The sequence below is a fragment of the Gastrolobium bilobum genome, unplaced genomic scaffold (assembly GCF_033153095.1).
Source record: "Gastrolobium bilobum isolate Gb01-03AN ecotype WA unplaced genomic scaffold, APGP_CSIRO_Gbil_v1 utg4377, whole genome shotgun sequence".
In the NCBI taxonomy this organism is placed as follows: Eukaryota; Viridiplantae; Streptophyta; class Magnoliopsida; order Fabales; family Fabaceae; genus Gastrolobium; species Gastrolobium bilobum.
The window spans coordinates 1,586,906-1,728,824 of record NW_026895684.1 but is presented as its reverse complement, the minus strand read 5'-3'; the positions used below and the strand labels follow the sequence as shown (position 1 = coordinate 1,728,824).

General features: G+C 33.3%; 15 protein-coding genes, 3 non-coding genes and 1 pseudogene across 26 annotated transcripts; 15 read left to right on the top strand and 4 right to left on the bottom strand.

The window, feature by feature from the left end:
- Window positions 1–9,106: 9,106 nt before the first annotated feature.
- LOC133290465 (uncharacterized) lies at window positions 9,107–14,745 on the top strand. Of its 2 annotated transcripts, XM_061488546.1 has the most exons (9): window positions 9,107–9,771; window positions 11,446–11,649; window positions 11,760–12,002; window positions 12,402–12,468; window positions 12,556–12,744; window positions 12,919–13,010; window positions 13,510–13,689; window positions 13,760–13,896; window positions 14,079–14,745. In XM_061488546.1, the coding sequence occupies exons 1-9, from the start codon at window positions 9,271–9,273 to the stop codon at window positions 14,263–14,265; spliced, it is 1,800 nt and encodes a 599-aa protein (XP_061344530.1). In that variant the 5' UTR covers window positions 9,107–9,270; the 3' UTR covers window positions 14,266–14,745. The 2 variants fall into 2 exon arrangements, with proteins under 2 accessions (XP_061344530.1, XP_061344538.1); XM_061488554.1 differs by lacking the exons at window positions 13,760–13,896; window positions 14,079–14,745 and having other exon boundaries at window positions 12,919–13,014; window positions 13,510–13,661.
- Window positions 14,746–19,985: 5,240 nt separating this feature from the next.
- Window positions 19,986–24,146, top strand: LOC133291078 (pentatricopeptide repeat-containing protein At4g02750-like). The gene is made up of 2 exons (XM_061489262.1): window positions 19,986–20,772; window positions 22,915–24,146. Exons 1-2 carry the CDS (start codon window positions 19,986–19,988, stop codon window positions 23,850–23,852), a joined length of 1,725 nt encoding a protein of 574 aa, XP_061345246.1. The 3' UTR covers window positions 23,853–24,146.
- Window positions 24,147–36,229: 12,083 nt separating this feature from the next.
- LOC133290783 (serine/threonine-protein kinase SAPK2-like) lies at window positions 36,230–38,487 on the top strand. Its single transcript, XM_061488898.1, has 9 exons — window positions 36,230–36,349; window positions 36,461–36,535; window positions 36,798–36,899; window positions 37,277–37,330; window positions 37,435–37,527; window positions 37,614–37,706; window positions 37,801–37,905; window positions 38,010–38,108; window positions 38,206–38,487. The coding sequence occupies exons 1-9, from the start codon at window positions 36,230–36,232 to the stop codon at window positions 38,485–38,487; spliced, it is 1,023 nt and encodes a 340-aa protein (XP_061344882.1).
- Window positions 38,488–42,098: 3,611 nt separating this feature from the next.
- LOC133290324 (uncharacterized) lies at window positions 42,099–53,024 on the top strand. Its single transcript, XM_061488408.1, has 14 exons — window positions 42,099–42,349; window positions 42,479–42,545; window positions 42,665–42,780; window positions 43,475–43,541; window positions 43,680–43,728; window positions 43,849–43,934; window positions 44,119–44,369; window positions 44,456–44,511; window positions 45,232–45,317; window positions 49,727–49,819; window positions 50,459–50,786; window positions 50,956–51,482; window positions 52,230–52,464; window positions 52,559–53,024. The coding sequence occupies exons 1-14, from the start codon at window positions 42,099–42,101 to the stop codon at window positions 52,804–52,806; spliced, it is 2,460 nt and encodes an 819-aa protein (XP_061344392.1). The 3' UTR covers window positions 52,807–53,024.
- Window positions 53,025–53,486: 462 nt separating this feature from the next.
- LOC133290704 (ras-related protein Rab11A-like) lies at window positions 53,487–60,472 on the bottom strand. Of its 3 annotated transcripts, none has more exons than XM_061488853.1 (3): window positions 60,458–60,472; window positions 56,104–56,300; window positions 53,487–54,147 (listed from the first exon to the last, which is right to left on the bottom strand). In XM_061488853.1, the coding sequence occupies exons 1-3, from the start codon at window positions 60,470–60,472 to the stop codon at window positions 53,700–53,702; spliced, it is 660 nt and encodes a 219-aa protein (XP_061344837.1). In that variant the 3' UTR covers window positions 53,487–53,699. The 3 variants fall into 3 exon arrangements, with proteins under 3 accessions (XP_061344837.1, XP_061344829.1, XP_061344820.1); XM_061488845.1 differs by lacking the exon at window positions 60,458–60,472 and adding an exon at window positions 60,054–60,067 and having other exon boundaries at window positions 56,104–56,310; XM_061488836.1 differs by lacking the exon at window positions 60,458–60,472 and having other exon boundaries at window positions 56,104–56,391.
- Window positions 60,473–67,373: 6,901 nt separating this feature from the next.
- LOC133291351 (polyadenylate-binding protein 2-like) lies at window positions 67,374–71,435 on the top strand. 2 transcript variants are annotated; one of them, XM_061489612.1, is made up of 5 exons: window positions 67,374–67,651; window positions 68,212–68,282; window positions 70,452–70,643; window positions 70,767–70,894; window positions 70,981–71,435. In XM_061489612.1, exons 1-5 carry the CDS (start codon window positions 67,441–67,443, stop codon window positions 71,027–71,029), a joined length of 651 nt encoding a protein of 216 aa, XP_061345596.1. In that variant the 5' UTR covers window positions 67,374–67,440; the 3' UTR covers window positions 71,030–71,435. The 2 variants fall into 2 exon arrangements, with proteins under 2 accessions (XP_061345596.1, XP_061345588.1); XM_061489604.1 differs by having other exon boundaries at window positions 67,378–67,663.
- A 1,594-nt stretch (window positions 71,436–73,029) lies between these two features.
- Window positions 73,030–74,166, bottom strand: LOC133290116 (putative disease resistance protein RGA4). Its single transcript, XM_061488181.1, has one exon. The coding sequence runs from the start codon at window positions 74,164–74,166 to the stop codon at window positions 73,030–73,032; it is 1,137 nt and encodes a 378-aa protein (XP_061344165.1).
- Window positions 74,167–74,816: 650 nt separating this feature from the next.
- LOC133290801 (uncharacterized) lies at window positions 74,817–79,535 on the top strand. Of its 2 annotated transcripts, XR_009748741.1 has the most exons (4): window positions 74,817–75,576; window positions 78,273–78,383; window positions 78,800–79,070; window positions 79,158–79,535. XR_009748741.1 is itself a non-coding variant. In XM_061488917.1 (3 exons), exons 1-3 carry the CDS (start codon window positions 74,983–74,985, stop codon window positions 78,950–78,952), a joined length of 858 nt encoding a protein of 285 aa, XP_061344901.1. In that variant the 5' UTR covers window positions 74,817–74,982; the 3' UTR covers window positions 78,953–79,535. The 2 variants fall into 2 exon arrangements, 1 of the variants encoding a protein (XP_061344901.1); XM_061488917.1 differs by having other exon boundaries at window positions 78,800–79,535.
- A 2,802-nt stretch (window positions 79,536–82,337) lies between these two features.
- Window positions 82,338–83,297, top strand: LOC133291330 (EPIDERMAL PATTERNING FACTOR-like protein 1). Its single transcript, XM_061489585.1, has 2 exons — window positions 82,338–82,885; window positions 82,989–83,297. The coding sequence occupies exons 1-2, from the start codon at window positions 82,754–82,756 to the stop codon at window positions 83,238–83,240; spliced, it is 384 nt and encodes a 127-aa protein (XP_061345569.1). The 5' UTR covers window positions 82,338–82,753; the 3' UTR covers window positions 83,241–83,297.
- Window positions 83,298–85,952: 2,655 nt separating this feature from the next.
- LOC133291408 (U2 spliceosomal RNA) lies at window positions 85,953–86,148 on the top strand. The gene has a single exon (XR_009748793.1). It is a non-coding gene; the product is annotated as a U2 spliceosomal RNA (small nuclear RNA).
- Window positions 86,149–87,396: 1,248 nt separating this feature from the next.
- LOC133291282 (uncharacterized) lies at window positions 87,397–88,356 on the top strand. Its single transcript, XM_061489519.1, has 2 exons — window positions 87,397–87,861; window positions 88,188–88,356. Exons 1-2 carry the CDS (start codon window positions 87,419–87,421, stop codon window positions 88,228–88,230), a joined length of 486 nt encoding a protein of 161 aa, XP_061345503.1. The 5' UTR covers window positions 87,397–87,418; the 3' UTR covers window positions 88,231–88,356.
- A 12,005-nt stretch (window positions 88,357–100,361) lies between these two features.
- Window positions 100,362–100,508, top strand: LOC133291415 (U2 spliceosomal RNA; annotated as a pseudogene).
- Window positions 100,509–105,331: 4,823 nt separating this feature from the next.
- On the top strand, window positions 105,332–108,487 carry LOC133290492 (haloacid dehalogenase-like hydrolase domain-containing protein At4g39970). Its single transcript, XM_061488582.1, has 11 exons — window positions 105,332–105,806; window positions 105,914–106,007; window positions 106,327–106,371; window positions 106,484–106,534; window positions 106,740–106,814; window positions 106,904–106,937; window positions 107,342–107,397; window positions 107,500–107,559; window positions 107,854–107,913; window positions 108,047–108,093; window positions 108,199–108,487. The coding sequence occupies exons 1-11, from the start codon at window positions 105,421–105,423 to the stop codon at window positions 108,245–108,247; spliced, it is 957 nt and encodes a 318-aa protein (XP_061344566.1). The 5' UTR covers window positions 105,332–105,420; the 3' UTR covers window positions 108,248–108,487.
- Window positions 108,488–109,383: 896 nt separating this feature from the next.
- Window positions 109,384–109,468, top strand: TRNAM-CAU (transfer RNA methionine (anticodon CAU)). Its single transcript is given in 2 exon segments — window positions 109,384–109,421; window positions 109,433–109,468. It is a non-coding gene; the product is annotated as a tRNA-Met (tRNA).
- Window positions 109,469–111,789: 2,321 nt separating this feature from the next.
- On the bottom strand, window positions 111,790–118,022 carry LOC133290479 (chaperone protein dnaJ A6, chloroplastic-like). 2 transcript variants are annotated; one of them, XM_061488566.1, is made up of 8 exons: window positions 117,825–118,022; window positions 115,691–115,844; window positions 115,080–115,221; window positions 114,868–114,925; window positions 113,866–113,908; window positions 113,260–113,308; window positions 113,108–113,188; window positions 111,790–113,020 (listed from the first exon to the last, which is right to left on the bottom strand). In XM_061488566.1, the coding sequence occupies exons 2-8, from the start codon at window positions 115,795–115,797 to the stop codon at window positions 112,181–112,183; spliced, it is 1,320 nt and encodes a 439-aa protein (XP_061344550.1). In that variant the 5' UTR covers window positions 115,798–115,844; window positions 117,825–118,022; the 3' UTR covers window positions 111,790–112,180. The 2 variants fall into 2 exon arrangements, with proteins under 2 accessions (XP_061344550.1, XP_061344558.1); XM_061488574.1 differs by having other exon boundaries at window positions 115,691–115,837.
- A 1,975-nt stretch (window positions 118,023–119,997) lies between these two features.
- Window positions 119,998–120,089, top strand: TRNAY-GUA (transfer RNA tyrosine (anticodon GUA)). The gene is given in 2 exon segments: window positions 119,998–120,034; window positions 120,054–120,089. It is a non-coding gene; the product is annotated as a tRNA-Tyr (tRNA).
- Window positions 120,090–120,741: 652 nt separating this feature from the next.
- On the top strand, window positions 120,742–124,034 carry LOC133290260 (wall-associated receptor kinase-like 15). 3 transcript variants are annotated; one of them, XR_009748622.1, is made up of 3 exons: window positions 120,742–121,662; window positions 122,719–122,896; window positions 123,931–124,034. XR_009748622.1 is itself a non-coding variant. In XM_061488330.1 (2 exons), exons 1-2 carry the CDS (start codon window positions 120,789–120,791, stop codon window positions 122,769–122,771), a joined length of 927 nt encoding a protein of 308 aa, XP_061344314.1. In that variant the 5' UTR covers window positions 120,742–120,788; the 3' UTR covers window positions 122,772–122,981. The 3 variants fall into 3 exon arrangements, 1 of the variants encoding a protein (XP_061344314.1); XR_009748621.1 differs by having other exon boundaries at window positions 123,903–124,009; XM_061488330.1 differs by lacking the exon at window positions 123,931–124,034 and having other exon boundaries at window positions 122,719–122,981.
- Window positions 124,035–124,066: 32 nt separating this feature from the next.
- LOC133290252 (uncharacterized) lies at window positions 124,067–126,369 on the bottom strand. Its single transcript, XM_061488321.1, has 4 exons — window positions 125,552–126,369; window positions 124,682–124,774; window positions 124,513–124,580; window positions 124,067–124,235 (listed from the first exon to the last, which is right to left on the bottom strand). Exons 1-4 carry the CDS (start codon window positions 126,173–126,175, stop codon window positions 124,067–124,069), a joined length of 954 nt encoding a protein of 317 aa, XP_061344305.1. The 5' UTR covers window positions 126,176–126,369.
- Window positions 126,370–126,976: 607 nt separating this feature from the next.
- On the top strand, window positions 126,977–133,208 carry LOC133290088 (uncharacterized). Its single transcript, XM_061488150.1, has 3 exons — window positions 126,977–127,075; window positions 132,642–132,972; window positions 133,069–133,208. The coding sequence occupies exons 1-3, from the start codon at window positions 126,977–126,979 to the stop codon at window positions 133,206–133,208; spliced, it is 570 nt and encodes a 189-aa protein (XP_061344134.1).
- The last annotated feature ends 8,711 nt before the right edge of the window (window positions 133,209–141,919 follow it).

The following is a 141,919-nucleotide window of genomic DNA, read 5'->3' as shown; positions in this document are numbered from 1 at the left end:
AATATGTCTCAAGCTACTTGAGAAATAATTTTCTTATATATATGAGAAAATTATTTCTCCTATCATACAAGATCAAATTATTTATAATAATCTCAAAAATAATATCGTTTCGGGATTTAGAAAAAAAAAATTAGACTATTTTAGAAATGTAATTTTTTTATCATTATTTTATTAGAACACCTTGTATTTTTTTTAAGGGTTATATTACTGTCATGTTGCATGAAAGTAGTATAACTTCTTACAAATCCATCGATTCTTGTGCATCTTTTTTTTTTTAATAAATAGTAGGGCACATCACATAATTGTATCTACAATATATGATAACATGTCTCCTATTATATGAGAGGAATATGAGCTCAAAATAACTTCATTTTAGAGTTATAAGAGATAATTTTGTCTCTATCAAATTTATCCCATATTATATATATATACGGGTTTATATTTCTGCAGTTGCTGTACATGCAACAATCAAATACTTGCCATATATATACGTGAAAGCATTAAATGCGGAAAATCATAACTATACACAGGATGAAAGCATTAAATGTGGGGAATCATAACCATACACTTGTCGTTGCTGTACGTAAAACGGTTGCAGAAATGATTTTACCTATATATATATATATATATATATATATATATATATATAGAGAGAAAAAAAAAAAATATTTCTCAAGCAGTTTAAGATATATTTATCTCCGTCTACTCAAAATCTACGTCATTTTGTTTATTTATTTCCTTATATTAATTGATTCATCTATGAATGATTATGATTTTTTTTCTTACTCTTTCTTTATTAATATTGATCTATCTTTATACGATTATGATTTGGCAGCAACTTGAGAAATGATAAGTCTATATATATATATGGGTCATGATCATTTTACACCAGTGTATGTTACACTCTCAATCTTGTCCACTGATCCCACTTATATCTAAGGGTTCAAATTTTTTAGTAATGTGAGTCATTGGATACAAATGGATCAATAGTCATGATTGTGTGTAAGACTTTTAACTCTTACGCCGGTGTAAGAATATCTTGCCCCTATATATATATATTTGATGAGTTTTATAAGAGTTATATTGTAGGAAAAGTGATTATGTAATGTTATAGAGATTCGTTTTGCGTGCAGTAGTTTTTTTGTTTTAAAAAGTGTGGGTCACACAAAATGTTATATATGTAAAAAAAAAATTTGTGTCATGTTAAAAATAAATGCAAACCCATTGATTTGACCTCTACGGATTTCTAGTTTCGCCAATGGAGATAAACTCAAAAGTCACTCTAACGGTTCCATTTTAGGCATTTACCACTACTACTCCTAATAGCTCATTTTGCATCATACAGGCCCACAAGTCATGGGTTATCAATTCAGGGGGCGTTTGGTAGTGGAGAAATTTTTCGTAGTCGGGAATATCAATTTTTAAAAATATGATTTTTATATTCAATTTATGATAATATCCGTAAATTTAAAATTTAGAAAAATTCAGTTTCCCATGATTCTTAGGGGGCGTTTGGTTCAGGAAATTTTTTTGGAATAGTAGGGAAATAAGATAGATAGAGAAATGATTGGAAAGATAGATAAAGTGAGATAGGTAGAAAAATGTAAAGAAAAGTTGTTTGGTGGGGAAAAACTTTATTGGAAAAATTAGGTAGCTTTATGAAATTAACAATGCATTAAAAGCCAGATAATCGGTTTTTCGAAAAATCCCACCTTCAAATTGGGTTTCTAAACAGTACGGATATCTATGTTTCTCATAAATCCAGACAAATTGGATAGATGAATTTTTGGTGAAAAACGTTGAAACAAACATGGTGTTTCTAAAAGCCATACTTGAGAAAGATAGATATCTGCTGAAAAGCTCCCAACCAAACACTACCTTAAAGAATCCCGCGTACCAGTACAGCAGTCACACAAACGGCCGAATCTTGAAGCATCATTCACTCTCTTCATCATTAGCTATGCTTATCTGAGAAACTTGTAGGCCTTCCTCCTCCCTCTCTCTTTTTTTGTTACACTTCCCTCCTCCCTCTTTTGACTCCACATGTGAACACTTTGGAAGATTCTTTAATCCACAACGAGAATTTAGAAAAGTTCCCCCACTTCCTTTCACTGCCATTGGATTCTACTTTATTTTACTTTTCTTTTTTCTTTTTTCTCCGTGACATGACAATATTGTCAAAGCTAGCTTTCGCCTTTCAGTCTATTTCTTCAACCTATGCTCCAATCTTTACATGACTGTTTTCTCATTTGTGGATGCCGTGTCACTCGCGAAATTTCACTTTCGCCCTTCAGATTTGGGAACATAATAACAAGGAACGCAAGCTAAATTAATTATATATACAACTGAAAAATGTCATTATTTCAGTTCAACATATTAAGTTTTTAATGATAGTAGATAGTACTACATTTTAATCCAAATTAATTTTTATAATAAAATAAAAATTACGAACAAAATTCAAGAAAAGTTAACCTAAAAGTCAATCGCAAATATTATTTTTATTTAATTATTTTGCATTTCTTTTTTTCGAATAATTTTTTTGAATAATGACTAGTAATATGTTGGATATGCTTAATATTTAGGAAACATTATTTTTTAAAATTTTCTCTCAAGAAAAATTTACTTAGATTATTTTAAATACAAAATAAGTTAATCTAAATCACATAATAGATTATCAGAATAAGTAGTGGCAGATCCAAAAAAATTGATAATAGAATCATAGGAGCGAAAATAAAATATTAAAATTATAAGTAATAGTAAAAATAATAAAAATATATAATTATCAGTACAAATAATTTGTTATTATTATAAAATTGTTATTTTATGCATATAATAATAAAAATTAAAATTTAGGGAGAGACAACCTCTCATTCTCACCTCTCCCTGAATTCACCTGAAAATAAATTTTGTGAAACGTATTTACCAATAATATAAAAATAAATAAATAAAGTGTTACCAAAAAAACAAAAGTGTTTGCGTAAAATTTTAAAATCATCCAATGTATTAAAAAAATAAAATCAAGTTTATAAATAAAATGACTTGACTGATCACTTATCAGCAATACTGCTACAATAATCAAGAAAAAGTTGCAACTAATCAATAGTTTGATTCATATATTTGAAGATTGACGAATTAGATCACTTATTGAATCATGTGCTTTTCTGCAAATTTGTTACTTAGATAAAATACTTATTTGGACATGACTTTTACTTTGCATGCTGATGATTAGGGATGACAATTTGGGTTGACCCGTCCCGACCCGTCCCGCCCCGCCACTAACTCACAAAAAACGGGGCGGGGCGGGTTGACCTGCCAAAAAATATGGGTTAGAAAAATGAACCCACCCCATTTTATGGTGGGTTGACGGGTCAACCCACCAACCCGCCAATTAAAAAAAATATATTTAAAATTCAAAAGTAAATTGTATTTTATGATTTTTCTAATATTATTTTATTTTATTTCACACTTCTCTATATTTTTTTAGTCTCAATCTTAAATGTATACTAATATTTGTCAAACATTCTTTAGGAAATTATATATAGATAACATTTGTCATAAATAAAATTGTTATTCTTTATTTTTTCTAGGAAGTACTAAGATAAAAAAAGAAACTAGATATCACAAAAATTTAAGGATTAATGAAATACTATCAAATTGTAAAAAAATATATATATATATTATAACCCGGCGGGTTGAACCCGTTTTAACCCAGGCGGGGCGGGTTGAGGCGGGTTGGTGGGTTGAAAACCTCAACCCGACCCGCCCCGTTTTGGCGGGTTGACCCGCCGGGCTCAACCCATATTGTCATCCCTACTGATGATGGTCCTAGTTGTTAGGGTCAGCAGAAAGGCAACTGGGGTCCCGCTCCTAGGTGAGCGGGCGCAGGTCCGGGGGGCAGCGCCCCTAGGCAGTTGCGTAGCCACTCCTATGCCAGCAGGTGCCTTGGCACCTGCTTGGTTTAAAAAAAATTTACTTGTTATATATAAACATATAATTAATTATAATTAACTAAGATTAAATTTGTAATTTGGCACCACCTAAATAAATATAATTATATTTATGTTTTTCAATCAGAAAAATAAAACCCAATATCCAAACCCTTTTACCTAACCCATCAATTAAAATTACTTTCAAAGCCTTAATTTGTGACTTACAATTGCAATCATAATAAAGGCTCAAATTATTCTCAAAGAGGAGATGCTACTTACTTAAAATAATTCGTAGTGAAGGCTCAAATTACTCAAAGAGGAGATGCTACTGCAGCTTATAAGATGATCACTTCCTTTAAATTTATCTTTAATTTATTTTTGATGAAAGAGATAATGAGCATCACTGAAATTCTTTTTCTCTTTACAATTTTAGGTATGCATTTTTCTATTATATCTTAAATTCTTTATTAAATGTTATTAAGCATATATTTATTATATTTGTGTGTTTTCATATCCTTAAGACAATGCTTGGTCCATTATTTACTGGGATATGTTATTCTACCTACCATTTTTTATGTCTACCTTTGCTTACCACTCTTCAATACCATTGGATCAGAATCTCAATTACATTTATTATTTCTTTCTCTTATTAAGATTCTAATCTAACGATGTTGGAGAGTAATAGGCAAAGGTAGACGAAAAAAATGGTAGATAAAATAACTTATCCCCTACTTATTATGCTGTGAGAGAAAAGTGAAATTCTTATGTTTAAAATGTTTATCGAAAAGGTTAGTGCATTTTTATATGTTTGCTTTGATATATAATCATTGATAATTGTTCATTTGAATTTTCAATGTTACGTGATATTATTTAATACATAATTTAGATAACTATGTTAGAATTTATAGTAAAATTTTTTCCTGATTAGTTTGTGTAATTACAATTAATATTTTAATAATTTATATGTCAAAAAAATTTAGCACCACCTAAAATTTTGGTGTAGCTCCGCTATTGCCGCCAGGCCCGTAGAGGCTAGGTACTATTATTGGCATCTGTTTTATTGTAATTTTCTTAGCAGTTTGGACTTGGGCCCATGAATAGCTGTTGTTAGGGTTTTGTAATCCTATTTATATTTGCCTTGTAAACCGAGAGACTTATAACGAGTGACGGTGAGGAGAATATAGTACAGACAAGCTGGACGTAGCCTTAATTGGATAAACAGGGTAAATCATCGTGTCAATCTCTTTACTTTTATCTCTTTTTTCTTTTTTCTCGATTTTATGTGATTGTCGATTCCCCACAAATAATGCCACAATATGCATATACTTATGTGCATGAATAAAAAGAGGGCATATTTTGAAAGTCAAATGCTCGTTTCAGCTCGTTGCATGAAAGGACATGTCCCGTTGAAAAGAACACGGTATGAGTGAGTAGGGAAAGCATCCACCTACTAAAGCAAGAGAAAATGACTTCTATCGAAACTTATAAACCCACGCAGGTAGAGATGGACCAAATTGGATGACTTTTCTAAGTTTCATCTCATTGAATCCAAAGAAAAGTTACCAAAGGGAGTTGTTGAGTAATAGGAAAAAAAATCTCACTTTGATCCTATGTGTTATTTTTGAGAGAAATTTAAATATTTTTATAACTAACTCATCCTGCATTCTGTATTAGTCTTATAATTAACTTAAAAAGTCAAAATTTATAAAAATACTGAACAAAATTAACTAACCTCAAAGAAGTAATTAGAGTTGAGTTAACTAAAAAAAAACACAAAAAAAGTTCTTTAATATAAGAAAATGATACATTCATATATCTACTTTTTTTTTTGGTAACTGATCCTAATTACCTCTTTAAGGTGAATCAGAACCCCCAGTATCTCCACGGGTTCGACTCTTTGAGCTGCCTATGAGACTAATCCAGAGTTCGGGTGCGAGTCCAAGAATTACGGTACTTATGCCCCTCCCCAGATGGTGTTGGTGGGATTCGAACCGAGATCCTCTCCCACCACTCAGTTCCCATGCTATCAACTAAGCCACCGCACTTGGTCATATATCTACTTTATTTGTAATAAAAGATGATAAAATAATACGCCATGGACCTAGCGGCCCAATTCAGACAATAAACACTAACGATCCAACAACTGCAGATTTTGGAAAACAACAAGTTTTGATCACTTTTAAATGGGAATAGGAGCTGAGTCTGTCCATCCATAACCATAAATAATAAAGCAAGTTGTGCGGACAAAAGATGTCTAATTTAATCTATCAGACAAGGGTAATAGCAATTGAATTTAACCACTCAATATAGTGTGAGGAGAGAGGTCAACATATTCTGCAGATTAATATATGTAGACAGCTGTGAAAATTAGGAGATCCAATGATCGACATAGGTCGAATTCGGAAACACAGAAAAAGGTGAATTATTTGGTCGGACACAATATAAAGGCCACCTTCTTCATAGATTTCTGGCTACTCATTCCTAATGCCTTTTTCCGTAAAGTCAACCATTGAAACTATGCTTCCATTACACCTAAGAATCTAAAAAGAAATGCATAGAATTGTTTAAATTATCTCACGTGATCGTGTGAGATCATTGTAATCATCTGTTGACAAATAAATGAATGTAGAGAGCACATCAACATATAGAGTAAAAATGTACTAAAAAAAAGTATTAATTTTTTTTTAATATACAACTGAGCTCGTTTTATATAATTTAATGTCACACGTGAATAAATTTATCTTATATGAGATTTATATTTTTACATTTTGTCATATGAAACAATGAGATTTACATATTTAGTAACTAACCCTGAAATGGAGAAAGGACAATCCTTGAAATATCGGTAAGATTATTTCTTGTGATTGAATAATTACGAATTTGAGTCTAAAAAATAACATCTTTGTAAAAATAGTTGATTGGTAACTCTATTAACTTACCTTGTTAATTGTTATAGAGATTTCCAAACCAATTAATAAATGATTAAACGAGAGGACCTGGTTTCGTTCTCTTGATTTAATGATAGGAATTTTGTGCAACGTAAGACCTATCTGAACTCATAACATCTAACTTTTGGTGTTTTAGCTGTTCATTTTGATGGTGCTAGGAGATAAAAAAAAATGATTTTAACCAATTCACATGATGGTTGTCGAGTTCTCAATTTGTAAATCACCGAGCTCAGAGAATGTTGCCAAATAAGTTTGGCATATTATAACCACAATTATCCAGACTTCTATTTAGCCATTTAAAAGTGAGATAGAAGAAAACAAGTTTACTAGATTAGTCATCAATGCATATCATCATAGAATGCCCCATTTTCCCATTTCTAACACAAGCGAAGTTTCTCATAAAATGAACTACGTTAATTTGGACCACAGATCTCATTATTTACCGACCCTCTCTCTCTAAGCAAAAAGGAGGGGGGAAAGTGGAAGGAGAGAGAGGGAAAGAGAAATCATTACCTAGAATCCCAGGTCAATGTTGAAGTTTTCCAAGCTCGGATTTTCCATAGTGTGATCTGTTCTCGATTATTAAAAACATTTCCATCTGTACAGCTTAAACTAATTACAACAACTAAGGTGTCGAATGTGATTGGTTCCAAATTAAATCTGATCATCATTCATCAATTGCTAGGGTGTACCTGACTTCTTCATACCCCAATTATTAACTTATATGCTTCTGCGAGCAATTAGAGAATGATTAAGATTATGATTATTTAATATCATTGAGCACATTATGAACAAATCTTCATTCACCAACTCGATTATAGAAGTAGATATGATGGTCCTATATGCTGATTAGGCATAACTGTAGCCAAAAACAAAATGTTTAATCAGGCATAAAATATACAAACTTCGTGAATGCATGCCAGTCAACAACCTTAACTTTTAATTAACCATAAAAATATAATTTTTTTTTTTATCTTTAGTTGCTCTGTTTCCATCAAAATGCGATATTTACTTAGAATGATGAACCACTATTTTTTTTTTTTTTAATCGTTATCTATAATGATTCTATATGTTGTTATTCGTAATCGTACACCATACTTTTCCCCCCCTTGTAAACGTACATAATCCAGATAAACGAAAACGTTATAGTGTTTCTGATGCTCCATTGTGAAGTTTCTTTCAGCGGTAAATACATACGTGAAAATGACATACAACTAAATTCCAAAATGATTGAAATCATGATGAATCAGTCGAGGTCCACTACTTAAAAACTGCATTTATGGTGTACTAAATGGAAGATGGCTCAATTAAATATAAGCCAAAGTAGCATTGCGTGGCGATTAGGTTGACATGGGTAAAAGAAATTAGCTCCGCGTTTTGTGCTAACAAGAAACTTTTTTTTTTTTTGGTAAAATGCTAAGAAACTTAAAGTGTCTCTATCTCTTGTTTATCAAAAGTTTTTTCTTATTTGAAATACATATATTTTAAAGTTTGACTGCTAGAAAAATAAAATAGAATTTGGATAGAATTTAATCATATGTAAAAGTAATAAAATCAAAATAAAATAATAACTTCAATTCATTTATTTAAGAACCAATTGATATGTTAATTTATATAAAAAAAATCAAGTTATTTATTGGAGATGCAATTAGTAGTCTTTCAATCGAAACCCAGAATTAGCGTCGTTGGATTTTGGTTTTTTTTTTTTTTTTTTATCAGAGTTAATGTATTTTATATTATAAGAGTTACTTTTATCTCATACATAAATTTATGTGAGGTTACATGAACAGAAGAGATAAAAAAAATAAAAAATGACCCCACATATGTGTGTAGAATACTAGAAATATTAATCCCTTTTTTATCCTCTTGTTTGCTTTCGCTTTCTTTTCTCATGTACCAAAAACAACTAATTGCTGCCTTCGCAAAAAAGGGGTAAAAAAAGCCAAAATAAACGGATGGAAAGAAAATCACTTCAAATAATCCAAAATCTTAACCCATCCATTCATGGCTCACGTTTCTCTCTCAAAACAGCAAAAAAGAAAACAGAAAAAAAAAAGCAAAAGCGAAAGAAACAGCAAATTTCGTTCTTTATTTATTTTTCTTTATATATTAAAAAAAGAAAACATTCAGACCAGTCTCGCTGGCACACCGCCATTAAATAAAAAAAACTGCGTAAATTTATAGTTTAATATAATATCATATACTTTCACAGTCCTTGACAAAGAAAAAGTGTAACTGCCCTCTTCACCGTTCCTCTCTTTTGCGTTCCCCATACAGACAAACATTTCGTTTTCATTTTCCGATTACTCGTTTTCTGATGACCGGCGGCGAGAACCGGCACCGGAAGGAGAACTGAAAAAGGGCCCTCTCCTCTTGTCTCCTCTACGGCAGGCATGTCAGAGAACAACGACCATGCGTTGCAGACGTTCCGAGCCCTGGTGGAGAGCGCGGACCACAAGTTCGCTAGGGTTCGGGACGTGCCTGCATACGGTCGCGTGAGCCAGAACCACTTCTTCCACAAGGTTTTCAAGGCCTACACACGCCTATGGAAGTACCAGCAGGAAAACCGCGCGAAGCTGGTGCAGTGCGGTCTCAAGCGCTGGGAAATCGGCGAGATCGCGAGCCGAATCGGCCAGCTCTACTTCGGGCAGTACATGAGGACCAGCGAGTGCAGGTTCCTGGTCGAGGCCTACGTCTTCTACGAGGCCATACTCAGCAGAAGGTACTTCGAAGGATCCGAAGCTTCCACGAAAGATCTGGGAGTTCGGTCCAAGGAGTTGCGGTTCTATGCGCGGTTTTTGTTGGTTTCGGTGATTCTGAACCGGGCCGATATGGTCAAGCATCTCATGGACCGGTTCGTCGCTTTGGTTGATGATTGCAAGAGTAACTTCCGGGTAATACATTGTTTTTCTTCTGAAATTGGAGCTGAAACGCTTTGCGTTCTGGAGAGTTTTTTGTTTCTGGCTTAATTTTTGGTTCGTTTGGAAGTGATGTTTAGCTTTGTATGTTCAAGTGTCGCCGGGAAAAGAAAGTGAACTTATGTTCATAGATTTTTATTTTTTATTTTTTATTGTCGTTTTTGCTAACGAAGTTCTTAGGAGGGAAACAGCTTGTGATATACGTGGTGTTCTTTTCTTGCGTTCATAACTAAAAATACTATAAATTCAGAGATAATTAAGAAGCTTCTCTGTTTAGATCATTTTGTTTATGGTCACTGTGTCATACTTGATTTAGAGTCCTTAAGTTTCATCTGAAAATAATTAGAATAGCATATAGTCTTTTAGGTTGTATGATAGAGCACAACAGCGACATTTGATGAATTGATCCGTGTACCGACCTCACCTAGTGGGATAAGTCTTGGTGTTGTATCCGATAGAATGCAAGCTTATTTGTTCTATGTCATAGTTTTTTTTTTATTTGGAGGGAGGGTGGGGTTAGAATCCATGTCTTGTAAATTTTGTTTGAGTTTGTTGGTGCAGGAGATCTCTGTAATAAGTGTAATCCATATTTCATCAACATCTGATTCCACAGGAGAAAATAGATGGAGGGATAGAACGGATAAGATTAAAAAAGTAAAAATCCACTCCCCAATTAAACCCGACTAGCGAGTGTGGGGATAGAACGGATAAGATTAGGGCTCTAAAATAAACGGAGTGAAAAGTTTGCTTAAAGTAATAAATGTTAGATTGGATGGCATGGTTATGCCTGAGTGGGATATGAAACATGAGCTGTGAAGGTGATCAAATGAGTTACATCAAGGTTATGGAAAGTACTCAATTTTACAGTTTTAAAGAAAAGAAAATGGTAATTTTTTTAAAGAAAATGTGTCCCATTGTAGAACCAAATTAATGTTTGAATCAACTGACTTTCAAGTAGTACTGTACTTTGTTATGCTGACTGTGGGGGCCAGTTTTCCAGAATAACATTGTTGGTGCAGGGATGATTTTCTTTTCAAATATATATTTATACACACACACACACACACACATATGTATATGAAGTTCTTTTCGGCAACCAGATAATAGTAAAACAAGAAATTGCTGTAAGTTGGCAAAACAAACAAGAATCTGAAGTGCCTAAATGCATTTACATGTGTTGATTCGATAAGTAGCACACAAACTAAGAGGATAAAAGTGTTATGCTAAAAATAATGATACTTCATTAAATGCATGATAACTACGGTCCATTTTACTAGATTTAGTAAATTTGTAAAATGAGTTTGAATTTTTATTTTTTGCCTTAGACCTTGGTCATCTCTGCATTGTTCTGCTTCAGATATTTCTAACTTACAAATTTATTTTATTACATGTTGCATGCTTGATTGTTATTGTTTTGTATTGAAAGTTAACCTTCCACTTCTCAATCTGATTGTCATTTGTAATTTCTTTTTTTGACTGTTATCCTTCATTATTAATATTGAACTTTAGTGTTTTACATTCAGATAAAATATACTATAAACTGTATCATAATATAATTCATTGATGCTTTGTATTCCACCATTCATCCACAGAAGGAAATATCTCTGTATTGCTTGTTTGACTTGATGAACATGAACTATTTCTTTTCAGGAAACTAACTTTAAAGAATGGAAACAAGTGGTGCAAGAAATTGTCCGTTTCACAAAAGTAGATAAGGGTTTTAGTGTCAGGCCTATGCGATATTGTGCCACATTTGATACTCATCGGGCTTCTCTTCCTTATGTGGCTCGTTTTCATGCTAAGAGGGTTTTAAAATTTCAAGATGCACTGTTAACAAGCTATCATCGAAATGAGGTAAATACTGTTCCATGCTGCCATGGTGGTTCTTAAATTTGGATTAATAAATTACTTTAGTAGCTGAAAGGGACTGAAGCTTTTGAATCTTCATATACTCTAACTTTCAGGTCAAATTTGCGGAGCTTACATTGGATACCTATAGAATGATACAGTGTTTGGAATGGGAACCTAGTGGATTATTCTACCAAAAGCATATAGTTAAACCTATTGAGAATGGCGACTCGATTGATCATTCAGGAGCTTCTGGGATAATAGACATGAATCTTGCTGCAGATATGACTGATCCAACTGCACCTCCTAATCCTAGAAAGGCTAACTTGTATCGTCCATCTGTGACACATTTGATAGCAGTAAGTTCTCAAGCCTACTGGAAAGTTTGTGTTACATGCTTGTCTATTTGCTAAAATTTAAAGGCTGTTCCGGTAACTAGGCCTTGACAATAACAAATAATATTTCGTGGGATTTTTATGATTTCTCCTTTCACATGACGTGGATATTCATATGTGCATTTGGTGTGTTTCATTGGTTCTAGTGTATATTTTAATATTTTGCATGTTTGTTTGTGCAAACTATCATGACATGTTTGTGTTTGTTTTTTCCTTCATGCTGTAGTGTCTGATTTATGAATCACTACCAAAATTTTCACTTGTTAAATATGGCTGTTTACATCCTATTGATATACAATCTTTCCCTGGATGTTAAATATATCATTTGTTATTTCTTGTATTGAGCTTCATGGTGTTACGCAGGTTATGGCAACAATTTGTGAGGAGCTACCTCCAGACAGTGTTGTGCTAGTATATCTTTCAGCCTCAGGTTTACATTTTCTCTGTTTTTTAAGTATAAATCTATTGGTCATGTCCTGTTATACTAGGTTAGTTACCTTAGTAATCACTCATACAGGAAAGGCTGGTCTTAATAATGTCTCTCAGATGGAAAATTCTGGAGGGTCATCCAAATTTTCAAGACATAAAGTCCTTTCTCAGACTTCTCAAGAACAAAATTCAGGAATTTCTGAATCTCAAAATAATGGCAAGAGAGAATTGAGCTGTTATGACAATTACCTGTGGTTTGGTCCCAAGGGAAATGGTGGTAGGTATCTGCACTGAGTTTGTTCTCTGTCAAACTTTTGTTGAGATTGTTTCAGGAAATGTTATGAGAATGTAATCTTTTTTCCTTCCTTTTTTGGGTGTTTATTGTCTGTTATAGAAGAAACAAGCACCTCTGCTGTAGCTGCACTTACATATGCTGTATTTGAATTATCAGGTTCAAACAACCTCTACCCTGGCGATCTTATTCCATTCACTCGGAAACATCTTTTCTTAATTATTGATAGCGATAACAGCCATGCATTCAAGGCAGGTTTGTCAAAACTTGTATATGAGTTTCCTGGAAACTTTGTTAGGTAGAACTGCTCTGTATATTCCTTGAATCTAATTTTACTTGTTAACGGCATGATGAAGTTTGTAATTAGTTTGTTACTCTATAATCTGATATTATTGTAACATTTCAAAATGAATTTAAAACACACTAACAATGGGAAACCCTGCCTCATTGATTTTCTTTAGCAATTTGAGCCTCAATGTAGAACTTTCTCCAAGGACAGAGTTAAGGGGTGTAGAGAAAGAACCTTAAATTATGAAATGGTGTTGTCGAATTCCTTGTGTAGTTACGAAAATAATGATAACTACAGCTTCTTTCTGGGTTTGGGATGTTTTTGTGCTAGTTTTCCTGGGGAAGCCAGTCATTATTGAATATTTGCTTGTTGGGTCCCGTCTTTAATATATATTGGAATTGATAGGTTCATTAATTAGAAGTTGCTGTCTTTGAGTCTTGATGTTTAATAAATGATTGCAGGTTTTGCATGGTGCTGAAAGGGGAGAGACGCCTGCTCTATTTCTTTCACCTTTAAGGCCGATTTTCAAGAACCCATCTGATATAAATTTACATAACGGAAGCCAATTTACCTTTTTCTTGACTGCTCCATTGTCAGCATTTTGCCAAATGATTGGTCTCTTCCCCAACGAAGCTGATACAGTAAGTGAATAATCTGTAAATTTTCTCAAATCAACTTTAAATATTGGTCTAATTGTTGTGTTAACCGTAGGATCTCTACAATGAAGCTGAGAACATAATCGCTAATGCTTTCACTGAGTGGGAAATAATTCTTTGCTCATCAACCGTCATGGATTTAGTATGGGCACAAGTTATAACTGATCCATTTTTAAGGCGACTTATTCTAAGGTATTTGCTCTCTATTTTTTTTTTTTTGAATTAGCCGATGCATTCATTTTTTATCTTGGTTGGAGATTGGTTTGGGAGAATGACAGAATAGCATTTGACTGCCATCTAGACTTCTTCAGGCGCTATTAAAATGAAGTTACTGAATGAACTTCTGTATGATGTGTTCCATAATTTATCTACAGATTCATATTCTGCCGATCAGTGATATCTTTTTTCTGCCCACCTGAGGAAAGTGAACGGTATCTGCCGCTATGCTTACCCCATCTACCCACTTCTGTTGCACCAAAGTCCGAAGCTGTGCGTTCTGCTGTTGTGCAACTGGCCATGCACTTTGACGTTGCTGACTGCTTTCACTTTACTGATACATAACATTGAGACTTAAAATGTGACATGTATAGTGTTAGGTTAAAATGCAGGCTTTGGAAGCTAAGGATTCTCGGATCAAAGGGATATGAGACAGAAGTATGGGTTGACCTTTTGGGCGCCATGACAAGAGTATGAGTGGTAGTGGGGCTTGGGCCGTTGGGGTGGAGTACCAAATTGTTGAAGATGGTTGCCTATGCTTGTTCTGTTGCTTAATTCGACTTCAGGCTTCATTCTTCCATATGCTGTATTTGGTGGTTTGCTCTTTACTGTTAAGGTTAGGTCATGGTGGGTGCCTGATGATGACTTTTCATGTGCTTGGGCCTGGAAAGATAGTTGTTAGTTTTGAAGTTAGTTGTATTTGTTTATACTTCATAGCTTTGAAAAAGAAAAAAACTGAAAGTAATTATTATTTTTTACCCTTTTTGAGCAGAATGGACAGTATCGAAATAAATTGATTGAGGAGGTTGTATACTGGGAAGAAGGAATTCCGTCAAAACTAGAAAGAAAATAAACTACTTACCCTGTATATTCAGTTTCGGAGTTTTACCATATCTAGATATAGAAACATCAACATCAACAACACATTTATCCCAAATTAATTGGGGTCGGTGGTAGATGAACTCACATGAAAGATACAAAACGGTTGAAAAAAAGTTAAAAAAAAATAAAAAATAAAAATAAAATAAATAAATAAATAAATAAAAATAAACAAATAAAATAAAAATATAAAATAAAATAACAATATATGTATATATAAATAAATAAAAGTAAAAAAGAAAGGGACAAGAAGAAGTAGGGGAAATGAAGGGGAAAAGGACTAAAAATGGACCATCTGGAACATAGGAATAACAGCGGATCTAACCCTCCACCATATGTATAGCTTTTCTCCATTCCATATCTAGATATAGAAACATCGGATGAAATATGTTACGCTTATCATGATATTGTATTCGTCATTTGGTTTTCTTTTTGGTAGGCTTTAGGTAATATCTCAAACTCGGACATTTCCGCGGTTTGCAGTTACTCATTTTTTTTTTCTTTAGAAAAAGTAAACAACAAATATCATTCTTTTCTAAATTTACGTCCGCACAATTTCGATTTACCAAAATACAAAATTGTCACACCGGAAGCTCAAACTGCTCTAAATGTTCCAAGGTGGACTATGTTATTACTCTTAGCTACTCTCCTATTTCATGGAAGACAAAAAGCACGCTCTTCCGCCGAGGCAGGATGGATATTGTTCCATGGCTGCCACTACTTCTGAAGTCTTATGGCTTCGTTCATTTTTATGATAACTAGGATGGTTTGCACATTGTTGCCAATCTTGTGTTCCTAAATGTATTGAACTTGATTGCCATTCCATCCGGGATCACATTCTCGCTTGCGTGGAATTTTCTCGACAAACGGTATCTCCTCCAGTCACTGCTTTTTTTTATCCCATCGTCCTCTCTTTAACTTCAACAATTTCTCCGTGGGAGGCTTGTCGGAATTAACACCAAGAGTTTGTTGAACTAAGCCAACTTGACCTCTCAAACAACAACTTCACCGGAGATATTCCGGTAAGTTTTGGCTAGTTTCCCAACTAAAGGTGCTTCATTTATCCGGAAACCTTCTAAGTGGAGTGATCCCTCCCTTTCTAGGCAACCTTAGTGAGTTAACTCGATTGGAACTAGTTTATAACCCGTTCAAGCCAGGACCTTTACCTTCCTAACTAGGAAACCTTTCTAATATGAAAATTGTGTTCCTTGCCATTGTAAACCTGGCAGGGGAGATACCACACTTCATTGGGAACCTTGTTTCACTCAAGAACTTGGATTTCTCTCTGAGCTACTTGTCAAGTAAGATCTCAGAGAGCATTTCGGGCTTGAAAAATATGGAACAAATTTAGCTACTTGAAAAATGGTGCGAGAGAGATTACGATCAAAACTGAGGTGTATACCCGTGGTGATTGGAGACTCAAAGATGACGCCGAAGGTTTCAGAAACAGCGAGAAATTTGACCCGGGAATGGTGGCTAAGGTTCCAAATCAAGGGTTGGGTGAGCTTCGCTTGGGTGAAGGATCAAAATGTCAATGCGGAAAAAAATAAAGGAGGCCATCTTGACTTTAAAATGACAAACTTTTTTTTTTTTTAACTACATTACCATGTTATACTGTTCTTTACCATGTATATCAATGATTGAAGTTTAGGTTCTATGTGATTTACTCCAAATTATTTTAGAAAAATAAAATCCAAGAACTTTGATATAATAATTACTCCAAATTATCAATAATTAAAAAATAAGAAAAATCTCACTTATTTGCTAAATTTTCGTTTGAAAATGAAAAACCATCTCATGGTTATCACATTATACTAAAAAAACAATTACTACACCCAAAAATACAAAATGGGTTGAATATATTACATTTAAAATAGGCACAAAGATCATCAAACACATGAATCAATTGATATGATATTATTCTAACTTAATTAAGGGTTTTGAGTTTGGATTCTAGGTTTATAATTGTGTTAAGAACTTGATAAGAATAATTTTTCCTCCCTTATAATTTTGTTCAACTCGAACCGAATTAGTAAAATAATTAATAAATTAATGGGAAAAAAAACATAACCTTATTAAAGTTTGAACATTGAACCATAAATTAGGACGTAGGCCTATTATAGACCCAAGCATGGCAAGGGTCTAAATTAGACCAGGTTTCAAGTCCATACCAAAATATTTAGGAAAAAAAAATAATGAAAAATCACAATTAGACAAATAAAATAATGAAATAAATAAAACAATAAAAACAGATACTTTTAATATAATAACTGAAAGGATTTATATTAAAATGAAAAAAAATAATCTTAAAAGCATATACCATATATGAAGAAATTAAAAGGCTTTGTAAATCTATATTCACATGCCTATTACAACTAACAAATATGAACAAAAAATCTTAAGAAAATGGCAATATTTTTTAACTTAAAATATTAGCAAATATTTTTATTATATATAAAATTTAAATGTAATAGGTAGGTTGGGTGGCCTAGGGAATAATCTGAGCGTGAACCCAACTCAAAGGAAGATACACCCTAACCGTTTTTTGGATTAAATTGAACCCAGCCTAACCCAAAATATGCTGATCAAGCCAAATCTAGTCTAAAGCATCTCTAATGGGCGAGACTCGAAATTAATCTCATGTTGTTGGTTTGTTTTGGGAGGAAAGTTATATTTATAAATTTTTACAAATTATATTAAAAGTATGATCGGTTATACTTCAATTAAGGGGGGTGTATTGGATTGAGATTCCAAAGGATTTTAATGGATTGTTTTTGGACAAAAAAATCTGTTGGTATTCGATTAGGATTTTAATTGATTGAAAAAAAATCATATGGTATTCGATTAGGATTTTAAAAGATTATTTTAAAATCCGTTAGTTTTCAATCAAGATTTTAAACAATGGAATCACAATCTCGTGGTATTCAAAAATTCGACGATTTTAATGAATTTTCTTTTGGTGTGGATTTCGTGAGACTTTTTAGTGAAAAATATAAATAGAATGTTTATCTTACAATCTCACCCCAACTCCTAGGATTTCTTGAGATTCTTCTGTTGCAGTGTTTTCTTCTTCCTTTGGCAGGTTGACTGCTCGAAATTGGGTTCCGTCACGAGAGTTTCGTCAAAACTAAAAAAAAAACATATTTTTGAGCGATTTTTATCACAAAACAACCGCGAAACAACAAACCAACTAGATTTTAATATGATCTATCTTAAAAATAACATATTTTTGAGCTATTTTGGAAGTTTAAAAAGTGATTTTTTAAGCTATGAGTCACGGTTTTTCTTGGCACAAAAACGTGTGATTTTTGTATTAAAAATAACATAAAACAGTGAAAAAATAACAGGAGAACTAAAACTCTCAAACCAATTTTTGTTTTACATAAATGAAGCAATATCAATTTAAAGAAAGATTGAAACTTTCATAATATGAACCCTATATTTCGTAACAATACATTCATGAACGAAATTCCTTCACTATAGGAAACGATTTCAAGCAATTTTTGTGTCAATAGATAACTAAAAACTTGTTTTTTCTCAAAAGCCCCAAAGCAATTTAAGGTTTCTATGTATCGACTAAAAAAAATTTGAGAAATTTTCTAAACTTTCATGTAATTAAACCCAAAATTTCAGATTCAAAATTTTCTTAGAATATTCAATGAAAATATGCATATGATATATGGTTAGAAAACTCTCATCACGTAAAATAAAAACCCCAAGGTTTTCAAGATCAATTGCAAAAAATTTCAAACGAAGTTTTATCATGAACTTTAGGTTCTATATGCAAATTTAGAATTATTTTTATAATTAAAAAAATTGGGTCTTATAATCATATATGCATAACTTTGATACCAAATGAAGAAGATAAATTTCAACCCATTAGGTATGTGAAAAGCTGTTGTTTAGTAATTTTGAATGTTTGTTAAAAATTATATTATGTTTTACTGATTGAGAAAATTATATTAGGTTTTACTTTTTTTTCATTAATTTCATTGCATTTCTTTGTTATTTTTTTATGGGAAATATTATACTTACAATCTATTTTTGTTTACAACCATATTTTAATCGTTGATTTCTATCAATCAATGGTTATTTTTTTCACAAATCAAACTCATTAATTAATATTTTACTTGGAAGTTAACCGTTGATATATGGTCATTATTTTCGCAAATCAAACTCATTGAGAAAATTATATTAGATTTTATTGATATGTGAAAAATTGTTGCTTAGTAATTTTTGAGATAATTTTCAACTCGTTGTTAAGTTTACTTTTTTTATTAATATCATTGCATTTCTTTGTTATTTGTTTTTATTGACCCTTGTAATTTTGAATATTTGTTAAAAATTCATATAATTTTTTAAAATCTTATAAATCCATATTGTCCTTTCAAATTTTATGAATTCTATTAAAATCCTGTAAAATCAAATCCTATGAAATCTTGATTGTACAAAATGTCTTTTGAAAAAGTCTATAAAGTCTGTCCAATTCTAAAATGTCTTTTAAAATATGTTGGATTTTGTATCTCAAAAAAGTCTTTTAAAATTCTAATCCAATACACTCCTAAAAGTGTATGATCGACCATACTTAATTTAATTTGTAAATTTTTTTTGAAAATGAATCATTCTTCTTATTTTGTACCTCCTAGTAGTTGGGTTCATTTAATGCAAAAAGAGGGAGAATAACTACTAAGAAAATCATATTTCACTAAAAAATAAAAATCTCTGGTGGCAATTTTATAATTTTTTGTGAGTGTAGAATATCATTTTAACAATAATACGTTCTATTTTCCACTTTTTCTCTCTCTACCCATCAAAATAAGAATTCTCAATTTTTCTTAATAATTCCTTAATCAAATAGAAACATAACACTTGACAAAATAAAGAGAAAAAAAAAGGAATTTGTGCCGTTAGTTTAACTTTATAGCATATAATAAAGTTTATATAGAATCCAAATTATTAAAAATATTATTTCTAACATTCATAAATGTTTTCATAAAAAGTGATAAAAAAAAATATCCCATCTCGAAAACTAAAAGGAAATGGCCATATATGTGAATCGAGAAGTTATTTGAACTAGTAATTCTTGAATCTAGATCCTTTGATTAAAAAACAATTATTTCCATTGATGTGGGTTAAAATGTACGTATATTTGGGTTTTAGTCACTTCTCGTTGTTGCTCACACTCCATGCTCACCAACATAGTTTCACTAAACCCAAGCTCATCCTCCATTACGCGCCAGCGCCATTCCCTCCTTCTGTTCGCGATCTTTTTCTCTACTCGCGATGTGTATCGCGCAAACCTCAACATCGCCGCTCTCTCACGATCCGGTAATGTGGACGCTGCTCGCCAACTGTTCGACAAAATGCCCACAAAAGACGTCGTCACCTGGAACTCCATGCTCACCGGCTACTGGCAGAACGGGTTTCTCCAACATTCCAAAGCGCTTTTCTATTCCATGCCACTCAAGAACGTCGTTTCCTGGAACTCCATGATAGCCGCGTGCGTTCAAAACGACATAGTCGACGACGCGTTCAACTATTTCGCCGCAATGCCGGAGAAGAACGCTGCTTCCTACAACGCAATGATCTCGGGTTTAGTGAAATTCGGGCGCGTGAAGGAAGCGCAGAAGCTCTTCGAAGAGATGCCTCATCCGAACGTGATTTCTTACACCGCGATGATCGATGGGTACGCGAGGAAGGAAGGTGGTGGTGGCATTCGGCGCGCGAGGGTGCTGTTTGATGCGATGCCTCGCAGGAACGCGGTTTCGTGGACGGTGATGATTAGTGGCCTCGTGGATAACGGGTTGTGCGAGGAAGCATGGGAACTGTTTGAAAGAATGCCCCAGAAGAATATTGTTGCCACGACTGCTATGATCACGGGTTTTTGTAAACAAGGGAAGATGGAAGAGGCTAGGACTTTGTTTGAAGAGCTTCCACGCAGAGATCGCGTTTCTTGGAATATAATGATAACGGGTACGTGAAAGTTTAAAGTTTAACGCAAGAGCATTCTCATTCTCTTTCTCATTCCAAGTTTCAAGCTTTAGGCAAATATGGATTTAACCACTAGTGATTATTCAATAGGACGGATGGTTTACACAAGCGTTCTTATACTATTTAATAACTTTATATACAGAATATGATTTTAAACGAAACAAGCTTCGAATTCTAGTTGTCTATTATCTTAATTATTTGTGTCAAATTTTGTAAAAATTGAACAACAATAAAAATATAATTAGATGGTTTTTATTTTCGTATATTTCAAAAATATATATTATGTTCATTGTTAAACTTTACGTATACTAATGAGTACTAGATAATTTTCAATTAATGTAATAATTCATAAATATGATTTATTTGATAGGAACTTTAAATCCAATGGTGGATTTGGATTTGGATCTTCTTACGTGGAAAAGTGTTCATGTGGTCATGTTATTTGATTACAACCACTCATTGATGATGACATAAGAGAGAGAAAAGTGTATGATTCTTAAATGAGTGGTGGTTGTGATCAAATAACATTATCACATGATCATTTTTTTACATGAAAGGATCCAAATCTGGTGGATTTTGAAATAAAATTATGGGATATGTTTTTCTCCTGTTTCAAGAGAAAAATATCCTCTCGTGCACTAACATAAAAACTCATGTTGTTTTTTTTTTTTTAATCAGGTGGATCCCACGTTTTGTTGTATCTGCAAGAAAGTTACAAGTTTCTCCGCAAAAACTTATAACCCTAAAATTATCCAATATAAACTTAGGCTTTAATGTTTTTATAATGAATGTAGACAAGTTATCTACATTCACTCCTAAAACGATGTCATTTTGGGCTCAATATAAATAATTTATCTATATTGACTGCAGAACAAAAAAACCATAAACTTATTAAGAATCTAAGTCTTATATACACTCATCCCTTTTATTAAAAAAAGGAAAAAAAATGTTTGTCATGTTAAAGAACACAACTTTGTGTAGTTTTAAGTGAAATAACTGTTTTTGTGTATATATTTGTTAGGTTTTTACTTTCAAGGACAAATATATACCGAAACGCAATCGTTTCATTTAAAATGACACAAAGTTGTATCTTACAAAATAGACTTTTTGACCCTTATAACCCTTTAATAATAATTAATTATCAAATTGACCTTCATTATAAACTATTTCGAAAATTTAACCCCCTCAAAAAACATAACACCAATCTGCCCCTGTTTGACCGTTGACCACCAAACCTACCCGGGTATATTTTGAAATTTTTGACCTACCCAAGTAAGGAGGGGTGTACCCGGGTATTGTTCTTGGTACTGGGAATTTACCCGGGTAGAAAGGGGTGTACCCGGGTAAATCTCCACATCCTCAACTTTCAAGAAGATGGCTCTCACTGAAGAACCCCTAGATGTACAATACTCTCCCTCATTCCTCGATGCCCTTCTATGTGAAGAGAAAGATACCTTTGAGGACGATTTTGATGCAAACTGTGTTGAGGTTGAGACCAATAACAATGACCCATCTGTGCCTTTGGTTTTGCTGGACAATGACTTGTTATGGGAAGACGAGGAACTTGTCTCCTTAATCTCAAAAGAGGGAGAGACCCATTTGTGTTCTTGTAATCTCATCGCTGATGGAACACTAGAAGGGCCTCGTGTTGAGGCTGTGAGTTGGAAGATGTGGAGATTTATCCGGGTACACCCCTTTCTACCCGGGTAAATAATTCAAGCAATTTCTCAGTACCAAGAACAATACCCGGGTACACCCCTCCCTACCCGGTAGGTCAAAAATTTCAAGATATACCCGGGTAGGGAGGGGTGTACCCGGGTAGGCTTGGTGGTCAACGGTCAAACAGGGGCAGATTGGTGTTATGTTTTTTGAGGGAGTTAAATTTTCGAAATAGTTTATAATGAAGGTCAATTTAGTAATTAATTATTAATAAAAGGTTATAAGGGTCAAAAAGCCTACAAAATAACAAACATTTTCCCCTTACTAAGGGGGAGGGAAAAAAAATTTAAAGATGAACTTGTTGCAGTCCCAGGAATAGTAGGTTAATTTTCTTCTACTTTGTCTTGCATTTTTTATTATTATTATTATTATTCCATTTTTTCACAATTGATTCACCGTTTGTAGGTTATGCCCAAAATGGGAGAGGGGAAGAGGCACTGAATTTATTTTCACAAATGGTCCGGACGGGTATGCAACCAGATGATTTGACTTTTGTTTCACTTTTTACTGCCTGTGCAAGTCTTGCATCATTTGAAGAAGGAAGACAGGCGTATGCTCTTGTAATCAAGCATGGCTTTGATTCAGATTTGTCTCTGAGTAATGCCTTGGTTACTATGTACAGCAAATGTGGTGGAATTGTCGATTCTGAGTTAGCTTTTGGACAAATTTCCCATCCGGACGTTGTTTCATGGAACACTATCATTGCTGCATTTGCACAGCATGGTCTCTATGACAAAGCACGCTCCTACTTTGACCAGATGGTAAAATTCAGTGTTCAACCTGATGGTATAACTTTTCTGAGTTTGCTATCTGCTTGTTGTCGTGCTGGGAGGGTGGATGAAAGCATGAACCTGTTTAATTTGATGGTCCATAATTATGGTATTCCACCTAGGTCTGAACACTATGCTTGCTTAGTTGACGTAACAAGTCGATCAGGTCAGTTGCAGAGAGCTTGCGAAATAATCCAGGAGATGCCATTTGACGCGGATTCCAGCATCTGGGGTGCTCTTCTTGCTGCCTGTAGTGTTCATTTAAATGTGAAATTGGGGGAACTGGCAGCTAAAAGAATTTTGAATTTGGATCCTTATAATTCTGGTGCTTTTGTCATGTTGTCTAATATATACGCTGCTGCTGGCAAGTGGAAAGATGTCAACAGAGTCAGGGTTCTGATGAAAGAGCAAGGAGTAAAGAAACAAAAAGCCTATAGTTGGATGCAGATTGGAAACAAATTCCATTGTTTCGTTGGAGGGGATCCATCACATCCAAATATTAGTGATATTCATGTTGCTTTAAGGAGGATTACATTACATATGAAGGGTGACCCTGAAGAAATTTTCTTGTAAGAGGCTTTAAGTTGATTTAAGGCAACTGTTTTGACAAGTGAAGATACAGATTATATTGGGAGCCAGGGGAAGGTAATCCTGTTTAACTTTTAAGCTTCAGCACTTTTTGCCAAAGTAGCTCTAACTTCCAAATATAAAAAGCTGGAAATAGGAAAATTCAAGCCAATTGTTCAATTTAATAACAAGGGGCAGGGAAAATTTGCAATGGTTTCTTATGCAATTTCATATTTTGAAAATGGCAAATGATTTTTTTGCATTATCAATACTGTCAATCATTTCCCTCTCGCTATGTAAGTAATCAAAAAATCATTTAACTAGTCATTTCTCATTTGATTAAAAATTTATTTAAAAAAAATATGTCTAAAGTACTCGATCAACCTCACGTTTCGGCTGGTAGGGGAGGCAAATATCTTTGATATGTGAGACAAGAAATTTACATATAGCATTTTAAAAAACATAAGCGGGGGATCTTGTGCCCCTGTAAGATACAATGTGCAATGCATATGTCTCCGTCTCCCCTGCTCTGTATCAGATATGCAAAGGGACTAGAGAGATCATCCAGTCTTGTAATTTTCCTCTCTCTTAATAAGTTATTTTATCCACAAAAAGAATATGATAATTTGTCAATCTATATACATCATCAAGTATGTGGGATGTTACTGAGATTACGGTTGTGATCTATCTTCAAAATATTAGCTGAACATATGGTTTTCTCGAAGCTGCTTGCAAATTTTGGCGATACTGAAAGTAAATGCTTTTATTTGAGATGAATATGCTGAATAACACAATGGCTTGCAGTGATGTGCAACAAGGACACTGGTAGACTGTGATCCTTTTATGGGTTTTATAAGAAGGATGACACTGTTGGGGATCAGACTTGATAGCTTGCAATCCCTTTTGTTATGGACTTATTTTATTTTTATAGTTGTTTTATACATACAAATTGTGTAAATTAAACAAATAAAAATATATGACACCTTATTATTTTAAATATAATATTATTCTTTTAGGAAAAGTGTTTGTTATTTATGACATAACTTTTTATCATTTTAGACGAAACAATGTCATTTGGTGTATATTTCATGATTTTTATATATTTTTCTCCCATAGAATTATGAAGAGAAAGATAAAAAATAATCAATTATGCATCAAAACGATATCATTTTGTCTAAAATGACACAAAGTTCTGTTATTTAAAATGATAAATATTTTTTCCTATTTTTATTACACAAAAGTTTAGAGAAAAAAAATTATTGAAGATTTCTCATTGGATGTAAGATATCTTTGCAAGTTCTTAAATGTGGACGCTCTAGTCAATAGTCTTCAGAAAGTCCATAGAAAAATCTCTCTACAGCCAACATTTTCATCCGCAGACACCTAATGGCAAGGCTACGATCCACCGTTCATAAAAAAAAAAAAGTTACGATCCACCGTGAACGAAATGCAGAAGATATTTGGCATGTAGTAATTATGTTAATCATGCATTTTATCGCTCTTTATGTAAAATTTAACGTTAAAAGATGGTCAGTTTTTAATGGACAACTAAAGTATCATGCTTAGAATATATCCTAAAAATAATAAAATGAAATGAGAGTAATATGGAAAATTCATGAAAATAATTTAGATTTCGTTAGAATAGCAATACGTAGTAAAAAGCTCTTTACTAATGTAAGATTGATTAAGCCTTACACCAATATTAATTAATTTTCTTTATATATTACATTTAATACCTATATGAATGTTTATACCTCATAACTCCAACCAGTTGATTCATGCGGTGAATTTTTTTTATCTTATTATAGTTAACTTTGGCATTAATAATTATTTGAAGATCATTGTTTTCTTTTAGAACTATCAAGAAAAAGAACTGCGACCTTTGTCATAACACCTGCGTAGAAATTATTAACAAGTATAACAAGAATACACAGTATTTGAAAACAGTCATTCCTTCAAAAAATACGTGTCGAGACACTATTTGGTATGACCTTTTGGGTATCATTGTTGGGACTTTGCACCATTTCCATCTAATTTCCTATGCCGGACTTTAAGTTTAACTATTTATTATCCATATACTCTTTAAATAAACACAACAAAAACATAAAAACGAATTGAATACCCAACATGGGTACTAGAATAGGATAGATTTTTATGGTTTCCAACCAGTTCACCTGGGCTTTTTCACCCTTTTGCCTCTTATTAATTAATTAATAATTATTTTGCCCCTGATTCGAAACTATTTATCAATCTGTCCCTCTTTAATCGATTACTTTGCATTTTTAATCGACTAAATAACCAAAACAAACAAAAAATGGCTGTTAGGAGATTTAGTCGACTAAATCTCCCTATTTAGTCGACTAAATCTCCATATTTGACAAAAAAGAGAGTAGCCAGTATGATTTTAATCGATTAAGTAGGGAGATTTAGTCGATTAAATCTTCCAACAACCATTTAGTCGATTAAACATGCAAAGTAGTCGATTAAAGAGGGGCAGATTGATAGATAGTTTCGAATCAGGGGCAAAATGGTTATTAATTAATTAATAAGGGGCAAAAGGGTCAAATAGCCAGTTCACCTGTTTAAACAATTTTTACTTTCCTGCATGTTGTAAAATAAAAATTGACGAGAGTTGAGTGTGTCACACGGTGAATAAACAATTAAACACTTATAAAATGATCGAGGGTTCATATTTACACAATTTATTTTTACAAACCTCTTATAATTAAATTTATAAGGGAATGATTTATTTATAAAAAAAATTTACAAATTTTTACAAATTACACTATGTACTCCCAGAAGTACATAGTGTAACCTAATGTACTTTCGGGAGTACATAGTGGAGTTTATAAACAAAAATTTTATAAATATAACTCTCCCCAAATTTATAATTGAAAAGCATCTTTTGCATATTTTAAAGTTATTTGATTTGAATCAATTAAAAAAGTTACAACATGACTATAAGTTTATAAAACTTTTGCCAAAAAAAAATTGTCGATTTCTGTTGTAAATAATAATTATTTAGTTATTATTTAGTCATTTATTTGTTGTATTGGGCCAAGCCCATTAGGTCAAAATTAGGTCAAGTATTCTCTATAAATAGAGAACCCTTTGTACAAATTTCAATAATATTTCAAATACCCTTTTCTTTCAAGTTGGTATAAGAGCTCTCGATCCTGAGGGCTCTGCTTCCGCGCCTATTGTCTTTAGAACAAGAACCTTTTATTCTTTTTGTCTCTCGCTGCCATCAGCCGCCACCGGATTTTTTCCGGGGACCTCTTGGACCGAGAAGATCTCTGTTACTGTTCATCGTCTCTGTTACTGTTCATCGTCCCCATTATTCTTCATCACAAGACAGCATCTGTTCATCACGATTGGACCCTTTCCCGGTGGTTTTTCAACTCCGAACAGACTCAGAAAGAACCGCGCTCACCGGACGACGTTGCTCCAGAAATTTCAGACCAGACGGCCACCGCACGCGCCCACACGCCCCGCCCCTTCAACCGCGAGTGAAGCCCACGCGCAGCCAATCTCACTGGCGCGTGGCGGCGCGTGAGACCATTTTTTCGGATCGGACCACCGCGATCTTGACCGTCTCTTCGTCCTCTTTCTGGATCTGTGCTCCTCTCTTTGATCGGACATCGTTTGGTATTTATTTGTGATTTTTTGGCTTCTTGGAGCTTTTCTTTTAACCATTTTCTGTGCAGTATGGCCTCTTCTCAAAGGAGTTCTTTTTCAAAATTTTATGATGGTACCTCTTCTAGACCTAAGAGAGATGATCGATGGTGTTCTTATTCTAAAAGAACAGGTCATATCAAGGATTTATGCTTTCGCCTTTATGGAAAGCAAACTGTCTTAGAAAAGATGGCAAGGATGCGTGGTCAAGCGCATTTTACTTTCTCTGAAATAAATAACCCCTGCACCTAATGAGACCCAATCTGCATTTCGTCCAAATGAGTTGGAACGACTCCGAACCATTCTTGATTATCTGAGTAAGCCATCTGATATTAGTGCTTTGGCTATGACTGGTATGAGCTCCAAAACTCATTCTTTTATTTCTTCATGTAATGATTTTAAACATTCTTGGGTTGTTGATTCTGGTGCTACTGATCATATGGCTTGTTGTGCTGACTCCTTTATTTCTTATCATCCTACCATTGGAACTCATACAATATCCATAGCTGATGGCTCACATACATCAGTTGCGGGTTCTGGTGACATAAACTTACAACAGTCCTTACATCTCAAGGATGTTCTTCATGTTCCTAAACTCTCCACGAATCTTCTTTCTATTCACAAAATTACAAAAGATTTGAATTGTACTGTAACCTTCTTCCCTACCCATTGTGTTTCTCAGGATCTCGCCACGGGGAAGACGATTGATAGTGCTAAAGAGCAAGGTGGGCTGTACTATCTGGTGTCACAATCTCCCGCAAATAAAGTAACAGATCACACATTCATGTCTCATGGTCAATCAACTGCTGATTCTTTAATTTGGCTGCATCATAAGCGTTTGGGTCATCCTCCATTTAGTTTACTCAAATCTGTATTTCCGTCATTGTTTTTGTCTAAGTCTGTTGAGTCTTTTCATTGTGATGTTTGTGAATTTGCTAAGCATCATCGTGTGTATTTTCCTTCTAGTGTTACTAAGAGTGTTGAACCTTTTGATCTTATTCATTCTGATGTTTGGGGTCCTTCTAAGGTCCCTCATTCTTCTGGAAATAAATGGTTTGTTTCTTTTATTGATGATTGCACTTGTGTAACTTGGGTTTACTTAATGCGTGAAAAGTCTGAGGTACCACAACTGTTCTTTCAATTTTATAAAATGATTGAGACTCAATTTTGTAAAAAAATCAAAAGACTAAGGACAGATAATGGTACTGAATATGTCAATCACTCTTTTTCCCAATTTATACAAAATCAAGGTATGATTCATGAACTTACTTGTGTAGACATACCTCAACAAAATGGGGTTGCTGAAAGGAAAAATCGTCACCTTCTTGAAGTTGCTCGTGCCTTTCTGTTTCAAACACATGTACCCAAATGCTATTGGGGAGATGCCATTCTTACTGCAGCGTTCTTGATCAATCGTCTACCCACTCGGGTTCTCGATCATGTAAGTCCTATTCACTCCATGACTTCTTTTTTTCCTTCTGTTCCAACTTTGCAAAGTCTTCCTCCTCGAGTGTTTGGGTGTGTTGTCTTTGTTCATATTCATAAACAGCATCGCAGTAAGTTGGATCCTAGGGCTCTTAAATGTGTCTTCCTTGGATATGCTCCTGATAAAAAGGGCTACAAGTGCTATCACCCTGGAAGTCGGAATTTTTTTGTTTCTATGGATGTTACATTTCAGGAATCTGAGTCCTTTTTCCAAGGTCCTCATCTTCAGGGGGAGAATAATTCACCAGAAGACTCATCACCTTCCTTCTTTGAATCTTCAGTGTCTACTCCTTCACCTGTGTCAGTGTCTCTTCCTCTTGTTCCTGTTCCTAATGTGTCTATGTCTGATCCTCCTGTGACTGATCCTCTTATGACTGATACATCAAGTACACTAGAGATACGGAAGATTGTAACACCTGAATCGTCTGAACAGCCCACATTGCCTCAACAGCAACCTCAATCGTCTGAGCCACTGGTAAGTCCTGAATCTCATATTTCTGATCATGATATTAATACTTCTGATGACTTACCCATTATTACTGCTTCTGATGATTTACCCATTGCTCTTAGAAAAGGAAAAAGAGCTTGTCCCAAGAAATCTTGTCCCTCATGTCCCTCTTGTACTCAATACCCTATCTCCCATTTTGTTTCCTCTGCTAATCTTTCTGTGCAGCACAAAAGCTTTGTTTCAGCACTAGACTCTATTGCAATCCCAAAATCAGTACATGAAGCCTTGAAAGATAGGAATTGGGCTCAAGCCATGCAAGAGGAGATGAATGCTTTGGAGAAAAATAAAACATGGGAGGTTATTGATAGACCCAACGGAAAGAAAGCAGTAGGGTGCAGATGAATTTATGCCCTGAAATATAATTCTGATGGCACTCTTGAGAGATACAAGGCTCGATTAGTGGCCAAAGGTTACACTCAAACCTATGACATTGATTATAAAGAAACCTTTGCTCCAGTTGCAAAGATGAATACAGTAAGAATCTTGTTATCCCTTGTTGCCCATTACAATTGGGATATAAATCAATTTGATGTGAAAAATGCTTCCCTCAATGGTGAGTTGGAAGAAGAAGTCTACATGAAAATCCCGCCTGGTTTTGATTCTGTGAAGGGGAAAAATAAAGTCTGTAGATTAAAAAAGGCCTTGTATGGATTGAAGCAGTCACCTCGTGCTTGGTTTGGAAGGTTTACTAAGGTTATGATGACCTTAGGATACAGACAGAGTCAAGAAGATCACACTCTTTTCTTCAAGAACTCCCAAAATGGGAAGCTTACTATGCTCCTTGTATATGTTGATGATATTATCATCACATGTGATGATTTTGTGGAGAGACAGATTCTGCAAACACGGCTTGCCTCTGAGTTTGAAATCAAAGACCTTGGGAAACTGAGATATTTCCTAGGGATAGAAGTAGCTCATTCAAGCAAAGGAATTTTTATCAGCCAGAGAAAATATGTTTTGGATCTTCTCAAAGAAGCAGGAAAGCTCGGGTGTAAACCCTCTAATACTCCTATTGAGCAGAATCACAAGATGGGCTATGAAGAAGAGAGTCCTCTAGTTGATAAAGGACAATATCAACGGCTAGTTGGGAAATTAATATATCTGGCCCATACTAGACCAGACCTAGCTTATGCTGTTAGTGTTGTCAGTCAGTTTATGCACGATCCAAAGGAAAAACACATGCAGGCAGTAGAGAGAATTCTTCAGTATCTTAAAGGTACTACTGGTAAAGGATTGTTATTCCGACGTGATGGCAATCTATCTTTAGAAGTCTACACAGATGCTGATTATGCTGGATCCGTGACTGACCGTTATTCTACCACTGGTTATTGCATTTTTCTTTGCGGTAACTTGGTGACATGGAGAAGTAAGAAACAAGATGTGGTTGCCAGATCAAGTGCTGAAGCTGAATTTCGAGCTATGGCTCAAGGCATTTGTGAGTTACTGTGGCTAAAAATTGTTCTTGATTATCTCAAAATAAAATGTGAGGGACCTATGAAGCTGCTATGTGATAATAAGTCTGCTATTTGTATAGCTCATAATCCAGTTCAACATGATCGGACTAAACATATTGAGGTCGACCGTCATTTCATCAAAGAGAAACTTGATAGCGGGTTGATTACCACTCCATACATTCCCACTGGGCGTCAATTAGCTGATCTATTAACAAAAGGGCTTCCTTCAGACAGATTTCAAGAACTTACTAGCAAGCTGGGAATGATAAATATCTATTCCTCAGCTTGAGGGGGAGTGTTGTAAATAATAATTATTTAGTTATTATTTAATCATTTATTTGTTGTATTGGGCCAAGCCCATTAGGTCAAAATTAGGTCAAGTATTCTCTATAAATAGAGAACCCCTTGTACAGATTATACACAATTCAATAATATTTTAAATACCCTTTTCTTTCAAGTATTTCCTTTCCAGAATTATTCGTTTAGTAAATGAATTTATTATTGGTAATAAATAATCACACATAGAATTGTAAAACAGAAAAGGGAGAATGGAAGAAAGAATGTAGACATAAATTTATCCTCGTTCATCCAATTTTGGCTACGTTCAATAATATTTTATTATAATTTCTTCACCACACTTTATTTCAAACCATTATATTTATAAGGAGAATATAAACAAATTTAAAAAACCTAAACAATATAATTATTCATGAGTCCAAAGTTAAACTATTAAAAAGAGAAATAAAATAAATTCGAACAAGTCCATAATAGTACTGGGCATCTGCGGTCTCAGGGGTAGCGTTGGCTTTATGTGTATCCCGTTAACAAGAATTATCCTTTGAATGCAAAGTATGAGTCATATCTAACATTGATTTCCATTAAAATAATCCTATGTTTTTAGAATCAACAGTACAAACACCAAATAATTTTCAAAAGAAAATACTAACCTCCCAAATGTATTTGACTAGGGATGATAATTCATGTATGCTCGTCGAAAACAGATATAACATGAATTCAAATATATTTAATCCAATCACCATATGAATAAAGATTTATGTCAAATCTTAATACGATTTGATTATTTTGTGATTTAACACAACACGACATGAAAAATTCATTAACTTTAATTATATGTATTATTGACACTTATACAATCCATATATTTTGGGATTAACACCACACGTATAACACGTGAGGTGAATGTTGCTTTATAATCATAATCAAACGATCATATATTATGACATCATGTAACATGAATAACTTGCGATGAAAAACATAATTAACCATAAAATTCTGAATCAATGTCGAGTTTGCAAATTAACACGTAACACAATATAAATTTTTGCCTGTGTTAGTTTTTTTACCAACATGAACATAAATACAGATTAATCCAAACACAAATATCTCATGTCATACTATCGGATCATGTAGTGAATTGTCATCAAACACAAAAATAAATATATAATATTTATCATAATTTCTATAAAATTCGTTATATTTTTTTTATATTTTTTTATTAAACTAGTGAACTAACATGAAAAACAAAAAGAAAAGCAAACAAAAAATTTAATTCCCACGAGCTAGAGTGATGAGATTTGCCTGTGGTGTTGACTGAAATCCGGGCAAGGTCGCAAAAATCCATGTAAAGGAAATGTCATACTCATAGCGATGACTTGTTTCCAGAACCGAAGTTCAAGAAAGTATCCACTTCCATTTGCTCCATCCCATAACACACCACCACCGTTGATGTCAATCACTTGCTTTTGGACGCACGTACGCTTCTCCTTCACTTTCTTCCAAGAATCACCAAACAAAAGCCGGCCCCACCACCGTGCACCTCCCAAGGATAGTGGTGGTCCCACACCCACCTTCTTCACGTTAATTCACATGAATCAACGAAATCTAATTTACACTTCAGAATGATATTCGTAATATATTCATGAATTAATATGGGGAAAAACACTTTTTCTGTTGGTGAAGAAGTGTACTGTTATCTCCTGAAGTGATCCTTTGATTTTTATGCCTTGCCTTTTTCTAAAAAATAAAAATAAAAAAATGAGCCCCACCATTTCTTCTAATATATTGTTCCTGGAGTTCAAATGTAAATTGATTATCCTACTCGTTTAGATATAAATCCATAACTATAAATTTTTTATTACTATATAAGTATCTAGTGCTTATTTAAATCAAATTATTATTTTTAAATTATAATCAAAATCTTTCAAAAGATAATGTTTAATTGAAAGTATGATCAAACATAATTCTAATATTGTAAAGAATAATAATAAACATAACATATTTAAAATTTAATAATTAGATTATTCATTTTCGTTTTATTTATTTATATCAATATCTAGATGTACTTTTTTATTTTATATACACAAATTCAATGAAAAAAATAATTATATATTTGGTATGAAAATTAATTTTTTTAAGATATAAAATATTATATTTGTTACTATTTTATGTTTTATTTTATAAAATAATTTTTTAAGTCAATCTTCATAATATTTTGATAATCTTTTCTTAAAAATATCCTATACTTACCAAAATGACTTTTTATTATATTGCCTTGTATAATATTTATAAAAAATTTATACATTTTATGTTAATATTATTTGTATAAATAAAATAGAAAAATGTCATTAATACAATTAAATAAAAAATATTATTTAAATACTTTTTTAATTAAAAAATCACCACAACAGTGGGTATTGAGAAACTCACAAAGAATCCGATAAAGAAAGAAAATATAAAAAAAAAGGTTAATGTTCTTATTCAACGTATACACATAAAAGTGGATGGATCTCATTTTTTTCTTTCTCTATCTTTTTTATTTTATTTTGGATCTTACTCACTTCTAGATGTGTATAGGAGATAATTGAAACATTAGTCACATAAAAGTATATTGCAATATTATCAACAAAACCATTTCAAGGGATATTTTTCAAATACTTTTATATTTAGATAAATATATGAAAAATATTTTTTATAGGATGTCTTATTTATATATATTTTTACAGTAAAACTTTTTTATTATTAAAAATAATTCGTTTTGATTGTTATTTAAAGGAAAACTTTTAATGCAGGAAAATGAAAAGTAAAAATATTTATAAAAAAATTTAAAGCTAAAAAAAATTATATAATAGAAAATAAATAAATATTAAAAATTATTCACCTAATAATAATTGAAGAAGAGCGTTTATAACATGTGTTTATTATTTCTTCTGTCACAGGAAATAAAGTTATCGCCTGTAACCCTAAAATTACATCATTTTGAGGGTTAGAGGAATTAATGAACGATGTTTTAATAAATTTATTTGTTTCTTTATATGAATTTTATCAAAACATCCTTAATTAATTCTTTTTCCCTTAAAATGACGTAGTTTTAAGGTTGGATGAGATAATTTTATCTCTTGTAATATGAGAAATAACAAATCCAATATAATATATATAAATCGATAGATTATATACGGCTCATCATGTATCATTCTCATTTATTATTTATGTTCACATATTACACAATTTTTAGATTATTGCCTAATATTCTAAATATTTTAATACAAAATAATTTAATGAATATATATATATATATATATATATATATATATATATATATATATATATATATATATATATTTGGTGTAACGTAACAACCATAAATGGCATATACTTTAAAAGAAAAAAGCTAATGTTGGAGAATGTTGGTTGGATTTCTAATGGGAGCAATTGATTGTTTTAAAAATTCACGCGTAACAATTCACGCGTAATGTGAGCATGTTGTTTTAAACTTATTCAACAAGCTAAAAGTTATACATAATGGCTTGCCTTGTTCTGTTTAAGGGAAAACTTTGTTCATGCATGGCTTGTTACGTTTCTCCTCCTCCACCTCGTAACTCGTACCCCCATTCCCATGTCAGTCACCTATTTTGTCATTTGCGCTTCAGAGTACGCATTCAGTCCCACTCGCCACGCGTGTCGCAGTTTGTGCACTCGCGTTTTGACACTTGAAAATAGTTCAAGCTTTTAAAAACAGTTCTTTCGTTTTTAAAATAAAAAAATAAAAAAATTTATTTGGTAAAACTTGTTTTGTAAAATAAGTTTTAAATATTGTAATTATTTTTTTGTTTTTAGAATCAAATTTGAAGAACATGATTGAGTTGTTTTTATTTTCTGTTTTGATTTTTAATTTTCAAAACAAAAAAAACATAAAAAAACTATTTTAATAATTGTTTTACAAAATAATTTTAAAATAAAAAAATCAAAACACAATCAAAGCCGGTAACTCTTGTGGGATCTGATCCACGTTCTTAAGCGAGCACGTTTGTTCACCGAAGGGCGAGTAAGGGTCGCTGTCCTTACCGGATGGTTTGGTCATGGAACAATCAATTGCTTCGTCGGATCAAAACGTTTGTTTGGCTGCTGCTAGTTCAAACCAATAATTTGATGCCACGTGTAATTTCGTATCAAATTGTGTATTTGGTTTGCCGAGTAATTTTTATTTAAACACATTTTATTATAAAATCTCAATTTATTATCTAATATATGCAAAATTATAGACTAATGGGTATGGTGGTACATTCAACAACACAAGCTCAATGTGTGGGGAGAGAACTGTAATAAATATTTTTATTAATAACTGTGACTAATTCTTGACGGATATCTTGAGCCGACTTGTCTCAAAGAAATAATAAAGATTGGTATACTAAAAAATAATTATACGTACTAAATAATGGTAGCTCAATTGACGCAAGAAAACTGAATAAGTGAGGGTGAGAGAGCATGTGTTCGATCCTCTCTTATACCGTCTTTGAGAGGGATTTAAAACTTTAATCTCGAAATCCGCCCTGAATCAGACTAGTCGTGAAGCGGTGAATCAATTGAAATATCTCAAAAAAATAAATAAAGAATTATAAGTAACAAGTGTTATATTGTGAGAACTATTATATAATACATTTTAAAAAATATTTTTATGCATATTAATTATAATTCAATTACTTAAGCCAATTGTAATTGTGGCTTGCCAATAAAGGACGTCTAGAACCCAAAACCCAATCATTTTTTTTGGCAAAACTTTGAGCATTGGACTCTAGACTAGAGGCCAAAAAAAGAAAAATGCGATAACCAATAGTACATGTACAAGTACAAGGAGAAACGCGCAGAAAGAGAAGGTTGTTCAGTTCCATAGCTAGCTGAAATACTTCAATTAATACAATAACTTGTTGTCGTTAGCTGAGGAGTTAAAGCTTGCAAGCTTAACCATGGAAAGTTATGAGATAATTAAAGATATTGGGTCAGGGAACTTTGGTGTGGCAAAGCTGGTAAGGGAAAAATGGAGTAATGAGTTCTACGCTGTCAAGTTTATTGAGAGAGGCATCAAGGTTCTATTTTTAAACTGCATTTCTCTTCCTGTGTATCTTTTCTGTTGTTATATCTCGTATATATGCACTTCGGATTGTCCTTAGTTAATGGAGTTTTATTGGGTTTTGCAGATTGACGAGCACGTGCAAAGGGAGATTATAAATCATAGATCCTTGAAGCATCCCAATATCATTAGATTTAAAGAGGTAATTACAGCCATTTTCTCTGCTTCTCCTTCATAATTCAGCTTTATCTCCTATCATACATAGGTCCCTGAAGCATCTCAATTTTCACTGCCATTTTCTTTTTTATTTTCCTTGAAAGGATTTTCCAGAATCTTTTATAAAGAACTGAACTTGAAAACTTTTCAATTTGATTTCTTATATTCCTACTCTTATGGAATTGATTGCTTATTATGTCTTGCTTTTCATGATAATTTGTAACATATGAAATGGTCATTCATCGCAGGTGTTACTTACTCCAACTCATCTAGCAATAGTCATGGAATATGCTGCAGGGGGAGAACTATTTGAAAGAATATGCAGTGCCGGTAGATTCAGTGAGGACGAGGTAGATTAGTTCATTTCTTTTAAATGATAACAGAAAGCTTCAGCGGCTTCATGATAGTACTTTTGTCCAAGACTCCATTATATTGGTTAATTTTTTACATTCTAAAACAGTAATCAAGATTGCTTCCACTGTACATTTTGCATTATGCACAGTAGGAGTACTGTTTCTGCTTAAGCAAATGTACACATTAGTGTTGAAATTTTGAATGGCCTGTTGGTTCCAACGTAGTTCAATAGAGGCCTGTAATTAATATATTTTACTCATAAAATTTCAATTTTTGTATTTATAAGTTTGTTAGTATTTAATTTGGTCATTGTATCTGGTGTCTATTTTGTAAACAGAAAACCTCATTCTGAATTCTTCTTTTGCTTGCACAGGCAAGATATTTCTTCCAGCAGTTGATTTCTGGAGTCAGCTATTGCCATTCAATGGTACCATTCTTGTCCAAATCTGAATCTAAATTGTTTCCTTTTCAATGAATGTTTCAATTCCAGTCAGACTACTTTAGCTGAATTGAAGATATATTTTCATGCAGGAAATTTGCCATAGAGATCTTAAGCTGGAAAACACACTTTTAGATGGAAGCTCAGCACCTCGACTCAAAATTTGCGACTTTGGTTACTCAAAGGCAATAACTTGACACTTAATTTCATTTAAAATATGTTTCAGAGTCTAGTTAGACCCTATTACAAAGTGTTCTGCTTCTTTCTTCAGTCATCTGTTCTGCACTCCCAGCCAAAATCTACTGTAGGAACCCCTGCTTATATTGCACCAGAGGTCTTGTCAAGAAGAGAATATGATGGGAAGGTAACTTTACATCTAGCTTTTCCTTTAATTATGTAAGCTGGGTATTACTCATTTGGCCACCTATATGTTCTTATCCTTTAGAATGAATGATTAGGTTGCAGATGTTTGGTCTTGTGGGGTGACCTTATATGTGATGTTGGTTGGCGCTTATCCTTTTGAAGACCCAGAAGACCCAAGAAATTTCAGAAAAACACTTCAGGTTAGTTGGGTCAACAAATATAATGAATTGCCTTTGCTCGAATTTCCAAGTGTAAGATAACCAATCACGGAATTTATTAATTTATTGTGGATAATTTTTGACAGCGAATTCTTAGTGTCCACTATTCTATTCCAGACTATGTTCGTTTAACTAAAGAGTGTAGGCACCTTTTATCCCGAATATTTGTGGCCAACCCGGAGAAGGTACAATTATTTGTGTTTGTTGCATAAGATAAAATTTATATATTTAATTATTAGGTTATAAATATGATGTCAACTTTGAGTTACATTATTGATGCAGAGAATTACGATACCAGAGATTAAAATGCACCCGTGGTTCCTAAAGAACTTGCCACTAGAATTTATGAACGAAGGTGAAGGTGGGTTGCAAAATGATGTCAATGATTCATCTCAGAGCATTGAAGAAATACTAAGCATAATTCAAGAGGCTCGGAAGCCAGGTGAAGGCCCAAAAGTTGGTGAGCTGTCTGTTGGGGGTAGCATGGATCTTGATGATATGGATGCAGATGATGCTGACATCGATGATATTGATACAAGCGGTGATTTTGTTTGTGCATTGTGAATTTGTGATTGATGCTTGCGTCTGTGCACTTTGCAGACCAATTCTCGCTGAAAAGTAGTTTTAAGATAAGATATTCCTTTGCACTCTTAACGAGATAGGGATCAAACAAATGCTCTTTTTCAATAGGTTTTTATTTTCCTTTCATTGGAAGTTGTTTGTCTTGATCTCTACCTAAGTGGGAATTAGGGGATGTTACTGATTTCTTGCTTTAATGCTTTCGCACTTTGACCAAAAAATTAAGATTGTAAGATATATGTTCTTCTTATATAATAATATATGTTTATTGGGTTTCTGTTAGCACGAACCATTAAGTTATTTGCGATGTGTTTTGTTTTTTGAACTCGTATAATTATTAGAGGAATCTTATATTTATAAATTTTTTGTTTATAAATTCTTATAAGTTATACTATATTTGACTGATCATACTTTAATCAAGAGTGTATGACCGGTCATACTTAGTGTAATTTGTAAAAAAAAATTGTAAACAGATTATTCTCCTAATTAGGGATGACATTATGGGTTGAATCCGACGGATCAAACCGCAAATTCGTCAAAACGGGACGGGGTGGGTTGTACATTTCAACCCATCAACCCATCTCAATCTGTTCCGCTTAGTTGTGGGTCAAAACGAGTTGGTGGTGAATCGGGGCGAGTTGACTTGCGGGTCAGTTTTTTTTTACTATTGCGTAATACTTTATTTGGCACTAAGCTTTTGTGATATGAAATTTTTTTATCTCCCCTAGAAAAAATAAAAAGAAAAACTTTATTTAAGACAAAGATTATCTATATATGGAGGCAAAAATAAGTTCCTAAAAAATGTATGACTGAAATTAGTGTACATTTAGATGTGAGATTGAAAAAAAATAAGGGGATTATGAAATGAAAATAAGTAATATTATAAAATTAATAAAATATTTATTTTTAATTTTTAATTAATTTTTATTTTTTAGACGGATTGACCCGCCAATTCACCACTAATCGGGTGGATTGAAATTTTCGATCCATATCAAAATATGGAGTGAGACGAGCCTACTCATTTTTGAAAGATTGGCGGCGAGATAGAGTGAGTCGGGACGAATAGATAAGTTTTGCCACGTCTACCCTGCCAGCTCTACCTCTAATTATAAATGTGATATGGCAAATTCACATTTGTATAATAATATCTTTATATCAGCATTGGATAAAAGCACTAGAGTAGACCATGCTGCACGATCACGGAAGCTTAAAAATTAAAAATATGATCCTTTTGTTGAATTAGAGTTTGCTTATATTTTTTAATTGAGAATTTTTTTGATGTCAACTTTTTCGATTGAGACACGGAATGATCTCAAGATGGGATAAATATACCACTGTTGTATTCAAGTGAGTACAATATTTTTTTAATTTTGGAAAAAAGTGCAATGTGGTACAAAAATAAATTTGAAAAGTGGAACTTTTTTTCAAAAGTGAAAAAATGTTGTACCCACTTAAATACAACAGTTGTATCAAAGACTTATCTCTGAAGACGATACTCCACGTCGGTATTGTGCATGGATTTTGGAAATTAATCTCCATAGGTGCTGGTTAAGGTTCGAACTTTAGTATTTAAGACGAAGAATATGTTTCTTTAATTACTAAGCCAACCTCTTAACTTTTCTTATTAAGTTTGATGATAACATAATGCCTCGCGTATTGGAGTGAAATGGTGAGATGTTGCTCTAATGTACATTACTATAAAAAAATTCTTTTAATTTGCTTTAGAAATAATTAAGACTGCTCTTTTTCAGGACTGTAATGCTGGTCTTTAGTCATAAAAAATGTTTTACATTTGCATTCAATCTTATATTAGTACATTAATGAGAATTTATTTAATAATTTGACTATATTTATAATCACGCGACATATCAAATGCCAAAATATTATTTTAATTCATTGAAAAAAGCAATAATAAAACAACAAAATTACATAGTCACCTGCACTCCTTGAATTACTAGCACTTAAATTATTTAAAAATCAAACAAATTATAGATATTTTATACCATGTTGTCTCTTATTTAAAATAAATAAATAAATGGACACTAAGATACATAATGCCTTTAATTTTTAATAAAATTGTAGCAACGTATCCTATCAACTTTTTAATTGGTCAGATTTATTCTATTAATTATTTATTTTAATGACCAATTTCAACAACCGTGTGACTTAAAGAGGGAATTTGGGCGTACATTCAGATAGAATAATGAATATAATTTATGAGCAAATTTTTGGTACATCCAATATATCGAAAATAGATAAATTTCTTTCCATTTTCCATTATAATCCTTACATGTAGTATTAAAAAATGAGTATACCGAGTTGGTATACCTGTAGTATTAAAAAATTATCCGTAATTTAGACCAATTAAGAAGTTTGGGGATAAACTGCATATCACTGCCTGACTCGAGATCTGAACCTGATCATGAGTAGGTCAGCATTTAGAACTCGAACGTCACAGCTTCTTATCCTTAATCAATTGATTATATTTTTTATTTAATCAACTCATTTATTTTGCAAGATAAATTATTAAGTGCCTTAAAAAACTCTTACTTTTATATCATTATTTTATATGAGTTATTTTTGCATATTTAACGATATTTTTAACCTATTATTAAAAAAAATATGGGTTATGTTTATCTACTTTTACATAAGATAACTACATTTCCTACACACACACAAGCTAGGTGGGTCCCATTTCTTTTTTTTTCTCTCTCCTCTTACTTATGGGTCCCACTTACAATCTTGTTTCTACAACATAAGATAAGCATTTTCCTACAACATAAGAAAATTATTTTCCAAAAAATATATATCGAATAATACAAAAAAAAAATATTTTTTTCTTATTGTAAAAGTATAATAGTTTCTCATTTTGCAATTGAGAATAGCATAACGCGATGTTAAAAAAAATAAACGTATTCAAAAGTTAATGAAAATTTCCATATTTTCAAATCCGTCTTTAAAAAAAATCTAAAAACCATATCGTAGTTTCTAAAACAATTATAAGTATCCATTATATTAATTTTTTTTAGGAACTACTGTCCGGTAATAATGATTAGTATAATTGACATCTTTGTATGCAATGATTTACATGTATCCATTGCATACCTCGATTCACAGTTGCATTTACTTAAGCTAGGAAAACCTTACCAGTTGCAATGATGTTTACCTTCAATTTTTTTTTTTTAATTTTTAAAATCTAGTTACTAGGAAAACCTTACATGTCTATCTCTCTGGTTGCAGTTTGCGTGAGTGCTAGAGAGGAATAAATCTTTGGTACTACTGTTGCATAAAAAATTCAATATTTCCCACTAATAAAAATATTACATGTTACTTAAAGTTTTTTTTTTTCTCCTATAATATGTAATACTTCCATTAGTGAGATGCACTGAATCTTTGTATAAGAGTAGCACGAAAGATTTATTCGCTAGAGAGATAGACAAGGGCCCAATCACTCGATGGCATGATTTGGGTTAGAGCTGAGTTTCGAGAAAGGCCCAATCAGTGAATGGCACGATATGCTAAAACCCTACCATAAAAAACATGGCTCGTGTTTAAAAGTTCAGTTCAATTCAATTCCAAAGCATAAGCAGGTTAGGATGGGGCGTGGCGGGAGGTCACGCACTCAAAGAAAGCATTTCCGTCAGAACAGAGAAAATGTGTGGAAGCGTTCAAAATCGGATCCTGATTCTTCCGACACCAAAAATCCTCATTGGACTCCGTTCTCCACTGAGAACCCTGCTTTCGATGACTATTACAAGGAGCAAGGGGTAGTGGATCCTCAAGAATGGGATCAATTTGTCACGGTTCTCAGAACTCCTTTGCCTGCATCCTTTAGAATCAATTCTAGGTTAACCATTTCTATTCTCTATCAACTCATCTTTCCGTTTCATTCCTACACTTTCAACGTTAACTGTCGTTTACATCTTTTTACTATATTCACATAAAATTTGCGTTTCGTTTTGTTTGGTGATTGCAGTAGCCAGTTCTCTGACGACATTCGCTCCCAACTGGAGAATGAATTTGTGCAATCTCTTCGTGCTGAGGTATGTCAATTGCAAAAATGGCCGTTATAAAAGTGTTGCTACTGCTTTTGTTTTTGTTGTTTTGTTGTTGTTGCTTTCGTTTTGTGCCTCTATTTTTGGTTGTGAATTGTTACTTGTAGGTTGTTGAAGGAGGTGAGACAGAGGCTATTAGGCCATTGCCGTGGTATCCTGGGAATTTTGCTTGGCATTCGAATTTTTCTCGGATGCAGCTCAGGAAGAACCAAACACTTGAGAGGTAATAGATTTTGACGATCTATGAGTTGCATTTGATTGCATGGCACTAACACAACCAACGGATTCCTTCTAGCAGTGCAATATGTACATGGACGTGTTAGGACTCAGGACTTTTAAGTATGGATATCACCCCAATCATGACGAGGATGCATATATTTCATATCTATTTATATGTTTTCTGCATGATATATGAATGAATTAATTCAAAGATTGTCATTTCGTCCCTGAATATTCTTCCCCTTCCTTAATATTGAAAAATTACCCCCCAAAAGGAATGTTGATTTACACCCACCTGACCAAACTGATGAATTTTTTTAACAAAAGCTCTTGTAAGAATAATAAGTCTTACACTCAATTTGAGCCGTTGATTTTCATGTATCAATCAATTGTACTTGATTGGATTACTCTCATTAATTAATTATTAATTCTCAATAAATTACGACCGTTAGATGCACAATAAACAATGGTTAAGATTGAGCGTAAAATTTATTATTCTTACACCTGTGTAAAAATATCCTACCCCTATATATATATATATATATATATATATATATATGTGTATATGCGTGTGTGTGTGTGTATTAGAATTCCTGAACAGGATACTGTCAAACAATTAATTGAAACGAATTATGCATATTACTTAGTTCTTATGAACAATATGTCACTTGCTTCCTCTGATTATGTTAACCACGCAGGTTCCATGAATTCTTAAAGCTAGAAAATGAAATTGGAAATATCACAAGACAGGAAGCTGTTAGTATGGTGGGTCACTTTACATACTCTTTCAATCTTCAATATCATTCCAAATGATTTTTAATGGTTTAGTGCCTGTAGGTTACTTGTTGTTCTAACCTTTCAAGAATTTATCTTATGTTACTCTAATGGTTGTTTTCAACGTAGGTGCCTCCCCTCTTCTTGGATGTGCATTCAGATCATTTTGTTCTTGATAGTAAGCAACTTCTAGTGCACAAAGTACATTTTATTTTTACCAGCCCTAATTCTATTTGCTTCATTTGGAAGAAAACTTTGGTGTTTTTGACTATTTTACTTTTTCTTTGCTTTTGTTCAGTGTGTGCTGCACCAGGTTCGAAAACATTCCAATTGCTTGAGATCATACACCAATCAACTAAAGCAGGATCACTACCTGATGGAATGGTTTGTGGCATTTTAACTAAAACATGTTTTTCTATGTTTCTTTGCCTTTTTGTTTTTATTTTTTTATCAGGTATGCAATATCTTATTTGATTTTCTGGACTAAATAGTTTTCTAAATTTGACCTGTTCTGATTGGGCAAGCTAAATGTGGAGCATTTGCTGATTAGTGTCCTTTTTCTTATTAGGTTATAGCAAATGATCTTGATGTCCAAAGATGTAATCTTCTCATCCACCAAACAAAACGTATGTGCACGGCCAACCTAATTGTTACTAATCACGAAGCACAGAACTTCCCTGGATGCCGTTTAAACAGGAATTATGAAAGGATGGAGTCAGATCAGAAGATTGGCCAACTGTTATTTGATCGTGTTCTGTGTGATGTCCCATGCAGTGGAGATGGTACCCTTCGTAAGGCACCTGATCTATGGAGGAAATGGTAGCTTTTATTCCTTTCTCCAGATTCCCTTTCTTTTCTTTTCAACCACCAAACTACTGTTCAATACTTATTTTACTTTTTTACAGGAACACAGGGATGGGACATGGGCTTCATAGCCTACAAGTTTTAATTGCTATGCGAGGTACTTTCTGTTTCTGATTGTTCTATATATCTATTTTAGCACATGCCTTTCTTAGGCTTGTTTTGCTGTTTCCTTAAAAGGTGTGGTTATTTTCCTCAATTATTTTTGGTTGTCTTTTTCAATTAAAAGATTGGTAATAGCCAACGGGTGTTGGCTCACCCAGTCAACTTTCCGCTCATGAAATTTGCATGACTCGGGTTCAAACCCAAGGGTCTCTGTCTCTGCTAGTAGGCAATATGTAATTTCATCGTATATGCTTACTGAGATTGGTGGTTTGTCTTTGTCCTAGCCTTAGAATGAGGAGAGCCTTCCCTCACCCTACAAAGTTTTGTCACCATAAAAGGAAAGGTTGATAATAAGATTGCGTAAGTCTACCTATGCTTCGAGATCAAGTTTGCTTTGTAAATTATTGTTCTATGTTTCTGGGCCGACTTGCATTTTGTTGAGCATGAAGGACCAAACTAGCAATTACTCAACGTGTCACATTTGTTGTGTGTCTTTTGGAGATGGAAGGCATTTTTTACACCAAATATTAATTTCATATTATTTAGTTTGAACTGACTTCCTCTTGTTGCCTAGTTCTATAATTTTGAAGACAGATTATTATGGTAAAAAAATACTTATATTTATTGTCTTAGCTTAATAGAATGAGCTAGGGTTTGTGAGACTTGGATTTTAAGATGATTTTGGCAATCTCAACAGCTATTTTGATTTTCTCAGGTATATCTTTACTTAAAATTGGTGGAAGAATGGTTTATTCAACATGCTCAATGAACCCTATTGAGAATGAAGCTGTGATTGCAGAGGTATTCTACCTTGAATTTTCTATACTTTAGTGCAGCCACCGTAGTTGTGAACTTTTCTCAAAAAAGTGCTTTGATATCTTAAGATCAACTAAATGACTAATTACCTTTGAATCATGGGTGCATTGATTTCTTAAGCTTACTTCTACCACGTAGGCACTTGGTATGGGCAAGCCTTAGGTATGTGTTACATTTTGTCCCCCTTTGATGAATCTAGATCACAAAATTTTGTTCAAATGATTACTAATTTGTTTGTAAAGCGACTAGATCAATTGTGGAATCAATCCATCCTCTTATTCTTGGGACACTAGGTGTACTGCACACGTTTAATCTTGCTCTGAAAAACATTTGTACACTTAAGAATACACCAGATAATAAGATGATTTATAGTGTTAGGGGTCTAAATTGGCCAGACCTATGTAGAATATTTTGAGCCTAACTTGATTATTAGCCTGATGCAGGCTAAATTATAGGTCTGGCCATAGTAGTCAATAGCGGCGCTATTGCGCCGCAAGCCGCGCCAGTTGCGCTTTGCGGAGCTTCGTCGCAACCATCTGCGTCGCGTCGCACCAAATCACAATAGCGGCCGTTGCGGCCAAATCTCACCGCAATAGTGTCTTTTTATGGTTTTAACCCTAACCCACTCTCTCTTTCTGCCTCTCTGTTGTGCGTCTCTCTTCTGCCTCTCTTGCTTTCTTTATTGCGCTCGTTTCTTCTCTACTTCTCTCTTATAGTAGAGAAGTTCAATGTGGAAGCCATGAACGAAGAAGCAAAGCTTCGAGTGAGAGAAATAGTGAGTGAGAGAGAGAGAAATAGTAAGAGAGAGAGAACAGATGAAGGAGAAAAAGAGAAGCTGTGAGAGAGAGAACGGATGAAAGAGAAAAAGTGAGAGAGAAAGAGATTCTAATCTATCTTTATTTAAAGAAAAGAAAAGTACATTTGTCAGAAAAGTGATTCACAAGTATTATAGTAACAGTGGGTAAAACTATTTCTATATCCAAAAAAAAAAATGTATCATTAAAAGGTAACTAAGGTAAAACACTAAAGTAACTAAGATAAATCTGGTAAATCAGTCAAGTATAGTTACAACTAAAGGTAGTACAACTATAGCTTAAGTTTGGACACTTATTACTAAGAGGTAACATGTCAACTCTGCCTTTATTTATTTTATTTATTTTATTTATCTTTATATTTTTTTTATTTGTATTTTTTTTGGGTGTTATTATTTTTTTAATAATTTATTATGTTACACACACACATATATATATACATATAATTTGTTTTTTTAATAAATATATTTTTGAGTAAACACCCTTTTTAGTCCCTGTTAATATTTACGAAGTCCTTTTTAGTCCCTGGCAATAAAAAAGGACCAAATTGATCCCTGAAATTACAAAAAAAGGGCCATGTTAGTTCTTATGTCAACTCCCAAATATGTAGAGTGACCCTTTTCTTGTACTTTCAGGGACCAATTTGGTCCTTTTTTATTGCCAGGGACTGAAAAGAACTTCGTAGATATTGCCAGGGACTAAAAAGGGTGTTTACTCTATATTTTTTCTGCTATTTCCGCAACTGCAACCCGCAATAACGCTATAGCGGTTTTCAGGGTTGGCCGTATCAGGCCGCAATCCGCATTTGATAACTATGGGTCTGGCCTATTTCATTTAGAAAATTGGCTATGGAGATTTTCATACATAAATAACTACTTTAACTACTTCATCAAAATACATGTTGCTAACTTTTTCAACTTTATATGAGCAATTTGCTGTCATGTATTGTTGGCTCATACTGCACAGAAAATAAATTAAATTAGATTCTAATTGACATTTAATCCACATCTCATGAAATTGTAAAATAATTTTAATTACTTAAGTTTATACCTTTTATGTTCTTTTCAAATCTTGTTGCGTAGCCATTTGCCATTACAAATTAATGTTTGGATTGTCTCTTAAGCTAAGCTAGTATGATAAGCATCAATAAGTTCTACATTTGTCTTTGGTTTGCTAAAATCACAAGTATTGTGCATGAAAGAAAGCTGTCCCCCAAGTAAAATCAGAGTTAAGATCTTATCGTGAAGTTGTTCATATATATGATGAAAACTCATCCTTCCTTTAATATATTGGGTCGTAGAAGAAAAATAGCTTAAAGTATTGAAATTTATCAAAGATGACAAAGACATACTAGGTGTTTTAATTTTTATTGTAGCACCAGAGTTGCATTTAGTGTTGGAGAAAGAGTTATTGGTAATTATCGTGCTAGCTTAACTGAAGAGGTCATTCAAACATTAATTTGTGGTAGAGATTAACTGCACACTAAGTATGATTTGAAGAAAAAGTAAAAAGGTGTAAAATTTAAGTAAGTGAAATTGTTTTACAATTTGATGATATTAGGATAAATGTCAAGAAAAATATAATTTAATTTATTTTATGTACGATGAACCAATTTCACATGATATTAAATTGCTCATATAAAGTTGACAATGTCAGCTATATATCGAGTTTTGATGGAGTAGTCTAATTACATATGTGTGTATGAAAATCTCCATAGTCGATTTTCGATATGAAATAATAGGGTGCTATTGGTAATACTCTTATTTCATACTATTTAAGAACTTGCATACCATTGGCATAATACTCATTTTATTATGTAATTAAGCAAAAGGCCTATAATTTTGCAAAAGGCCTGATAGTCATAGGCTTAGAAGTCTGTAGGCCTATTACAATTACAAGCTAATAGGTCAGGCCTATAATTTAGCCTGCGTTAAGCTAATAGGTCGTGATAGACTCAAAATATGTTACGTAGGCATGGACTATTTATGTCAAAGTCTTTCCTGGCCTATTTATACCCCTAGCTGAGTTCCATTAATTGCGGTCTCCATTCTCTGATCTATATTTAGCAACGAATACTGATCTCGTTTTAAAGGTGATGTTCAAAAGGCTATTTGTTTGAAAGAAACAATTTTGAATGCCTCGGAGCAGATGCCATTCAGAATTGGATGGATACAATTAAAGGCCAAATAACTTTTTTTATGGTAAGAGTAGATGACAATTGGGATTGCAAGGAGGATTAACATCCAATGGTAACTCCTCTAATTTTTTAGCTAGTGAAGAGGTTACTAATTAATTTCAACAGGGGGTGGTTAGAAATGGACCAAAGATAGACACTTGATGCATGACATTAATAAATATTACAATATGTAAGTTCAATATTAATTTATGGTTTATCCATGTACTGTGAGAAACATAGTAACTCTAAAAGTAATAAATTTTTAACTATGCATAAGATTTAGTGTCTAGTTTGCCCTCACAATACAAGATAATCCTTAATTAATTATTAGTGATAATTCATGGGTTATGTGTTGATGCCTTGCAAACAGGTGCATTATTAGTAATAATTTGGACAACAATTTTGGGGTCTGACCTCACCAATGGTGGACAAATCAGATTAGCAATGTGATGTTTGTTCTAGTATTCACTTGAACCATCAATAGCCTTCAAGGGTATAGGTCCTGAATTGGAGGCAGTCATGGAGTTTCTTTGTGCATCAATCTAACCGTTAGTCACTATACTTACACATTTTTATAGTCATTAGCCAAGTGTCTTTGATAGATTGAAGTAACCTCAACAGGTGGATTGTTTTATTTGCAATGTTTTAGTTCTTATAGCATTATAGTTATGTGGAAGAAACCTAAGACAGATGTGTTTGCAGCATATATGAATGAACTAACAACATAAGGATTTCTAGCAACATTGAGTAAATCAGTAATATAAAATAGACTAGCTATTTCACATGATAAATGCTCTCTTCCTAATTGTCCTCCACTGTCTCTTCTCTTGCTCCCATCAAAATACATATCAGCTATTGGTTGGTTAAAATTTGTAAATCCAATAAGTAAAGGGACTTGCATTGTCTTGTTTTTTAGGAGCCTCTTTATCTATTTGTTTCATCTATGCAAGATATTCATTTAGTACAGCTGAACATATACTCACCCCATTTCATTTAGAATCGCTGGAGACTACAAATGACCACTGTGTCAATGCTGGAAAGTGCAGAATTGCCACCGAATATTGCAAATGGCCACCATAAGCTATGCTAGAAAAGGAAGAATTGAAAGATGTGAATTGTCTAGATCATGAGAAACACTGCTTTTTTGTGCATAATTTGTAAGCCCATACTTAGCCATCCCAAGCCGTACTCATTTTCAAAAGTTAAAAAAAGATAAAGTTCGTACTAGGTATTTACTGGGGCATATGCATGCTTCGTAGGGGTATGCTTAAGAAATCAGTGTATCCATGCTTTAGAGATTAACATCAACATTGCTTGTATCTTTTGGCTTTTTATATAGTGAGGAGCTCTGCTCAATTTCTCTCTCTCTCTCTATATATATTTTTTATTGTTCTCTCGTGTTGCAGGTTTTGCAGAGGTGTGGAGGGTCTGTTAAACTTCTTGATGTCTCTAGTGAGCTTCCGCAACTCATTCGTCGGTCAGGTCTCAAGAGATGGAAGGTTTGTGTTGTGTTTGCAGTGACCAGTTGACCATCTATTTCTTTGAAAAGTCAGTGTTTTGAAGATAATACATGTAATATTAGGAAAAAATATGCTGCGCCTACCTATACATGTCAAAGTTTTAGTGCGTATCTCATCTTCATGGATTTTCTAGGACATAATGCCCTTTCACATGATGTGATGAGACACCCTGAATGGTTTTGAAGGAAATTTGTAGGTATTTGGCTTTCTTAGTATCCTATGTCTCTTCCAATTCCAACTCTTGAGAGTGCTGGGTTGAAATTTATGAATAGGTGTTATTCCTTGCCATATGATGGACTTGGGATTTTTTTTTTTCCTGATTGGCTTTTGTTTGGAATATGTCTGGTAGTACGTTATTTCTAATCCAATTTCTGATATTCGATCAGTTGGATGTCCATCAAGTTATGTCCACATTATTGTGGATGGTAAAAAATAAAGTTTCAAACTTCGTGAACAGAAAATTCTTATCCATGTCCAACTTGAACATGTATTCCAGCAGAAGCTGTAGGTTTTGCATGTGATTCAGCTTTTGGCTTAAAATGTAGAAGAGGTTAAGTTTGTCTTACAGCAATATGCATTTAAAATTTTTTAATGGTGTTTGATTTTGGAGAGATGCAGGTAAATGACAGGGGTACATGGTTGGTCTCTTACAAAGATGTTCCTAAGTTTCGTAGAAGTGTAATTCTCCCCAGTATGTTTCCTTCTGGCAAAAGCTATCAGGATCTTGTTGACAGTAATTGTAATGTTGACATGGGAGATGACATTACTAACGGTGATAATGGAAATGCTGAAGATGGTATTCAAGCAGTAGAGAATCCTGTGATGCCTGAGTCTGCTGAGGAAGTTTCTGAGTTTCCTCTAGAGCATTGCATGAGGATAGTGCCTCAGGATCAGAACACTGGAGCCTTCTTCATTGCTGTACTGCAAAAAGTTTCCCCTCTGCCAGGTAATTTGTCATCTGATTACATTTGTCTCTCTCTCTGACTCTGTTAAACGATAATCAGGAAATTCTTGTGAACATGGGAAATACTTCCAAGTTATCATTTCTGTTTATGTTCATATTGACACAGACTTTTGCTTCCCATAATAGGTTTGTAATTGTTTTCTTTCCTCAGCAATTCCGGAAAAACCTAAAATAGAAATTGATGAGCAGTATGTAGAACCAGCAGACCAGAGTCTGAAGGATGCACAAGTACTGCAGATTAATTCATTAGCAAGTGCACATGAGGTCTTCGAAGCAGTTGCAGAGGAAAATGTAAATGACGATGAACCCAATACCGAAGATTTGGAAGTCAGTCCTGTTACATGTGAAGAACAGAATGCCAAGGAAACTCAAGAGCCCCATAATATACAAAACATGGCAAAGAAGGTTCCAGGCAAAAGAAAGCTTCAAATTCAAGGCAAATGGAGAGGTGTTGACCCTGTTGTCTTTCTCAAAGATGAAGCAATCATTAATAGTATAAGGGCTTTTTATGGGATCGATGAGCATTTTCCATTCAACGGTCACCTTGTTACAAGAAACAATGATACAAGTCATGTGAAAAGAATTTACTATATTTCCAAGTCAGTCAAGGATGTTCTTGAGTTGAACTTCTCAGGTGGGCAGCAACTTAAAATAACTTCCATTGGCCTGAAGATGTTTGTAAGTATATTTTATTGTTGGTATTATTATTTTATGTGGTTGATTTAATTATCACCTATGCTCCTAATTTTAAATAGAAAAAGATGTCTGTATATAATAATGATCTATTCTCACCATTAGAAAAGGCCCAAGAACAAAGGTTGGTAGATGACTGTGTAGGCACAGGAGATCCATCTAGGCATGGGAGACAGATTTTATCAGAGTTTGATTAGCAAAAGTAAACTGTATGAACTTTTTTTAACATTTTGATACTGAAGAAGTTGATACTGATTATACAATTGTTTGTGGCTTCTATTAGAGTTTGACTGTTAGAGAACAGTACTTCATGAGTTGTTTCTGAAATTGTTCAGTACTTGGTCATTTCTTTTCTGGTTTCATCAGCTCAATTTTTAAGAACATGTTGAATTTTATTGGATATGAATTATAGTCAACTACTCTGATTTCATTTTGAGATATGATAATTGCTAAGGGTAACGTGTAAAATAATATGTACATATTTCATTTAGAACTGTTTTACTAACCTAATTTCTTTACGGAGCATTCTACAATATCACAAATAGTATGCATGCCACAAGTTATTGTCACAATCTACGCTGTTAAATTAGTAAGTTAAGGCAACTGTGATACTCATCATCTTTACTTGTAGTGGAAATATTTATTGGTTAGTCCACGACTGTTAGTGAGAAATGAGCTTTTTATTAGTTCTTTTGAATAATCGAGTGAAATATACTTGCTCTCGTCATACAGGAAAGACAAACTGCACGAGAAGGTAGCTCTGCACCATGTGCTTTTCGGATATCATCTGAAGGATTGCCCCTTATTCTCCCATACATAACCAAACAGATTCTACATGCATCTCCCGTAGATTTCAAGCATCTTCTGCAGAACAAAGACGTAAAATTTGGGGATTTTGTTGATGCTGAGTTTGGTGAAAAGGCAGCAAATCTAATGCCAGGCTGTTGTGTGGTTGCTTTGGGTGAAGGTATGTATCACCACGCTGTAGAAAAGGTCCATTGAGATCGACATTTCTGTTAACGGGGCCTTTTCCTTTTCTGCAGGGAACAAAGTTGCTACAGAGTCCCTCAAAGTGGATAACTCAACAATAGCCATTGGATGCTGGAGGGGTAGGGCGAGATTGACCGTGATGGTTACTGCAATGGACTGCCAAGAACTACTTGAAAGGCTTTTAATACGACTAGACACAGAAAAGGGCTCCTCGGGGCACATCAACAATTCCTCTAATAATGTGGGAAGTGAAGTACAGCCTGTAGAGGAGTTGAACGGTAAAAATGATGATGATGTGAAAGTTGCTGGCAGTCAGTGACTACTTAACTATCTACTAAAAAAAAGAGTGACTACTTAACAGATATTTTTGCTATTGCATTTACAAAAATGGTGATTTTTTACTTCACCCATGAATCATTAGTGATAAAATTGCTTGTTTTTGTAATTCCGTCTATGTCATGTTTGTGTTTTCGTTTCAGTACGAGACAGTTTTACTCAAAATATGGTTTGAGACTAAAGGTGCTATTCTCTAACGCACAGATGTTGGTTCATATTTTTATTAATAGTATTCTATAGCTTTGCAAGATTACATAAATTGTTTCTGGACATTATGGCTCCCATTCTATTAAAACCTGCATATCATTTTTAATTTTGGAAAGTCGTTCGAAGCTCATTCAGGTTACTAGTTACATAAATCTGGTGGGTTTTAGCCAAATTGAGAAGCATATTACTACTTTCGCGCATAAAGTCCGGTCATATCTACTCATCGTCCTTCCTAAATGATATTATCTACATATTAATACCTGAAGATTGATAATTTGATGATTAGTACATTGTTAAGCCAATCTTTAAGCTTCAAGCTTAATAATGTAAGTTCTGTTTTTATAAAGAACCCATGTCAGCATTTCCATAATTTCAGAGCTTACGAAATGACCTCAGTATACAAATATCGATATATAACACTATTACCACGACTCACGAGTCATGACATTTTCACATTCAAAAACATTCCAAGTCCATTCAATTCACCTGCAAAATTCATGTAAAACTGTCCCAAGCATTTGTATCCACCTCCATTGTTAGTTCTTTACTCAACAACCCAAGCAAATTAAAATTTAAATATACAAAAGGAAATGCGCCAAACCTTTAAAATTTGGTAATAGGAACATAGAACCATGAAATATGCTAAATTGAAACGAATTACAAATAAAGTCAGGATGCCTGACAGCACATATTCCTCTTAGCAGGGACTTCCTGGGCAGGCCCGGGAATAAGAATCGACTTGCCAGACAGAGACGCCGTGTTCCCATTTCCCTGACTTTCATCAGCAGGTAGGTTTTTCTTGTTGACAATGTTGTAGATTTCGGTCAAGACAGTCAAGAAGGCTGTTTCAACATTAGTTGCTTCTAGTGCTGAGGTCTCTAAGAAAAATAAGCCTTCTTTCTCAGCAAATTCTTTTGCATCCTCGGTGGGTACATCACGCTGGTTCTCAAGATCACTTTTGTTTCCTATAAGAATGATGACTATATTCTTGTCAGCATGGTTGCGTAGTTCTTCTAGCCAACGGGGTATGTGATCAAAGGTCTGACGTTTAGTGATGTCATAAACCAACATTGCCCCAACAGCACCCCTGTAGTATGCACTTGTAACTGCTCTGTATCTGTACCACAAATCATTGAAATATCAGTGCAAACTGCAATTTGGTATTTAATGTACTTGTAAGTCAACCATTCGAACCATGAAGATATGATAAAAATAATGTAAAGAAGCACAAACTATATTTAAAATTTATGCAGGAAAAATTAGTTCTATTCTAAACACAGTTGATTAAAAAGTAACTGGAAAGAGGAGAACATGTCCATATTAATTATATTAGCAGGTACAATTTAACCAGAATAATATTAACACTCTTTGTATCAATAAAATCAAGCCAAATGACTTAACACTAAACTAAATGAACCATTTGCATGGATTGTCCATGCAGCCACTTCCATGGATAGTCTGTCATATAGGTAATTCTGTCTGAGTGTGCTGAATCTCAAGGTGCACGGTAGTTTTAAACTGGAGCTTCAGCTGTACTCCATATCGGAAAATTAGTTACTTTAAAAGCTCAACACAATGGAGAATGGTGACATAAAAGTTAAAAGTGGAAATTAGAATGAGATTCTATATCTTCCTAACCAGTTTAAGAAACTCGTATCTCTACACTCTTGTAAAGCCTGGCATCAGATTACATTAAACAACTTAACTTATGCAATTATGCATACACAATCATCAACTGGAATCCCCTCCCAAAAATTACCAAAACTCACACATGCATGCTTTGTTCCTAAATCTGATTTTGTTTTCCTTTTGTATAATTATTTATTGTCATACAGATTGAGAACGTATAGTATAAGTCGGGCAGGAAGAACAGAAGGAAGGGGTACATCAGCTTGAAAGTCAACAACTTGATAAGCAATGATATATCAAATGGCATTAATATCAATTCCTGTAAAGTTGATCTATCTGCAGAAGAATTTATCATAACATAGACAATAGCAGCAGTGCAAATTTAAATCTAATGGATTATAGAGTTTTATGCAACATCATTCCCCAAAAAATCTGCAAAGCAATGGTGAAGTGGCCTCAACTTCATTCCATTGCAACTTTTATTTAAAAATAAAAACCTCACCCTTACAAACTTGAAAAAATTCAGTTACCAATAACCCCAACGTCCAATGTAGTGGCTGCAAAGCCCGCAATTACTGTAACCGCAACCACAACAGCAACTTAAAATCATGAATAAAAGTCACTCATTCTAAGGTGAAAGTATGAATAAGACAGAAAAGTAATCAAACGAAAGAATTAAAGTTCTATAAGGATACTATATGGATTAAGAAAGTAGTGAAGATTGTTTACTTGATAAAAAAAAAAAACCACTCCCCGTTAAACCCGACTAACAAGTGTGGAGTGGAGGTAATCCTTGTTTACTTGATAGTGAACTGTAAAATGGTACACCATCTATTTTCACTTTATGAATTGGACATAATTTTCCATATTTTGGAGTAAATTCCAGATAATCTGCCGAGTAGATTTTCTATCCTATCTGTTATTCCTTTTCGTGTTTTAGTCATGCATCAAATGAAATACCAATACATAACACACTCCAACCATATCATCAAAGAAAGTCTATGCTTATTCAAGTCAAAGACATGATCTAATACCTCCCACGAGCAAAACATTTGAAGATGAACATAATTTTGACCACCAAGTGTCCATCATTGACAACAAACACAAAAGCCTTCATAGACCGGAACCGAATTTGACAGAGTATCTAGTTAGTTACAACTGTTTCTGTTAGTAATTAGTGCATTGTAACAGATTCATATATAGCAGTATATATTCTACTCTGTCGTTCTCTCCATTCTGATCTACTCACAGTTGAACTTTCAAAATTAATTAACATAACATCGAAGCACAATTTTATAGGCCACACAACATGATCATTAGAGTAGATCAGCTAAAAACCACATGATCCATTGCCACGAGGATCAGATCACGCACGAACGGTTATGATGAAAATAACAGATTCAAATGAAAGAGTTACATAGTAGAAAAAAGAAGGTAAGAGTACCGTTCTTGGCCAGCAGTGTCCCAGATCTGAGCCTTAACGGTCTTGTGATCGATGACCAAAGTGCGTGTTTGGAATTCAACTCCGATAGTGGACTTAGAGTCCAAGCTGAACTCATTCCTCGCAAACCTCGCTAGTATCTGTGACTTCCCCACCGCTGAGTCACCTATCAGCACCACCTTGAACACATAGTCTATCTTCTGTTCTCCACTTGCCATTTTTTTTTACAAGCTATTTCCCTCTCTTCTATATTCTATATATATAGTATCACAGTTTCGGTGTCTCGTTTGCTGCGAGATTAAAACCAATTAATGAGTAGACTATTTGTGTGTCTTTTTTTTTTTTTTCCAGTTGCTGTAAGCCTGTAACAATCTAATTTTGTTAATGGAATTAATATAATAGTAGAGGGATTAATTATTGCAATTGAACGCGTGGGTCACACGACAGATGCACGGAAGGAGTTCGGAAGCAACAGGTGTATTTCTTCTGTAATGACAAGTCCCAGCCTGGCATAAAGCCCTGTGCTGTGTGTGAAAAGTGGCGCGAGGCTGTTGGGTGTTTCTGATTGTGGTGAGAGAGGATCTGTTCTCGTTTAATAATGAACGATTAACGAAAGGGAAATAAATAAATGGATTAATGTTTCATATCTTTTATATACATAAAAAAAAATTATGTAGGGTCTATATATGCAAGATTATTGAATCAATATTATTTAGTCCATTTTTTGTATTATATATCTTGAATAGTAAGATATAGAAGTATAATAAAAAATAATTTAAAAATATACAATATAATTAATATTATATAAATTTAAATTTTAAAAAAGATTCAATAAACAAAATACATAAATAATTAAAGGGCAAATCAGTTATTCTCCTTCTTATCAATCATTAAGACTAATGTTATCACTACTATCACTATCAACATCATCTATCAGTGACATAACTAATCCATTATTCTCTTCAAAAAATAATTCTTTTGGATTTTTTTTAATTTAAATAGCAAATCAAATCTTTATTTCTTTTTATATTAAAATTAAAAAAATTGATTTTTTTTTTTTTTGATAACATTTAATTTTTGTATTGTATGACATGCGTAACGTATCGTATCATAAGATATAATATCGTATCATTCGATACAAATCTCTTTCTGATATACTCTGTGATACGTATCACTGAATTTGTGAATCATATCATATTATATGAATTGTATCCTGTATTGTAAAATATTAATAATTATATATTTATGTGTATGTAAAAAAAATTTATTTTTAACAAAACATTAATCCCAAGAACTGTTGGGACAACAGTGCAGTTTCTACTTTCCATGCGTTGTGTAGGAATTTTGTAATGTGATGCAAGACTACCACGGTCCTTTTGACACTTGAATTAATTTTTTTTTTCTCTCACCTCTCTCCTGAACCTTTTTTCTTTTTCTCTTACCACAATCCCACCAAATATTTTGTGCCTGAGAAACACACAAACTTCGCTCCTCGAGTGAGTTGTCTGATTACTACTTTTAACATTAATCCCGGATTTTTCTCAACTTTAAAATAATTTTTATTACGGATCATGGTAAGTTTTCGTTTAGAATAATTTATTCTGTATTTAAAATGATTTGCAAATAAATTTTCATTAAGAGAATTTTTTTAAAAATTAGATTAAATTTCAAATCTAAACATTTTATAAGTGAAAATTTAGATTAAGTTATTTAATATTTAGAATTGTTTGCAACAAAAATTTAATTGCGAGTTGTTTTTTAAAGCTTAATTGAAACTATGTATGTACTAATTATTCGGCTCATGTTTTAAAGTGCCTGTTTGGATCCTCTCTTTTTTAAGCTAGAAGCTACTTATAAGCATAAGCTAGGCCAAACAGGTTTTGGAAAAAGCTCTTATAATGAAAAGCTCTTTTTTCTATAATGAAGAAAAAAGCTGAAAATTAAAAGCTCATAGGAGGAGCTTTTTTTTAAGCTCTTATCTGTTTTTTCTTGAATTGTGTGCTTTTTTTTAAATGAAGAGTGATAAAGATAGAGACAGATAATTTTCTTGAAATATGTGCTTTTAAGTAAATTTTAAGCTAAAATTTTCATGTAATTTCCAAACAGCTTTTAGCTTCTTTTTTTAAGCTCTTTTTTTTAGCTTTAGCTTATAAGTAGCTTCTAGCTTAAAAATAAGAGAATCCAAACAGGCTCAAAGAATATTCTTATGATAGTGTAAATAGCATGTTTCTGAACAAACGAACAATGTAAATTATTAATGTGTTTGTAAGTTGACCGAGTAATACTTGTCGGTAATAAATAAAAAATTTATTGTATACCACGCACCAATAAAACACGGACACGCACAAATTTGAAAAAAATACATGTCTGACACGGGTCAAACATCGACACACGGTTAATATTTTGGGACACGCGGTCCATGTTCTGACACACTTTTCTGACACGCAATCAGCTTTTTTCGACACGTGGTCAACGTTTTGACACGCTTCCGATACAATTTTTTTAGGTCTAATTTTTTTTTTGGTATCCAATTTTATTTTATTAACTAAACATAAAAAAATAATTTATAAATAAATTTTTTCTGTTATGAAATTTGACATGAAAATTAACAAGGTACGAAAAATTAACAATGTACGAAAAATTATTTTTGTTCATATTTATGTTTTGAAATTTGAATATTTGATTGTTTATATGACTTGTTATGGGCTATTATATGTATTAACTATAAAATATTATATATATTAAAAGTATTATTTAATATCAAAACGTGTCGAAATATGACATTTTTTAGAATTAATGTGTCGGCGTGTCGTGTCCCGTGTCAATGTCAGTGCATCATAGCCATGAACTGACTTTTGTTTGATTCATGCCGGTTGAAAATTATGACTCTCCTCCTTCAAATATTTTTTAAAATTAATAGAAATCATAATAAATAAAATTCAAATTAATAAAAAAAAGAATATTTAATGATAAAGACTACTAATTAAATAAATATTAATATAGAAAAAAATTATAAAAAGTCTTATAACGACCAAAGCTCAAGTTAATAAAAATTTTAGACTAAAATTTACTTCAATACCTGTAATATACGTCAAGAGTTGTGAATATAAAACGATTTAATATTAATGAATACAACAGTTTTTAATTGTTTACAGATTTTTTTGAAAAAAAGTGTTTAATTCAAAATTATAATGTAAATGGTTATTATTTAATGTTAGTTTCATATACACTTTGAAAAATTACAATTTAAAAAAGGATAATTCTCAATGGCTATCAAATAAAACATGTTTTTCACAATCGTTTACTTTTTATTATCATAAACCATTCATTGTGTTGTTTTAGGAGGATCACTCGTTGAAATTTTGGGTTAAACGACTTTCTTGATAGGAATTTTGGTACAATGTACTTTTCCTCCAATTTCGCTTGATTGGCTTGACGGATTTGCTCCTCGTGTAAAGACATTTTTGGTACAAAACAAAGCTTTTTCCAAAATCTTTCAAGTTGAAATATAACAAATTTGTTTTAGCTTTACTTAAAAAAATTATTAGTATTATATATTGTTTTATTTATTTTGGCAATAAAGTTGCACGTACTGTTAACATTTACTCAAATAATAAATATTTCCTTTCACTTAACCAATAATTTTTTTTCACCATGTCTGACCCCTATTTATCTTTCTCTTTTATTTATTGTTCTTTTAATCCTCATAACCACGAACTACTTTCCATTAACGTAATAAATAAAGTTTGGTAGAAGGACCTTAAAAAAAATGCTGAAAGACTATGAAAGTTGCTCTTTCATTCTTTCTTTCTTTCATTTATTTTTTCACAAACCAAATAGTCAAATAGATACGTACAAATACAAAAGTTTTCACTGAAACAAAAGAGCACTGCCTGTTAGTAGCTTTATGCGGAAATTGAGCATCTATTGATTCTATTCACACAAAGGAGCACTAAAAACTACGCATCGTACTTGTCGAACAGTTGGTAACTTTTGTTCTATTTAGAAGTATATATCTGGATATAATATGAGTTTGTGTTTGAGTTTTTATTGAGTAAGTTAATAGTGGTTGCAAGCAGTTTCTCTATGTGCTTCGATGGAACAAGAAAGTGATGCATATATGAGGCATTTCAACGCTCAAGTAAGTAATATTTATATGCGTAGTATATATGGTAGGATCGATACTCATTGATTCCATTAATGAGAATGAAGACCCTCCTTATAAGTGATTCCATTAATGAGAATGAAGATCCTCCTTATAAGTGGTGGCCAGTGGCGGAGCCAGGATTGGAGGGGAGGGGGAGCGAAAATTAATTTTTTATCTTATATAATATAAGTATTTTTTGTATCTATTGACCTCATAGGAACTCATTTAGATATATTCATACCAAAATATTAACACTTAACAACATCTGAAACACTGAAAAAATGTACTGTTGGTCAGGTTCAACAGACATAAAAAATTATTTAAAAAGAAATAATTAAAAAAAGAGAGTGTCTTAACTAAAACAATCCTTTTAACTACATTTTTTTAAAAAAGTAAAATAAAAGACGACAATCAAATTGTCCCAAAAAATGAATCTTTTAAGTTAGAGCAAACTCATTTTCTTTATATGAAACCACTACACAAAGAAAAATACAACCATGCAAATGAAAAGAGAGTCCTCACCAAAAAAAAAGAGAGCAAAAGGGTTGCAAAAAGGTCAAAGCTTTTATTAATCAAAATATAGCATAAGAAAATAAAAAAGAAAATGCAAAAAAAGTTACACATAACACATACACATTATTAGGTGAACTAGAAGTAAATTTCAACTTGAATCTCAAACCAGAACTTTTAAAAGAAGCACATTTAATTGTAACGTTTGACCTTTCATCTCCATTAATTTTTTTTTTCAATTTTTTTGGATGGGGGGAGGGGGGCTGCCGCCCACCCTAGCCTCCCCTCTCTCCGCCCTATCAGGAGTCCTAAAGAAGTCTAGGGTTTCTCCATAATAAATGGGTTCTGAAGATAATGACCTAAGCTCAAATAACATATTCAACACATGTTTTAAGTAAAAAATCCCTCTAGCTTGCCTGGGAAACAGAGCCCGTAGAATCTGCCTGGAGACTGATGCAACAAAAGCGCTTAATATCCTTCAAATGGATCATGATCCTGCTAGAGACTCATGCGTATCTTCTAGAACCAAAGAGTGGCTTAAGAAATATTGGAATATTAAAATGGGATACACACTCAGGGACAACAACCATTGCGCCCACTGGCTAGCCAAAGTGTCCTTTGATATGGGCTATGGAATCAAGTTTTTCACTATGCCCCCACCTGATTTGCAACAACTATTGCTCCAGGATGCTAGCAGTAGTCTAGATTTTGCTATTTAGTTTTTCTGTCTTTGGGGCCTAGCCCCTCCTTTTGTACTAAAAAAATAAAATAAAAAATCCCTCTAGCTACTATCAAAATCAAGGGAAACAATTTTGTTATAGAAGAAGAGAGTCTAAAATGATCAATGTGTATTGAGTATTGAATGAAACTCACAGGAACTGTTTTAACTTAACAAAAACTTGTCATCGTGTGAGCTTTTCACTTAACTCTACGATTGGTTATGTGAAACTGCTATACCTCATTTATAATAATATCCAAATTTTGAAAGTTGATATCTTGTTTGAGTGAAAAAAATAAATAATGAGCCGTGTTCAGAATGTTTTCATTAGCTTCGTTAAGTAGACTTATGCACACTACAGGTATAAGCCAAACATTTTTTATGTGCATATTGACAAATATCATCATGTTGTCAATGTAAGGAAAATTTCTACACATATGTTTCAAAACATTTTGGGAAGAATGTCTCAATCGAAAATGCCACAATACAGAGGCTGGACTTATGCTTATTCTCACTACTGCTACTACAGTATACTAGTGGCTTCTCCTTCTATTTCCCACCTTTATTCAAAGCTTCAATGCAAATGAGTACACAATTAAGTGAAATGAGCATCTGACTCAGAGAAATCAGATTAACAAAAAAGGTTGGAACATAGAGCACGTTGTATAATACGAGAGATGAAAATAGTCCCAAACTGTGTAGCATAGACTCTCGAACCATTAGGAAGTGTAATAGCAACTAGTTTAATCCTTTTCATAGTAGAAAACTGATCTACATCATACGAGATATGATCCATGGCACCAAGATCCATAGGAAAGATTTCTTACCAGTATTGTTTGTATCAACAGCAAGAGCTGCGCTTGAAGTTTGAACTAGATTAGAGGAGTGTGCATTGCCCTCATTGATGTCATGTTTCTCAAGTCCAAGAAAATGATGATATTGCTCCTGAGTAAGCATGACACCTGAATTTTGATCGCAAGATGACTCGGAATCCAAATCTTGCACAGCAGCATTTGTGGAACGTGGATTCCCTCACGTTTTATATCCTGGAGATAACCATGCTTCTCAAAGCACATATCCATTGTGTGTACACAACTTTGTGCTGCATCCTCTCCCTAAGCCATTGTTGCGGACTCTATCTCTTTGTGAAATGGATTCTCGAATTGGACCTCGATTAGAGACAAAGACTTTTGACTCAGCAAAAGTACCAGTTTGTAAATCTGAGCTTAGTTGACGTTCCTACTAAGAAATAGGAGCAAACACTCTACTCAAATATGGAAAAGGCTCCATGAGCATTATCTGCGAACGTGAATTTTTTGTTAAGTCCCTTCAAAAAATGCATGACTTGGATTCTCTCCCTTGATGCACGTACCCAGTGGCGTCGGATCCAGGAAAATTTCTTTATGTCCGCACATTTAGTGGTGGTGTCCCCCGAATTTTTTATTTTATTTTAACAAGTTTAAATTAACGCTTGAACCCGCTCATAATCTAGTTGATTCCATAACAAATGATGAAGAAATCATGGGAATGGGTACGTGACAGTGGAGGAAGAATAAGTTTTCTCTCTAATCAATTTGTGTTGCTACGTTGTTTTAATCATCTCTGTACGTTACTAACTAATATAAGAATAAATATCATTTTTGGTACCTAACAAAAAATTCGTTCCCCACTTTAGTCCATTATAAAAAAAAGAGAGTCACCTGGTCCCTATGAGATTTAAAGTGTTTTAATCTTTTTGAGACTAATGTAGGTCTTTTTTGAATTTGTGAGGGACCACGATTTTAACTAAATTGATCCACTTTGAATTTTTTAGGGACCTCTTCGAGACTAATTTTTGATAAGGGACTAAAATGGAGACCATATTTTTTGTTAGGGACTTAAAATGATATTTACTCCTACTATAAATATTGAACCAAAAGACAAATAATAACCTACATAACTAAAAAAAATAAAAAAATAAAATCCAAAATCACATGTCCGCACTTGCGGACATGTGACCCAACGTGTGGGTCCGCTAGTGTACCTTCACCATTACACCACAATAACACGCAGGAACACAATCGCACACTGGTAAAGGCTGTAGGATCTCAAGTTCATCCCACATCGACTTCAGTTCAATGAAATAATCTGAAACTAGACGATCTTCTTGTTGTAGACGAAAGATATCTTCAAGAATATCTGCAATTCGAAAAATATTGGATTGGGCAAAATGTTGCCCCAAGTCATTCCAGACATCTGAGGCACGTTCCATCCATATAATCGAATTGACGATTGAATCTGCAATCAAGCGATGGATCCAAGAAAGGACCATATTGTTGCAGCGCTGTGTAACATCCCAAGCGCTGGATGAGGGTGGCGAGTGATCGCCGGTGCGAAAGGGCATGGACAAGGAGCGGCTCCTGGCAGGCTTCCAGCGGGGGGTTACATGAACGAATGAATCGAATCGACACCCGAAAGAGAGGAATTCCAGAGACTGTGCAGGTATGAGACTGCACAGTTTGAGATAGCTTATAAGAATTAATTGGTACTACCTAAACTAACAAGATGCATCTGCTTTTCGGTAGCTCGGAACGGAAGAACTCCATAGTTAAGCGTGCTTGACTTGGAGCAATTCTGGGATGGGTGACCTGCTGGAAAGTTTTCTCGGGAAGTGTGCGAGTGAGAAAAAAGCACACTGAAAAGTCTTGTGTTAGTATGTTGGGATAGTCGTTGATTCTTAAAGCGGCCGGACGTTACACGCTGCCACACCGTATGAGGAGGATTTAAAATGCAAGAAAGTATTAAGAAGAAAACCAGATTGAATAAGAAACCAGATATTGAATATCAGCGCAAGAAACGTGGTTACCAAAGCCCAAAAATGAGCTCTGATACCATCTTACGAATTAAATTCATAGAAAGAAAAAAAGGTGTAAAAGTTATATTGAGACTTTGAGTAACTGATATTTATATCAGCTAAAGTGCAAAGAGTCCATGTAAGAAATGTACAAAGCAGGTACTTACAACACTAACACATCTAATAACAGAAAGTTAGCTAAGCTAATTAACTAATAAAATAACTACTCAGCTAACTAGGATTAGTTACATATAAATCAAATAAATAATAAATAATTAAAACTAAGAGGGTGTATTGGATTGATATTTCAAAGGATTTTAATGGATTGTTTTTGGACAAAAAAATTCGTTGGTATTCGATTAGGATTTTTATGGATTGAAAAAAAGTCACGTGGTATTCGATTAGGATTTTAAAGGACTATTTTAGAATCCGTCCAAATCCGTTGGTATTCAATCAGGATTTTAAACAATAGAATCACAATCTCGTGGTATTAAAAAATCTGACGATTTTAATGAATTTTCTATTGGATTGGATTTCGTGAGACTTTTTAGTGAAAAATATAAATAGGATGTCTCGCTAACAATCTCACCCCAACCCCTAGGATTTCTTGAGATTCTGCTATTGCAGTGTTTTCTTCTTCCTTTGGCAGGTTGACTGCTCAAAATTGGGTTCCGCCATGGAAGCTTGGTCAAAACTAAAAAAAAGCATATTTTTGAGCGATTTTTATCACAAAACAATTCAGAAAAAACAAACCAACGAGATTTTATTATAATCTATCTCAAAAATAACATATTTTTGAGCCATTTTTGAGAAATTTTGGAAGTTTAAAAAGTGATTTTTCAAGCTATGGGTCGCGGTTTTTCTTAGCGCAAAAAATGTGTGATTTTTATATTAAAAACAACATAAAACAGTGAAAAAATAACAGGAAAACTAAAACTCTCAAACCAATTTTCGTTTTACATCAATGAAACAATATCAATTTAAAGAAAGATTGAAACTTTCATAATATGAACCCTATATTTCGTAACAATACATTCATGAACGAAATTCCTTCACTATAGGAAACAATTTCTAACAATTTTTGGGTCAATAGATAACTAAAAGCTTGTTTCTCAAAAGCCCTAAAGCAATTTAAGGTTTCAATGTATCGATTGAAATTTTTTTGAGAAATTTTCTAAACTTTCATATAATTAAACCCAAAATTTCAAATTCATATGGTTAGAAAATTTCAAAAACCCCAAGGTTTTCAAGATCAATTGCAAAAAATTCCAAACGAAATTTTATCATGAACTTTAGGTTCTATTTGCAATTTTAGAATTATTTTTATAATTAAAAAATATTGGGTCTTATAATCATATATGCATAGTTTTGATACCAAATGAAGAAGATAATTTTCAACTCATTAAATATGTGAAAAACTGTTATTTAGTAATTTTAAATATTTGTTAAAAATTATATTATGTTTTACTGATTGAGAAAATTATATTAGGTTTTACTTTTTTTTATTAATTTCATTGCATTTCTTTGTTATTTTTTATGGGGAAGATTATTATACTTACAACCTATTTTTGTTTACAACATTTTACCACCATATCTCAGCCGTTGATTTCCGTCGATCAATGGTTATTATTTTTGCAAATAAAACTCATTAATTAATATTTAATTTGTAATGAATGATAACCGTTGATTGACGAAAATCAACGATTAAGATATGGTTGTAAAAGGTTATAAACAAAAATAAGTTGTAAGTATAAACTTTCCCTTTTGTATTGACTCTTGTAATTTTGAGTATTTGTTAAAAATTCATATGGTTTTTTAAAATCTTATAAATCCATATTGTCCTTTCAAATCTTATAAGTTCTATTAAAATCCTTTAAAATCCAATCTTACGAAATCTTGATTGTAAAAAAAGTCTTTTAAGTCTCTACAATTCTAAAATGTCTTTTAAAATCCGTAGGATTTTTTATCTCAAAAAAGCCTTTTAAAATCCTAATCCAATACATCCTTAATTGTAACACGTTACCCTAATTGAGATAGAATCAGGTATAATTTTATTACAGTGTCTTTGAAAAAAAATAATGCCACTAAATATTTAATTTTGTGTAGTAAAGCACAGAAAGATCAAGTGTGATAAATTATAGATAAGATACTAATAATTGTTAAGAAGCATTAATATAAAATTATTAATGTAATTATCACGAGTTACGAAATTAAGCTTTTGGATTTAATTATTATTGTTTATTCGTGAATCGTGATCACTTGTCAGTGTTTTACGTCCAAATAGTAAGATATATATATTTTTTGGAATAAACCTCTTATATTAAAATTAGAAAAATATGACTCCCCTAAATGTATTTATTTTACTCACGTATTTTTTTTTATTATTATATAAGTCTATTTATTTCTAATTTTGATAAGAGAGATATACTAAATGAGTACTACAATTTTACTCGTCTTTTAGCTAGTGCGATGATAAACATGTTAAGGACACAATGTATGAGTTCTAATTTGTATTTAATACATTTTAAAAAATAGAGAGTTAAAAAGTAATACATTTATTAAGAAGGCTGCAACCAATAAAAATATAAAAAAAAAATGTTTCATTTTATTTTATTAGTGCGCCAAACTCTACTGTAAGGAGGCTTAACAAATCTAAGAGACTATTAATTAAGGAAATTTAAATTTGTATATTTAAAGAATATCGAAACTTAAGATTCCTTAAATCAATTGAGTCAACGTTGAATATATCATTTAATCCTAAGTCTTTACCTTTTCTACTCCATTTCAAAAGACCATCAATTAATTTAACCAGTTAACATGTTCTTAAATATAATTTTTTAAAAGGCGTCAAAATAGAAATATAATTCAAGGTAGCATGGACAACAAGTATGAGTAATATTGCCATTGAGAAAAGATAATGAGATTTGGGCCACCCAACTTAAATGGTTCCAACACGGGACGACCCATTTCAAAGTCCACGGCAAAAAGTAACAGGGTGCTGTGCAGTTTTATAATTCCCAAACCCAAATATGAAAAATAAAATAATAAAGAAAATAATTGAATTACCCTAATTTGCATTGTAATTTGTATTTAGCATAAGGTTTGGTTGAGTTGTGTTGTGTAACTTGTGTTATGCGAAATCCGAAGATGGAGGAGGAAGAGCACGAGGTGTACGGAGCAGAGATCCCAGACGTCGGAGAGATGGAAGGAGACGTGGACATGTCCGCCGCCGACGATGACGCCGCCGTGAAAGAGCTCGACGAGATGAAGCGGCGCTTGAAGGAAATGGAAGAGGAAGCCGCCGCACTTCGTGAGATGCAAGCCAAGGTCGAGAAGGAGATTGGCTCTGTTCAAGGTTTTCATTGCCTCTTTTTATTATTCTGTAATTAATTAATTGATCTTATCATATTTTGATTAATCGCTATTTAATAGCTTATGAGTTAGCTGGAATTCTACGTTCTTGTCTGGAACTCACTCTCTCCCGAGTTATGTAATCTTGTGTTTCCTCAAATTTGTTCAAGCTTTGACTTTTTGACCACACTCGAGAAAGAACACTCTTATCATCATCGAGAGCTAACTTATCTTTATGCAGAACGTGAAATTCTTCACTTATCAGGATTTGGAACTTTTTCGCTTGTTCCACCTGCATCAAGTTATACACCTTTTTCTAATTCTAGTCCAGATATCCATAGCTAGACATCAAATTTACAATTAAGCTCATATTTTTTATTAATGATAAAATTAAAACTCGTGAGTGCTTGAATAACTACCTTGCTTCCGATTTTGCGTCATTATCACCAAATCATCTGACTACTATTTAAATAGAGACTTGTCGTTCTTGTTTTACGGATTTTGCGTCATTATTATTCTTTTTTCAACTTATTGACTGAATCTCTTTTGCAGATCCTGCCGGTGCAGCTGCTTCTCAGGCAAACAAGGAGGAGACAGATTCTCGGTCTGTTTTCGTTGGCAATGTATGATTCACCCTATTTCTCATCATCAACAGTATTTCAATTTGAACTATGTCCCCTCCCCCCCCCTTTTTTTTTCTCTATCTTCTTTATGTGTAGGTGTTTTTTCTGTAGGCTGTTGATCGGTTGCATATATTTAGTTCAAATTGTCCTACTGATCCTGGGTATTTGTCTGTGATACGATGAAAAAGTAGTGAAAAACACATAACAGGCCCTGATAATTGGAGGCTGTGATACAAATCCACTAGAAATAAGCCTGTTAAATTGGAAGTTGATTTTCATTGAGATTATTTACTATTAAGACCCCCCAAGTACATTCTTTTCATTTTCTTATCTCTTATGTTTTGCTTATGCTATGCTAGGAAGTTAGCAGCATTCTATGAAAGATTTTTAAATTTTGGGGATGTATCATATAAAACTTGTAGCAAACCTTCCCCTGTATTATTGTTTAACTTTTTTCCTCTGATTGTCCTTTAATTTACTTTTGGTAATTCTAAAATTTGAAACTTTTTGCACCTGTTTATCACCAGGGATAACAGACTCGTTCTCAGTTAGGCTATCTATTCAATTGATATGTCCATCTATTAATTTGGCCTGGTTTTGAAGAATGCAATAATTCTATTAGTTGGTGCCGATAAACTATGGTTGAATGGACCTTGAGCTGAACTCCATCTGTTCATTTTTATTGTATTCTTTTATTCCTTTTTTTTAACTGTACATATTCTTTTGTTTTGGAGTGAATGTTGTTAATCTTCGGAGACAGGGTTTGACTTATGTCTCACTATGATCGCAGGGTCATTCTTATTACTCAGGTTCTATAATTAGCGCTGGAATGCTTACATTGAATTTTGTGGGTGGGCCAATGTAATTGGTGTTTTTTAGGCTTCTACTAGAGGGGAAAAGAACGTATATTGTGATTTTGAAATTTAATAAGATATCACAAGAAGGAATAGAAAGTCAAAAAAGATTGAGGAGAAAAAACTTGTAAGTTTTTGAAAAGAAATGAAAAAACATATTACAAAGGAAAAATAGGATCAAGTTGAAAAGAAAAAGATGAAAGAAATGAGAAAAGAAAAAGGAAAAATAAACATTATGTTGTGGAAACTGTGAATGGCATCTCATGGGGATGGCTGAAACTGGTACAACTGGAGATAGAATGGGTTAAAGATGCTTCAACTTCACTACTGGAGGACAGCTTGTGGTTCTTTTGGAAGAACATTCTGTAAGTGTTGGGCATGCAATCTTAGTCATAGAGCCCTTTTGTTGACTGCAATGAGGTCTGTGGTGCCTTTGTTGTGTGTCATTTGGCCAAATTGCCAAATGGTATGCAGTTGCTGCTTCCCCGTGGCATTTATCTCATAATTGGTTTCATTTCTATGAATTAGACTACCTTATATCTTTTGGTTGAGGCTTTTTCCTTCTCATTTCAAGTCATTTAGCTGTACATTAAGTTGCTAGTGAATGATTATTTTCAATCTTTTTCCTTTTACCCCCCTTCTATCATGTCTTACAAAATTCTCATACTGCAATTTTTTACAAAAGGGCTAGAATTCCGACCAATTTATTAAAGCTTCACTTATTCATTTTAGATTGATGGTGCATTACTTTAATAAATTTCATAGGATATAGGTATCACGACCTTGCTCATTTTTTATGAAACTTAAGAGACCAGTGAAGGTTGGTGCTGTTGTAGATTGCTATCAGGAGGAAACTAAATTGTAGAATGTTTGAGAAGGTTTGTCTGGAGTTTGAGAAGAGCCTGTAAAATGATTATAAACATTAAGATTGTAATAAGCTAACTTTTTTTATGGGGTGCATCATGCATGGCTTGGTTTGGTTTTGTATTTGGGATTTCAGGAATTCTTCTGATATTAAGGAGTTAAGAAAATGCAGGTTTCTGTTTACATTGTAGTGAAAAATAATAACTATGCACTAATTTGTTTAGTTCTAAGAGGGTGATCTGGCATTCTTTAGAAAAATAAAATAAAATCAGGGTAGGTTTGATTTAGAGGATAAAATGAATATGTTCTGATATATTCGGAGGTCTGTCCGTGATATGTTCTTTGTATGATAGGTTGATAACTGAGTCAAGTTTGAGCACCTTCTGGATTAACATGACATGTTGCTCATTATTGGCATCAAACTCTCTTTAAATTGATTGGTGTTTTACAGGTTGATTATGCATGCACACCAGAAGAAGTGCAGCAACACTTTCAATCATGTGGTACAGTGAACAGGGTCACTATCCTGACAGACAAGTTTGGCCAGCCTAAAGGTTTTGCTTATGTGGAATTTATTGAAACTGAAGCTGTTCAAGAGGCTATCTTGTTGAACGAATCTGAATTGCACGGCCGTCAATTGAAGGCATGTTGTGTCAATTGCTATTGTTTGTGAAGTGCTTGCAAAACCTTGAGTTTAAATTAGCGATGAGATCATTCTACTAAATTAGTAGTTTTTAATGATTTGGATATATATATATGTTTACAGGTTATGCCTAAGAGGACCAATGTTCCTGGAATGAAGCAATATCGACCTAGGCGCTTTAATCCTTATATGGCATATGGCTTCAGGAGGCCATATACTCCTCCTCACTTTTACTCCCCCTATGGATATGGGTATGCTGCGTGCCTTGTTTAAATTTGCGTATGTTATGTCAAGCTGTTTTAATTGATATTTTGTGGTTTCTTTTATTTTACTGCAGGAAGGTACCTAGGTTTAGAAGGGCATCTCGTTACATGCCCTACTATTAGAACTTCATATGGAATGGTGTTAAAGATTTGATGATTGGTGCATCCTGGAGCAATTATTTTGGATCCGGGGAGCATTTAGTGACACTAATCTTCTTCCGCATTTTGTACTCTGATTGAGAATATTTTCTGTCCATTTGTCTTAGGCTGTTATTGGTCATGTATTTTTATTGCTTAGTTCTTGGAAGATGGTTTACAATTGCCATTGAATATTATGTTAGTGATTGTCTCCTGCTGCAAGTTCAGTCTTTATAGTTTATACTGACCAAAGTTGTACGATGCAGTAAATTCATCAGGCCTCTTTCTCTGTCCAGTGGCACCAATACTTGATCAAATCTCTCTTGTTGAAATTTATATCATCGTATCCGACTTGTAATATGAATGATGATTTAATGGAGTATTTTGGGTTATGATTCATGACACATTAGTCGTAAGATATTACTATGTATTCCTCGCAAGAACTATGTATTAGGAATATTACCATTCGCTCATTTAACACTTTTTTTAATGCACTTTTTATATTAGATAACGTTTTATACTTGTTCAAAATTAAAAATAACAATTTTTGAAGTATAAGACGGGGCACAATAGTAAAGTGTTCAAAAAAAATTGTGTTAGTATTATTCTTTAATGTGTATTTCATTAGGAGTGGTGCATCATAGAGTCTGTCTTGCAGTTGCTTAAATATTTATTATGTGATCATTTAGTTTAATAAAATGTTTCAAAAGTAATTTATATCATTAATCAGCATTGTTTACATCAATAATCATGTTTAGGTTCATAAGACTTGGATTTTTTATTTAAATTATGAATTATATTCCTTAAGGAATCGGATTTTTTTTTAATAAAGCCAACCGTTTTGGTTCAGCGGGTAAATATTGAATCTGAATCACTTTACACAAAAACTTTATATGTTTTATCCGGCTGTTAGGAATTTTTCTGGGTAGAGACAGTATTGTAATTCTTCGAAAAAGCCACAACATGCTTGTTGCCCCCAGACTATCCAATACCGGATCTCGGATTACCAGCTCGTTAAATCACATAACCGTAAACTTACTTCCCCTGCTGAAGATTTGTTTCATCCCATATTGTGATTCCCGATTCAAGTCAAAATTTGAATAAGCTAATTGGTCTGCACGAGAATTTTCGGTGCATCTTTCATTTGTAATGTGATATGTGTCTATTTTTATCAAATCATTAATAAATAAATTATTTTAATATTAGGTGAGAGAATAATTTGATAAAAAAATAAAACACGTATCACATTGTAAATGAAAGATATACTAAAAATTCAATAATATTATAGCACTGACAAAATTTCCGCATTTTACACTCCCAGACTATAAGTAGCTTGTCAACCATCAACCCTTTTATCCATTGCCCTAAATTGTATCTTAATAAATTAACGAGTAAATATCTTTTTTGGTCCTCAACAAATTTCACGATATCCGCTTTAGTCCCTAGCAAATAAAAAAGGCCTATTGTGGTCCCTAAAAAATTCAAAATGAACCCATTTAGTTGAAATCGTGGTCCCTCACAAATTCAAAAAAGACCCATATTAGTCCCTAAAAAGACTAAAATGGGTCTATTTTGAATTTCTTAGGGACCACGGTGGGCCTTTTTATTTGTTAGGGACTAAAGCGGGCATCGTGAAATTTACTGAGGACCAAAAATGGTATTTACTCTTAATTAATAATATAAAAGTACAAAAAAAAATATAGAATTATCATTCCTCTAATATGGTAACTCTTTTGTCAAGAAAAAGAAAAAAATTACTAACCATCATAGTAGTCATGCACATCAACACTGAAGACTAAATAGGTCCAAATCATTTATTAAAAAATTACAAAAATCCTTGTCAAAGACTCAAAAGTATTAAAAAAAACACTCCCTCAAATTCAAGGTTAATGCAAAGTGGAAAAAAGAAGAAAAAAAGAACCAAGTTACCGAACTTACCAATGTGCCAACTAATTTGTAGCAGTTGCTGAATGATTCTGCAAGAACTATGGATATACTTCGACCTGCGGGACGTGTGCTATCTTGTACCATTCGTTCCCTGTTCCCTTCTTACATCGTTTCCCCAGCTCAGTGCAATGAGAAATCCGCATTTCCTCCAAGTTTGTTAGGTGCTGAATGCTGGCTGGCAGTGACATCAACTCGTGACAACTAGAGATATGCAGACGTCGAAGCGAGGCTAATTTTCCCAAGCAATCTGGCAAGGATGCTAGCTTGTCAAAGTCTTCAATAGCTAACGAATGCAGTGAGGGAACACGTTCTAAGCCTTCAGGTATTAAGCAACATGGACGAGGTCCTATTGGGATCTTAGTATAGAAAGGTACAAAGTAGCTTTTATGACGATCAGCTATGGTCATAGCACGAAGGTGAGTAAGATGTTTTATACCATTTGGCAGAGCCAGCAGCTCTGGACAGCCACGTATATCCAGTTTCTCAAGTGAAGTTAGGTGTTGAATGCCTTCAGACAAGGATTTGAATTTCTCACAGTAACTGATCCGCAAGGTTCGAAGAGACCTTAGACCTTCAAGGACTTGCTCCTGAAAATAAACAAGTTCGTGACAGTACGTGATTTCAAGTTCCTCTAAAGCACTGAGGTTAACCAGTTCAGTAGGTAATGCCTCAAGTTTAGTGAACTCTGAAATGTGTAGGGTCTTAAGATGATACAGGTTTCCCATCGTCATCCCTTGTTCGTTGAAAACCATGTCTGTGTTATAACAAAGCTGGAGGAATGTGAGATGGTTGTTGAAGTTAGAGATTGACTTCAGTACCTCTTTGTTGCATCTATCTACTTGTAGATGTTCAATAGATGGAAGGAATGGCAATGATAACACAGGAAGATCACGTATTGTCAACTGGGATAGCAGTGGGAACATGTGTGCTCCTTGATCTCTTAACATCGCTTCCAACTTTGGTAAGTGGCGCAAACTTAGTGTTCTCAAAGATGCAAAAGCTCTCTCCGAGTGATGCTCATAAGAGGAATCATCTATGTATTGCACATTTTTCATATCAATTATGTCAAGAGTTTTCAGAGATGGAAACTTACCAAGAGGTGGAAGTTGGACACATTTTTTGCAGTTGTAGAGTTTAAGAACAACTAAACTACTGAGAACTGAAATACTTTTCATCCAAGGAGGTAACTGTGCTCCCTCATAACCCTGTATCTTCAAACTCTTGATATTTGAGTGAGGCTGAAGGTTTTCTAGTACTTCCTCAGAAAGTAATTCATTTCTATCTTTACCTTCCCATGATAAGCATAAGCTATTGAGATCCTTTTTTACCAATCAAATTAGCATCTTTAGCATCCAATCCGCTTTCAATAAACTAAGAAATTATTAGATGGGATGTTAGATTTGTGAAATTTTAGTCAACTTTCATGTTTTAATAAATAATGAATGAAATGAATTATTTTCGAAACATATTATTGACCTAAATTGTCGCATATAATAAATATGTAAGCAACTAACTACAAGGCAGACTCATTTATTTCATACACCATTGACCGTTCCAAATGAGATACACAGTAAACAATGCTACTGATACATTTTTTAAACAGTCTTTTTAACACTTTTTCCCCATATCTTAAATCTTATACTAACATTAAAAATTATTATTTTTAATTATTGAGAAAGTATAAATTATTATCTAAATATAAAAAGTGTATTAAAAAAAGTGCTAGAAAAGCGCATTGTTAAAATTTACCTATCATACAGTTTCTGTATTACATATCATACATATTAAAATTTTCTTGTCAATTTCTTCATTTCTGATACCAACTAGAGCACAGTGTCAGTATGTATTACAGGAAAAACAAAATTGATCCCATGGTTGACCTACTCAGCAATCGGCATTTGCTGCGCTGCGTATGAAAGCCATCGTCACCAAAGGCGAAAAACCTAGAAATGTTGCTTCAACCCAATCCACAGTAACACTTGCAACAAACAATGTTACTCACTTGTCACTATCACGTTGCATATTCACCTTCTTCTACTCATTCACTCTGCATCAATACTAATAGAAACTGCAACCTCTCCGTCATCGCCTTGCGCCCCCTTCACCTCAACCTCAAATTATTCACACCCTACAGATTCAGCTCCTCCATAACCCACGCCGTTCCCTCTCGCCTCCAATCCGAAGGTGCTGCTGTGACCAACCATGTCGTCGGCGATTCCGCTTTCGACTCGCTCCTTTCTTTTCTCGAATTGTCGTGCCTGCTTTCTTCGGCAGGTGTCGCTGTGATTGCGTGTTGGAAGAAGGAGCTCTTGGCGGCAATTGGCAGCAGAGCTGCTCTATTGGGGATTTTGATGTTGGTGGTTGGGGTTTTGAGTGGGGCGTGGATTCGGAGGCGCCAATGGAGTCGGGTTTGTAGGGAGACGGTGAAGGATGGTTTGGAGGTGAATTTGCTTGAGAGGATTGAGAAATTGGAGGAGGATTTAAGGAGCTCCGCTACGGTTGTTAGGGTTTTATCGAGACAGCTTGAGAAGTTGGGGATTAGGTTTCGGGTCACCCGGAAGGCTTTGAAGGAACCCATTACTGAGGTAATTGCTTTCTTTGTGATTACGATTTCTAATGGTAATGTGATGTGTTGATGTGTGGAAGATGGTTGTTGATTGATAATCAGATTTTGCAGCGAAACTACAATAGTTTTTCAGATTTACAAAATGGAAAGATTACTTTATGTGAATTTCTTTTGCAGAGCAATGTAATGAGCATGTATGTAATGCATGATTGACAAATTTAAATAATCAAAATAATGACAACTGCGATTTAGAAAGTGTATTGTAATGTGGCATTGTACTACTAGTATAAGCCTATGCCTATTGTTACAGACTAATAACATAAAGCCCTTATATTCCAACGGTAATAAGTTGCTAAGAAGCTTTAAAGATTAAGGTTCATAACCAAATTTAGCTTCCCTACAAATTAAATTCACAACAAAAGGACTTAAACAAACTTGATTTGCAACTCATAGTCCTTGAGTTCATTAGAAAAATAGAAATAATTAGGAGTGTGTGGAATCATCATTGGATTCAGTTCCATAGCTGTAGTACCAACTTTCCCAGAAACTTAAGCTATAAGGTAGGAAGACCTTGAATGATTTTATATCTCTAAGTCTCTCATACAAGAGCCCTTTGAGCCTGAAGCATGTACAACGCACAAGCCTATTTTAGCTTGTGTTGGAATTATATTTCATTCAGTGTGGGGGTGGCAAGGATTGAATTCCTATCCTAATTACTCAGTCATACAGGCTATCATACCATCTTAAACACAAATTTTCCATAAAGCTTAAGTTGTTAGGTAGATGCCTATTAATGGGTTTATATCTATTAACAGTTTTCATCACAACAACCAACACTTAAAATTGACTACTGATTAAATTCATTAGTTACTAAAGGCGAGTGAGTGTCTCACTGAAGGTGAAGTATAGTGTGGTAGTGCCTTAAACAGTAAAAGGCAATAGACCCTTCTTTTGCCTCGCCATAGTGTCATAGGTGAGCCTTTAGTCTCCACAAAGATTACAAACCACACTGCTGAGCAGTGTGCATCAATTCACTGCCATGTGGCCTTTTCAGCAGTAGGAACAGCAGAGAGTTGAAGATCAGGAGACCTCAGAACTTAAAATACCTGTTTTGCTGGTTGAGGAAGAGGTCACAGGAGTTGTCATGGAAACATATTGAAGGGATATCTAATTGCTGTCTTCAAGAAGCAGCAATCCCACACAGGAACAGCGCCAAACAGCACCAACCAGATCCTATCAGTGATGGGAACCAAATAGGGGCATATCCAAACACAGGTGAAAGCACTGCGGACCTGGTAGGAATAGGTGTTATTGAAGACAGTGGGTGATGTTAAATCACTAAGAGGTTTGAACCCATGTATAAAGCAGAGGAGGAGGTAGATGATCAGAATTATCACTGTGCAATTATAAACAATTAAAAAACAGACTTACTTGTCAGGTATTAGAGAAAGACAGAATGATGAATCAGATATGCAAAATCAGAAGGATAAAATCCGAGCCCACAGAACGTGTCTCCTTAAGACAATTTGTCCCCTCACTGATGCCTAAGGTAGATGGACACTTGTCTCCCAGGATAGAACGGATTTCGTCTGAAGAGTGGCGGCACTACCAGTCAACAGGCCAAACGAACACAACAAAATGCCAGAGGAAACTACACCGGAGTATCAAAAGGAACATGCAAAACCGGAAGGAGAAAAATTCCGGCAGAGTTTCAGTGCAGAAAAATTGGATCCATTTTCTGAAGGTGTCAGTGTCTATTTATAGACAACGTAAAGTCACGTTCCAAAAGGCACCTATTCGACGACGAAACAACACATCCGTTGGACACGAAAAGACACATTCGTTCGACACGAAAAGACACATTCGTTCGACACGAAAAGACACATTCGTTCAACACGAAAAGACACCCATTCAAGGATGAAACAACATGTCCGTTAGGATGAAACAACACATCGTTTAGGATGAAAAGATACATCTGTTTGTCGACGAAAAGGCACACCTTTTCACTACCAAACTTCTTATTCATAACCAATAGATTGTCTATACAATTTATTTATATATATATATATATATATATATATATATATATATATATAAATTCCAACAATAGGCCCAACAAAGCCAATCTGAGCCAAACAGCAAAGAGTGGAAGCCCAGACAAGGATGTTAGAGCCATACCAAGGAAAGCTGTGGTGGAGACACGTGACTCTATTTGACATTTACAGCACCGCAAAAGCACTAGATTTTGTTACGTTTTGGTGCTTCTTAAATGAAAATATATAGTAAAATATTTATATTAATTTTCTTATGGCTAAATATTTTTAATGGTTATTCGTTATACCCTTCTGCACAAATATCATGAATTTTTTTTAAAAAAATTCATCTACATTTTATTACATCCTGGATACAATAAACATACCCATACCTGTGCGACATAGATATTGATCATACTCGAATCTGTGTGTTGTGTACTGAAATGTAAAAAAGGTTCATAATTTCGTATCATACTTTTTCCCATCGCTAGTAAAATTAAATTTGCATATCCTTTGTTATTAGTAAAAAATAATAAAATATACACTAACTGGTTCTGATTGTTTATTAGCCCTCATTAACATTTTGAATGACTAGTTAAGGTTTAATATATTGAATCAATATAAAGAAAAAAAAAAGATCTTACAAAAAAAATATATCTAATTATTCGTTCATTTCTTGAAGACTGCAGCTCTGGCGCAGAAGAATTCTGAGGCTGCAAGATCATTAGCTATGCAATCAGACATTTTGGAGAAGGAGCTTGGTGAAATTCAACAGGTGTTGCTAGCAATGCAGGTAACCATACCTCCTAAGTTAATTAAACTCTGCAGTCTGCAGGATAGAGCAGACACTAATTAGAAATCAAATGATGCATCTTTATTAGTGGACTAATTGTCTGTTTGTAATTGTATTCTATTCACCTCTGTACATTTTACGTGATTCAGGGATTTTATTTTGATCCATTGGCAGTGTTACCTTTTACTGTAAGTGAAAGAATTTAGTAAAATTTAAATGATGTAACATTTTTTTGTTTTGTGATAATGTAAAAAGTTTTATTTTAACCATGGATAAAGTTTAAACTCATTTTTTATACTCCGGAACCATATATGCCTTAGTTAAAATTTTCTTGACCACTTAACTTTCTAAAGTATCCTTATAATTTTCTACCATTGTGTTTGACTTGCCTTGATTGTGTCTGAGCGTTCATATAGGAACAACAGCGAAAACAACTTGATCTGATTCTTGCAATTGGGAAGGCTGGTAAGCTATGGGAAAGTAAGCGGAAAACCAGTGAAGAACACGATACATTAGAAATCTCCAACTCAGCAGAGGATGAGGTAAAACGGGAAGTCCACCAAACGTGAAGCTTGCCTTAAACTAAGGGAGGAAAATCCTGAAATTTCGTAGTGGGAAATGTTGGTGGCTCGGTGCAATATTCTCTGTGTTTTGCTGTGTACGCTGAATCAACGATCAACACACAAAGTCAGATTACCTAGAATTTTTTTAATAAGCACATAAATAATGATTACAAGTTTTTTCCAGAGTGCCTCAAGTTTGCTGTGGATACAGGTGAGAAGAAATTACTCATGACCAAGATGGGAGAAATTACTGACCTGTTACTGGTAAAGTTCGGGAACGTTGTTGGTTATGTTTGTGCATGTACTTTCGATTCAAGTTTATAAGGTGCTCATCATCAGTTTTCTTTCTACATTGCTTATGTTGATGGTTATAATGGATGGGATACACATTTTCTCCCTCCTCTGCGTGTTTCTGTAAAATGGTCAAATGAACCTTCAATATACATTAAAAAATATTGAAAATGTTTATTGGTCAGAGAGATGTGGCTCTGGCACGTAGAGGTAGCGACTAAAATCCATTCAAGATAATTGCCCCACTATATTTTTAGTCTTTGTGTAGAACATAAATTATTACATGAAGAAAATTATTACACATGAACTTATGTGATATCAGAAATGAAGGCGCTAAGAGTATGGGTGTTATAATTTAACTGGGTCTGCAAGGCTTCTGACCCCCATGCATTGAATCCACCTTAAGGGGGATGTTTGAGAGAGAAGAAATATTTTTGTGTTTAGGAATCATGATTATTATGAATATGCTGATAAAATAAATTTTTTGAGAATGTAATTAAAAAATTATTTAGTAGGTTAAAATATTACCGAGCTTATGTAACACAAAAATTATGTACATAGTGAAATATGTTGAGATATTCAAGTGTGATGAGTCTCATATTGGTTGGTAATGAGCTAAGTGAAGAGTATATAAGTGGAAGGAATGCCTTAAAGTTTTGGGTTGAGATGTGGTGTTGGACCCACTTGGTGTACTTGGAGTAGCTTAGCTCATTGGTGGCGGTCTCCCGCCACGGGCTTTCCCCTGGATCCGCCTGACATTGGTATCAGAGCTGGGTTAGGCTCGAGTTAGCCTGGTGATTGGCTAGGAGGCGGGTTGAGTACTTGAGCCCTGGGGTACTCGGTTGAGGGAAAGAGCATATTAATGTTGAGTTTCACACTTGGCTCACGAGTGAGTATTAAAAAAAAAAAAGAAGCTCATGAGCACCTTATCACAAAGAACAAAATAAGATTTGGGACATGTGCTCTCAAATTTCTGAGAGGAAAAGAATATTTTGGATTTCTATCATTCTTGGGGACAAGGGGGTAGCAGAAATCCATCTTTGGTTCTTTGTAAATGCATGATCTCACGTTTTACACGGTTTGATTATTATGTAGGTTCATATATTTTGTTGAAAAGTTTGTAATTTTTTTTTTTTGGTACATAAAAAAGTTTGTAATTTAATTTCTAGGCTTTTAAAGTTTATTAAAGAAGTCTTTTTTTTTGGTAATATATTAAAGAAGTCTTTTTTTTTTTTGTAAGCTATATTAAAGAAGTCTTTACTTGCATGCAGTGTTGAAATTGTCACATTAAGTTATAAAAATTTAAATTTCCAAAAAAAAAAAAAAGTTATAAAAATTTATTGAAAATTTTGCATCAATTATAGAAACTTAAAAAAAGCAAAGGTTAATGAGTTTTGATGCTGTGAGTTAATAAGAACTTAATCATAAAAAAATTTAAAATTTTAATTATATAACTTTAAATTATAAATACTTATTTTAAAAATTAGTATAACTGTGAGCACTAGGACGTTGATTTAACTATAATTTTCATTGGACGGGTCACGGGTGAACTGAAGAGGTTATATAATTCAGTACAAAACAGGTTGGGCTGGCCTATCATGCAAATTGAGATTAATCATTTTCCTGTTTGTGGTCACAATCGTCAAAATTATCAGCACCACTAAATCCGGGATTGCATGTGAATGTGATCCCATAGTACTTAAAAATAAAATAAAATGAAAATCAGAGCAAGGATTTGGAAGGTACATAATATAGATACAAGAGGGGCAGCGTGACTGTCATTGTCTTTTTGCATGACCTTTTTACTCTTCTAATGGTAAATAATGGAATCCTCGATTGGAAAACTCAGAAAGAAATGGAGTAGATAAAATATTACTTTACTTGTTTTTGATGATGATCAGCACCTCATTTGTGACTGCAAGAGCTAAGAAGAAGAAGGGGCAAACCTGTACAAAATGGAAATATATTCATCTTTGCAGATACATCTTTTTCCTCCCCTCTGTGGTAAAAAAGATGTGTACGTCTGGTCACTCACACAGTCACAATCCCTCTCACCCTCTCAGTGCAATGTCAATAATCTAATGGCAGCTTTGACTAAATGAAAGCTGTGAAATCACAGCAAGGAATCCCGAAACCTCGAAAAGGAAACTGAAACAACAATAGTTCCACATGCCCTTTAAGCTTATTTTGTGTGAAATGTTTTCTTTAAGTGTGCTACATCAATTTTAGAAATTCACCTCTAAGGAGGGCAGGTCCACAATTGCTTACCATAGTAAAATGGATTATGTTACATGAAAAACACTTAAAGCAAGCAAAAATGCAATAATTAAGCATAATTGTTGTTATTATTATCCTTTTGGTGGATTATGTATACCATAGGCATATATTACAATATTTTCCTTTGCTGTTATGGATTAAAAAGCTAAAGAATTATGACAAAACAAATGATAAAAGGTTTACATAATTTGCAAAAATTCTTAAATTTAATTTTAATTCTGTTCCGTCATTATTGAAAGAAGAAAAAAAAAACTCATGACAAACCAAAATATTTACACAACAAAATGATATTAATGATCCCATATGGGACCACTACTGTAGGAGTTCTATTTATGAGAGAAAAGTAATGTCAGCAGGTACTTAGTCATTCAATTTCTTTGTCTTTTCTACGAACTTGAGGGGAGGTATTATTTATTATTTAGGGGCAAACTAAAAAAATTCCTCTCCTTGAGCCAAGAAGATGATTCATTTACACCACATTAAGTTAGCAGACACAAGTCACTCAACCCATTTGCAGTAGCAGCCATATAATCAGGTGGAAACTCTTCATTGTAAAATGTAAATAATCAAGTCATTCACACAGTCAAACCGATAAATCTCTAGTCTGAGAACTGAGCCAAGAATTAGCTAGCATAATAAATGCCAATTTTAACTACCTCTTGCCTTTGATTTTTTTTTTTAACCCCATCATAGACACACACAAAGGCATTTGTTTTCCACCAAACTATTAATAACCAGCTTCAAAGGCTCAAACTGCTAATAGAACGCTGGCAAAGGGGTCCTATATACTGATGTGGATTCTCCCAATTTGCTTAACACTCTTGAACCGTTCCTTTCACTTTTCTGCAACACTCTGCATTCTGCAGTCTGTACTCCATCTCTCTCTCTCTCTCTTTCTTTTTCTGTGTGTGTCCACTGTCTCTCTCTCTCTCTCTCTCTATAGCTGCAGGCAGCAAACACATCTTCCAATTTTATGTACCTCTCCCTCTTCTCTTTTCTTCAGGCTATACGCCATGACAAGAAAAGCACTCAACACTAGAAAATAAGTAAAAGCCATCTTTTATTTAACTCTCTTCTTTCTGCCTCAGTGTGCTTCTCTTGGTTGGGTTGCTTCACAAGTCGAGAAAGTTTCACAGGACTGGTATTCGGATCTCAGTTATAACTTGCATTAAATTTTGCCACCTAGAGCCTTTTCTTTTAGATGGGGAATGACTTCAAGAGGTAACATGATATGCATTCATGGCTTCACCTAATTCATATCAGTACTCCTCCTCCACCACCACCACAACCTTGCTCATCATAGTTCTGCTGCATCATCTTCTCTGTCTTGTTTCTAGCTTCAATCAACCACAGCCTGCGATTTCTCCCCGGGTAGGCTTTTGATTTAAACCATGGTTGTTTCTACACACTCTTCTTTAAGTGCATGTGTGTACTTTTTTCTAATAAGGGTCCAAAATTGGTGTTTTATGTGCAGGAACTGTTGTTTGAGGAGAAAAACAGGTTAGGTTCAATCCCTCCTAGCTGTCACAACAAATGCAATGAATGTCATCCATGCATGGCGGTTCAAGTGCCAACTTTGCCTAGCCACGACCCGGTCCAGCCGGATCTTACAAAAACCGTTGTCACGGAAAGTTTGTTTAATCCATCTTCTCAAGGTAACAGGTACTCCAATTACAAGCCATTGGGGTGGAAATGCCATTGTGGTGACCACTTCTTCAACCCTTAGAAATTATGGTTTATACCTTCATGGAGAATATCCTCACCTTGGTTTGTAAAATTAAAATTACCCCTCTTTTTTCTTTTTTTCTTTTGTTGGTTATATTATATTATTATTAATATTTGTGTTTTAGGGGTCTATGTTATTGCTTAGCTAGGGTCACAAATATGCTTTACTTGCGTCAGCATTGATTGTATGTATACATTGAAGTTTGATACACTTGTACAGCTTTTATTACAGATCTGAATTCTACTTTGTGTTGCGTCTAAATTTTGAGAAAGTTTTTTTTTTTTTTTTTTGTTGCATGTGTTTACTTCTAAGAAATTTTTTATAATCTCCACAAGGAGGTCCAGAAAAGATTAATTTGAAAATTTTGGTGTCTAGAACGTACGGTAAGAGGCGGTTGTGTCTTGTCCATTGCTAAGTGTCCTTTCCCTGTTTTCTTTTGGATTTTATAATCTAATGTTGTGTGAATCTGTCTCATGACCTTTTGCTTTTCTTCTTGGAATTGACATTGCCTGTGAGAATACATATTCATGGCGTTGGCATATCTTTTGGTAATTTCTGGTGACCCTTGCCTTATGTCCCTGTCCATAAAATTCGTTTATAATTTTTATCCAAAAAAGAAATTGTTAATAAATTCCATATTAGAAAGTATTAAATGTTGTTAGAACAAAAATTTCTCTTATTGTGCATAATCATGTTTATTAATTAAATTACAAGTTATGTCATTTTTAACTGATTTTTAATAATTTTTGTTAAAACAATTATATATTAATGATATGTTTAGATTAAAATTTATAAATTTGATTTCGGACGAGCTTGCTTTCGTAAGTTAATTTTAACAAGAGTATTGGAATGAATTCATTTATGTTATATGAAATTTAGTTTTGAGATGAGGAATGTTATTTAAATAGTATTGATAAAAAATTAATTTAAATTTATAATTATCAGAAAAGGTGCGAGTTTATTTCTTGAGTTGAATTGAAAATAATTTAGTGTTAAAAATTTAATTGCAATTAAATTGATGGTCAACTAGTTAATTTAAAAGTTGAAGTTTGTTTTGTTATTATATAATTTAATCTTGATGTAATGGTAATATAAAAAAAATTACATTATCATTAAATCATATATTGTTATATTATTCGATGAGTTTTATATTTCATGTAATTATTTCACCTTGTTAAATTTATTAAATGATGTGCTAATATAAAATTGGATAATACTGCAAAAAAAAATTATATTGAAGTGTATTAAAATTAAAGTAGAAAGTTTTTAAATTCTATTTATTTAAATATTATTAAATCATAAAAATATTTTTATTAAAATATACATAAATAAACTTTTTCATTATACAAAAAATATTTTAAAGATATTTGGTGGGCCGGTCCATGAACTCCGATTGGCTGGCTCTAAACAATATTCGGTTTCAACTCGCAAAACTACAGCTCACGTGTGCTCTAATCGGGCTATTAGTATACCCAAAAAGAGAAAAGAAATTGAGACCGCATAAGCGAATCGGAATGCAAATAAGCACATTGTCTTATTTTGGTACAAACTTGAAGTTGGTTTTATAGACAATAATTTAGGTACATTACTCATTGTTGCCAAGAGATTATATTTCGCTGGAAAGTGGAAACGATCTAGTATGATCCTGGACCACCTTGAATAGGATTGTCTTCGGTGAATAATACATGTTTATCTAAAAAGAAAATTAAAAATTTGTTATGAATGACTTATGACTCTGTGTGTAATTTTATTTATTTATTTTTAAATTTTTGTACAGCGAAATAAGCTCTACCGAAGAGGGCACCAGAACTATCTGCAAGAAGTTGCAGACATAACTCATCATGAGAAGCATTCCATTTCCAAATTCCAAATGATATCATGGCTTGAAACAAGATAAAAGCACTATAATTTCCTTTCCAAAGCATATAAAGACTACCAACTTCCCAATTTGACGAAATTCAAGAATATCCAACAAGATAGCACCATAAGTATGAGTTTCAACCGTTGCATGGTCAATCAACTTAAGGGACTCCTTGGAGTTTGTTTCTATTACTCTCTTGTTAGGTTCATACATTCTTTCCTAGAGTTGCTTGCTATTCTAATTTCTAATAAATCCATCTAAGAATGTCATTTGCATTTACAAATACCAATATCGCTTGAGGGATATGAAATTGGCTTCCAAATGAATTTGCGTCAGATCACGTTATCTATGTTTCTTATTATTTTCTCTGGAAAACTTGAAGATTCAAAGAACTAAAGCCTAACAACTTCAATTTTAAAGACCCTATTACAATTGAGAGACAAGACAAGTTACTGGTCTTTGGAGCAGTGGTATTGTTGTTTCTCTCTAACATGCAGGACAAGAATATTCCAGTATCAACGACTCAATATGTTGCGTTGTTGTCCTTTTTCATTAACTTATTTTGTCAAAATTACTAGGATTATGCAGCAACTAACTTGACCCGAGCAGCTATGCTGGCTTTACTAATTGTGGTTGAACGCATCCATTATCCAAGGTTTGAACAAGATTTGTTAGACTTGGATGGTTCGTGGTCGACCCTTCAATAAATGCTGCAACATGGGCTATAGAAAGAAAGCCTCTGTGCGGGGCCCAGTGTTGAACTAGTCATGACAAAGTACCACATCGCTTAGGAGAAAGAAGCAGCAATGAAGGCTTAGTTATAAAATAGGGATTCCAATGCATCACAACTCATACCTTTCTCGGCCTTTTGGCTAAGATCAAGTGTAGTATCTGTTCTTATCAGTTTAATATCTGATACGTGGACCATCGGTTCACATGATATTAAATTAATTTTTTAAGGGGGAGGGTTCAATGCAGTAGCTTGCTACTGGGACTCTCGTGTGTCGCTCATGCGTTGCACTATTGCACGGGCCTGGCGCACCCCACCAATTCAGTGTAAAGCTTAGCTCTGTAATTTGAAGATGGATTTTACTTAATGACTTGGGTGTATATCTCTGAAGTGTACAGCTTGATAGACATTAGTAACATTAGTAATCTATCTTGTTAATTGGGATGGGTAGTCAATGAAAATTGACTATAGATTGATATTTTATCTGCAACAGAATTTGTTCGAAAGTAATTTTATTGAGACAGCAAAGCATAAAATACTAATAATCTATTTTGAATATTTTGAGGTTTTTTGTCCAATTGATGTCTCTGGGAAAAAGCTAGCCGTTTGTCGTAGATAGTGTTGTTGAGAATCGTGATACTTTAATTTTTAATTTACAACTTATTTTCACTAACGACTAGAAAGATTGATTCCCTCCTTGCAATATCTTTGATAGTGTAGAAAAGACTAAAATCTTTGATAGTGTAGAAAAGACTAAAGAGATGTTACCGCTTCTATATTAATTTTAAAAAATATTAAATTTTGATAGATATATAATATTTTTAATTTATATAGTATATATTATAAAAATATTTAATAATTTAAAAAAAATAAAACTAAACTTATACTATAATTTTGTAATGAATCTAATAATTGAAATTCAAAATACAACGGAACATAATCTACTTTTTTTGAAATATTACAACGAGTATTAAAGTGTCGAATAGAATACGTCGTATCTGTGCTTTATAGCCTTCCCATTCATATAAGGTATATTCAGATGTATTAATATATTTATTATTTTCATTTGTTGATATATAATTTATGTATAACAAAAATTTGATAATGCATTTTAATAGTTAATGTAATACATTTAATGTACGTTATTTTTTTTTTCATGCTATCATATTTTTTAAAAAATATTTTTTAAAAAATATACAAGCATAAACAAAAATTCTAACCTGATCGTCGAGCCGTTCTCATAGCACTACTAGTGCTGAAGTCAGTCAAAGTAAAAAAAAAAAAAAAAAAAACGTTTAGATTCATATTTCAAATCAAATAGTCCCTTTAATAAAATAAAAACACATGGTCGGCAAAGGAGTTGAAAAAGAGTCCCTCTAATTAATAACCTCTTATTTCAAATTATAAAATAGATAACCACTAGTGCTGAAGAAGTCAAACAAAGTCAAAGTCTTCTCCAAAAGCAAAAGGTGTATTTCCTGGAAAGTAGAATCAAGAGAAAAATTCTATTTATAATGAGAATCTGCATTGAGCATCAGGGATTCAATTAGAACTAGCTAGCTTGGTAATAGAGTTGGAAGTGCAGAAATGGAGAGTGAAAGCGAAAGAGTTAAGCAGAAGATGGAGGTCTTGGATATCCTCAAAGAAGCTGTAACGATCTATGTAACAAACATCAACTTCATCGTCTTCACCTTTCTCACTTCTCTTCCTTTCTATTGTGTCATGGTTTACTTTGAAATTTTGTTCCAGAAAACTATGGTTGAGACCCCAGAAATTATCTCACTTCTCCCTTTTTACGAAAAATATCAGGGTTATACAATTATTGAATTTTACTCCGACAATGACATCCCTGTTAGAAGTTTTAGTAAGGATTGTTTGCCTGTTTTGATTCAACTTGGATTCATTTACTTGGTGCCTCTTCATGTTCTAGAACTCTGTTCTGCAGTTGTAACTATGGATTTGGCTTCAACGCTTCGCTCCGAAGAGCATAACATGAGTCTCAAGCAGATGTTTCAAAAATCCATTGACATGTCAGTAATTAAAGGCACACTTATTACTTCTTTGTATATGCTTTTCTGGTCAACTTGTTTCCTGATTGCATTTCCATGGACCCTAAGTAACTGTTATACTTTCTACAAGAGTTTAGGGTGTTACATATTTTTTGCATTAATTTTCTGTCTAGCTTTTGCAAAGCTGTTGATGATGTATTTGGAATGGAGTGCAATTTGGAATATGAGTATTGTAATATCAGTTCTGGATGGTATATATGGAATTGGGGCATTAAGACTTTCATATTTCTTCAGCAGAGGTAATCAGAAGAGAGGACTCCTTTTGATGTTTGTTTTCTTTGCTTTAGGACTTTGTTTAAGGTTGTCCTGTGTCTTCCTTGGATGCTATAAAGGAGGGAATGGAATTTTTCTGCAAATTGGGCTCCTCACTGTGGTAAATACACTGAAATGGGTGTCGTGCGTGATTTACTTTGATGATTGGAAGGCGAGGAAAATGGAGAAGAAAGTTGATGAGGAAGTAGGTAAAGATCTTGAAAGTGTTTCCTGAAAGACATTATTATCCCTACGATCAAGAATGGAAATTTGAGGTAATAGGCTGTGAAGTAAGGATAAATAATGTTTTGATGTATGAATTTTTGATGTCACGAGAGTTTTTGAATATAATGTACAAGACGTGTTGAGTTGGAAATCTTCATATTTTTCCATACGCCCAAAAGAATAAAGCGACTGTTTGTCTGAACTTTTTTAACTAGGATTAAATTATGAATTATGATTTTCATCGAATAAATTTGGTGTGATTAGTCTAACTTATGTGATCCCCGCCATGGATTCCTGCTGGACTCGCCTGATATATGATAAATCTATTTTTGTTGTTGTAGTGTCTTCATTTGTTTTCGATGATCTCAATTGTCAAAAGTGATTCACTTGTAACAGTTAAAATTTTGAACACAATCTAACCAACGTGAATTACTGGGTGGTAATAGAACCCACCTTCCTAGAGTTATTATTACAGTGAGACGATAACAATTAAATTTATGGATTTATTGTTTGTAATTTTAAAAAACATAAGGATATATACAAGGTTATGTCATTTTAACAGTTATAGCTATGTATTTTGAAAAATATATAGATATAATATTAAAGTTGTATTTAGTTATTTATTTTTTTACTTTTCATATCAGTCAACAACTTTTAAAAAAAAAAATATAACTTATATTATTATATATATGTATTTTTGAAAATACATAACTATTACATTCCTTTTTCCCCTAAATTTATACGCTTGCAGAGTTAGCGTGGGGTCTTCCTTCCTCTCCCCCATGAATAGTATGATTTGTTACCTGTTATCTTAAAAATAAATGTAGTATATATCGTATAAAACAAATGAATTTGATATCTCTCATGATGAGAAATAATTTTTATTTTCTACACATACATAAAAGTGTATAAGGTTTATATTTTCGTTTTCTCCTTCTTCTTTTTCACGTGGTCCTACAAAACCATATACATTTTTATATGTATGTAAGAGATAATTTTATCTCGTATAATATAAGAAACATCAAGCCCAAAAAAATAATTAGAATAAATAAATGTAATAAATAACTAAAATGTAAAGAATAATTAGAATTTGTGATCAACTTTAATAACATAACAAAAGATTTTCTTTTTTCTTTTTTCTTTTCAACCGTGAACCCCTAACTAAGTTCTAGTCCAGTCATATAGGAATGGCTTTTTCCAATATTTTTTTAATAATAATTAAATCCATTTCCAAAACAATTCAAAATTACATGGCAAGCATTGTTTCCTTTTTTTTTTTTTTTTTTTTTTGAGTTACCCAACCCTAATTACCTCTTTGAGGCGAGTTGGCTCCTTCCGGTATCCCCACAAGCTTCGACTCTTTGAGCCGGCTATGAGACTAATCCGGAGTGCGGGGGTCAGTGATGGCTAAAGGTTCAGCCCCCTCCCCAAGAATGCATTCAGCGGGAATCGAACACATGTCCAATCCCACTAACTCAACGCCAAGGAACCAACTGAGCTGCACTCATTGAGTCAAGCAGTGTATTTTTTAGAAAATAAAAATTTTAGTTACTTAAAAAAACAGAAGTCAAAGTCAATTTTTTTAAAAAATAAATAAATATTCAAAAAAATTCTAAATAGCTTTATCTTTTATAAAAAGCACTTCTAAAATAAATAAGATTTAAAAGTTTTTTTTTACAAGCTCATCCAAAAAGGCCCTTGTAGAAACATCAATAATACCATTTTTATTTTAAAATATTCTTCTTTTCAGATTTTTGTTTATAAAAAATAATAAGATTATCAAATATTCATTCCTGATTGAAGATTAAATTATATTTTATTAAATTACTCCTTCATTTTATTAATGCTCCTTTTATACCGTCCATTGGAAATACGAAGAGAGTAAGAGACAGTCATATATGTTTTTTTTTTTAAAACGTGAATGTCTTATTAGTTTTTTGAATAATAAATAAAATAAAATAATGATTTCTGTTGACTAATGAATATTTTAAAATGGATATAAAACTATAACAGCATGTGCGTCATTAATTGTTTTAAAGTCTCAATAGTCTTCTTTGATATTGGAAAATATTTTAAAAATTAGGAATAATAATTTAAGTGACAAAAAGATTTTTTCCCTTATTAAAAATATTTATAGAAAAACTATTCTTAATATGGATCCAGCAATACTTGAATCAAATTAAATCGATTTGAATAAAAAAATAAAATAAAATAAATCTTCAATAATTTTTTTTAATTTAATTTTAATATAAATGTAAAATATATGCATACCTTCATTCGATCAAGTATTATATAGAATAAAAAAGAGTTTCACATTTTATTACCAAAAAAAAAAGAGATTCTCATTTTATATTATTATTACTATTATCATAATTAAACCCTTTTAATGATGTGATAATAATAAAAATTTAAATCAGAGCTATATATTTTCTTTAAGTTCTGAGGAAAATAATATTTGTTATTTCTTAAAAAAAAATTAATTACAAGTTTTTAAAACTAAAATAAATTAATCAAAAGATTCAAAATACACAATGTGAATATTAAGAAAATTAAAAACTTAAAATAGGTTTCTGACACATGGACCAACTCATTGAGCCTTGTACAATGGCTTTATTTATCGGATTTTATTAATCTCATGTTAAAAGAGATAAGTTATCTCATGTCATAGAGATAAATTTGTGGGCTTCACCGTCTGAAAAAGGAAAAAAAAAAGAAAAAAGTGGCACAGTTATCAAAAAATATATAGGAGAAAAAATTATCACATATAACATAAGAATAATTTTTCTCTTGCTTATATATAACCTGAGTTTTTCTGCAATGGTCAGGACTGGTACACTGGCACATTCAATATATAATTATCTATTATGGCATTTGATGTACTTATCCATTTCAATTTAGTAGTGTTTTCGCTAAAAGTTTCTCACTAAATGAAATATCCAAATTTTAATCCACGCTGAAAATCTATTGCATTGCTTTTTTTAAATCTAATTTATATATATAAGCTGTGTTTTTCGTTCCATCAAGCACATGCTTTCTATACTATTTATCATTGTAATTAGGAATGTAAATAGGTTGGGCTAAGTTAGACTTTGACTTAAATAGGCTAGGTCTATATAAAAAATATTGTGTCTAGTCTGGCCTGGTCTGCTAGCCTGTGAAGATCTCAAATTACAAGTTTGGTCTGACCTATATTTAAAAAATAAAAGCATTGACCTAGGCTTGTTAGCCTGTTTAAACCTATTAAACACTCAACAATTAAAAGAATAACTAAAATAATATTATTTTATTATTCAAAATTATTAAAATAATAAATTTATTTATTTTATTTAAATAAATAATATGATATAGGCCAACCTGTAGGCTTATAGCTCCGACATTTACAAAAAAACCTATGATTTGTTTTCTAAATAGGTTTTTTTAAAAGTCTAGATCTGTTCGATTTTATTATTTGTAATAGGCCAAGTCTGACCTAATATAGACTATGCCGTAGGCTCCTGTAGGCCGTCCTAACCCATTAACACCCCTAATTGTAATTACATTAAAAAAAAATTAGTTCTAAAGATATATTTTAAAGGTATTTGGTGGGCCGGCCCATGAACTCCGATTGGCTGGCTGTAAACCATATTTAGTTTCAACTCTCAAAACCACAGCCCACATGTGCTCTAATCGGGCTATTAGTATACCCCAAATATGAAAAGAAATTGAGACCGCATGGGCGAAAAGAAATGCAAATAAGCACATGCTCTTATTTTGGTACAAACTTGAAGTTGGTTTTATGGGAAATAATTTAGGTCCAGTACACATTGTTACCAAGATATTATATTTCGCTGGAAAGTGGAAACGATCTAGTGCATGAAAATTTTGTCATGAATGACTTATAACTGTGTGTGTAATTTTTTATTTTTTAAATTTCTATAAAACGAAATAAGCCATTTGAAATAAAAGTGTTGCTAACATTGATGTACGACGAAATAAGCTCTACCGAACAGGGCACCAGAACTATCTGCAAGAAGTTGCGCGCATAACTCATCATGAGAAGCATTCCATTTCCAAATTCCGAATGATATCATGGATTGAAGAAAGATAACAGTACAATAATTTCCTTTCCAAAACCTATAAAGACCACCAACTTCCCAATTTGACGAAATTAACAAAGCGAAAAATAAGTATAATATTGCAGGAAATTTGATATATCATGATACATGCAGATACAATAAATGTGAAGCCCACTCTGTTTTTTTTTTTTTTATATAAAAATAACACAATTTTGAATGAGTCAGCGGAACAAGTTTCTTTTCCAGTAACATGCCCATTGACAAATATCTAACAAAATAGCATCGTAAGTATGAGTTTCAACTGTTGCATGATCAATCAAGTCAAGGGACTCTATAGAAAACTAAGAGGATTTGAATATGTTGTTATAATTAATGAAATGGCTGATAGCCAATATATACACAAGTCGGTTATACAGAATCAAGGAGGATCAACTAGAATAAAGTATACTGTTCAACAAACTATACATGGAATAATAACAAACTATTCTTGCTAAAAACTAGGATTTAGTTGCTAAAAGATAAGATCAAAGGTGATCTTCTCCTAACACGCCCCCTCAAGTTGGAGCATGAAGTGACGAAATGCCCAACTTGCTGCGAAGAAAACTGAATTGCTTCATGCCAAGCGGTTTGGTAAATATGTCTGCGAGTTGCTGATCTGTACGAACGTAGGTAGTAGTGATTGTATTGCTGAGAACATGATCGCGTACAAAATGACAATCAATCTCTATATGTTTGGTACGTTCGTGGAAAACTGGATTAGCAGCTATTTGCATGGCAGATTGGTTATCACAGTGCAACTGCATAGGGTGTGAATGTGGAACATCAAGCGAGTCCAGAAACGATTTGATCCATAACAACTCAGCTGTAGCTGCTGCCATTGAACGATACTCAGCTTCAGCGGAGGAGCGAGACACTGTGGGTTGCTTCTTTGTTTTCCAAGAGATAGGAGAAGTACCCAACATGATAAAATAACCAGTAACTGATCGACGGGTGAGTGGACAACTAGCCCAATCCGAATCAGAATATCCACGAAGAAGGAGATCATTGTCGGATCGAAGGAGTAAACCTTGGCCAGGATCAGTTTTGATGTACCTTAAAACGCGGATGACAGCATCATATTGAGCAATAGTAGGATTTTGCATGAACTGGGAAAGAACATGGACGGCGTAACTTAACTCAGGTCTAGTAATTGTCAAGTAAACCAAACGTCCTATGAGTCTTCTGTAACGTGCGGGATCCGAGAATGGAGGACTTTCTGTAACTGCAAGCTTATGATTTGTTTCGAGAGGGAAGGCACATGGTTTGCACGCAAGGAGACCAGCGTCTTCCAATATGTCGAGAGCGTACTTTCGTTGGCTCAGAAAAAGACCTGATGGACCGTGAGCTATTTCGATGCCAAGAAAATATTTAAGAATCCCCAAATCCTTGATGTGAAAGCATGACTGGAGAAAGACCTTGACATCGGTGCATAAGGCATCATTGTCGCCCGTTAGAATAATGTCATCAACGTAGATGAGAAGAGCAACAAAGTGGCCATCTTTGTGTAAGGTGAATAGGGTGTAATCTGCCTTGGATTGGATGAAGCCATATGATTCAATGGAAGACCGCAACTTAGCAAACCAACTGCGAGGGGACTGCCGCAAACCGTAGAGAGATTTACGTAAGCGACATACTTGATGTGGTTTGTGATGATTGAAACCTTGTGGAACGCGCATGTAAACTTCTTCGGTAAGGTCTCCGTGTAGAAAGGCATTCGTAACATCCAACTGGTATAGGTGCCATGATTTGGCAGCAGCTACCGCAAGAAGTGTTCGGACACTCACCATTTTGGCTACAGGAGCATATGTATCGAAGTATTCTTCTCCAGCTATTTGATTGTTACCGGCAATGACCAACCGTGCTTTGAATCTCTCCACTGTACCATTTGAGTTGTACTTAATGCGGTATACCCACTTGGCAAAGAAGTGAGTTCCCACGTGTGATTTTGTTCAAGGGCATCTATTTCTTTTCGCATTGCTACACGCCACCTTTCATCAGTTACATCATCCTTGAATGTTTTTGGTTCAACACCAGAAGAAATGGCAGCAAGGAATTGTTGATGTTTGGGAGAGAATCTAGAACAAGAAACAAAGTTAGCAATAGGATAAGCCATACCTGAGGAAGGACTGGAAGAAATAGAAGAAGCTAGTGGATTATGTGCGATGACTTTGGAGCATTCGAAATCTTGGAGATATGATGGAGGACGGCGAGAACAGTGACCACGTCCCAAAGGTGCAGATGGATGTGTGACTTCTGGGGGCTGTTCTTGTCGGATAGAAAGCTCATTGGAGACAGTAGGGGCAGATTCGGGCTGAGCCTGTTCAACAGGGAGAGTGTCTTCAATTAAAGGGACAGGGTTGGTAACAACTTGGGAATCAAAGGATGGGCTTTGTGGAGCAAGGGTTGGTTCGGGTGATATGGGGTTATGGGGGTTTGGGTCGTGAGGAATATCAGTGGTAGGAATGACTGTGGTTGGTGCAAAAGGAAAGGTGTTCTCTTCAAATACCACGTCTTTGGATACAAAAACAGTATGTGTTTCAAGGTTATAAAGCCTCCAACCCTTTTTGCCAAAAGGATATCCCAGGAACAGACACCGAGTTGATCGAGCTGCAAACTTGTCCAACGGTTTGGGACGTGGATGAGCATGGCAAAGACATCTGAATATGCGAATATGATCATAGCTGGGTGTGCGGTTGAAAAGACATTCATATGGTGTTTTTCCTTGGAGAAGAGGAGTGGGGGTTCTATTGATTAAATGTACCGCAGTTAGAACACATTCACCCCAAAACTCGATAGGAAGACTAGCTTGAAAGCGTAATGCTCTTGCAACATTCAAAATATGTCTATGTTTCCGTTCAACACGACCATTCTGCTGTGGTGTGTCTACACATGATGTTTGATGTATAATTCCTATATCGGAATAAACCTTGCGGAGATTATGAGCACAAAATTTTGATCCATTGTCGGAGCGTATTATTTTGACCATGGTATTAAACTGATTACGTACCATGAGAAGAAATCGAGTTAAGTATTGGAACGTTTCAGACTTGGTGGTCATTAAATAAACCCAAACGTTTCTGCTATAATCATCCACAATTGTTAAAAAATATCTTGCACCGGTTAGAGAGGTAGTTTGATATGGACCCCAGATATCCCAGTGAATAAGATCAAAGCATGCAGTAGTTTTATTAATGCTAATAGGGAATACAGTACGAGTTTGTTGTGCGCGTAGGCAAATGTCACAAACTGAAGGAGAATGACCCCTATTTTTATTCACTGTAACAAAAGGAAGAAAGCTTAAAAACTGAAATGAAGGGTGACCCAATCGACGGTGCCAAACATCTGCATTCTGTTGAGTGTGAGCCGCACATGCAGTAGAGATGGATTTGTTGTTGGATGAGTCATGCACATAAACACCAGCTTGCAATCTACCCAGTCCAGTCTTGATCCTCGTTATGGGGTCCTGCAATTCACAGCCATTGTGAGTAAAAGAAATGATGCAATTTGTATCAGCAAGTAATTGAGCAACTGATATGAGGTTGCATTGTAATTTGGGAACATATAACACATTCTGAAGAGAAATATGAGATGTCAACTTGAGACTGCCACTGTGATTGGAAACAAGTTGATCACCATCAGGTAAACCTATTGTAGTGGGTGGAATAGATGTAACATTGGAGATTAAATGGAGGTTCCCTGTCATGTGTTGAGAAGCGCCACTATCCACCAACCAGGTAGAAGGCATAGTGTGCTTACCAGAAAGGGATGTAGTGTTAGCAGACGGTGTAGTGGAGGAAACAACCATGTTGGCAATTTGCTATAGAAGCTCAGGACTCAGGTAGGGAATCGAGTTTTGGTTGGACACTATAGGTGTTGCAGCTGCTGTTTGTGATGCAGAAAAATTGAATGGGTTGGGACGCTTGTCATAAGATTTGCCACGTCCTCTTCCACGTCCATATGGTGGTCTTCCATGTAATTGATAGCATTTGGAAACATCATGGTATAATTTACCACAGTGAGTGCAACGAACATGATCAGCATTGGAGGAATGAGGATTTGAATTTTCTCTTGCAGCATAGCTAAGTGCATCATTACGAGTGTCAGGAGTCTGAGCCATATGGAACTGAGTTTCTTCCTGGACTAGCGTGGAATATGCTTTGTTTAAGGATGGCAGAAGCGGTTGATTGAGGAGTTGTGTTCGAATCGTGCCAAACATAGCATTGTCCAGGCCTAATAGAAATTGGTAGACCCTATCATCTGCCATTTCTTTGGTGATATATTGTGTAACAGGACAATTGGAGCCATGAGGGCAATTTGGTAAGGCTCGTGCAGCATCAAGTTCATCCCAAGCACCTCTTAATTTGGTGTAATAATTGCTAATAGACATGCCTTGTTGTCGTAGCTGAAAAAGATTGGATTTGAGCTGATAAACTTTATGAGCATTTTGAATAGAGTACCTTTCGCGTAGATCATCCCATAGTGCTTTAGCAGTGGAGAAATAATGAATATATGGCTTGAGAAGTGGATCAATAGTGTTGTGGATCCAGCTGTTGATCATGGAGTTGCAAAGTGTCCAAGCGTGGGTTTCATCAGATACTACAGCAGCAGGTTTGTGAATGGAGCCATCTATGAAACCGATTTTGTTCTTTGCAAGGAGTGCATTTTTGAATGCTTTGGCCCACACATCATAGTTGGTTTCACCTTTTAACACAACATTGGTGAGAAATAAACCAGGGCTATCAGATGTGGGCATGAAAAATGGGGAACGAGGATCAGACGGTGTAAGGGTAGGGTTGGTTGCATTGGCATTAGCATTGATATTGACAGCGGAAGAATCTGAATCAGAATCAGCCATTGGGAAAGTGGATCGATACCTTCAAACTGATACCATATAGAAAACTAAGAGGATTTGAATATGTTGTTATATTTAATGAAATGGTTGATAGCCAATATATACACAAGTCGGTTATACAGAATCAAGGAGGATCAACTAGAATAAAGTATACTGTTCAACAAACTATACATGGAATAATAACAAACTATTCTTGCTAAAAACTAGGACTTAGTTGCTAAAGGATAAGATCAAAGGTGATCTTCTCCTAACAATCTCCTTTTTGACTTGTCTACTTTCATTTTCTATTTCAAATATTGACTAATCACATAATATTTCCGGTTGCTCTTTTTATCTTTCTCTTTTTTGCGCTATTTAGTAATAGTATAGTAATCAATTCTATAAATCTATGAACTGCCCCACAACCAAATAAAATATTTTATTTGTCTTATTATGAATTAAGACTTTCGTATATAGCTAGAACGACCCCCATAAATTGCAAATACTAATTTGTTCAGAACCAATATTTCCAGATGGATAGGATAGGGTATTCGTATATCTGACACATAGTTTAAATATGTAAATTTATCCTCGAAAAGGGGAAAAATTGAATGAATTGATCGCAAACTTAGGAGAAGATCACCTTTGATCTTATCCTTTAGCAACTAAGTCCTAGTTTTTAGCAAGAATAGTTTGTTATTATTCCATGTATAGTTTGTTGAACAGTATACTTTATTCTAGTTGATCCTCCTTGATTCTGTATAACCGACTTGTGTATATATTGGCTATCAGCCATTTCATTAAATATAACAACATATTCAAATCCTCTTAGTTTTCTATAGACTCAGCTGTCCAGTGGTCAAGAGAATCCGATATAAGTTTCTCTACGGTGTTTTTTTGTGACGATAATACAGACCAAGGTCCATACAGAGCTTCCCAGGTGCAGTTTAATAATGGAAAAAGGGGATGTTTAATAACTAGAATAAACTTATAAATAAACAAAGTAACAACTCATATAAAACAATAAAACAATAGAAAATTATATTCTCATATTATATGAGATTCATCTCTCATATTACATTCACATAAAAAAATATCTCTATCTTTTTTTTAAAAAAAATTGATAAACTCCACTTTATTTGTTTCAGAACATAAGATAACTTTTGAGATAAGTAAAACACTAAAACAATTTGTCCTTTATGTAAGCGAGAGTGTGTTTATATAGGGGATCGAGAGTGACCATTTTGCCACACCTGACAAAAATATTTACCAGACTGCCACACCAACAATAAATTTTCTCAAAATGTCACGCAACATATTTCGCTACACTGTGTAGCGAAATATATTTGCAAATAATTCGCTACACTGTGTAGCGAAATATGCCATATCAGGCTGCACAGTGAAACAGGCAGAATCGAAGCATAATTCAGTACACAGTATAGCGAATTATTTGCAAACATATTTCGCTACATAGTGTAGCGAATATGGCGCGTGACATTTTGAGAAAATTTACCATTGACATAGCACTCTTGTAAAAAATTTTGTTAGGCATGAGAAAATGATCAATATTCCTTTATATAAGTAGTATGCTGTATTTAATGCAGTGGGACTTGCATTTAATGGGATAAAGGAGGATAAGGCTGGATGAGACAATTTGGGATACCGTCGGTTATTTTTGACTTGGGTTAGGCACATTTTTTTGACGCCTGCGTACTCTCGTGGGGTAAAGGGAAGAATGTTGGCTGTTCTTTCTGAGGGAGGAGATGTTTATGGGCCTCTCTGTATGAGTTGAATTATTGGGCCTGGTCTTGGGGTTAAGCCAATTAGACTGGCCGAAACAGGGACTCTTTGAACTGATTTCCATTACTCTCTTGTTAGGTTCATATATTATTTCTTAGAGTTGCTTGCTATTATAATTTCTAAGCAACCCATCTAAGAATGTCATTTGCATTTACCAATACCAATATCGTTTGAGGGATATGAAATTGGCTTCCAAATGAATTTGCATCAGATCATGCTATCTGAGTTCCTTTTATTTTTCTCTGGAAAACTTGAATAGTCAAAGCGCTAAAGCCTAACAACTACAATTTTAAAGACCCTATTACAATTGAGAGACAACACAAGTTATTTGTAGAGGTGAAAAAACGGATTGGCCCGCACTGACCTATCAAAAAGGGTTAGATAACCTCATTCCGTCTGTTAAATATGGGTTGAAAAGTCCAATCTGTTTCATCTTATGATGGGTTGGCATGTTAACCCGCTTAAAAAATTATATATTTTATGAAATTTATAATATTAGTTATTTTCATTTCACATTTTTCTTAATTTTTTTTCATCTCAAGTCTAAATGTACACAAATATTCAGTCAGACATCTTTTTGGAACTTATTTTTGTCTCTATATGAATAACTTTGTTGTAAATAATTTTTTTTCTTTCTTTTTTAGAGAAGTACTAAGATAATAAAAATTAGATATAACAAAAGTTTAATGAAAATAAAATATTACTTAATAAAAAAATTGACTCGGCGAGCCAACCCCCAACCCATTTTAACCCACAATCTAACGTGGCGGATTGATTGGTTGAAATATGTAACCCAACCCATTCTATTTTGACGAATTGACCCGAGTTCAACCATATTACCACATGTAGTTACTGGTCTTTGGAGTAGTGGTATACCGGAATTGTTGTTTCTCTCTACCATGCGGGGCAAGAAAATTCCCGTCTTAACGACTCAATATGTTTGCTTTGTTGTCCTTTATCATTCACTCATTTTGTCAAAATTACTAGTATTATGCAGCAACTAGCTTGACCCGAGCAGCTATGCTGGCTTTATTAATTGTGGTTGAACGCATCTATTATTGGAAGTTTGAACAATATTTGTTAGACTTGGATGGTTCGTGGTCGACCGTTCAATAAATGCTGCATTTTGGGCTATAGAAAGAAAGCCTGTGCGGGGCCTAGTGCTGATCTAGTCATGACAATGTCCCACATTGTTAAGGAGCAAGAAGAAGCAATGAAGGCTTAATTATAAAATAAGGATTCCCAGCTTCCACAGTTCGAGCGTCTCTCGGCCATTTGGCTTAGATCAATTGTTGTATCTGTTCGCGTGATATTAAATTAAATCTTCGAGGTGGGTGTGAGGGTTCAATACAGTAATTTGCTACTTGCACTCTTCTTTGATTTCTGGGTGAAGAAAGGGACTTCAAAACAAAGTCGTTTGTCATGCCGTGCCTCAACAAGTTTGCGTGAATGAAGTTTTGTATATTTAGTTTAATGGAAGTCAGTGCTTTCTGCCACGCCCATGCCAAATTGCGATGGTGGCATTTAACTTTACTAATATTAAGGATAAATTGTTAAATATTTATCGGTTATTGGTCATAAAAATTTAAAAATATTTCACTACCTGATAAAATGAGTTAAACGCAAAAAATTGGTTATTGTCTTTCAAATTTTATGGTATAACTGTTAGCTATTTTATACCATGCGTTGATACAAAATGAGATGTGACCTAGCTCCATCATGGCCTCTTTTAAGCGTTATTACTTTGGATGTGATTGGTTGTTATACATTTACAAATAAGTTAAAAATACTTTATTTTTATAAGTTTTATTTAAATGATAATATTTAAATTTTTCTGCCATACTTTTCGGATTGATTAGATGGGTCAATTAAAATTGATTGTTATGTCTTTTCATACTATGTGCAGATTTTACGAATCTAAACAGTAAAACATAATATTAATCTATGTTAAATTCTAATTGAATAATTTGAGTTTTTTTGTGCAATTGATGTCGCTGGTAAAAAGCTGCCGTTTATTTACCAAAAAAAAAAGGCTAGCCGTTTGTTGTAGATAGTGTTGTTGAGATTGTGGTATACTAATTTTTAATTAACCAACTCATTTTCTCTATTGTAGGACCGTCTTGAAAGATTGATTGCCTCCTTCCGATATCTTTGATAAGTATATCACAATTTCCATCTTTGTTAATTAATTAATAATTTTTAATAAATTATAACCGTTAGATTAGTGAAAATCAACGAATACGATTTAGTGGTAAGAAAAAAAGTAATAAATATAATGTTTTCGGGTACAATGTATGTATTATATTTTACTAAACTAACAAATATTGATATAATTTTCATTAGTTGATATATGATTTACGTATCAAAAACATATGATAATGCATTTTAATATTTTCCACATATTTTCCTATATACTGCAACACATTTAATTTACGCTATTTTTTTTTTCATGTCATCATTTTTTTTAAATATACTCATAAACAAAACTTCTAACCTAATCGTAGAGCCGTTCACAGAGCACTAATCTGAAGTCAAAGTAAAAAAAAAGTTTAGGGTCATATTTCAAATCAAACTAGTCACTTTAATTAAAAAAAAAAAAAAAGCATGACTGGCATAGGCGTTGAAAAAGAGCTGCTTTAATTAATAATCTCTTATTTCATGTTATAAAATAGATAACCACCACTAGTGCTGAAGTCAAAGTCTTCTCCGAACGGTGTATTTCCTGGAAAGTAGAATCAAGAGAAAAATTCTATTTATAATGAGAATCTGCATTGAGCATCAGGGATTCAATTAGAACTAGCTAGCTTGGTAATAGAGTTGGAAGTGCAGACATGGAGAGTGAAAGCGAACAAGTTAAGCAGAAGATGGAGGTCTTGGATATCCTCAAAGAAGCTGTAACGATCTATGTAACAAACATCAACTTCATCATCTTCACCTTTCTCACTTCTCTTCCTTTCTTTTGTGTCATGGTTTACTTCGAAATTTTGTTCCAGAAAACTATGGTTCATACCCCAGAAATTATCTCAGTTCTCCCTTCTTACCAAACACATTATGGCTATACAATTTATGAAGGAAATAGCCCTTTTAGAAGATTTAGTAAGGATTATTTGCCTGTTTTGATTCAACTTGGATTCATTTACTCGGTGCCACTTCATGTCCTAGAAATCTGTTCTGCAGTTGTAACTATGGATTTGGCTTCAAAGCTGCGCTCAGAAGAGAATAACATGAGTCTCAAGCAGATGTTTCAAAAATCCATTGACATTTCAATAATTAAAGGCACATTTATTCCTGCTTTGTACATTCTCTTCTGGTCAACTTGTTTCCTGGTTGCATTTCTATTTATCCTAATTAACTGTTATACTTTCTACAAGAGTTTTGGGTGTTACATATTTTTTGCAGCAATTTTCTCTCTAGCTTTTGCAAAGCTATTGATGATGTATTTGGAATGGAGTGCAATTTGGAATATGAGTATTGTAATAGCAGTTCTGGATGGTATATATGGAGTTGGGGCGTTAAGGCTTTCATATTTCTTCAGCAGAGGAAATCAACAGAGGGGACTCCTTTTGATGTTTGTTTTCTTTGCTTTAGGACTTTGTTTAAGGTTGTCCTGTGTCTCCCTTGGATGCTACAAAGGAGGGAATGGAATTTTTCTACAAATTGGGCTCCTCACTGTGGTAAATACACTGAAATGGGTGTCGTGCGTGATTTACTTTGATGATTGCAAGGCGAGGATAATGGAGAAGAAAGTTGATGAGGAAGTAGGTAAAGATCTTGAAAAGTGTTTACTGAAAGACATTATCCCTACGATCAAGAATGGAAATTTGAGGTAATAGGCTGTGAAGTAAGGATAAATAATTAATGTTTTGATGTATGAATTTGTGACGAGAGTTTTTGAATATAATGTACAAGACATGTTCAGTTGGAAATCTTCATACTTCCATACGCCCAAAAGAATAAAGCGACTGTTTGTCTGAACTTTTTTAACTAGGATTAAATTATGGATCATGATTTTCGTCGAATGATAAGCATATGATAAATCTATTTTTGTTGTGTCATTAGCATGAAAATTCTGTTCCATTTGTTTTGAGTAGGGATTTTCTTAACTGTCAAAGTTAAAATTTTGAACATAATCTAACCAACGTGAATTATTGGATGGTAATAGCAATGTAGCATAGCACCTTCCTAAAGTTATTACAGTGAGAAAATAACAATTAATCTTTTTTACGAGGGAGATTATACATATAATTTTTTTTTTTTTACAACCTCTTACCATCATATTTTAATACCATTGATTTTCGCCAATCAATGATTATTATTTTCGCACATTAAACTCATTAATTAATTATTAATTCACAATAAATAATATTTATTGATTGGCAGAAATCAACGGTGTTAAGATATAGTTGTAAGAGATTATAAAAAAAAAATTGTAGGTATAACATTCATCATTTCTTATTTATAAATTATATTATGTATTCAAGAGAGTATGCTTACTTAACAATATATTCTCTACCGTACAAAATATAATTTATAAAAATTTATAAATATAATCATCCTTAAATTTATCCACCTGCAGAGTTACCGTAGATAAGAAGCTAACTAATTTTCCTTCCTCTGTCCAGGAATAGTATGATTTACCTCTTATCTTTTTGGGATATATTTGTCTCATGTTGCAACACACAAAAAAGTGAGTAGGATCCACTTTTTTCTTTTCTCTCTCTTCTTTCTAGTGGGTCCCACTCACTTTTTTATGTGTTGCATGAGACAACTTGTCTCATGCAACATGAGAAAATTATTTTCCTATCTTTTTCTTGATTTTAAAAATAAATTTAGTATTGTATTACCAAAATTCACTAAAATTAATTACTCCTTTAGCGGCACGTAGAGTCATGTATTTTTTTGGGTGCTACTGGTTAGCTGTATTCTATGTAGCACCGATACCGACACGAGACACGTGACACGATACGACACGACACTCCGACACGTTAATTCTAAAAAATGTTAGATTTCGACACGTTAGGACACGTTTTGATATTAAATAATATTGTTAATTTATATATTGTATATTATATTTAATATTTAATAATTTAACAAAATGTAATATAAACTTATAATATTCATAAGTTTTGCAAAGAAACATAAGATATCTCAAATATTTATATTAAAATCAATAAAATGGTAATCGTAAGTCAACGAATCTAATAGTTGAAACTAAAAATTCAACACAACGCAACCTTTGAACTTTTTTTTGAATTTCTATAACGCGTGTTGGAGTGTCGGGGAGTGTCGGAGTGTCCGAGAGTGTCGGGAAGTGTCGGACACGACACGTCAGGATTTTTGAAGTGTCGGTACTTCGTAGGCTGTATTATGTCTAATTCAACTTTTGACTTTTTCAAAACATTTATTGGCTAATTAATTCGAATAAAAAAAATCTTTTGGTACACAAGTCAAATAATTTTTTAAAAATCAAAGAAAGAAATTACATTTTCCTTCCTTTCTTAGTTCATTAATTAACTTAAAATAACTTCTTGGATAATTAAGTGCTTTTGACGTATTTCTCTTGCAAGCAATAAATAATTTTATTTTGTATACATCAAAGTGGATAAATTCTACTGTTTTTTCTCTCTCACTCTATTAGCCCTACTCTCTTATAGGTGTATAAATGAGATAAAATTACATTCTATTTATTGGACAAACATTAATAATCCCTTTACTTAATTAATGTATTTTACGAATATTTAGAAAAAAAAATTAGAGAATAATATTTAGGAATTTCAAGCAAGTCAAATTTATGAATCTTATAATTTAATTTTTTTTCTCTTTACATTTTATTCTCAAAAATTGAAATTTTTAATTTTTTTTAATCTTTACTTCTTTTATTAGCTTGTAAAAATATTTTACATCTTTGATTATTTTCTTTTTCCACATTGTAATAATATAATTTATTTATTTATTCATTCATTTGTTTTTGTAATTATTTATTTTATATTCAATGATTCATTCACTAATAAGTTAACATATTAGATGCAAAAATCAACTAATAATTTAATTTTCATTTATATCTCAGGCTCTGATGTTTTAATTATGTGAATAATTAAATATAAATAAATAAATAACAAGAACGAGTGTAAAAGAACTATAAAACTTTTTTAGATTTAGTTTTCTTGCTATCTAATTTCCTCCTTTACAAAAATTAAGGTACATAATAAGAAGGGTGATGTGTGAAGAATTTACAAGGGAAAGGAGGGGCCAATGGCAATGGCAATGTACAACCACACAAAATAGAGAGAGTGATCACTAAAGTGATGGAGTTTTTGAATGGTTAATGGTGATATGATGAACATGGCATTGGCATCTTCTCTCTCTCTCACTCTAAGTCTCTCCACCTCCTCCTATTCCTATCTTCCCCACACCAACACTATCCTAACCAAACATGGGTTTCGATATCCCAGTATAAACTTATCCTCCTCCAAGCACCGTGTCTTCTCAGTCTCTTCTTCTTCTTCTTCGCTTCAAGCTCTCATATTTGACTGTGACGGTGTTATCCTTGAGTCCGAACACTTGCATCGTCAGGCCTACAACGATGCGTTTGCTCATTTCAATGTTCGTTGTACTTCTTCTTCTGCCCAACCACTCAACTGGGGCATCCACTTCTATGATGAACTCCAAAACCGCATTGGTGGAGGCAAACCCAAAATGCGATGGTTTTCTCTTTCCCTTCTAAGTTACAAAAAGTTTTTATTTTTGTTCTTGTTTACTCATTAAGTGATGTGTTTTTATTATTGGGTTGTTCCGTTTTGGGATTATTAAGGTACTTTAAGGAGCACGGGTGGCCTTCATCCACTTTATTTGAAACAACTCCAAGTAGTGATGAGGATCGTGCCAAGTTAATTGACATAATTCAGGTGTTTATGTTTTCTTACTTTCACTTGTCTCTGTTTGGCCACCATCAGAAATGGTTACTTTATATAGCAAGTTTCACTTAGTAGTTAGTACTTAGTACTTAGGAGCTTCACTAGCTAGACATTACTATTGAGAAAAGTTTCCTGATCCTTCTCAACTATTTTGAGAGACCTTTATGCACGCATGAATGTTCCATTGCTTTGTATGCTTATGCTGTATGCATGAATAACATGTTTTGATTTTTAACCTGTGATGACCCTTTCAATTTTCATCTAACTTAAAATATGCTGTCATTGCATTTTCTCTATCTTGGTCATATAGGATTGGAAGACTGAGAGATACAAAGATATAATTAAGTCTGGAACTGTAAGTAGACTTCTATATGTTTCCTATCCTAATATTCCACATTCTTAAACTGTGAAGATGGTTTATGTCTTGTTGATAAGCTACTGTTAAATACTTGTACGTTTTGACACAGGTAAAACCCAGACCTGGAGTTTTGAGATTGATGGATGAGGCCAAAGATGCTGTAAGATAACATTGTATACCATTTATATATATTCTACCACTCTAGTGATCTCTTGTTTCAATTTCATTACTTGAAGTCTAACTTACTTCTGACTTTTGGGATGTCTTCAATATGAGCTATTTTGATTTTAGTTCAAACTCATTACTTTGTTAATCAGAGATATCTGCTTATAGGTTTGTTATTTTTTCCCCAATTGCTGTTTCAGGGGAAAAAGCTAGCTGTTTGCTCTGCTGCAACTAAAAGTTCAGTTATTCTCTGTCTTGAAAACCTTATAGGAATCGTAAGCCCATTTTCTTATATATTCTCACTATTGGAAGTAGAAATTTAGTTATTAATTTGCATTCAACCAACTTATTTTTTCTGTTGTAGGAGCGCTTTCAAGGCCTTGATTGCTTTCTTGCTGGTATATTCACATCACTCGTATATCTTTTTATTGGTCATTGAGACTTATGTTTCCTGCTTAAGATTTGTGGACCAAAAGTTATTGTCTTATACCATGCTGCCATGCCCAGAGGCATCAAAAAACTCAAAATTAATTTGCAGTCTAAGACTTTGTGCATTTTTACCTGGAGAGTTTATTTTTCCATCCTATAAGAAAATTGGATAACTTAGTCATAACTCATAAGTCATGCTAAGCTTTTGCAGAGTGTTAAGTCATAACTTTAGTCCATTTATACATGTGCAAAAAAGGGGTTTCCTTGTTGATAAAATCCGCTCTACTTGTTTGATTTTTATTTTTATTTTTGATTTGGCAATACTTTGGGTACTCAAGTTTAATTTTTCTATCCATTTTATTCAAACTTTCAGGTGATGATGTGAAGGAAAAGAAGCCTGACCCGTCAATATATCTGACAGCTTCCAAGGTTTTAATATGACAATACGATCAAGAACATAGAAACATTATATTTTAAGGTTTCTTTTATGCACCAACAGACTGAGCATAATTTTCATGTTGTGACTTGCAGACGCTGGGTGTGTCAGAGAAAGACTGCTTGGTGGTAGAAGATAGTGTTATTGGGTTACAGGTAGATCTTCTCGGGTTATAAATCCTCTATGCGTACCCTTAAGATTTAACCAATCTCAATATGTACAAAAAAATAAAATAAGAGAAAAGAAAACTGACTATATGAGCTTGGGTTAGAAATTTAAGGGCAATGTATTGTCTTGATGTGTTAATTGATATAACAATATTAATAGTTAAGCTTAAGAATATGGAAATTCAAATTACAGATCTTCAGTGTGTTTCTTATTTGGCCAAATCGCATTTAATCATGTTATTTAACCAACAAAAATGTCCAAACAATCATTTGAATCTACAGGCAGCAACAAAAGCAGGGATGTCATGTGTGGTTACCTACACATCTTCCACGGCTGACCAGGTGAACTGTTACCCTTGGAATGAATTTGACAATAAAATACTAAACGATTTGATATTGAACTTGAAGGGAGATTACTATCCATTTAACTGGCTGCATAATGACGTACCTGGATTCTATTTTGGATCTAATGTAGGACTTCAAAGAGGCCATAGCAATCTACCCTGACTTGAGTAACATAAGGTATAATGCATTGCTGACAATTGAATGTATTAGGTTTTCTTAGTTTAGACTTGAGTAACATAAGGTATAATGCATTAATGACAATTTGTGTGAACCATCATGCAGATTGAAAGATTTGGAATTACTACTTCAAAATGAAGTAGCTGCTAAATAGGAGATTTTCTTGTCTTGGAAATGTTGCTATTTCAGCTTCCCTAAAAATGGTTTCTATCAGGAAAATGGGTTGAATATTTGATGTTTACCAATTATCACAAGGTTAAGATCTTGTTTTTTTTTTTTTTAACATGTTTTTATATATTCATTGACAGCCGATGTATACAATACATGTAAGAAATAATGTGAAAACAATTCATTGGAAGATGTAATAAAGATGATAATCTATATCTTGTTTGTATTTTGTCATGTTATATCGCAATGCAAGCTCTCAATCCTCACATCCAAAAAAGGGAGATGACATCAAACGGTTCTTGTGATTCATCTATGGATTAAGTTGTCTTAAGGTCTGAATTAACCTTCGGCTTTGGCTTTTGTTCAACTTTTATAATACCGAGCTACTATTGTCCTTGGTCACTGGGGCGTAAAAGTTTTCATATCACTATCTATGACAGTTTTGTAATCTCTGTGTTTCGCATTTTCCCCTTGAAAGTATCCTAATATCTCATTAACTGTGCAGTGTACAACGTCAGGACCATACAAATCAACATGCACGTAGAAATTTTTTTTTTGAATAGTTTAAATGATCGAATAATTTAAGGCAGATGATATGTTAAGAATTTAAAAATATAAGTTTTCAATGTATTGAATGGTGTTCTTTTTATTAAACTCTCGACCAAATTCTCTATATTTGTAGCATATATCAATGTATAGATGAAAAGTTTTTGACAAACAGTAGTATGGGAAGAATAGTTAGTTGAAAATAAAAGAGAAATTTGAAACCTGTACTAAGTTGTTGGAAGCTTTAAATTAATTATTCAACAATATTGGGATTTCTTTAATAAAATAGTTTGAATTTTAATTCTTAGTTTTTCACAATTAAATTAAAATTATATATAGAGTAAGAAACTTAACAACATAGAAAGGATCAAAGAAAGATGCAAACACATTTTAGCAAGGAGAAAACGGTTATATCTGGAAAGACTAACTTTTAGTCAGTAAGTTGAAGTATTTAATACAAGTTTTTCATTTTTCCAGTGATATATTTGTTACAGCAGAGACAAAAAAAAAAATTGATTCAACAGGCCACATACTTTCTATATTTATAGAACTTTATCAGTATAGGCTACACAAGTTGGGGTGGTGGCGCAGTTGGCTAGCGCGTAGGTCTCATAGCTTCTGAGTTATCCTGAGGTCGAGAGTTCGAGCCTCTCTCACCCCAATACGCTTTTTTGTTAAGTATTGGACATTTTGATTTTCGTTCTTTTCACTGTTCTCTGGGACTGGTCAGAGGCTTGCAGCTACTGATCTGGTCATATATGTTGTTCATGTTCGAAGTTAAGTTTCGAACCATGCTAGTCCAATTTGAAGTCTTATGATCCTTTTTGTGCAAATGAACTCAATCATTGTCAATCTTTCCTTTCGCTGGGTGCAGCAATCCACTCAAACAACTTGTGGGAAAGAAGCCAAGAAGCCACGTAAGTAAATAGTGACACGTAAGTAAATTATTCTATGGAAATTATACATAGTGCAAGAAGCCAAGAAGAGAAGCAATAGTAAAAAATATAAAAATGATGGTTCAAAGGGCTAGGCTCACCAGGCGCTATGGATCAGATGAGCAGCAGCCTGTAATCCCTCCACTGTCAGGAGCCGGAAGTGATCGCTGCTCTGTGAAACCAGCCTCACGCTATGCCCTCCGGTTTAGGAGCCAAGAGACCTGAGCCTTCGCTCAGGGCCCGTAGCCCAACTCTCAACTTGGAGTGGGCAGGCCAGCACAATGCAGCATCTCACCCAACCCAGTGTATCCATAACCCTGTCCCATCATCTTATTGCCCCCACATGGGTTACAAGTTGGCGCTACTCAACTCGGTATACTGACTTGCCTGTCAGAGGATTTAAATACAATGTTTTTTGTCATAATCTAGCCCATGTGGGACTTAAATACCAACACAAACAATCAATCCGAGGAGGTGTAAGTTAGTCACACTCCTCCATGACAATCACTATCCTTGTGTGTGTAATTAGTTGTTTATGTAATATACTGATTATATATTTACTCAATAGAAACGGGGAAAGAAAGAAAACGTACTATATCTGTGGAATGGAGGAAGAGTCGAGCTCAACTTTTTTGTTGGAATCGGAACACTACCAAAGCATAGCAAATACAAACAACAGAAATGAGGAAGCAGGGCCAGGAAGCCGCCAATATCTTAAGCGGTTTGGTTGAGTAACCTCAAATTTTTGGATGGCTCAGTCAGTCAGACTTCGTGCTTGTTTTGCTTTCTATTTGCAGGGGCAAGAGTGCCATAGTCGTTAACAGATGTTACATGATTGATCTTTACAGTAGTTATATGCTTGCTTGTCTCAAAATTAAGTCACGCTGTTCTCGTTGTAAAGGTGTAAGGTTCGAACCCTGCTAAAGCAATATGAAGACTTTTTATCTTTTTTGAGCAAATGATTATTGTTTTCGTTTTGAAAAAAATAAAAAACAAAAAGTAAATCGAGACAAGTATTTGCAATTTAATTGAGCCAATGACCCGAGTAACCTAGAGAAAGACTAGATTCTTTACTGCGTAAATATGATATGCACTTGATTAATAAAAAGTACCTTTATTTTTATATTTTTAATTTAATTTTTTACTAAATTTATTTTATGAAATCATCTGAACGTTTATGTTGATCTAGAGAAAAGGTTTTTTAACCTAACAAATTTAAGATATGATTTGAGGAGAGGGTAGACTAATGTGGAGCAAAACGACTTCTAGGAGAATTTCAATCTTAGGATCAAGTAGCCTCTTAAAAGATCTCATGTCGCTTGAGTTATAGTAATTAAACAATCTAGTTTCACATTAATAATTAAAAACATCCTTTAGAAAGTAACTATATTTGAGCTAAAATATAAATATTTACGACTTATAAACACCAATTGACACCCCTGAAGATGTCTAATCACGAGGGATGCAGACAAAGTTTGATCAATTTCCTTCTCACTCTATTAAAGCTAGTAAGCTACGGTTCACCGGCGTTGGCAATTACCATATATAGGCATAAATTTTGAAGGTAGTTTATTGACCTCCATATTAGCATATTAACTAACAACTGCACAAAGCTAGTTATAATAATACAAGAACGATCGGGCCTTTACACTAATTCTCCCAATTTCAACATTTTATTTTAGGGATTTATGTTTATCATTTAACATAATATAACTTCACTTTCCTACGCACACATTAAAGAGGTGGGTCCACGTGTTTTTCTTTCTCTTTCATCATTCCACTTTCTCTCTCCCTTTTGATGTGAGAGTTGAAAACAACACTTACATTATGTTACATAACACTAATAAAACCCTTTATTTTATCCGATAATGTATTCAAGTTTAAATGTTAATCCAGTCCATAACGGCCCCATGCTAACATGTATCGAACCAGACCTGTTCCAACACAGCTAAAAAAGTTGCCACCTTCGGTCAAGGGTCTCCCACATCATTTCTACCCGTCCTCAACTTCCAAATGCCTGAACTAACATCAAAATATAATTGGGGCGTCCAAATCCAGTAACAAGGAAAAAATAATGTTTCTGTATGATAATTGTGTACATAATAATAATCAGGTTTTGTCTTAAACGACCACATTTATGGAAATTGAAATAGCATTGAACCTAAAGTATAATTCAATATCACCCCATCCCAAAAATAAATTACAAGAAGCGTATAAGTTCCAGTGAAGAAAAAGATCTCAACTTTCTTCTGCGTTCTCTCCGCCTGTGTTTCAAAGGACAAATAAACTAACATATATCAACACATTTTTCACCCCTCTCAGAGTTCAATAGCTGCTGAGTTCTTCTTAAGTGTGTAATCAAGAACGATGCATCCATGAAAGGAGAATACTTGCGAGGGTAGAAATACATAGATAGAGACACAGGTTCCCACAAAATATTATCTCCGACCGGTGGCAGTCTTGCCTTTGCTTAAATCAGCAAGTTCCTCAATAAGCTTTCTCTCATCACTGCTCAGTCTTTTAGGGATTTCAACCTGCACACGAACCAATTGATCACCTCTCATATTGTTTTTATTCAGCAGGGGAACACCTTTCTTAGCCATAACAAGTGTTGTGTTCGGTTGGGTCCCAGCTGGAATTTTCAAATCTACCATTCCGTCTACAGTAGGAACCTTAATTGTAGTCCCTAAGATTGCATCAATGTAAGAAACCTTGCATGTGTATAAAATGTTGGTGTCATCTCGTTTGAGGACAGGATCTGGGATAACCTCAATAACAACAAAGAGGTCGCCAGGAGGACCCCCTCGCCTTCCAGCATTTCCTTCATTTTTTACCCTTAAACGACTACCAGAGTCCACTCCAGCTGGGACCTTCAGACTTATCCGCTTCGTCTTCCTCACTCGACCATCCCCAGAACATGTATTACAAGGTGTTGAAATTTCCCCAGTCCCATTGCATGAAGAGCACGTCATTGACTGCTGGAAGATGCCTAACGGAGTTCTTGTTGATGTGACAACCCGACCTTGACCTCCACAAGTGCTACATCTGGATGGTGTAGTCCCTGGTTTAGCACCTGAACCATTGCAAGTTCCACAGCTCTCTAATCGCCTTATTTCTATCTCTTTTTCTACACCAAAAACTGCTTCTTTAAAGTTCAAAACAAGACTGTAATACTCATCTTCACCCTCAACTGCTCCATTCCAAGAACCTCTTGAACTTGCACCACGATTCATCCCCTCAAACAGTGACTCAAATAGATCAAAAGGATTGCTGAAATCCTGACATAACAGAGATAATCCATCTTTAAGAAACAAGAATGTGTGATTACAAAATAAAACTATGCATCATTATCAGAGCTAACTTACTCCCATGCCCATTCCAGAACCTTTAAGTCCAGCCTCTCCAAATCTGTCATATATGGATCGTTTCTCATCATCTGATAAGACCTGCAAAATAAATTTAATTACACAAGACAGGTATTATATGCATTGCTGAGGTCAAACGTCTCTAGTTTTACCTCATATGCATTGCTGATTTCCTTAAATTTCTTTTCTGCATCAGGTTCTCTGCAGTGCAAGTGAATACACACAATAGTTGAAGTGTTCAACAATAAGCAACATTTTTCAAACAATTAAGATGACACCAAAAAATTATGCTACTAGCAAAATTATGAAGCTAAATTCAATTGGCATTTTTGGTTAACTAAAATCAGGTCCCCTTCCGCTAGGCACTTTGATCAAACCCCACCGTTTTCTTTGCTAGTAAACCTCTATATATGCAAATTACAATAACTGAACAACCTTTATATTTTGGAATAAAATGTATTATTCAGAAACAATGACGAGCAGAGAAAGCAGTTCATAGAGAATGCATTATCAAATAATGCTCAAAATGTGACAAGAACAAAATTCACAAGACAGGGATTATTGCTTATACAAAATTAACAGTTTTTTAAAAGAGACAAGCTACAAACATTACAACTGGATATAGCCGAACCACATTGGCCACAGCAATAGTGACAAGAAAAAAGAAAAGGAAAGAAAAGAAATAGAGGGAGGGAACAAGGGAAAGGAATGAATTAGGAAGAAGACAATACAATATATCAAATTGAAAAATAACTCACTTGTTCACATCCGGATGATAATTCCGGGCAAGCTTCCGATAAGCTGAAATGTCAAAGATAGAGAGATTTAAGATTGCAATGAGATATGATATCAGGCCACTAAGCAGCAAACAATATGCACAACCGAGAAAATAGTATGCAGATTCTGATTAATAACAATATCCCAATCACAATTGCTGAGATTTCGGTATTCAATGGAAAGGAGAAAAGAGAGATATATTTCACTAATAGGAATGTGATTTTGTGTTGATAAACACTTGCCTAACATTTCTATTTATTATAATATTCTAGGACATGTAAAATAATTAGTGCAAGCCTAGCCCAGAAACACTCTCAACACAATAAAAATCGAAATTTTATAACATTATCCCTCAAGCTCATTACTCTAGTTCCCTTTTTAGGTTATGGCAGACTTCTTTCACAGTTTTATGCTTTGGATTTCCTTTATGGACCTTCTCTCGTATGCTTATGATGAAACCCAGATTGACAACACTGAATTTATTGAACCAATGGAGGCATACCCTCTTTTACAAACACCAACTGCAGAACAAGACACTAAAAGACCCTCCCTAGGTCACCCTTAGAACCAATAGACCTAGGCTTCAAGAGATCCGCAATTCCCCACTCACCAAAATGCTTAATTCATGCTTTCCTCACTCCACAAATTCCCTCTCCTTTTATCCCCTCCTGTAAGAATATTCTGGAAGAATCACCTAACAAACTAACTAACTCCCTCTCTTTCAGGCCCATCAGATTCACATATATTTTAGGTGTACCTTTTTGATTAAAAGTATTTTATGTTCTCAAGGTCAAAGGAAGCAGAAAGAGTTATAAAATGGTGGGCAATCAATAAATAGTTAAGGAACTGAAGCCTACTGCGATAATTGATTTTGCTTTACATAGAGATGGCATTTGAACAACACACTGCATTTGAACATATCAATTTATAATAACGGAGATATGATCATGTAGTCAGATAAGGATGGGAACAAATAGAAATACCACTCTTAATTTCAGATTTACTAGAATTTCTTGAAACCCCAAGGACAGAATAATAATCCTGCACATTGACAAATAAAGGATGTTCAGCATAATATATTGAATAGTTCATGACGATTATACAATTTAACTAAGACTAATGCTTTCATAGAGTACAATCATATAAAAAGCCCAATAGGATCTCATTGTTGCTGAGAAGTGCATTTCAAACTTACTGTATCTGCTCTAACAATCAACCTTGATCCCTTGCGACGGTGCAAAGTTTGAGACGAACCCACATTTAATAGTGTATGGAAGGAATCCCCAGACAAAAAGCTTGAACTTGGGGCAACCATAAAGCTTACCCTGCTTGTAACACTGCAACAGAGGCAACTTTAAGAAATTACACTCTCCAGCACAATGATCTAAGCTGAAAATTTTGAGTTTATATACTGAATGGAATGTTGAAGTAGATTAATTTTTTATGACATTCAGGATAGGAAACATTCACTAGTTTATGCGAAGTATATACCATATCCACGCAGTAAAACTACTATCAATGACAATCAAAGTAATAAAATTACAAATTACACCCAATTTTTATGATTATATATTTATATCCCTTTTCTTCCCCATGATGATAGAGAAAACAACATTTAAAGTAATTTATCTCTTTCTCATGGTGTGATACAAGTACTCCCCTTCACGAAGAATCATGAATAGGATTATAGGAGCTTCAAACCTCGAATTTATTGTTAAATAAATTTGTGCCTTAGAAACTGATATTAACAGTACTCCCCTTCACGACTTCCATTCTACAAAACAAATATTTAGTCATAGAACTTACTTGTGGCTAGATGATGCAACCTTGCCTGTCATGCTGGATCTTAGTAATAGCTGAGGACGAATTCCCCATTGTGCAGCAGATGTACTACCAAAAGGTGTTATGGCCATCTAATATACGATAATTGATATGACCTTTGTTGATGAACTTCTGCTAGCTGCAAAAATTATATACTGAAATATAACATGGTAAAAGACAATCTAAACAGAAGCAAACAACTAAAGGAAGAAAATAGATATAGTATGCAACTTGAGGAGGAGAAAGATAGTTCAAGCTGCCACATGATACAATGAGCTGGAAGTAAGACTTGTGAAAAAGAAAAATCCTAGAAACAATGAAAAACCTTTTGGAGCATGAGATTTCACAAATTGTGGACATAAGTTTGAAATATATAATTAAACTTTTTGATACCATTAAGAGGTAGTGTACCTACAGAATTTGAATCAGTCCTTCTAGATTTATTATCTCCAGCTATTCACTGTTATTGATCAATATCAGGTCCATTCCAAAAGATAATCTTTTCTTGCATTCATAGCACAAGATGTAGACAATCTCAATGGACAAGAAATACTATGGACCAATAACCCTAAAACTAAATTTACCATAAAACCCTCAAGTTGAAAGGGGGAGGAGTCCAATAGGAAGGAATATACACTAATGAAGAATATCTATTCTCAAGCCATTACCAGATACTAGGTTTATCAACGGGTGTCACCCTGCCAGTCCTCTAAACTTTCGAGTATTGTGTGTCGAGTATATGCCAGGAAAGGTTGAACATAAAATTTAAAACGTTTGCAGTACTGGTGTCTGATATGAACCGAAATCGGATACTCTTCGAAGTTCGAACACCATCAGATACTACTTGCCTACAACCTATAATTTTTGGTTTGTTATTTTGTGTCAATACATGGGAATGTCATAAGATTTCGAAAATGCTAGTCTTATATAGGGTCCACAATTACTGATGCTAGAAAAAAAATTCCCCCTTAATTATGGAATGACCCATCTTCTATTTTTTGTTCATGATAATAAGGATGGTTTTATATATTTTTCAATATTTATTAAGATGATGTGTAATTTTGAATAGTATTTGATATATATGTTATGTTCTATCTTGCCGTGCCGTACCGTACCTGTAGGCTGTATCCTAATTTTTTAAGAAATGATGTATCCCTGTGCCATACCAGTGTCATATCCATGTAGATGCCAACTTTAACTACATACTAGGTTAAATCACAGCACAACCCCCAACCCTTGTACAAAGTGATCAAAATAAGGAGCACCATAACAAAAAGGAATTGAAAGTTCATCATATTACAGCTCAAGAAGCTGCTACCACGTGAAAGATACAATAAAAATTGGAAAGAGAAAATCATTTAAACACGATACAAGCTTGCTTGACTGAACAACAAGAGCAATGAACACGAGAGTATACTGGAAAGTTATAAAATAGGAATCAACTTAATTTTGAAATTGTTTTGATTTTAATCGTGTACACGTAGAATTCCAATCAAATCGATTTAATTTAATCTTAATTTTAATTGTTTGAATTGACAACTTTACCTTATTAGTTTACTATTTTACATATCATAAGAAGGGTAATACAGTATAATTATTAAATAAAAGAAACATAGAAATCGATTTGCAAAAAAATTCAAATCCTATATTTTATAATAATTTCTAAATCAAAACAAGCTTATTTCTTAATGGTTACAAACACAAAAAAGATGTATCGAGAATAAACCACAAACAAATCCATACTGATTCCCAGATACATATTATACAAAGTTAAACAATGAGTATAACCTCTGAAATATACAAAAAGAAGAGTTTGGCAGTTCAAAGTAGAAACAACAAAAAAAATTGGCAGAGCAGCAAAGGAAAACACAATGGAATTACCAAGTGCAGCTACGAATGAATTACAAGCTATTTAAATTTCATATACCAGAAACCAAAGAAACGAGGAAAAACTCATACTATAAGCAAAAGCATTATAATTTCAAACACAGTAATAATAATAATAATAATAATAATAAGCAGAAACGATAATGTTCGAGTCTTATCTAAGCAGCCAGGTGATTAAAAGAACAAGCGAGACAATTAGCAGATTCGAAAAGATTGGAATAGAAAGCAAAACCTGTAGACGGTAGAGATTGAGGTTCCCTTTTTAACCTTAGCCGCTTCGCTTAACTCTCTCTGAGTCTGTTAGCACTTAGCAGAGAAAGGGGGAAGGGCAAGGAGACACAAAACACTGAGTAGAGCGTGGTTTCGAGTTGGAAGATGAGGCTACTGTATTGTGTTGTGTTCTCTCTCTTCGCCAATTGGTGGTTCAGTTCAGACCCTAATACTTTCTGCCTTCGGATGCTTCTCGCCGTCCGATTTATTGTGGTTTAAAATCGTAACAGTAAAATGTATCTGTCTAAGTCTAACTGTCCATCCCCAAAGTTTAAAAATGCTGCTGATTCAAACATTTTTTTTAAGACTAAATATTATTTTTAGTCTTCAAGCAAATTTTATGATGCCCGCTTTAGTCCCTAACAAATGAAAAGGTCCATCGTGATCCCTAAAAAATTCAAAATGGACCCATTTTAGTCCTTTTAAGGACTAATATGGATCTTTTTTGAATTTGTGAGGGACCACAATTTCAACTAAATGGGTCCATTTTGAATTTCTTAGGGACTACGATAGACTTTTTTATTTGCTAGGGACTAAAACGGGCCTCGTGTAATTTGTTGAGGACTAAACATGGTATTTACTCTTTTTTTAATGTGTTGATTAATATGATCATTGTAAGAATTCTTACTATACAAAAGAGAATCAACGGTTATGATTATCTATCTATCTTCAGTTTTTTCTCACTCTTCCTTTATTACCATTGATCTACCTTTATATAGTTACGATTTCTCAACATGATATGGTCATTTTAATTAACACATGAGAGGATTCACTCTCTTTCTTTTTTAAGACGAAGGATATTATTATTACAAAAAAAAAATTACTATCAATCCAGTACCTATCTAATTATCGTTAGATCAGCATTCTTTCTATTTTCATAAATTTTTCAATATTCTTTTCCTTTGATCCAATGGTAATTAGATAAGTAATATATTTGTAGTAAATTTTTTTGTAGTAAGAATATCTCCCTCTTTTTTTAATAAATTCTCCTTAAAAAAAATTTATATACATTTGTTTTGGGGGAAGGTTCGGAAGGATATTGTAACAATCAATTTGTGTTACTATCAATGTTATTACCAATCAATTTCACCGTTAGATCGATTATGTTTATCCAACGGTTATATTTATTTCCATCTTTATATGGTTACGATTCTGCATATTTAATACTTTATATTTATTTTCACTTTTTTATGGTTATGATTTCGCATATTTAATATTTTCACATTAAATATGGAAAAATATAATCATACAAAAATGAAAATAAATATAATCGTTGGATCCACATAATCGATATAACTGTAAAATTGATTGGTAGTAACACTAATTAGTTATTACAATATCCTACCTCTTTGTTTTAAATCCTTAATAAAAGAGATTAATTTTTTTTTTCTGTTTTGTAATAAGGAGGGACCGGGCCCAAAAGACAAAATTTTAATTGAATAAAATATCTTTTGAATCCTCAACAAAAATTACAGAAATCATTTTAATCCCTTAAAAAAAATCAACTTGTAGTCCTTCTGAAATTCAAAATAGACATAATTAGTTGAACTTATAGTCTATCTGAAATTCAAAGAAGACTTACGTTAGTCTCTCAAAACTTAAAAGACTAACACGAGTCTATTTTGAATTTCAAAAAGATCACAAATTTAACTCTTTTTTTAAATAATTAAATTGATTTCGTGATTTTTGTTGGGGACACAAAAAATACTTTACTCAATCTAATTTTACGGTGGAGATCATCATCATCGACAACAACACCTTTATCTTGAACATTTAATTACGCGGAGATAATAGGTAAAAATAATTCATTTTAATTATTTCTTTTCAGTTGTAAACTATTTAATTTCAAATTTGATTGTCATTAATTAATTATTGTTTTATTTTTTAATTAAGGTTATTAATTTAGGGAGCAGTGTGAATAAAAATAAAACAAAAACTCTAATGACATTTCTAATTTGATCCCTTAATTGAAAATTATTTATCCTTTATTAGAGTAAACAATTTACGTATTTTAAATAAAAAATGCAAATTATTTACGTGTGGTAATTATAATTTTTTATATAAATTAATTACAGAAATTTTGAATCTTTTTAAATACGGTCTATCAAAAATAATTGGTAACAATAGTCAACAAGCCGACCTTAGCTCAGTTGGTAGAGCGGAGGACTGTAGTTGGGTTCCCCTTGCTGATATCCTTAGGTCGCTGGTTCGAATCCGGCAGGTCGGAAACTTATATTTTTACTTGAAAAAAATAAAGAAATTTTATTCGACTTCTGTCTTCTTGGTCAATCAAGGAAATAACTAATCTTGGTCAATGAACGAACGCATTTTCATTGCCATCCGTACGCGCCTCCCATTCAAAAAATGACACTTGCATTAAAATTTTATTTTCAATGATTAAAACCTGAATTTCAAATAACATATATTAAAAGAATTATTCTATTACAGAGGAATATTATCTAATACGAAAAACAACTTACGAATCAAAATGAGTTTCATCTTTTTTTTTATAAACAGCATTACTCGATTATTTTTTGTAACGTTAATAATAATATTTTCATATTATAGAAATTTAGGTAAAAAAAAATAAGTAAATAAAGAAAAATGATATTGATTTGATGTGATTCAAATTAAAAAATAAACATCAATACCTTTTTATATTAAAACTATACTTTTGTTTACCAACAAAAAAAAGCTATACTTTAAATTATTTTACGTTATATTCCATAAGACTTAACATATTATACTGTTTTCCCCTAAACAAGAAAATATAATAGGGTGCTTAAAAAAAGAAAATGGTTTTCAACAATTATTTACCCTCAACACATACACGCGTGAAGCTCCCAAAGGCATATATTCTTTCCACCCACAAACCATAGTCCTCAAAGAGAAATAGAGAGAGATCAAAATCAAACCAGGGAAGCCAATGGCACCACCTCCTCTTCCTTCTCTTGTCCTCCTCAACCTTGTCCTCATTCTCATATTGACATATCCACAAACATCATCAACATCATGCAGCCACACATGTGGCTCATTACAGGTCAAGTACCCCTTCGGAACAGGCCCTGGGTGTGGGTCCCCACTCTTCAACCCTTACATAACATGCAAATCAAACGGCACAGGTGACCAACTCTTCCTCAAAACTCACACAGGTTCATACCCTATAACCTCCATATCCTACACAACTTCAACACTCACACTCACACCACACTCCATGTCCACATGCACCATCATGCAAACCTCACCCAACTTGGGCCTTGACTGGACCACCCCTTTCCAAATCAGTTCCTCAACCTTCATCCTTCTCTCTTGTAAACCCCCAACCTCATCCCTCTCCATCAGAGGCTCACCCATCTGTGACCTTTCCTTGGATTATCTATGTGCTTCCATTTACACGTGTCCTGCTGTGGAGGCACTTGGCTTGTCTCTGTTCCCTCCTACCAACACGTGTTGTGTTTACTCGCCGGCGAACCTCGACGGCAAGGGGGAGTTGGACCTGAGTGAAATGAAGTGTGGTGCTTATGCTTCAGTGATGTCGCTTGGGGATAACCCCATTGACCCTACACGCTGGGTCTATGGAGTGGCGTTGAAGTACTCTTATGGTGCTTTCGATACCAACTATGCGACCACCAAATGTAATAGTTGTGAGTATAGCGGTGGGTTGTGCGGTTATGCTCCTCCGGGAAATGGATTTGTATGTGTTTGTAAAGGAGGGTATAACACTAGCCTAGATTGCTCGGGGAATTACAACCAGAACCAGGACTTCCTTTGGACCTCTATCTCTTCTCACATGTCCACGGGTAAGTTTTTCCTTTTCTTTTTCGCCTTTTTTTTTTTTTGTAAAACAATGTCAAAATGTCCATTTTGTTTGTGTATTTTTTAGTTTTCGTTATTCTTCATATATTTCCGCATATAACTAAGGAAAAAAAACACATGTTGCCTATATAAATAGGGTTTATCTAGTCTTATCTTACATAAGAGAAAAGAATGTTATGTCATATACATATAGTGTGGGGCCCATCACCTAAAAAATAAAAATAAAAAGAAATGTTGCTATGTTATTGAAGAATGTAGAAGAAGAAAAATTTACTTCATATAACATGAAAATAGTTTTTTTTCATATAAATAAATGAAAAATGTTATATTTATAATCTTTTACAATTAAATCTTAATCGTTAATTTTTATCAATTTAATTAATATAATTTGTTGGAAATTAATAATTAATTAATAAATATGATCCAATAAAATATAATAGTTAGAATGACAGAAATCAACGATTAAGATTTGATTATAGGAGGTTATAAACGAAAAGAGATCGTAAATATAACCTCCTCCTAAATATATATGCATATATACATAAACAAAATTTTGACTTTGCGTAAAAGATCTCATTTTTTATCTGATTTCATCCATTTAACGACGATAATTTATTGAGTTATATCAATTAATTAATTATTAAAATCACATAAATTACAATTCTTACATGGAAGGAAATCAATAGGTAAGATGAAAAAGTAAAATTTCTCAATCTTACACTATAATAAAAAATCCTTCCCCCTTTTTCTCTCTCTCTCTATATATATATATATATATATATATATATATATTATATATATTGAAAACAGAGACAAAAATTATACTAACAAAATGTTTTTTATTTTATTATACTTAAACAAAAGTGGTGAAAACACAATATAGCTAAAGTAAGAGTAAATATTATTCTTGTATACTTAAAGGGAATCTGATGCGAAAGTGTGATGCTTTGTAAGAATCTTCTTTCTCTCTAGAAAAAAAAAATGTTGCAGTTATGTTTATGCCCGTGTCATTAATCATCTTTTCTGTGAACGATTAGCAGCTGTGTATGTTTGGAGTTCCATTTTGGCTGGTATCATTTCGAGCTTAGTGTGATCAGGGGCTGATGTTGCTGTGTTGATTATTAGCTCCTGTTAAGACATTCAGTGGAGGGCATTGTCAGCCCTTTTTAAATGCGCATAAGTTGCTTTAGAAAAGTGATTTAAACGAAAGGAATAAAGGTATTGAGCATCCATTCCTATATTTGTTGTTGTATTTGTGGATATTTTTAGTAATTGGAATTCAAGTAATTGGAGTAAAATATATTTTTAGGTAAAACATAGTTGGTATGTTTAAGATTTATTCCTTTTTTTATTTTTGTGAATTTATTGATTTTATATTATTATTATTATTATTATATGTGAACATTTTTTGTTACTTATTTCTATTAGAGGTTTGTAAATATAGTTAGTATAACTAATGTAATACAAAACAACTTCTAATAAAAATAATTTTTGGAAGAATAAGTTTTTTTTTTATCTGTTCAAAAGAATATGTTTTATTCAGATTAAAAACAAAAATGGATAGGTTTTATATTTTAGAATATTTAACCAAAAAAAAGAGGTTGTTGAGTAGTATTAAATAAAGAGATTTATTATTCTTATGTTACATAAGAAAAAATTTATCTCCTACACACACAAATTCAATATGGATCCCACTTTACTTTTTTTTTCTCTTCACTTGAAAGTAGACCCCACTTATACAAATAAATCAGTAGGAGATAATTATTATCTATACTACATGAAAAAACTATTACCCTTAAATAAATTTGAGAATGTCACAGTTTGCTTTGGGTGAGCGAGAATGTGCATAAAGGAGGCCAAAGGCCCAAAAGGGTTCTTTATTAACCTTTCACTTTATTCCTTGTTTCTTCTTGAATCTTCTCCCTTCTATTCGGTTTCCTTTCTTTTTCTCTCCCTTTTAACTGCCAAATAGGACAGTGACTAATTGACTATTGACAATTAGCACTATAATACGATTTTATGCTATTTTTTTCCAAATGAATATCCAAATAAAATGGTATGTTTAAGCATGGAGACAAACAAACAACATTTGAAATGCATACACACTGTAATTGTCCAATTTCAAATACATACTCCAGCTCATATATTACTTACACATGTAATCCCTGTTTCGTTAGCTATAATAGTATTTTCTGATGCTCATCTACATCCTTTCAATTGGCAGATGATGCACTCTTTCTTTTTCCCTGCAGAGAACCGGTTTTGCAAACTACACCTTCTCCATCCTATCCCAGAAAAAAATACCACATGGCTGATAACTGTGATAAATTGATACACAAACATATCCATAATGCTGAAAATCTCTTCCATTTCTCTAGCTTGACACTGCTAGTCCACCTTGCGACCATTACCATTACTATGGTTTTCTTGCAAAGATGGAGTAATGGGATCAATGAGGAAGGATTTAAAATTCTTGTAAAGCTCCTTGGGCTTCTCTACATTGAGTGCATGCCCTGCATTCTTAATAACAACTAGCTGTGCCTTCTCTCCCAGAAGCCTACACAGCAGAAAAAAAATGAAATTTAAAGTTGAAACATAATCAAGTGCGTGCAAAACAAAATAAAAATATCATTTTTGTTTTTTTGTTATACTGATTTGATATCTAGATGAAGACTACTTCACTTGGTGTCTTTTCCAAAACCTCAAGATATAAGTCAACAAAGCTGGATAAGGGACTGCTGTAGTTTCGTCTCAAAGTTATAACCCCAACGTATTTACGGACCTAAATGTTTGGAAAATAAAATCAATAGAGTATTAAAATTACTTAAAATCACCTTTTCAGTCTGTGAGCTAATTCCAGTGGAAATACCTGGTCCTGTTCTCCCCAAATTACTAGTGTATGCTGCACCATTGAAAAGTTATGCCTTGTAAAAAGTTACAAAATGCAAGATTGCGAAATATGGTGAAATTAACTCATAATGTAAAGTCCGCATTAAGAAAAACCTGGGTTATCTTAGGAAGATCAGACAGTTTTCTATCCTTATGTAATGCTTCAATTAGTTCTTTCTTCTCCTGGAAGTTTTCCGTACACATCACCTGCCAGTAAAACCAGTTTCAGCAACAAATTTCGGGTTAAGTTGGCAAACCCACGTCAATGACACAATATACAAACTGCCCCAGCTTATTTTCAGTCAAAAGGACAACGGAAAAAGAGATAAACCTTTCTCCGATCCAAGTGTTACAGATCAAATGGGATAATACAACTAACCAACCATCTAGTGCACAAAGAATAGCCCAAATAACTAGTTGATTGAACTTTTAATTATTAATGTGAAATTGATGACAAGATTTAGTCTGAAAATAACTATATGGCCCTAAAGCCTTTAGATCCATATAGTCCTATTATTGTTCTTCCTCTGTTAAGTAATAGTTTTACTCTCTTCAGCACCGTGGTGGTGAAATCTAAGATGAAACATTGACACCTAAGACATTTAGATATCAAGCATCATATAATCAGGAAGAAATACAATCCACGCGAATTATGTGAAGCCAGGAAAGGAACATACTTTTATCTTTTCTAGGCATATTTTGCGGATCGAGAAATGAGAAATAATATAAAATTGAAAAACCAAACCAGTCGGAATCAGATTCAGACCAATTGACACAATAAGACAAAGTTCAAACTATTTACTATTCAGTAATCTTAAACATAATATAAAAGAAAGGTAAAAAATTATACCGATCCCCCTATTAACACTCTATTATCCTAAAACAGAACCAATTTCAGAGGCAGTTAAAAAAAATAACAAAATAAAAAACTAGCAATTTTCACAGACATAAGAAAATCAAGTTTTAACAAGAGAAACCACTTACATCAATATAATCATTGATGAAACAAGATGGCATGACTTTGATAGGCTTAACAAACGTGAGCTGCAGAAGCTGCCTCATCTTTTCTGGCGTTTGCGGAAGCAAAATACTCACAGCTTCATCAACACTCTTCACCTTAAACATCCCTTCATCCATGTCCTTCTCTTCAAAGCACACCCCAGCACAACACAGCACAACCTTCTCCACACTCTCCGGGAACTGCGCCGCCATGCTGTACGCCACGAACCCGCCGTAGCTTATGCCGACAACGCTCATTCTCCGGACCCCGTGAGCCTCAAGGAGACCCATGACGCAGTGGGCCTGGAATGATTCGGATCTTTCGGGTCGGGTCGTGTAGGATTCCCCGAAGAAAACGAGGTCTGGAACGTAGACGTTGAAGCGGTGTGTGAGTGGGGAAATAAACTCGCTCCACTGCCACATTGAGTTGGCTCCGAAACCGTGGATGAGAAGGAGGGAAGACTTGGAATCGTTGTGGGTCTTGGGGACCCAGCAATGCATAATGGTGCCATCGCCGAGATCTGTGGTGGTGGATTTGAGACCCGCGTTCGAGAAGGAGTAGCGGAAGCACCTGTCACGCGAAGCAGTGAAGCTGAAACATCTAGCCATCTTGTGTGCTTTTTTTTTTTTTTTTTGGATAAAAAATTATGTTGTTTCGAGAAAGTTAAGGAGAATCAGTGTTGAGTTTGATCGATTATGCAGGGAAAATGAAATGATTGGTCGATGATGGATGAAGTAGTGTTAGTGTTGCTGTCAATTGTTGCAGAGCGACAGATTAGAGAACAGAGAGAGTCATTGACCAGAAGAAGGAGCAATTGGCTAAACAAAACTTGAAGAAAGGGTGCTTTTTATATAAATTTCCAATTAAAATATTTTCGGAAAAAGTTAAAAATAACAATAAAAATATAAAATGCTCTAGTGTTTTTTCCGTCAAATCTAATTTTAATGTTATTAAATATTAGATTAATGTGTCAATATTATCTCTGTCAAGAGTAAAAATAAATAAAATGTGTGCATGACAACTATTCTGTTCCATGGTACTATTTCTGAAAATAAATAATTTTTTTCTATTTATGTGCCTTGGAACAGTTTCTGGGAAAAAAAATATGTTTGAAAATATGTTCTATTTTTATTCCGAGAATCAGAATTGTGTTTGATAACACAACAAATAATATAATAAAAAATAATTTTTATTAAGCATAAAAAATTTTTGGATCATCATTTTCCTTTCCATATGGTGTGGTAGAGGTGGCGGCGGCAGCGACGGTGGCGTGGTGGTGGTGGCGGTGGTGTGGTGATGGTAGTGGTGGTGGAGGTGGTAGTGACGGCAGTGACTGCGATAATGGTGGCGGTGGTGGTAGTGGCAACAATGGTGGTGGCATGGTAGTGGGAGTGATGGTGGTAGTGGTAATGACAGTGGCTAAGATGTTCGTGGTGGTGGTTGGTGACGGTGGTTGTAGTGGTGGCTTGCTTGCTATGGCGATGGTAGTGGTGGTGTTGGTGGGGATGGTACGGTGGTGGTGGCAGTGACGATAATGGTGGTGGTGGCGGTGACGGTGGTTGTGATGGTGGCATGTGGTAGTGATGGTGGCGGTGGCATCGTAGTAGTGGTGGTGACAACAGTAGAGGCGATGGTGGCGGTGATCGTGTCAGAATGATGGTAGTGGTGGTGGAGTGTGATTCAGAGATAAGTGTTTTCTCATTTAGTTCCCAGAAACAAAAGTAGAAATTTTTTGAATTTATTTTTGTTCCCCAACACAAAAAATTAACCGGTTCATCCAAAAACAAAAAAATAAACCGATTTTACCAAACAAATTTTCTATCCTTTTTGTTCCCGGGATCAAAAATAAAAAAATAAACTCATTCCGAAAAAGTCATCATGGACACCCAAAGAAAACAAGTGATTTAGAAGAAAAATAATACAGAGAATAAGGTTTAAAATATTAAACTACAAGGGTTTTAAAAAACTTTTTTTACTACAAAGTAAATCTTAACAAGTTAGTAAGGTGATATTCTATTTAACATCTTATATGTTTTTTTTTTATATTTATCGGTGTTATATTAAAGAGGTATGTTTTTTTTTATGTTACATGAAATAACATATCTCTCCTACTTATACATAAAAAATTAGGGAAAGGATATTGTGACAACCAAGTTGTGTTACTACCAAGTGACTACCAATCAATCTTACCGTTAGATCGATTATATTAATCAACGGTTATATTTATTTTCATCTTTGTATGGTCATGATTCTCCAAATTTAATACTTTATATTTATTTTCACCTTTGTATGGTTATGATTTTCCATATTTAATGCTTTCACTTTAAATATGGAGAATCATGACCATACAAAGATGTAAATAAATATAACCGTTGGATCAACATAATCGATCTAACGGTGAGATTGATTGGTAGTCACTTGATAGTAACACAACTTGGCTGTCACAATATCCTTTCCCAAAAAATTATGCTAACATTTATTTATGGATTTAAAGTTTAAAGTTATTTTAGATAACTTTATCTAATGTTCACCAAAATACAAAAAAAATAATATACAGAAAAATATTTCTGCAGTTAATCCAGATAATTTATCTGCATTTACTCCTAAAACGACGTTATTTTAGGATTGAAATGTTAAAAAATTATAACTATAAAGACTATAATAACACTGAAATAAATTAAAATTACAAAAACACCATGATTTCTGTCCCAAAATGATATCCTATTGGGCTTACTATAGATAATTTATCTGCAGTAACTCCAGAAAAAGCGAACCCAATAATATATGGGGTCCATGTAGACTCATACGAAGAGACAAAAAAAAACATGGGTCTCACACACTTTTATATGTGTATTTTGATAAACATTAAATAAAGTTATCTTTAATAACTTTAAAATCTTTATTTATATATTTTAAAGAGTGAGCCACATATACTTTATCTCTATAGCATGAGATAATGAGCTTCCTATAACATCAGACTATCCCCTTTTATTTTATTTTTTGGAGAAAAAAAATTTAGTGGATGCTGAACATAACACTCATTGTTTGCCTTACTCATGAATCTCATTAGCTTATTTAGTTTCATATCATATACTATATTAAGTTTCAAAAAAATTGTTGTAAGGGAAAAATCTATAAACATCATGCTTTAATATTTTATCGTTTGTCCTCTTGTATTTTTCTTTGTTATTTAATCATGTGTGTGTTTTTTCTTGTTTTCATTAGAGTAAAATGGATCAATTAACCAAATATTTAATAGCATTAAAGATGAAATTGAATAAAAGAGAAGTCACAACTAATGTAGAAGAGATGTTCAACCGGTTGTGCTAACCCTCAATTTATAATTAATATAATCTTAGTAAAAGTAATTTATTTCCCATGCCTGATAATCCTAGTATAACTTCTTGATTTTATACTACTAATAAACAAATATGAGGATTATAAGTTTTAAGCACATTTTGAAAACGTGATCTTAGATAAACATGATTTATAATCTAAATTTTATTAGAAATAATCTTAACACAATAAATCTAGCGTAGATATAATATTGGGCTATTTGATCATTTTATCCCTCATTAATTAATTAATAACCATTTTGCCCCTGATTCGAAACTATCTACCAATCTGTCCCTCTTTAATCGACTGCTTTGCATTTTTAATCGACTAAATGGTTGTTGGGAGATTTAATCGACTAAATCTCCCTACTTAATCGATTAAAATCATACTGACTTATTTTTCTTTGTTGTCAAATATGGAGATTTAGTCAACTAAATAAGGAGATTTAGTCGACTAAATAAGGAGATTTAGTCGACTAAATAAGGAGATTTAGTCGACTAAATCTCCCAGCAGCTATTTTTGTCTGTTTTGGTCATTTAGTCGATTAAAAATGCAAGGTAGTCGATTAAAGAGGGGCAGATTGATAGATAGTTTCGAATCAGGGACAAAATAGTTATTAATTAATTAATAAGGAAAAAAAGGTGAAAAAGCCTATAATACTAATTAAAATTATTTTTAAACATGTAATTCACTCTTATGTAATAAAATTGAGTATTCATATTTTAGAGTCAAGTAATCACCTATTATATTATTTTAATTTCACAATTGTTTAGTATTTTATAAAATGAAAAAACGTGTACCATTTTTTTGTGTGAAAATATTTCAATCGGTTCATTGCTTCACAACTAATCTGATTCGGGACGGGTCTAGGATTAAGATTTTAAACCCCTCTTAAATGTAGTACTGAGAAAAATGTGTATCACTTAAAATAATACAAGTTGTGTCATTTCATAAAAATAAAAAGGTGAGACCCACATATTTTTTTGAGAAAAACGTTTGTCCTTTTAAGGATATAACTTTGTTTCATTTTAGAATCTAACCGTTGATTTTCGTCAATTAACGGTTAGAATTTAATGAGTCAAACTTATTAATTAATTAGTAATTCATAATAAAATTCAATAAATTCTAATCGTTGATTGACGAAAATCAATGGTTAACATCTAAAATGATACAAAGTTATATCCTTTAAAAGGACAAATATTTTTTTCTATTTTTTTCCTTATTTTTTTTTGTGGGACTAACACCTCTTTGTGTATATAATATGAGATAACAGACACTTTTTTATATACAAACATTAAAATTGAAAATTATTTTTACACTACACCATGTGTCCATGTCATCATTGCTTATTTTTTATGAAAATTATCATCTTCTTTGTAAAAAGATGAGGAAGGTTATACTTACAATATTTTTTTTACAACCTCTTACAACTATATCTTAACACCGTTAATTTTCGCCAATCAACGGTTATTATTTTCACAAACTAAACTCATTAATTAATTATTAATTCACAATAAATGATAATCGTTCATTAACAGAAATCAACAGTGTTAAGATATGGTTGTAAGAGATTATAAAAAAAAAAGAATTATAAGTAAAACCTTCCTTTAAAAAGATATGAATTTCTTCTACTATTCTCCGTATTATTTTTCTATAGCCTTTTTTTAATATATTATTAAGCTAAAGAGATAAATCATACAATATTGTTTAGAACAGACAACAAAGAGAAAATGATATACACGCAGAGATTACTCAAATACTTAATTTAGGAGTGGTGTCACTTCTTATAAGTCTCTTACTTGTATTGATTTGAGAGGAGTTTGAAGTTTGAACTAAATGGAAATATAACAATCAGCTTGTAGGAATCATATTGTTCATTCCTGTAACAAGGATCTGATAATGTATTTTGAGAATATGATGTCGTATCTTGATTTTGGTTTGACTTTTTTTTTAAATGTGAGACTCACACTTGATTTATGTGTGCAAAAAAATAATCTTATCATGTGACATGACAAAAAGCGAACTCTATACAAAATGCCCACAAGACATTTTTAATAAGCCTTGACTACGGGAATTTATCCTCTTTTAAGTAAAAGTTATTTTTCGTTATTATAGGATGAGTCTAGAAACTCATATAAGTCAACAAATTTCCAGGTGTCTCACGCGGGTCCAAAACAACGGTCACTAATCAATATGTTTCTCCTGATTGAACCCAGGCCATGTTCGTAATATCCAAAAAGGGAAAGGATCATTAAATTTTTTGAACAAATTTTTACAAATTACACTATTTTCTTTCGGGAGAAGATAGTATAATTAATGTTCTTTCAGAAGAAAATAATGTAATTTGTAAGAGTTTGTAAATAAAAAAGTTTGTAAATATAACATGTCCCATAAAAAAAATAATGTTTAAAATTATATTTTTAAATATAACATGTATATAAAATCATCATTCTAAAGTTGTAAAAGACACCATTACTCAGTTTAGATATCTTCAGTTTATATTATTGTTTTCTCTTTTTTCTTATTTAATTATTTCATCATTTTTTCCTGTGAAGTACCATCTGTATTAATTAAGCCAACTAATTAAGAATTTATTATAGTATAATATAAATCATTAAAAAAATATCATATAATAATGAGTAAAGTATTTCTCTAGTCAATATGGAGATAAGTTATCTCCAGTAAGCCTAAAACAACATTGTTTTGAGAAAAAATTGAGATATTTTTGTAATTTAATATATTGTAGGGTTATATTAGTCTTATCGTTATAATTTTTTAATCTTATAACCCAAAACGACGATAATTTTTTAATCTTATAATCCAAAACGACGTCGTTTTGAGCTCACTAGAAATAACTTTATCTCCGGTGACTGAAGAAATATTTTTCCCTATAATAAGTTTTTGGATTGAATTAATTTTTTATATAACATAGCTTAAGTGACCTATGAGGTTATAAGTTCAATCCTCGTCACCCCATTTTCTAGTGGAATTAAAAAAAAGTACAAGACAAATCAAAAATTAAGTTCATGCAATATGAACGTTTCAAGCTCAAATAGCTCTTGCGTGAAAGAATGTGTTATAGAATAATATAAATCATTAAAAAAAAATTATTGTTGAGATATATAAAATCATTAATGTAGCCTCACCCAAAAACTTAAACTTTTGGGTTGAATTGATTATTTACAATTATCATTTAATAACTTAAACTTTTGAATTAAATTAATTTTTTACTGAATTGTTTATAACATGTCCAACGTATTTGGGGCAATATGATGAGCTTCCTTCTTCATTACTAGCCTCCCTCGGAAAGATGCGATTGAGCATGGCCGTGTCTCATCCTTAGTATTTGTTCGGACATTGAGGAATTTTTTTTAAAATATATATTAATTTTTTGGAGTTATTATATTTATTTTTTCAATTTCATCTTTATTTTAAATTTGTATTTACTAATTTTACTTTTATCCGAATAATTTATTCAAATACCAAATCATTTGATCTCTTACTTTTAAAATCACTAAAACAATTTTATATAATTATCATATTATTTTTAAATTGTTTTTTTAATAAAAAAACACTTTAACCAATGTTCTTTGCTTGGGGGTTTTGATCCGTTGAATATAAAATAAAATAAAATATTATTGGATTTATATTTTCATGTTATAGTAGATAATATTATCTCATATATACATATATTGGATCATTCGTAATCTTGTGACAGAGGTTGATCATGTTTTTCAGTCGTCTAAGAGCCATCAGTTAGGTAAGAGGACTGTTGTTATGAAAATTTCGTGGCAATTTCCAATAGAGGGGTATGTAAAGCTTAATACTGATGGGACGGCTAGAGGGAATCCAGGTCCTGCTGCTTGTGGGGGTGTCATTCGTGACTCATCTGGACGGTGGTTACATGGTTTTGCTTGTAAACTTGGTGTCTGTTCAGCTTTCAAGGCTGAATTGAGGGGAATCCTTCGAGGTTTAAAGATTGCGTGGGGTGAAGGATTTCATAATATTGAAGTTGAGAGTGATTCAAAGAGTGTTATCTCTGTGCTCACCAAAGATGGTGCAGCAGTCCGTGAGAGTCATTTAATTTCTCGAATACGGACATGGTTACTTAAAGATTAGAGTATAAAGTTGAACCATATTTTTAGAGAGGCCAATTCTTGTGCAGATTGGATGGCTAACTATATTCTGGATGCTGAAGAGGGTGTTTCTTTCGTGTCTTGTGAGGCTCCTCCTTCTGGTGTTTCTAGGTTGTATTTAACAGATCTCTCTTCTGTGGGTAGAGATCGTGCTGTAGTTGTTGCTTAGTTTTTTTGTTTGTTTGGGGCTTTTGCCCTTTTATTTACCGAAAAAAAAAGAGAGTATGTGATTTATGTTTTTTTTTTTTAACTTCTCCTCACATAACCCCACATGAATCCACATATTTTTATGTATATGTAAAAATTATTTTCTATAATATGAAAAATATTAATCTAAATATCATTGAATAGATGATATTGCTTTCAAAAGAGATAACGAGAATAATTCTCCCTCATCATAAAAAAACCAGAGTTTCAGAAGAGATGACTCCAAATTCCAATGTCAAAATAAGACTAGCCAAGGCTTGGACTGATATCTTCCAAAAGATACAAAACTCGATACTAGCTAGCCCACAATAACGTCGCAAAATGCTAGTAACCAGTCTTAGCCCATTAATCATTGTGATTCATTATAACTTGCTTTCAAATGGTGCTAACCTGTCTCCAAAAAAAAAAATGGTGCTAACCGCTCAAAGCCCACAATAACATCGCAAAATGGTGGTAAGTGGTACCAGTAACTAGGGGTGAAACTAGGTCAGGCTGACCTACAGAGGCCTACGGCTCGGTCTACATCAAATTAGATCTGACCTAGTATATTTTGTATAATAGACCGGGTTCGGGCCTTAAAAAAACCTATTTAATAAAAAGAAGGTCGTAGGCCCACTTTCAAAAGACCGAGCCTATAAGCCTACAGGCCGGCCTATATTGTACTATTTATTTTAAATAAAATAAAATAGAGTAAGTATGCCTTGAAGAAAAAAAATGATATAAATTTAATCAATTACAATTATTTATAACTTAATCATATTCGATTATATTTTAATAGAAATCTTACTTTATTTCTTATAAAGGAGGAACCAACATCTTAACATGTTAGATTGTGTATATGAATATATTAAAAAAAAATTGGCAGAGGTTATACTTACTACAAGCATCAAGATATGTTTGTTGGATTGATGTAGTTATTTTAATTTACATAGAATGAATTTGTTTGTTGGATCTGATGAAATATATGTTATTTAATTTGAGCATTTTGCTTTTGAAAATGACTTAAATGCATATTGTATTAGTTTTGTTATGATTCATGATTTTGTTTGGACGTTGAAATTATGATTTTTGGTGTAGCAACAGAATTTGAGTACTTTGTAAAGTTGATTCATGGTTCTGTTTGGAAGTTAAAAATTAACAGGCTAACGGGCCAAGCCAGGCCATTTGTTTTTTTTCATAAACGGGCCAAACCAGACTAACAGTTAGAATCATACTAGGCTTGGACCGGGCCAAATTGAAATTTTTTGACGTAAGTTTGGGCTTTTTGGGGCAAAACTCGGCCCAGCCCAGCCCACTTTCACCCCTACTGGTAACCACTCTTGGCCTACATATTTCTAATAAAAAAATTGTTTTCTACTATTATAAGATGAAATAATATTTTTACTATATTATGATTCGAGATAGAATCAAATCAAATTCCAAATGATACATTTCACAACCACTTAATTTTTATATTATTATATTTTTACATTCTATATTAAACCCATATTTTAAAAAAGCGTAACACACCGATTTTTATCCCAAAACAACCGGACCAGTTGTTGGGTTATATTCATTCATAACGTTTTATTCGTAAAAATTGATTATATTGTAGAATTTAAGAGGTTCACTGATTGGTTCGTCTGTTCATCTCACCAAAATGCTGTTGGCCATGCATCTACGATATACTCGAGGTTTTCACTTATATATAAGAAAAATATTTATTATTTTAAAGTACAGTTAATTTAATTAAAGATAATAGTTTTTATTTAATATTTAAATTAGAAAAAATTCTCACTTTCTCCCAACATAATTTTTGTTTCTTTCATCATAAAACACAATACTTTTGACTAAAAAAACACAATTATATATTCTTTAAAATGATAAACATTAATCCATATATATATATATATATATTATAATTGTCATTAAGTATTAACTCAATAGTGTTAATAATTCAAATTATAAGCACTATTTATAGTTAAATATTGTCAATGATTTTGTAGTCCAATCATGACATTCATGATTCAACATTTTAAGAAGCATTTAACGTGAGTTTAATTTAATTAATTGAGTTCCGACTTTTTAATTACACTTAGCTCAAACTAATTGCTTCATTCCCCTATTTAAGTTTTCACACTTCGTTTATATATAAGAAAAATGAAATAGAGAAAGTATATATATACATACATATATATATATATATATATATATATATATATATATATAGGATATTATTATACCGGTGCAAGAATTATAAGTCTTACACTCAATCTTGACCATTGATTCACTTGTATCCAATGGCTCATATTACTAAAAAATTAGAGTCTTTAGATATAAGTGGAATCAACTCACAAGATGGAGAGTGTAACTTACACTGACCCATATATATATATATATATATATATATATATATATATTGGGCAAGATCTTTTTACACATGTAAGACTAATAAGTCTTACACTACATCTCAACTGTTGATGGATGAAAATCATCGGTTGATATTTATAGTGTAATTAATGATTAATTAATTCGTATGACTTCCTAAATTATAACCATTAGATACACGGAAATCAACGGTTGAGATGTGATGTAAGACATATTAGTCTTACATATATGGGTAATGTATTTCTCCAGTCAATGGAGATAAGTTATCTCCGGTGAGCAAAAAATTACGTTGTTTTGTGACAGAAATCAAGGTGTTTTTATAATTCTAATCTATTGTAGCCCAAAACAACATCATTATGGGCTCACTGGAGAAATACTTATATATATATAGGGGAATGTTCCGTTTACAAACTTTTTTTACAAATTTTTGCAAATTACAATATGTACTCCTGGAAGAACATAGTGTAACCTAGTGTTCTCCCGGGAGTACATGGTGTAGTTTGTACACAAAAAAATTGTAAATATAACATTTCCATATATATATATATATATATATGGAAATGTTATATTTACAAACTTTTTGTTTACAAACTACACAGTCATACTTCAATCAAGAGTGTATACACTAGTCATACTTCAATCAAAAGTGTATGACCGGTCATACTTAGTCTAATTTAATAAAAAAAGTTTATAAATGGATCCTTCCCCATAAACGGATCCTTCCCTATTCAAAGGTGAATAAATTAATATTAGAAAATAAATAAATAAAATGACGAAGATAAATATATCTCAAGCTGCATAAGAAATATTTTTCTCATATATATATATATATATATATATATATATATATATATATATATATATATAGGAAGTATTACTCTCCTTTCACATAAGATAGTTTCTCTCATGTTCTCTCACTTCGATTTTCGCACCTCCCCTCTTTCTTTTTTCCTGTAATGGTGAGACTTACCCATTTTCTTTCTACAACATAAGATAACTATCTTATGTGAAAGGAGAATAAGAAAGCTATATATATATATATATATATATATAGAAAAAAGTATTTCTACAGTCACTTTAAATAAGGTTATCTACATTTATCAAAAAAAAAATAAGGTTATCTACAACCACCACTTTTAACTATGTTCTCTCGGGAGAATATAATTATTACACTAAAGTTGATTTTTTTTTTATCTCCACGTCAGCAGACAAGTTCTGAAAAGTAAATGAGGAGAGAGAGAAAAGAAGGCAACTTTAATATTATAACTATGTTCTCCCGTGAGAACATAGTTAAAAATGGTGGCTTTAGATAAGCTTATCTAAAGTGACTGTAGAAATGTTTACCATATATATATATATATGAGGTAGGATCCTTTGACACCGGTGTCAAATTTAAAATTTGACACCTCATCTTAGAGTCGTTAGAAAAAAAAATACCAACGACTCTGATTTGTAAGCATGTAACACCATTGATCTTTTTTGATCTAACGGCTCTAAGATGAGGTGTCAAATTTTAAATTTGACACCGGTGTCAAAGGATCCTACCTATATATATATATATGAGTTTATCGTTTCTCAAGCTGTTTGAGATAATTTTATCTCCGGCTACTAAATCATAATCGTACAAAAATGAATCAATGGTGATAAAGGAAGAGAGAGAAAAAGGAAATCATAACCATTCAAAGGTGAATCAATTAATATAAGGAAATAAATAAATGAATTGACGTAATTTTGGGGTGGCTGGAGATAAATTTATCTCAAGCTGCTTGAGAAATGTTTTTCCCATATATAGCTTATCGTTTCTCAAGCTGCTTGAGATACCTTTATCTCCGGCTAGTAAATCATAATCGGACAAAGATGGATCAATGGTGATAAAGGAAGAGAGAGAGAAAGAAAATCACAACCATTCAAAGGTGAATCAATGAACATAAGAAAATAAATAAACAAAATGACGTAATTTTGGGCTAGTCGGAGATAAATATATCTCAAATAACTTAAGAAATATTTTTTTCATATATATATATATATGGAAAAAGTAAATCTCATGTTGTAGGAGAATTCTAATATCATGTCATAGATACATTAAGTGTAGGACCCACCTATTTAAAAAAAAATGAGTGGCACACCTTTTTATGGTGTGTGTAGAAAGAGTTTATTTTCTCATGCAACATGAGAAAAACACACACACACATATATATATATATATATGGGGTAAACATTTCTGCAGCCACTTTATATAAGCTTATCTACAGTTACGCTTTAGAACTATGTTCTCCGAGGAGAACATACATTAAAAGTTTTTTTTTTTTTTTTCTATCTCCTCGTTTATTTTTCAGAATCTATCTGCTGACGTGGAGAGAGAGAAAAAAGTAACTTTAATGTTATAACTATGTTCTCCCGGGAGAACATAGTTATAAATGGGTAGTTGTAGATAAGTTTATCTAAAGTGGCTGCAGAAATATTTTTTCCTATATATATAAAGGTAGGATCTTTTGACATCTCATCTGAGAGCCGTTAGATCAAAAAAAATCAAAGGTGTCACATGCTTGCAAATCAGAGTCGTTGATATTTTTTGATCTAATGGCTCTCAGATGAGGTGTCAAAATTGAAATTTGACGCCGGTGTCAAATGATCCTCCTCTCTCATATATATATATATATATATATATATATATATATATATATATATATAAGGCAGGATCATTTGACACCAAATCTTAACCGTTGATTTCCGCCAATTAACGGTTATCATTTATTGGGAATCAAACTTATTAATTACTATTAATTTCCAATAAATGATAACCGTTGATTGACGAAAATCAACGGTTAGGATTTGGTGTCAAAGGATCTCATCCTTATATATATATATATATATATATATATATATATTTATTTATTTAAAGAAAACCAGGGGAACAAAACCAGACACGTGACAAGGTGTAACACTGGTACACATTAAAGCATAACATGATAAATGTACTTAATTCTATAAGTGCGTACAAAATTACCTAGAGACAATATGGCTTATCCCATACGTAAGCCTTTTCTCGAATTATGTAGATCCCATTCATGGGTACAATATTATCGTGAGGTGGTAATCTGGAGAAAAAAAGCACATCAAGAATTCCAAATTGAATGTTTTTAACCGTGTTTGGTATAAGAGAAATTTTTGTGTGTTCAGGAATTATGATTTTTAGGAATATGATCAGAAATTGAGTTTACCGATAATTGTATAAAAAAGTTATTTGATCGACGTAAATATTGAATAATTTTATTGAGTATATATTTGATTGATAGTAAAATATTACTAATTATATATGATGATTTTACGAAAATAACCTCAATAGAAATGACAAGAATCTACATCTTTTGTCAACAGAGATCGACATTGGTGCATTGGTTTCTACACCAAGTCAAATCCAAAGCTTATATCATTGGTTACTAAGTTTGGGAATGGCGAGAGGCAATATATCAGTGACGGGGAACAAATGAAGGTACTACAACCCCTCTTCTTAAAGAGAAAAAAAATGAACAAAAAGGAAAAAATAACTTGATGACATTTTTTTCATTACAAGACTCACTGAAATGCTAAAACCAATGACCTAACCCCTCACAACCTCAACCCTCACAAGAGCAACAAAATCAACAAACAAGAAAACACTCACGGTGGACCAGCAACTCGATTAGATAAGCCTCTCCTCTATTGTTCTTTGTGAACACAAGGAGAACACAAATAGCGATTCAATCTGGAAAAAGAAAAACTGGTGATACTTCAGAATGCAGATCTGGAACTAAAACATGCTTGAAAACGGAGAGGAAGATCGATGAAGAAAAAAAAATAAAATGGACATAGAAAAATAAAGGAGAAAGAGTAGCTCTGATGATAAAAATAAAATTCCCAGATAGGGATCAGATCCAGAAGAAAGAAAACAAAGAGAAAAAAATAGTAATTGCAGCGGAATCTCCATTCATGGAGGATAAAAATGCTCTGATACCATATTAGAAGGTAAAAGAGAGTAAAGAGAAAATATTGATTTCATTGATTGTGGTAATTGATTTGTACAACGAGTGAGCTCTTATATAGAAGAGCATAACAGAAAAGAGAGATCTAGAATATCATTAAAATACCAAACTACCCTTATACCTAATATCTAATACTCCCCCTCAAGATGGAGAGTGAACAAAGAGAACTTCCATCTTGAACAAGAAAAATCAAGAAAACATAGTAACCAAATAACATGAGCATCAGCCAGTAAAGAAACAGTGCTGGAATGGACATCAGCTAAAATGTGCTGGGATGGACATCAGCAAAGGAAGGAAGGGCTGGGATGGACATCAGCAACCTTGATATGAACTGCCAGGATGGACATCGGCAAAATCAACTGTTCTGAAATGAACTGCAGCAACATGATCAATGCTCCCCCTGAATAGGAAGCCAAAATAAAGCCAAAACAATGGCAGAAATAAACCAAATACAAGCCAAATCAGACTTGAATAACACCACAAATATATGTGGGAATAAAATCTAAGTGGCCAAATACAAGCCAGAAATATAAAAGTAAAACCAAATAAACCAAGTAAAACCAAATAAAAAACAAACAAACCATAATCGAGAAACAGTAGTTGAATGACCAAAATAAAAAAATAAAATAAAATGACGAAGGTATGCCCAAACAGTCGTTGAATGACGAGAAGCCCAAGACACACCAGACATGAACTCTTAAAAAAAATGGAGAGGAAGGAGAGCGTAGATCGGGTTGAGATTGATAACACTCAGATCTGGAAGAAAAACATGTCCAAATCAAAAAAGACACAGATCTGGATGAAAACTCGACATACCTGAAAAATACTATGACAGATCTGAAAAGGTCACCGGAGAAGATGATCGAAACAGTGACATAAAGAAACTTAGTTAAGAAAAACAGTGAAAGAAAAACGAAAAACACACAATGACAGCAGCGGAACAGAAAATCTGATGATAGACATAAACTCCTAAAAAAAAAGTCAAGGAGTCAAGGAGAGGAAGGAGAACACAAATAGCGATTCAATCTGGAAAAAGAAAAACTGGTGATACTTCAGAATGCAGATCTGGAACTAAAACATGCTTGAAAACGGAGAGGAAGATCGATGAAGAAAAAAAAATAAAATGGACATAGAAAAATAAAGGAGAAAGAGTAGCTCTGATGATAAAAATAAAATTCCCAGATAGGGATCAGATCCAGAAGAAAGAAAACAAAGAGAAAAAAATAGTAATTGCAGCGGAATCTCCATTCATGGAGGATAAAAATGCTCTGATACCATATTAGAAGGTAAAAGAGAGTAAAGAGAAAATATTGATTTCATTGATTGTGGTAATTGATTTGTACAACGAGTGAGCTCTTATATAGAAGAGCATAACAGAAAAGAGAGATCTAGAATATCATTAAAATACCAAACTACCCTTATACCTAATATCTAATAAACACTGCGTCAACTTCGGAGTTCCTTTCACAAGCAAATGGATTTTCTGTGAATGGATGAAAGGTAAGGCACGGAGGATAGAGGGTTATTTTTGTCCAATAATCCAGTCAATATTTTCCCATTTAGCAGGAATCATGAAATAACACATATTCAAGGGGAATCTGACTTGGGAACATCATGTGTTAAAATAATGGGAAATACAAGTCTCATGTTGCATGAGACTTACTATCTTATGCCATAGACTCAAAATATGTGGACCTACTCTTTAAAAAAAAAGTAAAAAAATAAATAAAAGCTAGCACGACTTTTGATGTATGAGTAGGAGGAGTATGTTATCTCATGTAACATGAGAAAAACATACCCCTAAAATAATTTCTGGGAACCCACATTTTTCAGGACCAATTTAAGACACCCTTCTACCAAACATGGGATTTTCGGGTTCCCATGGTCACTTTCTAGGAAAAAAAATTTATTCTCTCGTACCAAACACCCCCTTAAAAACATTCAATTTGGAATTCTTGATGTGTTTTTTTCTCCAGGATTACCACCTCACGATAATATTGTACCCATGAATGACGAGTATAAAATGCCTTTTTACTATATATAAAAGTCAGTCTTCTATTAATCTTAATTTCAACGTAATAAAAGAAAAAAAAAATTCTGAGTTCCGTTAGATATGTTTCGAACAACAGCCTATATGGAACAGGGACTTAGATGGAAGACTGAAAGACAGAAATTCCAGCCATGCCAAATTTTTCTTTGCCTGTCTGCCATTGACCACGCCATGCACTTTATTCATTGGGCGAATAATGAGCATGGATTATTTGCAATTGCAATGCAGCTTGCA

Coding starts and splice junctions, on each gene's coding strand:
- LOC133291078 (XM_061489262.1), top strand. CDS start 19,986: ATGCTCACCAACATAGTTTCACTAAACCCAAGCTCATCCTCCATTACG. Junction 20,773..22,914: donor TTGGAATATAATGATAACGG/GTACGTGAAAGT, acceptor CACCGTTTGTAG/GTTATGCCCAAAATGGGAGA.
- LOC133290116 (XM_061488181.1), bottom strand. CDS start 74,166: ATGAAAAGTATTTCAGTTCTCAGTAGTTTAGTTGTTCTTAAACTCTAC.
- LOC133290492 (XM_061488582.1), top strand. CDS start 105,421: ATGGTTAATGGTGATATGATGAACATGGCATTGGCATCTTCTCTCTCT. Junction 106,535..106,739: donor TGGATGAGGCCAAAGATGCT/GTAAGATAACAT, acceptor TTGCTGTTTCAG/GGGAAAAAGCTAGCTGTTTG. Junction 108,094..108,198: donor CCTGACTTGAGTAACATAAG/GTATAATGCATT, acceptor ACCATCATGCAG/ATTGAAAGATTTGGAATTAC.
- LOC133290479 (XM_061488566.1), bottom strand. CDS start 115,797: ATGGCCATAACACCTTTTGGTAGTACATCTGCTGCACAATGGGGAATT. Junction 115,222..115,690: donor GTTGCATCATCTAGCCACAA/GTAAGTTCTATG, acceptor CCTCTGTTGCAG/TGTTACAAGCAGGGTAAGCT. Junction 113,909..114,867: donor TAAATCTGAAATTAAGAGTG/GTATTTCTATTT, acceptor TTGACATTTCAG/CTTATCGGAAGCTTGCCCGG.
- LOC133291282 (XM_061489519.1), top strand. CDS start 87,419: ATGGAGAGTGAAAGCGAAAGAGTTAAGCAGAAGATGGAGGTCTTGGAT. Junction 87,862..88,187: donor TTTCAAAAATCCATTGACAT/GTCAGTAATTAA, acceptor TCTTTGCTTTAG/GACTTTGTTTAAGGTTGTCC.
- LOC133290260 (XM_061488330.1), top strand. CDS start 120,789: ATGGCACCACCTCCTCTTCCTTCTCTTGTCCTCCTCAACCTTGTCCTC. Junction 121,663..122,718: donor CTCTTCTCACATGTCCACGG/GTAAGTTTTTCC, acceptor AACGATTAGCAG/CTGTGTATGTTTGGAGTTCC.
- LOC133290252 (XM_061488321.1), bottom strand. CDS start 126,175: ATGGCTAGATGTTTCAGCTTCACTGCTTCGCGTGACAGGTGCTTCCGC. Junction 124,775..125,551: donor TCATCAATGATTATATTGAT/GTAAGTGGTTTC, acceptor TTTTACTGGCAG/GTGATGTGTACGGAAAACTT. Junction 124,236..124,512: donor TTAGCTCACAGACTGAAAAG/GTGATTTTAAGT, acceptor TCTGCTGTGTAG/GCTTCTGGGAGAGAAGGCAC.
- LOC133290088 (XM_061488150.1), top strand. CDS start 126,977: ATGACAGTGGCTAAGATGTTCGTGGTGGTGGTTGGTGACGGTGGTTGT. Junction 127,076..132,641: donor TGGTGGTGTTGGTGGGGATG/GTACGGTGGTGG, acceptor CATGTTTTTCAG/TCGTCTAAGAGCCATCAGTT. Junction 132,973..133,068: donor CAAAGATGGTGCAGCAGTCC/GTGAGAGTCATT, acceptor ATTCTTGTGCAG/ATTGGATGGCTAACTATATT.
- LOC133291351 (XM_061489604.1), top strand. CDS start 67,441: ATGCGAAATCCGAAGATGGAGGAGGAAGAGCACGAGGTGTACGGAGCA. Junction 70,644..70,766: donor TGCACGGCCGTCAATTGAAG/GCATGTTGTGTC, acceptor ATATGTTTACAG/GTTATGCCTAAGAGGACCAA. Junction 70,895..70,980: donor TACTCCCCCTATGGATATGG/GTATGCTGCGTG, acceptor ATTTTACTGCAG/GAAGGTACCTAGGTTTAGAA.
- LOC133290324 (XM_061488408.1), top strand. CDS start 42,099: ATGGGGCGTGGCGGGAGGTCACGCACTCAAAGAAAGCATTTCCGTCAG. Junction 44,370..44,455: donor CCTGATCTATGGAGGAAATG/GTAGCTTTTATT, acceptor ACTTTTTTACAG/GAACACAGGGATGGGACATG. Junction 50,787..50,955: donor AAAAGTTTCCCCTCTGCCAG/GTAATTTGTCAT, acceptor TTCTTTCCTCAG/CAATTCCGGAAAAACCTAAA.
- LOC133291330 (XM_061489585.1), top strand. CDS start 82,754: ATGGCTTCACCTAATTCATATCAGTACTCCTCCTCCACCACCACCACA. Junction 82,886..82,988: donor AGCCTGCGATTTCTCCCCGG/GTAGGCTTTTGA, acceptor TTTTATGTGCAG/GAACTGTTGTTTGAGGAGAA.
- LOC133290783 (XM_061488898.1), top strand. CDS start 36,230: ATGGAAAGTTATGAGATAATTAAAGATATTGGGTCAGGGAACTTTGGT. Junction 36,536..36,797: donor ATATCATTAGATTTAAAGAG/GTAATTACAGCC, acceptor CATTCATCGCAG/GTGTTACTTACTCCAACTCA. Junction 37,528..37,613: donor GCGACTTTGGTTACTCAAAG/GCAATAACTTGA, acceptor TTCTTTCTTCAG/TCATCTGTTCTGCACTCCCA.
- LOC133290801 (XM_061488917.1), top strand. CDS start 74,983: ATGTTACTCACTTGTCACTATCACGTTGCATATTCACCTTCTTCTACT. Junction 75,577..78,272: donor TGAAGGAACCCATTACTGAG/GTAATTGCTTTC, acceptor CATTTCTTGAAG/ACTGCAGCTCTGGCGCAGAA. Junction 78,384..78,799: donor AGGTGTTGCTAGCAATGCAG/GTAACCATACCT, acceptor GCGTTCATATAG/GAACAACAGCGAAAACAACT.
- LOC133290465 (XM_061488546.1), top strand. CDS start 9,271: ATGTCAGAGAACAACGACCATGCGTTGCAGACGTTCCGAGCCCTGGTG. Junction 11,650..11,759: donor CAAGCTATCATCGAAATGAG/GTAAATACTGTT, acceptor TCTAACTTTCAG/GTCAAATTTGCGGAGCTTAC. Junction 12,469..12,555: donor AGTATATCTTTCAGCCTCAG/GTTTACATTTTC, acceptor TCACTCATACAG/GAAAGGCTGGTCTTAATAAT.
- LOC133290704 (XM_061488845.1), bottom strand. Junction 54,148..56,103: donor GACACTGCTGGCCAAGAACG/GTACTCTTACCT, acceptor TTTGTGGTACAG/ATACAGAGCAGTTACAAGTG.